Genomic DNA, 144,179 nt, shown 5'->3' on the forward strand with positions numbered 1-144,179 from the left:
AATTTGTATGCAATCAGGCAGGCCCTTGCACTACATAGTTGAAGGTAATCTAAAGGAAATCTACCAACAAAAGTTGTATAGTGTGTATCCAGCTTAATACAGCCACCCCATCTAAGGACTGGTATTTTGCAACACATAAAAACACATTATGTTTTTGGGTTTAGATACTTAATTTAAATATTTTTTTCCTACTGCTGCTAAATTCAGATTAATACTTGTAAACACACACACACACACACACAAAAAAGTTTTATTTTTTTATTTTGTCAGACAATTAAACTACAATTATTGAACAGAATAAGGTGTGCAATCTATAAACCTTTTCCCTACACTGATGAGTAATAAGTGGTTGTGTTTTAGTTTGCTGAATTATGGGGTCCTGAAGAGTTAGCCAGCTTTATGTATAACTACTGTACTGAAACGTTTTTTTTTTTCTTCATTTTTGGTGGTTATTTACATTTTTTAAATTCAGTTAAAGGGTTAGTTCGCCTTTACCAAAAACTGCCTATGCAGGTTAAGGATGCCAGATAAAAAAAAACTGTGCAGCTTTGACCAAATTTAAATAATGCCCTTGCTATAGGTGTAAGTCATTTACATACCTCCAGAAGACTGTCTGAAAATCTCCCAGAGATGGCATAATCCTGTCCTGCCTTATTTCTAGGGTGTTGCAAAGACATTTCCAGCCAATATAAACCCCCTCACATGTGCTCTTTCTCCCCTGACGCAGTAGCTCTGAAGGTATCTAGGAGATAGTGGACCACACATGTGGGGATTTGAGACCTCACTCCTGTATTAGTGGAGGTGAGCAGTAACTGCTGGGAGTGTCCTGGCATAGTCCTAGCATAAGGGCAGAATGGGAGTTTTTCATCCAGGCTTCAGGAATTATGTAAATGGCATACACCTATAGCAATGGTATTATCCAACTTTAGTCAAAGCTGCACAGGCAGTTAAAAAGTGAACTAACCCTTTAATTAATGTTTTGTGATCCCGCAAACCTTTTTCACCCAGTTATAAAGTCAACTTCATTAAATCAATCATAGAAACATTTTACATGAAGTTAGTTACATCTTGTTAATGATGCTTCAGCAACAAGCCAAGACGATCAACAATCAATGCTAAAATATATAGGGGTTTCACTAAGTTTTACTGAGTTATACCAATATTTAACCAATATTTACCAATATTTACCAATATTTACCAATATTTACCAGCACAGTGGCTAAGTGGTTAGCACTTCCACCTAGCAGCACTAGGGTTGTTGGTTCAAATCCTATCCATGGCACTACCTGCACAGAGTTTACATGTTCTGCCTGTATGGGTTTCCTCCATATACTCCGGTTTACTGCCACACTCCAAACACATGCTGGTAGGTTAATTGGCTCCTGTCTAAACTGGCCCTATGTATGTATGAATATGAGTTAGGGACCATAGATTGTAAGCTCCTTGAGGGCAACGACTGATGTAATTGTACAATAAATGTGTAAAGTGCTGTGTAAATTGACTGTGCTATATAAGTACCTGAAATAATTCGATATATCAGATAGAAACAATAATGGCTGATATACTAAATAGGTTGTGAACTTTCACACAATAAATTGTGTTACTTCAATAAACTAATCATGTGCAGATGTTCATGTACAAATAGGTCATCAGAAATTTGATTTTCACAACCTGGATAACTGAAGTGAATATTCCCAAAATTCATTGTGTGTAGATTCTAAACAACTTTAGTAAATCAGTCTCAGTGAATATATATAAACATGCATTCAGTTGGTTTTCACTCTAAGACTGTTAAACTTTTCATTACCAGTGAGTGCTAGCTGCACCCAAGCCCCATTGTGGTACTATAAGACTATAAGGACCCTTTCACATGGGCTTTCTGATCAGGTCCACCTGTCAGATTTTCAGGAGGACATGATCGGAAGCTCCATGCAATTCTTCAGACAGGCGGATGTAAGTAGACATGTGTCTGTTTACCCCCACCTATCTCTGAGTCTGTCCAGGTCCAGAAAAAAAACAGAAATGGACTGCATCCTTTTTTCCGTTTACATTTGGCCACTCATAGATTTATCATGGGTCCACCTGTGTCTGCCGGTAACAAATTGAACAAACATGGATGTAAAACAACTGACATCTATCCCATTCGGCTCCCATTCAGCAGACCTCGGTCCTTGCTCTGTGAGTTCTAAGGCCAAGGAAAGCCACCACTTTCTATTCACAGAAAGAAATTCCATAATATTAAAGTTTGTTGTTTAGATGTGATGCTTATATAATGACTGATGGTAAAAATGCATGAAATTGACATTGAACTGAAAAAAATGCATTTGCTTTAGATATATTTACATTTTTTTTACATTTCTTCATTTGAACCTCTTTTTGTATTTACTAACTCTAATTAAAAGGGTATTTGGTGTATTTTCATGTGGAAAATACAAAATGGTAACCCACTTTAAATGAATTATTATTGATCATATCACATTATCACACAAGCCACTGTTTTTATCAACCAAATATGATATTTTATTTATACAATGAATACTGCAAAGCAAAATTGTATATATATTACAAATATAGTACATTATATAAAAGGCAGTTATACACAGATTTGCCACTTATCTATGAAATTGGCAAGCAACATTAAGAGAAAAATATGATGTCAAAATCAATGATGTCAAAAATTGGCCCAAAATGGTAAAATTACATCAGAAGATGCCCGTTCCATTTAGAGTATCTGTTAGTGTTGTTATACATAAAGTATATCGCAGGTCAGTGGAAAAGAGATAAATAAATAAAATTGTGTCCCTATGATGAAATCCTCATTTATAAGATGACCTAGCCCAACCATTGTCCACCTAACAGAGCAAAATGGTGTCTTCTATTTAGAAAGGCTTAACGTAGAAGTATGCAAGAAGGGTGCTGACCAGCAAAGCCCAGGAGACTCCTAGAAAGGGGAAGAAGAGGAGATCTAAGTTTTAGTATTTATTATGTTAATATACATACTTATTATGTTTTAAAAGATCCATATAACATGACATAAATTATAATCCACTAGGTCAGAAGTTAACAATCACTGATATAGATAATGTACCTATCTGAATAATGAAATATAATTTTTATTGTATTATTTTTATTACAAAAAGTAAAAGAGGGCAACATACAGCCACATTGCTGTAACTAGGGGGGTGCTGGAGTAGGCTGTGCCCCCCCCAGATTTCAGTTGCTCCCAACAAAAGCCCTGGGGGCTCTGGGAAGAGTGGGAGCAAACCAAATTTTGGGAGGGGGGAGTCGCGCGGCCCACCTCAGTAACCCCCTATATACAGCCATGTGGAATTTACTTGACTTTTACTATTGGTAGTCCCTATATTCATTACTGTCTGTGCAATTACAAAAACGGAAGCCCCAGGATCCCTCAAGCCGTGCCTATGCTTGGATTCTCAGTGACGGCAACTGTAGCTTCTATGCTTTCATGGCATCCCTGGCATTCCTCCATATGTGCCTGTGTGTAGCTTGTCCCTGCTGGCCAATGTGGCTTCTATGCTTTGCACAGTGTCTCTCCAGACATGCCTAGGTTGCATGCTGAACTCTCTTGGGACACATGCGGCCTGTGGGCCATAGGTTGGACACCCCTGCACTAGGTCCTCATGACATTTAGCATTGCATTAATGAGTGTTAAGGCACACAGCAATAAGGCAACCCATTTATACTGAATAGTCTTGCATTGCACCTTAACACTGAAAAAAAATATATGTGACTCCTTTTTAAGACAATGAATGTAGTGTGGGTGTATTACCTGCTACTGTGACATGGGGTGCCATTCAAAAGGTCATGTATTACCATGTGTTGTGGTGGTGTGCAGTAAAATGCACATTTTACCTCAACATATAAAAGTGTATTTAGTACTAGGGTTAGTGTACTTTAGTACTAGGGTTTTATTAAAAAGTGTTATAAATCAATGCTTTGCAGCACAAGGCATAGAGTGGTAATAGTTGAGTGACTGCACCTTTTACAGATATCAGTAAATTGTTGACTAATGACTAGCATTTCATAAAACTGATGCCTAATAAAATGGATGTAATATGGCACTATCAGCTTAAAGAAAGGGGTACCTTGGGTACAGGGACCAGGTTCTTGAGGGGCTGGAAGAACTGCCAGCTATATAACGCTAATCCTATTTTTACAACTACTGTTGTTTCCCCTTCTCTTCTCTTCCTTTCCCTTTCCAATCTTATTCAATGATTGTCTATTGTGCACTCATATGAAGCTCAAATTCTGGGATGCAGTCCCCCATGGGTTACATTTCCAGATCTATATATATTGTAGTGGTTTATTTCTGGGTTGTCCTATTACGACATTGACAGGAATCTGGATTGTGCCCCATTTTGCTATACCACATAAATGCAATGATAGGGGGCTCTAGAAATCTGCCCTGTGTATTGGTCTATATTCCATAACATTGCGTGTTGTTCTATGAGCGAAAATATTTTCCATGCCCTATCCAGACCTCTGTTCTATTTTTATGATTGCAATTCTATGTGCTTTCTTAAAACAAAACAAAAAAATATTGAAAAAAAAAAAAGTATTGACACATTGGGGTTGATTTACTAAAACTGAAGAGTGCAAAATCTAGTGCATCTGTGCATGGTAGCCAACAGCTTTCAAATTCAGCTTGTTCCCCACTGACAAAAAAAAAAAAAACCTGGAAGCTGATTGGTTTCTATGCAGAGCTGCACCATATTTTGCACCCTCCAGTTTTGGTAAATCAACCTGTTGATATTATTACAATGTTCAGTGTAAGCTGCCTAATTCAGAGATCATTAGTAGCACATTGTATTACATGAAGAGGATATACAATTGCAGAATCGGCATGGGAAAAAAAATCACTGTGAGATGAAGTACACTATTTAGCATGGATGCCAATCATTCCTTTTACTAATGGAGTGAAGAGTTCACCCTCCACTATGCCACATGCACTTGACTCAGACAGAGTACTATAACGGTTTTCGAGGTATTGTGATCTGGACATGGGCAGATATCACAGTCTCCACTCTCCATGAGACATCTAGTCATCTAAGGTCAGCCTGAGAGTCCCCCAACAAAACCTATTTTTAGTTTATGAAATAAAAGTGACTTTTACAAAAAGTCCCTGTTATGTACAATGATTAATGTTGCTCTTCCCCAGACATAGTTAGTGCCACTTGAGTGGCTTTTAGGCCAGGAAAAGATGGCACACTTTCCATCACAAGCATGAAAGCAACTGAAGAAATCTATTCATAAATAGTAATCCTACCTTTAACATGTCCAGAGTTGCTGTACTGAATGCTATTGGGATCTGTAAATAAAACCATATTATCAATATGAAGTAATTTCTTAAGACAAATATATAGTAACTAAAACACTGATGAAGAAAGAGATTATGGAAATAGTCACATCTCTCTTGCAATACTGATATTGAGGGGTCTTGGGCTACCACCCAATTTTGACTATTCCTCTTTATTGTTACATTTTATTCTAATTCTTCTCTTGTTTATTATTTCCATCTTCTGTCTGAATTTACTTATTTTTACCTGCTCCTTGTCATCTATTATGAATCCACTGTTTCTTATGTTCACTATCATAGCTGTTCATAGCTGTTGTGTGATTATTTATTTGTCCTCATTTTCCATGTATTGCAGAAAAGTTTTAACAAGGACTGGAGGAATGTTGACAACTTAACAATGTAAAAAAGTATTCATTGTTTTTACAACTGAAAATTAAGATTTTACTAGCAGGTATAAAGGGTGTTTTTCTAAAAATAAAAAACATAACTCCTATAAATAGTGTCACTAAACCCACATCATAAAAAATATCAATAACTGGTGTATTACATGCTGTTCATATTCACTCAGTCAATTTGACATTCATTTTCTTTATTCTGCAAAAAAACCTGGTTGATCCCACTGTTCTCTATCTCCACCTTCTGTTCATGTACCCAATTCAGCTAGGGATTTTGCAGCTGTGGTGGCAACTCTGCACATGCTCACATTTCAGTGAGTTTCTATACTGAGCATTTCCTCCCTATCACAGCTGAGCAGCTTATGTGAATATAGAGTCGCACATGTGGGCGTATACACAGTTGTAAATGATAGCCCACTCACTCCCTCCTCTTCCATGCCCACTAACCAGCTAAACACAATGGGGGCGGGATAGTACATGTAGATTGATAGAAGCTTTACCTCCCCGTTATTCTAAGACACAGGCTGGACTCACACCATGTTATTGCCAAAAAATAAAAAATATTTGATTTCAAATATATATTTATGTGCCAATTTAAAAATGTTTTTTTTATTATAACTCTGTATTCCAAAGGCTTTTTTTTTTAACATGTGACCAGCAGCAGAGGACTCAAAGTTCCTCCTGCTTATGTTTCCCTGCAGACAGCCTGGGAAGGAGCTGAGTCACGTGACAGCTGTAAATTGCTTAGGAAGAAAGTACTTTATGATTACAGTGCCACCATCTGCATACAGAAATAGAAGGGATACTGTACAGTGTACAGTGTGTGTCTAGTATAACTTTAACCCCAGATACATTCTCAAGGCATATGGTAAATTCATGATATGTAAACAAATATTACTGATATTAAAACCATTTCTACACATGCTGATGCATAGTTCTCAATGGTGTAGAGTTGCTATACAAAATATTACTATTAATTATAAGTACTAATACATTAAAGTAGAACTATAGGCAAAACTGCTTTTTTTTATTTTGGATAGAGCTAGCAAGAGTTATAACCCCTGTCAGATTTTTCACCATCTGTGTGCCATTGCAGAGGTTTCCCTTCACTTCCTATCTCAGAGCCAAACAGGAAGTGAGAGGAAATCTCTCCAAATTAAGGGAAATCCTTGAAGACCCCCAAGTCACCAGACCTAGTGTCCTCATTGGAATATTTCCCCTCTATTACCTTTCTGGGAACAACCCATAATTTGAGTTTTTCTTTTACTTTTACAATAATAATGGTAAACAGGACACACAGAGAGGGTGAATCTTCTTAACAGGGGCTCAGAAAGCAATAAAAAAACTGACAAGTGTTCTAATCCCTCTCCACTCTACCCAAAACAAAAAATAAAAGTTTTGCCTTTAGTTATACTTTAAACATTATTTTGCACAATTCTACCCTTTTGAGTAGCACATATGCATTTGGCTGTAATGCATTTTTCTTTGATTGCAGCAAGTGCTAGCTGGTACTTGTGGGCTTAAGTATTTCAGATTAGAAGTAGGTATATTTGACAAGCTTTTTTCATCCTTGTATTATAGCCTTACCGTCTAAGTTCAGCTGTATTGATAGAACTGGGCTGGTTGTATCTGATGAACGGGCTTGGTTACACTGTAGGAAAAAACACAGAACGTGTGTAAGATACCAATAAAATACCTAATTTAAGCACCATATACCAATATAAATTAGATTGATCAAGACTTTTTTTTTATTTATTTATTTTTTATAAAACCTTAATAAAATGGCAAAACATTGCATAAGGAGAACAAAAACGAATTGTTATCAATATTTGGTATAGGGAGGTACACTTAAAATGATTACCAACTGCATTCCCATGATTTTAGATGAGTAACTATTTATAAAAGTATAAAGATATGAATCTGGCAAAGAAAACATGTCTGTGAAATCTGATCTGATACGAACTAAGGGTGATGCAAAAGGCATTTTTTTTTTATAAGACCTAAATAAAATGGCAAAACACTGCAAAAGGTGAGCAAAAACAAATTGTTATCACCATTTGGTATAGGGAGGAATACTTGAAATGATTACCAACTGCATTCCCCTGATTTTAGATGAGTAATTACTTTTTTAAAAGTATAAAGATATGAATCTAGCAAAGAAAACATGTCCCTCAAGTCTGATTTGATACAAACCAATGGTGATGTAAAAGGCATTTTTTTTGTATAAAACCTCAATAAAATGGCAAAACACTGCAAAAGGTGAGCAAAGACGAATTGTTATCACCATTCGGTATAGGTAGGTACACTTAAAATGATTACCAACTGCATTCCCCTGATTTTAAATGAGTAAGCATTTATAAAAGTATAAAGATATGAGTCTAGCAAAGAAAACATGTTCCTCAGATCTGCATTGATACAAACCAAGGGTGATCCAAAGGGCATTTTTTTTATTAATATGAATGATGCTCTTCATGTGGAAAAGGCAATTTCTGGGAAGGTTTAAATATTTGTAGGGAAGTAAATTTATTATTCACTATCCCCACACTGTAAAGCGCTGGGCAAAATGTTGGCGCTATATAAATTCTGTATAATAATATCCCACACAGAGACATGCACCTGTGTTAAATAGTCATTAATGAAAATGAAGCAGATATTCTTAGCTTTGAATTGCCAAGCTGATTTACCAAATTCCTATAATGTAACTAACCCCTGCTGCTTCTAAAATCATTTGGAATTTTGCTGGACTTTATGCAGGGCCGGTGCTTCCACTAGGCAAACTAGGCAGCCGCCTAGGGCGCATTGCCACCTAGGGGCGCAGCCAGGAGTCGACACTCTCTCTTCATCATGAATGATTATTGTGAGCTGAGAGGAGAGGTGAAGAAGAAGCGACGAGGCACCGGAATGGTCTCAGGAGGTTGGTGATGAAGGACATGCGGAGCTCTCTGACTGCTGCTTTTCCCTCCACCAGGAGCCGGTTGGAGCTGTGGTGAGCACTGTGGTTCAGGAGAGAAGCATCCTGGGAGAAGGAATCAGCAGGATCGCTGTGAAGGAGGGCAGAGTGGGGGTCACTCTCTTCATACCGCCCAGTTAGCGTCCCCAGAACAGGGGATCGGGGTCCCGGGGTGTTACATGGAGCATCCCTGGTATGAAAGGGAATCAGGGTCACCAGGTGTGCCATGGGGAATCAGAGTCACCAGGTGTGACATGGAGGATAGGGGTCACCGGGTGTAACAGGAGTTTGGGGTCACCAGGTGTGCCATGGGGGATTGGGGTCCCCAAGTGTGACACAGAGGAACATCAGGGTTCCCAGGTGTGACATGGAGGAACATCAGGGTCCCCAACTGTGACATGGAAAAACATCAGGGTCTGACATAGAGGAACATTGGGGTCACTGAGTATGACAGCATGACATGGAGGAACATGGGGGTCCCTGGGTGTGACATGGAGGAACATCAGGGTCAGTGGGTATGACAGCATGACATCGAGGAATATTGGGGTCCAAGGGTGTGACATGTAAAAACATCAAAGTCCCTGAGTGTGACACGGAAGGACATTAAGGTCCCCGGGTGTGACATGGAGGAATATGGGGGTTACTGGGTATGAAAGCATAACATGGAGGAACCATCAGATCGGGGTCACTGGGTATGACATAGAGGAGCTTTTAACCCCTTCCCTTTTTTTTTTGGGGGGGGCGCAAGTAGCTGGTCTTGCCTAGGGCGTAAAATAGTCTAGCACCGGCCCTGACTTTATGATGGAGTGACCATGCCATATTTCTGGAGGGCCTGAGAACTGAGTTCTTCCACCATTAGAAAAGTCAAATAAAATGGGTCGGTTCTAAAAGCTAGCAGTGGTGAGGTGCAAGGTGGAACACATGTGTGTATATATATATATATATATATATATATATATATATATATATATATTTACATTTTAGATGAAAATGTTAAGAAAATAGATTATTACCTTTGTGCAATCTTCACTTTTGTTGCATATTGTCACACTGCAGAATATAAAAACGTCACTATATCCTTGAAACAGGAAAGAGCTGATCTTGATTCTTGCCTCTGAAGACTTTCCATTTTCTAAAATTGTTGTTAGAACACTCCCAGCAGCTGCACAACTAGTATAAAAAAAGATAAGTATTATGTTTTCATATTATCAATTCGAACAATAGCTCTTACAATATCTCCTACTGTCATGATAACAACATTGTACAGCTCCTGTTGCTATTACTATTTCCACCACAATGGATAGTTTAATCTTTTGTATCCAGCAATAATTAAGTTGAACTTTTCTGGTGGACTATTTTTCGTATCTTATTAGGTCTAGATTGGTACAAAATATTTCCATGATACCTCAATATTTATTTACTAATTTAAAATATTATAGCTTAGAGCAGAGCTGTTAGAAATCACAGGGCCCCATACAGCCTACCTGACAGCCCTCCCCCATCCGCAGAAAGTGACTAAGGACATAGATTTATCGGTCCCTTTCTCTGCAGCCTCAGCAGCACAGATGAATGAATAGAAAGGGGCAAGTAAATTGCATATATATATATATATATATATATATATATATACCGGCCCCTTCTCCTGGCATTTTCCTGAAACATTCCCCTGTGTGCCTGCAGCAGCTGCTGGGGGGGGGGGGGAGTAGAAGGAAAGTCAGGGGGGAAGGGGCATAGAAGGGGCACAGACAGCAGATGGAAGGGGCGCATGTGCTAGGACTAATCCCCCTTCAGTGCAGCAGAGGGAGAAAGGAGGAGAAACTGGTAGTGCTGCCGGGGGAGACCGAAGAGGATAAGACAGCTACAGCTGGCCCTCCTGCTCAGCAGGTGACTGGGCCCCCCTTTTAAATGGATGGTGCCTGGGCCCAGTACAGGAGGGCTGGCTGTACTGCCTTATCAGCAGCCCTGGCTTAGAGTATGAGAGTTTGTCAGTTTACATTTCTAATATTTTGACAAATAAGACAAATCATCAATTAGCCATATACATCTCTTGGGGACCCTGCTGAAGATATCTCCTTGTATAAGTTCCCAGCTCTACCCATCTTCCCTGGCTATTACACGAGGATCCCACTCTCACTGCTAAATTCTTCATTATGGACAGAGTGAGACTCCCTTTTTTGAATCTTTTGTTTGGCAAAGCTCCTCCTGACGCTGAAACTGCCTCAACCTGAGAATATTACAGTAAGTGTGAAAAATGGAGATAGAGACAGGCATGGCAGTACATAAACTAAACAACAAGAAACCCTACGCTCAATAAATGGTGGCAATAAAACAAAAAATGAGAATAAGTAGCAGCTAGCACAGGTCAATAGATAAAACCTATATATAAATATATAAAATAAGTGCAGCACTAATAAATGATGTGAATTGAAAAGACATGATCATAAAGTGCAAAGTTCATGTGAAAAATTCATTAAGTGTCCATAAAAAACAATTGATAAACCCTGATCATAAAGTGCAAAATTAATGTATAAAATTCTGTGAAATGTCCATAAAAAATTGTGCAAAATGTATAGAATGTGATGATAAACCGGACAGACTCCGCAAAGAGAAGCACCACAAATCCCAGCATGCGTGAAAAAGGATGATCTTCCCCAATGCTTAATAATTGCAACCACTGACACTAGACAAAGGGAGAATGGGCGCTTACCAGAATCAGGTGGCCTCCAAATTAATGGAAAAGCCTACATCGCTTTATCATGTAAGTGTCCACAATATATGGAGACTTCGATAGTATTCATTCAGGCGGATGTCCAAACAGTATAGGATTTTCGGTGAACATAAATAAAACAAGGGATCATAGCGTAATCCAATAAAACCAATGATATATTTACTAATTAAAGGGTGCACTCACAAACATCGTATGCATAACAGCATATAACGATCCAGAAACGGACTGCAGCGTTCCCAATACAAAAAGGGCGGCCCAAGAACGTGGTGACCGAAAATCTTATACTGTTTGGACATCCACCTGAATGTATACTATCAATGTCTCCATATATCGTGGACACTTACCTGATAAAGCACTGTAGGCTTTTCCATTAATTTGGAGGCCACCTACCTGATTCTGCCAAGCGCTCATTCTCCCTTTGTCTAGTGTCGGTGGTTGCACTTATTAAGGATTGAGGAAGATCATCCTTTTTCACACATGCTGGGATTTGTGGTTCTTCTCTTCACAGAGTCTGTTCGGTTTATCATCACATTCTATACATTTTGCAAAATTTTTTTGCACTTTATCATCATGGTTTATCAATTGTTTTTTATGGACACTTTATGGATTTTTCACATGAACTTTGCACTTTATGATCATGGCAGTACATAAACCAAATAAAAAGCCCCATCGTTCACATGCTCTGGTCAGATATACCAGTGGTTCTCAATTCCGGTCCTCGGGACCCACTAACAGGCCAGATTTTAAGTATTACCTTGGGGGATGCAGACTAGAATACTGCAATCACTGAGCAGCAAATGAGATCACCTGTGATGTAATTTAGTTATCTTGCAAACCTGGCCTGTTGGTGGGTCCCGAGGACCGGAGTTGAGAACCACTGAGATATACCGTCCAGTTCAAACACTGCTGCTCGGTCACTGATTAGAGAACGTCAACCCTGTTCATATAGCAACAAATGTTTCCCAGGACCACACATCAATATAGTGAATCACAAAGCAAATGAACGCAAACTGGCTTCATCGGGCTTTCAACCCATCACAAAATGGATTAAGCCCTACACGGGTGAAATACATTATGGCCAGTCTACACGATGAGATAATTTGATGATTGTTCGATAATCTGATCCTTAGTACACAGCTTTCAAGAGCCGGTCACAAAAGTTCATGCAAAAATATCCAAAGGGACAAACACGACAATGTATTGCATCACTTTCAAAGTTGTATTCTGTCGTATGAGAATTTTTTTATAACTTTAGTAACATATTGGTTTTCGATATGAGAAAAAAATGCAAAAAAAAAGGAAGATTATTGGTCCAATATTCTTATTGCGTATACAAGGCTTTAAAGGGGCTTTCCTGATGGGTGGAAAGCCAGCTGAAGCCAGTTTGTGATCATTTGTTTTGTGATTCACTATATTGGTCTGAGAAACATTTATGCGTGAAAGTACGGTTATTCTGTCACACAGGCACTGTTTTGGATTGTAAACTACACATGTCAGTGTAAAACTGAACTTTAATGAGGGAGAATAGGACAAAATGTGGAGGCAGGCAGGAAGGCAGGTGTATTACTACAATAATTAAGAGATAGGTGTTACAACAGTGTAAAATTGGCCAGCAGCAGGAAAAGTTTTAATGTGGAAGACTGGACCCAAAGGTAATTGAGACAAGAATACAAGTAGGGGTTTACTACAAGAGCTGAAATAATGCAGATGAGCACTGTAAAATTGTCCAGCAGAAGAACAATTTTAATGAGCAAGACTAGGCCCAAATTTACTAAAGAGAAAAAGCTCAGGTGGGGGTTTTACAACAAGCAATAGGATATCAACAGAGGATACAGCAAAAAAATTGGTTGGCAGCAGGACAATTTTCATCACAGATAATATGTCTACTCAGATTATACCTAATTTTTATTATTTTTACTAGGAGGGTGAGGGGAATGTTATATGATTGGAGGTGGGTTAGGTGCACACACTTCTTTAGTTTTCTTACTTTCAAATTAAGCAGCAGCGTCCTGGGAACTACCATAATGTTTTTAAAAAAATTATCTTCAGACAAAATCGCCAGGACTGTGAATTTCATACCCATATGGTTTGACCTGAACCCACAGTAGTATCGAATCTAAACCTTAGTCCTGTTCAGAAGCTGCTAAATGAAGGTTGTACCATAAATCCGACAGGCAGAATAGTTGATTGGGTGATGAATTTGTGGTATCTGTGAGCATAAACCATTCAGTCTCAATTCACAATTTACACTGTACTTATTATAGATATTGTTGGATTGGCACCCGTGACATTCAAAAAATAAAAAACTGTACATTGCATCTTCCATATTTTAAATTATACTTACCCTCCATCTACTAGTACTACATTGAGGTTGGAGGTGAAGTTATTTGTAGGAGTGGCAAAGCATTTCTCTGCTCTTAAAGTAAATGCATTTCCAGTTAAATCTGGGGAAAATATGCCTAGGTATACAATGTCTCCAACTGTCACGGTATCTTTTTCCTGTAATGGCATAGTGTATGTTTCATCACTGTAAGCTGCCATTGTTACAGTATAACGGCCAATTCCATTTTCAGATGGAATAGTGATTGTGCTGAGGAAACAAAATAAAACAATGTAAAAATTAAAAAGTTCACAAACTTTCCATTATATTTCCGCAGGAACAGTGTCACATTTATATCAAGTGGGATAAAAGAATAGATTCTATAGAGTGTTACATTTTTTTTAAATTGAGCATCATTGCCCTGTTTACCCTTAAGCTACATTTTTTGCCTCTGCAAACCTTTACCATTTTCAATACAAACGTTTTTTTAGGTGCATAGGTTTTTGAAAACAGCACAGCACCCTGTCCTAGGACCTGCTTTCAACAGCCCTTAGCCCTGATACAAGCAGTGGGCTGTCTTATATAACTATCAAAATGTCTTCATGGGCAAGTGTCAGTCTAGAGCAGTGATGGCGAACCTTGGCACTCCAGATGTTTTGGGACTACATTTCCCATGATGCTCCTGTACTCTGCAGTATAGTTGAGCATCATGGGAAATGTAGTTCCAAAACATCTGGGGTGCCAAGGTTCACCATCACTGGTCTAGAGGAGTGGACATTCCTAGGCATGTGACATTTAGTCATGCAGAATGCCCTATTCAATGCCCACATGTGATGCTGAGTCTCCGTAATTGAAAGAACTGAAATCCAAAGAACAAAAGGGGCAGGTCAGGGCTAGACGATCCTGAATGTCCCCCAGCCATGACATGAGGTGGGCTCTCTATGACATGCTACAGCTTTTAATGTGCAATGTGAGTTCAAAGTTCAAAGAGTGCAGTAAAATCAGTGTAAGTATTTTCAGTAGAGGAAAGGAGCCTGTACAACTGTGCATGAATGAAGGTAGGGCTGGAGGGCAGCTTTAAAGTCTGAGACTTTCAGGTATTTACAAAGCTTGCTCTTCTATATTTCCATTATTGTACTTCAAATTAGGAATTGTAAATTAGCCACTAGAAGGAACTAAAACTGTCTATATAAACTTTGACATTGATGACTGGCTGATCATCTTACATTTAGTTACTGGCAAGGTTAGTTATACTTGTTACAATTTGGTAATGCTTGGGAAAGGTTGGATGAGAGACCACTCTGTTTGTTCACTTGCAGCTTATTAGTGGCAGAGAATAACACATATGCCTCGTTAAATGCATAGCACAATGCCTGAGTATTGTCTGCGCTATGGTTATCCAGCAATAAGCACTGAAACCTCCCAGACATTTAACAGGAACACCATGCAACTCGTGACTATTGTCACTCGGCTCCCCCTGCTATCTACGCCTTGTGAATGTCTAGAAAACGCTCCCTCTGTGCCCTGATGTTGTCAAACACAAGGATAGCATCTAAGTGGCATCATGAATTGCATCATGTCACTGGTAAATGGTTGGCAAGGTTTAATGCTGATTGCTTGACAACTGGAGCACAGACAGAATTCAAACATGGCGCTATGCCTTTCTCAAGATACCTGTTTTATATGACTGAATTATAGAATAAGAATTAATAGAGTAATTCTAGGCTTCATTTCCACTTTAAAGAGGAAGTAAACCCTCCTCAGGAAGTTGTACCTATAGGTAAGCCTATGATAAGGCTTACCTATAGGTACTGTAAATATCTCCTAAACATGCACCGTTTAGGAGATATTTACCTTTAATGCAGCCAGTGACGTCACTGGCGCATGCGCTCTGAAGGAACGGCTGATGGTGCCGTTCCTTCAGAGCCCCGTGCCGTGACCGTCGGCTCCCGCGTGCGTGCGCGGGAGTGACGTCTCCGCGGCTCCGGCCAATCAGATGGCTGGATGCCGCGATCCCGGAAGACGGGCGACTGAACATGTCGCCCGGCATACAGGTGAGTGAGCGGCACGGCGGGGGCTCGTTCTAAGGTAAGTATTTCATAATGAGCTAGTATGCGATGCATACTAGCTCATTATGTCTTTCTCTTGCAGGTTGTAAAAAAAAAAAAAATTTTTAAACGAGTTTACAACCTCTTTAAGATATGAATTTATACGCAGCCTTGGAGAGTCAAGCACTCAGTTTGATAAAGCTGTTTTGAGGCATAACCTTTACTGGTTGGTTCTTCATGTTTATAGGCAACACCAAACAATATCCCCCTAGCACAATAATTTATAAAAATGTAAGTAATATTATTTTTCACCTTGATATGGGGTTCAGAGTAAAACTGAGGCTGGTCTGCATAGTGAGGTTATAAGCACAAGAAAAGTTGTAACTGATTGGATTCTTAGTGATGAGAGGTCCTGAATATGCTTCAATGTGAAGATTATTGGTAAAATAAATGGTTAATGAGTCCATCTAAAAAAAGCACAAGAAAAAGGAAAGTGAAGCAATTGATGACACATAGAGACTATGATAAAAGTTATTATTTTTTTAATATAAAGGACAAAAACAGATCTGAATCAAAGTTCCAGGTTATTAGGAATGCTCTGTGTATTTTTCATGGCAGAGCACTTATAGGGTTGATTAATGAAAGAGACACTGTTTGCTTAGCTTAGTAAAAAGATAAAATGGTGTTTATTTTAAATACCCAATCATGTGCAAAGCAATGCTAGTTGGATGACACATCTTCATCTTATTCGGTAGGATAAGTAAAATTGCTTCCAATGTTCTATTCATTAGGTAACGCTATAGTGCTCTGCAAAACTAGACCTTGACCTTCAATAGCTGTTCTCTTGTCACACAGAACCTACTGATTTAGTGTCGCACTACTGATATACTGAAGTACTGTATAATAATATTATCATAATGTTAATATAATAATTTGTACAGTTTGGTGTACACTAAACTATCAATATTATAATAAAAACTGACAGCTCAGTGTACACCAACTTTTTTTTAATGCCAACCAAGCTGAAACTTGCTATGGGGAAGGTTGTGCACAGGTTAACCACATAACCACTGCCCACCGCAGATATACTGCGGCAGGCAGCCGCTGCTGGGCAAAGTGAGGTAGGGGTACCTCACTCGCTCAGCCGCCTGTGGGGGCGAGCGCGCGCCAGCGGCGGCGCCCTCCCGCCCCCGCTCGTTCCATGGGGAGCTAGCGTGAGTGACCGGCGGCTCTGATGGCCGCCAGTCACTCACGATCTCCCGCTGCAGAGGGAAAAAGACAGACGGCTAATGTAAACACAGCCGTCTGTCATTCTCCCTGATGTAAGAATAGAGGCTATGCGATCCTGCTATGCAGGATCGTATGTCTCTGTGATTACATCACAAGCTTCGCCCCCCCACAGTTAGAATCACACCCCTAGGGACACAGTTAACCCCTTGATCATCAGTAAAGTTAACCCCTTCCCTACCAGTGTCATTTTGAAAGTAACAGTGCATATTTATAGCACTGATTACTGTAGTAATGTCACTGGTACTCCCAAAAGTGTCAAAAATGTCATTCAGGGGTGCGATCTGTCCGCCGCAATGTCGCAGTCCCGCAAAAAAATGCACCGATTGCCGCCATTACTAGTTTAAAAAAAAACAATAAAAATGACATAAATCTTTCCCATAGTTAGTAAACGCAATAACCTTTGCACAAACCAATAAAATGCGTTTATTGTGATTTTTTTTTATCAAAAATATGTAGCAGAAAACAAATTGGACTAAAATGTTGAAAAATTTTGATTTTTACATTTTTTTTGAGAATTTCAGCAAAAAAATGCACCGATTGCCGCCATTACTAGTTTAAAAAAAAACAATAAAAATGACATAAATCTTTCCCATAGTTAGTAAACGCAATAACCTTTGCACAAACCAATAAAATGCGTTTATTGTGATTTTTTTTTATCAAAAATATGTAGCAGAAAACAAATTGGACTAAAATGTTGAAAAATTTTGATTTTTACATTTTTTTTGAGAATTTCATATAAAAAAATGCGAAAAATGTTGTTATTTTTTCTAAATTGTCGCTATTTTTTTTGTTTATAGCGAAAAAAATAAAAATCACACAGGTGATCAAATGCCACCAAAAGAAAGCTCTGTTTGTGGGAAAAAAAAGGACATCGATTTTGTTTGGGTATAGCATCGCACGACCGCGCAATTGTCCGTTAAACTCACGCAGTGCCGAATCGCAAAATACGGCCTGGTCTTTGAGCAGCCAAGTCTTCCGGGCTAATCTGGTTAAAAATGTAAATGCCTTTTTATGTTTACCTGACAGTTATATGCATGGAATGTTTTAATAGTGCATTTCTGTTCTATTATAGATGTATCACTTATTGAAGTTTTTCTTTAATTTAGAGTAATTTACAGTAAACAAATATTTGCAAAAGGTAAGTTTTACCCTAGCAGTGTTTCCACACCATCCTATGGCTGCTTGCACTTGGACGTTGATCATACGTATATCCTTTTGAATATTCTCATATGCGTAGACACAGATTTGAGAATCATTAAACAGGTGAACTGAACTGAAGTTGTAGCCCAATGCTTCTAACTCACATACGCTTAAAGATGTTGTCATTGTACCTCCAGAGCAGGTCACTGAGGGTTTGAAATCTTCAATAACTGTAAAATAATGTCAGTAAGCATGATAATAATTATCTTACACTGTTCATTTTCTTAAAAGTTATTTTTATTAGTGACAGCTGGAGCCTGGTGCGGTCAATTAACCCTTGGATTATTATATGTCTTGGATACTCTGACAGTGGAATCTCCCTGCTATAATTCATGACCCATCTTTCTACCATCTCTTGTTTCATCCCCAATAATTTGCATAAAACATCCAACAGGGAGAGGTGGACTTGTTCATAATGGCCACAGCAGATGGCACACCTTGAAAAACAAGTTTAGGCATTTCAAGGTGTCAAAGTGGTATGATCCCTCAGCACTTGCCAAAACCGATATACACTATCTCACAAATGTGAGTACACCCCTCACATTTTTATAAATGTCTTATTATATCTTTTCATGTAACAACAATGACGAAATGACACTTTGCTACAATGTAAAGTAGTGAGTGTACAGCTTGTATAACAGTGTAAATTTGCTGTCCCCTCAAAATAACTCAACACAGCTATTAATGTCTAAACCGCTGGCAACAAAAGTCAGTACACCCCTAAGTGACAATGTTAGCCATTTTCCCTCCCAGGTGTCATTTGACTCATTAGTGTTACAGGATCTCAGGTGTGAATGAGGAGCAGGTGTGTTAAATTTGGTGTTATCACTCTCACTTTCTCATACTGGTCACTGGAAGTTCAACATGGCATCTCATGCCAAAGAACTCTCTTAGGATCTGAAAAAAAGAATTGTTCTACATAAAGAATATATGAAGATTGCCCAGACCCTGAAACTGAGCTGTAGCACGGGGGCCAAGACCATACAACGGTTTAACAGGACAGGTTCCACTCAGAACAGTCCTTGTTATGGTCCACCAAAGGAGTTGAGTGCACGTGCTCAGCATCATATCCAGAGGTTGTCTTAGGGAAATAGATGTAGGAGTGCTGCCAGCATTACTGCAGAGGTTGAAGGGGTGGGGGGTCAGCCTGCCAGTGCTCAGACCATACGCCGCATACTGCACCAAATTGGTCTGCATGGCTGTTGTCCCAGAAGGAAGCCTCTTCTAAAGATGATGCACAAGAAGGCCTGCAAACAGACAAGCAGACTAAGGACATGGAATACTGGAACCATGTCCTGAGGTCTGATGAGACCAAGATAAACTTTTTTGGTTCAGATGGTGTCAAGCGTGTGTGGCTGCAATGGGGTGGGGAGTTCAAAGACAAATGTGTCTTGCCTACTAGGGATGATCGAACTTTTGAAAAGTTCGGTTCGACCAGAACACCCGAACTTCACGAAAGTTCGGTTCGGATTTCAGAACCCCATTGAAATCAATGGGACCCGAACTTCTGTAATCAAAAAACACCATTTTTAAGCCCTAAAACCCAAAAATGCCCCTAAAAAGTGCCTAGGGTTCTGGGTCATGCCCCAGGGACTATTAATCACACAAAAAAAAGTTCTTAAAAATTGTCGTTTTTGATAGATAGCCAATTATTGAAAAAATTAAAAAAAAAAAAAAAAAGAGATTTCTTTGGATTTAGTGTCTGGGGGTTCTAAAAGGTGTACCTGTGAAGTTTCAGCTCTGTAGCATGTCCAGAACCAGAATTACAGCATACCAAACCTTCAAAAATGACTTTTTTGCTTAACCGCACCTTTCTTTTGCTCCTAATCAACGGCTCAGCCAATGTGTATGATGGGGACATAATGCAGTGCACTGGGAACAAGATTAGAGGTTTTTTTGGAAAAAGGTGCTGTCTCTTTAAATGTGCATATAATTAACGGGTGTATTTCCACAATGGGGCTTTTATTACCAAATGTTTCAAGAAGTCCAAAGATGTATGTAATTGCACTTTATTTCATGTAAAATGGTGTTTGGTGCACTTTAACTTGAAATCTCACAAGAAACAGACATATATGCACGGATACATTGAGGGTTAGGGGTAGGGGCCACAATGTAGTGCATAGTGAACAAGATTAGAGATGTTTTGGATGAATACTGTTGTCTCTTGACTTTGAATAGAAGTAAAGGATGCTTAAAAATTGGGCATTTGGTGGTGCGGACGATGCCTTGACACCATATCCCTATGAAAGTGCTGGTAATGAAAGCAATAATTGCCTTTGTAAGGAAAAAAATTACAATGATATGCATCTGTGTGACAGGTGCGCAAAAATTGTTGTTTGGGTGTTGGCGGAGCCATACCACTGTAAGCCCAAAGAGCTGGTGTTGAAGAAGGCGTAAAAATTATGAAGGTGTGCACATGTGGAACAGGTGCGCAAACATGGTAGTTTTGGTGTTGGCGGAGCCTCCCCACCATAACCCCAAAGAGCTGGCTTTGAAGGAGGCCCAAAAATTGTAAAGGTGTGCACCTGTGGAACAGGTTCGCAAACATGGTAGTTTTTGTTTAGCATAGCCTCCCCACCTTAACCCCAAAGAGCTGGTGTTGAAGGAGGCCCAAAATTGTAAAGGTGTGCACCTGTGGAACAGGTGCGCAAACATTGTCGTTTTTGTTTTAGCATAGCCTCCCCACCTTAACCCCAAAGAGCTGGTGTTGAAGGAGGCCCAAAAATTGTAAAGGTGTGCACCTGTGGAACAGGTGCGCAAACATTGTCGTTTTTGTTTTAGCATAGCCTCCCCACCTTAACCCCAAAGAGCTGGTGTTGAAGGAGGCCCAAAAATTGTAAAGGTGTGCACCTGTGGAATAGGTGCGCAAACATTGTCGTTTTTGTTTTAGCATAGCCTCCCCACCTTAACCCCAAAGAGCTGGTGTTGAAGGAGGCCCAAAAATTGTAAAGGTGTGCACCTGTGGAACAGGTGCGCAAACATTGTAGTTTTTGTTTTAGCATAGCCTCCCCACCTTAACCCCAAAGAGCTGGTGTTGAAGGAGGCCCAAAAATTGTAAAGGTGTGCACCTGTGGAACAGGTGCGCAAACATTGTAGTTTTTGTTTTAGCATAGCCTCCCCACCTTAACCCCAAAGAGCTGGTGTTGAAGGAGGCCCAAAAATTGTAAAGGTGTGCACCTGTGGAACAGGTGCGCAAACATTGTAGTTTTTGTTTTAGCATAGCCTCCCCACCTTAACCCCAAAGAGCTGGTGTTGAAGGAGGCCCAAAAATTGTAAAGGTGTGCACCTGTGGAACAGGTGCGCAAACATTGTAGTTTTTGTTTTAGCATAGCCTCCCCACCTTAACCCCAAAGAGCTGGTGTTGAAGGAGGCCCAAAAATTGTAAAGGTGTGCACCTGTGGAACAGGTGCGCAAACATTGTAGTTTTTGTTTTAGCATAGCCTCCCCACCTTAACCCCAAAGAGCTGGTGTTGAAGGAGGCCCAAAAATTGTAAAGGTGTGCACCTGTGGAACAGGTGCGCAAACATTGTCGTTTTTGTTTTAGCATAGCCTCCCCACCTTAACCCCAAAGAGCTGGTGTTGAAGGAGGCCCAAAAATTGTAAAGGTGTGCACCTGTGGAACAGGTGCGCAAACATTGTCGTTTTTGTCATAACCAAAATGAGGTTCTGTGAACGTAAAGAGAATGAGAGGAGGGTTTGAGGTTGGCACCATGGTCCAGGCTTAAACTGAGGCTCAACTGCCACATCACAACGATAGCCTAGTCTACAAGGTCTGCATCAGGTGCATCAAAGCTTGATATCCACGACTGATTCATCTTAATGAATGTCAAACGGTCGACTGAGTCGGTGGAGAGTCTAGTTCGATGGTCTGTGACGAATCCTCCTGCTGCGCTGAATGCCCGTTCCGATAGGACACTGGAAGCAGGGCAGGCCAACAACTCCATGGCATACTGGGCCAGTTCTGGCCAGTGGTCTAATCTTAAGACCCAGTATGCCAGTGGATCGGATTCGTCACATGAAAAGCCCTCTGTGTCACTTTGTGCCCTCACGTAATCGTCCACCATGTGATGCAGACGGTGTCGATGCGATGTGGCAGCTGAGAGGCCTGGGCGGTGAGGACTAAAGAAAGACCGAAAGGCATCCGTCAACCGCACGCCTTCTCCAACGCTCCTCTCGTGACCACCAGTAGAATCCATGGTAGGTTGTCCCCGCCCCTGCACCCTACGGGAGTCGGGGAACATGTTCACCAGATTCCTCTTGAGACTGTCCTCAAGGGATTTGATCCTGTGGACTCTCTGGGTGGATGGGAAAAGCTCCGAGACTTTACACTTGTACCGGGGGTCAAGTAGGGTGGCCAACCAATAGTGGTTTGTCTCTTTAATGGCCTTGATTCTGGGGTCCTTTCGCAGGCTCTGGAGCATGATGTTTCCCATGCGTCGCAAATTAGCGAAGGCCTGAGAAGCTGACTCCTCGGGGTCACTCATAACGACATTATCTTCAACGGGCTCCTCCTCCTCCCAGCCACGTACTACTCCAAAGTGTCCCGAGGGAGTCAAACTAGGCCTTGCAGATTGCCGCATGTCTTCCTCCTCCTCCTCCTCAAACCCTGCAAAAGTTCCCGCAGAATCGTCCTCCTCCTCCTCTTCCACCCCTGGATCCTGCTCGGGCCTCTGGGAGCTAGGCATAATGGGGTCAGGATTCTCAGGATAAAGGGGGCCTTGAGAGGCAAGGAAGTCCTCCTCTTCCTCCTGCTGCTCTGCCTCCAGTGCCCTGTCCATAATGCCACGCAGAGTGTGCTCCAACAAAAACAGTACCGGTAGGGTGTCACTGATGCATGCGCTGTCCCGGCTGACCATCCTTGTGGCCTCTTCAAATGGCGAGAGGACAGCGCATGCATCCTTAATCAAAAGCCACTGCCGTGGTGAAAAGAAGCCCAGGCGCGCAGAGCCAGTGCTGGTGCCGTACTCGCATAGGTATTCATTGAGGGCCCTCTGCTGCGTGTACAGGCGCTGCAGCATAGCCAAGGTGGAGTTCCAGCGGGTGGGCATGTCACAGATGAGGCGGTGTACCGGCAGGTGAAACTCGCGCTGCACTTCGGCCAAACGTGCAGTGGCACTGTACGACCGCCTGAAGTGACTGCACACCCTTCTTGCCATCCTTAGCACATCCTGCATTCCCGGGTACGAGTTCAAAAACCGCTGTACCACGAGATTCAGGACATGCGCCAGGCATGGCACATGGGTTAACTTTCCCTGACGAAGGGCGGCCAGGAGGTTTGACCCATTATCAGTAACCACCATCCCTGGCTGCAGCTGGCGTGGTGTCAACCACCTCTGGGCCTGTGCCTGCAGAGCCCCAAGAATCTGAGGGGCAGTGTGCTGCCTGTCCCCTAGACACACAAGCTGCAGCACTGCGTGACACCTTTTGGCCTGAGACATAGAATAGCCCTTTGAACGTTTACGTGGTACCTCATCATATTCAAAGGACCATTCTGCAGAGGAGGGCATGGAGGAGGTAGAGGAGGAGGAGCAGGAGGGGGTAGAAGTGATCGATCTACCCGGATCAGCGACACCACCAGCTGTTTGCAGACGTGGGGGCAACACTGGCTGCAGCACCGAGCCCTGGCTACAATCCCTTCCACTGGCAAGCAGTGTCACCCAGTGAGCAGTGACAGAAATGTACCGTCCCTGCCCATGTTTGCTTGACCAAGTGTCAGCCGTCAAGTGTATCTTACGGCTGACTGACTTGGCCAGGGACGACACTACATTGCCTTCCACATGTTGGTATAGGGATGGCAGGGCCTTACGGGAAAAGTAATGCCGACTTGGCACCTGCCACTGTGGAACTGCACATTTTGCGAAGTCACGGAAGGGAGCAGACTCTACCAGGTTAAATGGTAATAGTTGCAGAGCCAGTAGTTTAGCCAAACTACTGTTTAGACGCTGGGCATGTGGGTGGCGGGGAGTATACATTTTTTTTCGTTCCAGCATGTGTGGAATCGAAATTTGGCGTCTAGATGTTACAGCTGGTGGTGTGCTGGAGGTAGATGCGACACTGCCTGCTATATCATCATCCCTGTCAGTGGAGGCTGCCAACAGGTGACGAGTGACTATAGCAGGGCCAGGAACAGACTGATGTGCAGGTGGAGCAGGTGGAGCAGATGGAGCATGAGGAGGAGCGCGAGGAGAACTAGGAGGCCGACTGACCGATCTTTGGCCCTTTTGTGGGTTCTTTAAATGCTCCTGCCAACGGGCCGAGTGGTGGGTTGTCAAATGCCTGTTTAGGCAGCTTGTACCCAGGTGGTTGACATTTTTGCCACGTTTTATACCCTTCTTACAAATCTTGCAGATCGCAACTGTTTTATCTGCATGGGATGTCTCAAAAAAGGCCCAGCAAGATGAGGTGTGTATAGTGGCCCGGGAGACAACAGGTGCGGCCTTAGATGGAGTAGGCCGTCTGCTCTCCCCTCTTGCTTGCTCTGCCTCCTCCTCAACCTCAGACCCAACATCTGACTCCATCAAAGACTGAGCATCAGGCCTGGCCTGGGAGACAACAGGTGCGGCCTTAGATGGAGCGGGCCGTCTGCTCTCCCCTCTTGTTTGCTCTGCCTCCTCCTCAACCTCAGACCCAACATCTGATTCTATCAAAGTCTGAGCATCAGGCCTGGCCTGGGAGACAACAGGTGCGGCCTTAGATGGAGCGGGCCGTCTGCTCTCCCCTCTTGTTTGCTCTGCCTCCTCCTCAAACTCAGACCCAACATCAGACTCCATAAAGGACTGAGCATCAGGCTGGAGTAGATGGCCGACACTGTGGTCAAACAGCTCAGCTGACTCCTCTGCCATGTCTGAAATTGGGTCTAAGGGAGGACATGAGGTGGACATGGACTCATCTGTATTTGTTCTGACAACTGCAGAAGACTGACCACTTTTCTCTGCCTGGGTCACTGTAGTTGCAGATGATGCCGATGATGAGGGTTTGTTCATATAGTTCACCACCTCCTGTACATACTGTGGACGTATAGCTTGGCCACTGCCGGAGAACAATCCAAATGGTGGCCTGGCTGAGGACTGACCACCATGTCCACCCCTGCCTCTAGACACCCTAGAAGCTGTGCCCCTTTCCGCAGCAGGGCCACGTATGCCTTTTCTTGGTCTACCAGGCATATTTCTCAATGATGCGTTGGCAACTGTGTGCGGTGAAAAACGCACACTGCTATGCGACCCACAGTTGTCGCTGGATACAGCACAGCAGTTGCGGTTCACGCACAGTAGCAAAGCCTTTTGCACAGTGGACCTAACGCTTTGAACAACAGGCGTTAGGTTGTCACTGATGCGTTGACAACTGTGTGCGGTGAAAAACGCACACTGCTATGCGACCCACAGTTGTCGCTGGATACAGCACAGCAGTTGCGTGTCACGCACAGTTGCAAAGGCTTTTGTACAGTGCACCTAACGCTTTGAACAACAGGCGTTAAGTTGTCACTGATGCGTTGGCAACTGTGTGCGGTGAAAAACGCACACTGCTATGCGACCCACAGTTGTCGCTGGATACAGCACAGCAGTTGGGGTTCACGCACAGTAGCAAAGCCTTTTGCACAGTGGACCTAACGCTTTGAACAACAGGCGTTAGGTTGTCACTGATGCGTTGGCAACTGTGTGCGGTGAAAAACGCACACTGCTATGCGACCCACAGTTGTCGCTGGATACAGCACAGCAGTTGCGTGTCAGGCACAGTTGCAAAGGCTTTTGTACAGTGCACCTAACGCTTTGAACAACAGGCGTTAAGTTGTCACTGATGCGTTGGCAACTGTGTGCGGTGAAAAACGCACACTGCTATGCGACCCACAGTTGTCGCTGGATACAGCACAGCAGTTGCGGTTCACGCACAGTAGCAAAGCCTTTTGCACAGTGGACCTAACGCTTTGAACAACAGGCGTTAGGTTGTCACTGATGCGTTGGCAACTGTGTGCGGTGAAAAACGCACACTGCTATGCGACCCACAGTTGTCGCTGGATACAGCACAGCAGTTGCGTGTCACGCACAGTTGCAAAGGCTTTTGTACAGTGCACCTAACGCTTTGAACAACAGGCGTTAAGTTGTCACTGATGCGTTGGCAACTGTGTGCGGTGAAAAACGCACACTGCTATGCGACCCACAGTTGTCGCTGGATACAGCACAGCAGTTGCGGTTCACGCACAGTAGCAAAGCCTTTTGCACAGTGGACCTAACGCTTTAAACAACAGGCGTTAGGTTGTCACTGATGCGTTGGCAACTGTGTGCGGTGAAAAACGCACACTGCTATGCGACCCACAGTTGTCGCTGGATACAGCACAGCAGTTGCGTGTCACGCACAGTTGCAAAGGCTTTTGTACAGTGCACCTAACGCTTTGAACAACAGGCGTTAAGTTGTCACTGTATTTTGCTGCCTAGCAAGCACGTATACCTGCTGTGATAGAGCAGCACTGTGCCACGTGCTCACTAAACAGAACCCTCACACTTTCCCTACAGAAACTAAATTTTCAAATCTAACTAATGTAGTACAAAGTTCCCTAACTACACTAGATATCCCTTTCCACTAAATAGAAAGCTCCATACAGCAGAAGACTGACACTGTCCCTTAAGTTTTTTTTTTTTTTTTTTTTTTTAACTCTAAGAACCAGCACAATCGCTGTATCTAACTACACTGGCTGTAAGCTAAATACAATTCTGCTATATGGAGCTTTAGAACCACTCGATATGTAGGAAATGTAGTGTAGCAAGCAGGAGTCAGACAGAACTGCTTCAACTCTCTTCAACAGGCTCTGGATAACTGTGCTAGGGGTTAGGCGGGGCCATCTTATATAGTGTGGGGCGTATTCACTCCTGATTGGCCTCTGGTCCCCGTAGTCACTCCAATCACGTTCCTAGGAGACTCCTGCCCCCTCATTGGCTTTTGCAGACGTTTCTGGGCCAATCACGGGCTTTTAAAGCCCAGTTCCTGTCCCAGTGCATTTTGGGCGGTTCTGGTGGCCGAATACCGAACTTTTGCCGCAAAAAGTTCGGTATTCGGCCGAATATCGAACATCCAATGTTTGGGTCGAACCGATGGTCGACCCGAACCGTTCGATCATCCCTATTGCCTACAGCCAAGTATGGTGGTGGGAGTGTCATGGTCTGAGGCTGCATGAGTGCTGCCGGCACTGGGGAACTACAGTTCATTGAGTGTACCATGAATGCCAACATGTACTGTGACATACTGAAGCAGAGCATGATCCCCTCATTTCGGAGACTGGGCCGCAGGGCAGTATTCCAACATGATAATGACCCCAAACACACCTCCAAGTAGACCACTGCCTTGCTAAAGAAGCTGAGGGTAAAGGTGATGGACTGGCCAAGCGTGTCCCCAGACCTAAACCCTACTAAGCATCTGTAGGGCATCCTTAAATGGAAGGTGGAGGAGCGCAAGGTCTCTAACATCCATCAGCTTTGTGATGTCATCATGGTGGAGTGGAATAGGACTCCAGTGGTGCACTCCATGCCCAAGAGGGTTAAGGCAGTGCTGAAAAATATTTGTGGCCACACAAAATATTGACACTTTGGGCTCAAATTGGACAATGTCACTTAGGTGTGTACCCACTTTTGTTGCCAGCGGTTTAGACACTAATGGCTGTGTGTTGAGTTATTTTGAGGAGACAGCAAATTTACACTATTATACAAGCTGTACACTCACCACTTTACATTGTAGCAAAGTGTCATTTCTTCAGTGCTGTCACTATATAATAAAATATTTACAAAAATGTGAGGGGTGTACTCACTTTTGTGAGATACTGTGTATATGTGTGTATATATATATATATATATATATATATATATATATATATATAGCCCCTTTTTTTTGCTATGACCATCTGAGAGAGATGATTTAGGTTTAGGACTATAAACTTATATAAGCATGTAACCATTAACATGAACCATTATGTGGAAAACCGATTTATCTGGCTGAAGAATAAACCTATCCATAACTGAGGTCTTTGGTGTGAGACAGCAATCTGAATCACCACCTAGGTTATATATTTCTCAGGGAGATCTCTGGAAGACCTCAGTTCCACTCTTTTGTTCCAGCATCACAAGGAGGTTACACTCTAACCAAAAGAATCACCCTTTATACTACATATGCAGAAAGTGGGATGAGTCTTCAAGCATGCAGAGCAGTCTCACTGTGTAAGTCCCTGAGAACAAAAATATCCCCTTTAATGGTGCAACCTAAAATCTCACTTCTGCCTTCTCTTGGCAGATGTGAACCTATATGGATTTTAATCTGGACCCAGGCAGTCAACAAATGAAAAGGGTGTTCCTGGGTTTTCTTATTAGAAAAGAAAATGTAAATGTCATGGATGCACCCTGCTAGGATTTTCAAACAGAATGTACTGTATGGCCTATGGACCATGGCCAGTGAATCTGAGAAACTGCTTAGGGAGAGATTAGGTTAATTTAAGAAACTGTGCCGTTTTTTTGGGGGGGAGATGTTACTATGGATTTTAATTTTGTTTGGGGGCATGTTGTATTCTTTTTGTTTTTTATTGTATGTTGAAAGGGACTTTTTTAAGTTAAAATAAAATGTAAATTTTCACATAAATCCTAAAACCACAAAACATTATATATTTTCTGAACTCAGAGATTAAAATGGTGGCAGTTGCATTTTTTTTTTTTTTTGTCACATGATAATTTCACTACTGTTTATCAAATCTATATTTTCAGTAAAAAAAATACACACAAATTACTTTTAGTGCACACAAACAATAAAATATCCAATTTTTATAAAATATAAAAAATTATGTTGTATAGAGTGAATAGATTCTAAATTTATCATGCCTCACAACTTCACTCTAAATTTCACTCAGGTGCACCTGGCAATACCAAATGTGTATGGTGCTATTATAGTTTCATATGTGTTTGCACCTCATGTGTGTGTATGTGGGGCAAATGTTAAAGAAAAAAAAATGTTTTTTAATTACTTTACTCTTTTTTTTATGTAAACTGTTTGTAACAGCATTATGCAAATATTTAGCAGCACAACAGGTGGGCCTTAATGTCCAGCTGCCGCATATATATGTCACTGTCTTGTTCTGAGGCATATGCTCCAACAGAACTGTGACCAAGTTGTCAATGACAGGTCATGGTCAACCGCTGACAATTGGGAGCCAGGAGGACAGGCTCCCTATAATGTTAGCAATGTGCAGCTAATCACAATGCGAGTCCCTCCAACCAGCTTCAGGCATCATAGCCCACTTGAAGGGCTGCTCCCGGTGTTGGCAAGAGGCAACTTTGTTGATAACACAAGGGGCTGACAAGCTCCCTATGTAATAGCACAATGCAGGTGATAGGTTCTCTCTAAGGAGATATCAGGGATCTGCTAGACCCACAATTTCCCTTCTGTACTGTGTTGAATCTGATCAAGCACCAACAGTGTTTGATCAGCATCTTCCTTGACCAGCAAGCTGGAGTTTGACAGCTGATTAGAACTGAGCACTTCCAGGGCCATACCTCCCAGGGGGGATCTGCAATTGGAATGGATCGCCTGCCGCTCTCCCTCCTGACATCCTCCATGAGGGTGCTGAACACCAAGGAAGAACAGGTGTGCCCAGGACACATGCAGGGGGAATAGGGGCAGCCCTGGGGAGGGGTGAGGGGCCAAATCACTTTTACAAGAAAGCCACCAGCCAGGATTAAAAAGGGAAACAGCTGGGAGCTTGTTTACATGCTGTTGTTGCTGCTGCCTAGTAGTTATGGTGGTGTAAAGGCACCATGGTGTAGACCAGTCACCCTTTATTTGATTAAGGCACCCTTTAAGATTAAGCACAATCTTGAGGCACCCCAAAAAAGCTAAATGAATAGTTTTACATAATTTAGCAACACTCAGATATAGGACACCCAACGTTGGAGATGATTTATTCTTCCAAAGCAAATACATTTTTGCACACTAGTGCTGACTAGTGTTCCAATGTTTCTCTTCTCCCTCAGTTCCCCTCCTTCATTCAGCTAATGTAACCCCAGTGCTGACTGAGAGGGACAGGGGGGGCAGAGCAGACGCCAAATGTTCTCCTTATCAACTGATTATATCATTGGTTGTTAGCACGCCGGGGGCTAGAAGGTTGTAATGATGCACAATTAAAACCTATGGCTTTATGTAACTAAAATGCAGGCTTGATCCACCCGCTGACTTGTATGCAATTTTTGAGGAATTGTAGGCATTTTGCCAAGGCATACCTGAAGAAACCTGAAGTCACCCCGGGGGTTAAAAAGGGTGATATAGACAGTGGGGTTGATTTACTAAAACTAAAGAGTGCAAAATTTGGTGCAGCTCTGAACAGAAACCAATCAGCTTCCAGGTTTTTTTTTTGTATCTCAATTTTCTGTATAATGATGATGGGGCTTTCTAATAGCACTATCACTCTTTTAATGTGGTTGACGTTTTCATAGTTTATCAATTTTTTCGCTGCCATTTTATATCATGCAGAAAAAAAAAATCATTGGAAAAAAAGAATAATGGAAAAACTGTTGTAGCTTCTAATATATTAATAGTTAAAATGTGTATTAACATATAATGTACCCTTTGTACTTTGAAATTCCTTATTAATAAAACAGATTGAAAGTAAAAATGTGTATTACCCTAAGCTAAGCGGCAAGTAAAAAATACTCTTAAGTAAAATGAAAGCCCACCTTTTTTCTGCCGCACATGTGGGTTACTGGTGCACAAAGGGGTTAATTGACTATCTATCACTAAACTTTTAAAGCGGTTGTAAACCCAAAGTTCAAAAAAAAAAAAAAAACCTGCAAGACAAAGGCATAATGAGCTAGTATGCATCGCATACTAGCTCATTATGTATTACTTACCTTAGAGCGAAGCCCCGACACGGACCCCCGGACATCGCTGCGGGCGCTGCCATGATCCCTCGCCGTCTCTTCGGGGTTCGGTGATTGGCTGGAAGAGACGGCTCCGGCGCGATGATTGGCCGGAGCCGCGATGACGTCACTCCCACGCATGCGCGCGGGAGTGATTTTCCGGCAAGCTCCCGGCAAATAGATTGAAGGTCCCCCCGGACCTTCAGAGCGCATGCGCCGCTCGCGCGAGCGGCTGCATGCACTGTAAATATCTCCTAAACCATGCCGGTTTAGGAGATATTATTTGTACCTACAGGTAAGCCTTATTATAGGCTTACCTGTAGGTAAAAGTGTAAAAAAGCGGGATACTACCACTTTAAATGCATTGAATAAGAACAGAAAAAGCCTGCTTCATCAAAGATGTCACAATGAGGTTTACATACATCCAAAGTATTGCTAGGTTGAATTATATAGCCATTTCTTGGTTAAAATGGATGTAAACCCTTACATATGTCCAGTGAAGTGACTTGCCTTAGGTGATACACAGAGAATAAACAAATCCTTCTACAGGTTGTACCTATTTATTAGTAACCATTTGTTCTCTACATTCATTTAAAGTCCAATATTTGCATAGCTTTTCACAGTTTCCAGAGGCAAGGGGTAGGGATCTGATGTCACGCTCAGAGAGGAGAGCTGAGTGTAATCTGAAACCTGAGTGGGAAAAAGGGACACATCCCCTTTAGGCTTCATGTACATTAGCAGGTCCTAACCTTGAGTTTAGGAGCTTTTGGCATTTTTTGCCAAAGCTCCTAAACTCAACTCCATAAAAGCCTATGTATCCATGCACACAGGCCTTTAGCAGAGTTTAGGAGCTGCTGAGTTTAGGTGAGGTTAAACCACCATCTCCAGAACACGGAAGAATCACATTCGGAATAGGAACGTTCTGATCGTGGACCTTGGGAAAACGAACAATGCGGTAAAGTCATGGCCAAAACGTGATTTGCGTTTTTGCCTCTGCCAGTTTAGGCTAGTGTGCATGTAGCCTTACACAATCTCAAAGGGAAACATGCAAAGTTGAGGCTATTAATATGAGGCTGTGTGCTGGAGGCCCCCTTCCCTGTCCTCTTCGATCTCTTGGAGTCGACACAGCCTGTGAGAAATTACCCACACAGATAGTAGAGGACCGAGGTAGCAGACAGAATTTACACTCAGTTTTTTGGATTTAGGCAAGTGGACACTCCAGCTCAGTGATAAAGGGATGGTTTCTGAAAAGTGCTTTAAAAACAACACTAGCTTTAGAATTGGCAATCTGATGTCCTGTGTGAAAACAGTGCTATTTACCTCGGTCTTTGTAGATTGTCACATTGCATTGACACTCTGCTATACCATTTGAGTCAACACAAATTTCATCACTGGCACAAGCTGGAGTGCATTGAAATTCCCCTGTAATAGATATAAGAGATCAGAAACATGTGAGCCTGCAATGCTTGAATATTTTTATATAGAAAGCTCTTCAATGTCTTATCTGTGTATTACCTGTGCAGCAAGACTGTGTTAAGTCATAATAATTCCCAGGAATCATGCTACAGCATTCATTGGAACCCAGTATGCAGTCTGTAGGAACGCATATTTGAAAGAGATCAGCACAGACACATCCATTAAATGAATCACAAGCTCCTCCACATGTTTCACATAGAGGGGGGTCAATTCCAGCTGTAAATAAATAAAAAAAAACATTTTTTTTTAACAAGGTCCGACATTATTTAACTTTAAATCAGCCAACAATTCTATACATATTTGGATAACTGTGCTGTATATGTGTGCAAACATATTGTAGTAGAAAGGTTTTATGAATCTCTGCTGAGATCAACCCAAATCCTCCATATACAAATGAGCCTGGCAGCCAGGTGTTAGTATATGGAGAAGAGATGATGGAAAGAACCCATCTATGGGTAAACAGTCCCAGCATTTCTAGATCATGATATTCTCTTATTAGTGATGCAGATCTTACTCTATGCATAGAACTGTCTATTGTTTTAATGGAAGATTATTATTTGTTAGGATGCAGAGTATCATCTATTTTGTTTAGGGGACAGTTTACATATAAGTATTGCTTCCGTGAATTTTTTTAAAACTGTTTTATGAAAAATGTAATATTAGAAGATTTGTACAGTTTCTGTGTCTTCACTTTGTTCCAGGCCATTCCTAATTCAGTGAAATTGTGATTCCTTGCAGCTCTCTTTTTATCTGTGACACGGTTCTTCTTTTGTATGATTTTCTGTTTAGTCCATGACTTATTGCCTGTCATTGTGCTTTGTGGGTATGTTACTTGCCATCTTTTTTATTCAGTGGGTATTTAATTAATTGGCAAAACATTAGTACTTCTTTCTTCTGCCTTTCCAGTAGCAAATTAGGTCTTAATATATTCTATTTTATATGGCAGATTAGTGTACAAAGCCTTCACCTTATGGGCATTAAAGTGGAACTTTACCCATAACAACTTGTTAAAAATAATGTTCTTTAGCAGGGAACATACATTACATATTTAAAATTATGCTACCAAAATTAGTGTGTGCTAAATTGCCTCCAGCATTGCCCCTGTTTCTTCTTGACGGAGGCTGCCATTTTGCTGATGCCCAGAGCCCCTGAACAGCACTACATCTTTAGGCTGTCACCGGTACGGCCTCTACAATTTTGGCACTATGTCAAGAATAGAGAGCAACTTGGTATGTGCAAAGCAGGATGAGACAGTGTATTACTGGATTTTAAACAATATAGATACTTCGTTTTAATTTTTTACATAGCTATACCTGCAAAAGGAGCAAGCCTGAAGTGATCTAGCGGGACTTAGGCCTCATGCACACTTTTTATTAAAGCTGTTTATCCTGACAGGAGAAAATCAGCGTTATAAATGCACCTAAGCTGCATTTTTTTAAAACAGTTTAGGTGAGTTTAGCAGAGTTTAACAGAGTATGGAGTTTGGGAGTTTGTTTATTTCATTGGCCAGAACTTTAATTTATTCTGGCCATTGGAATAAATAAACGCTAAAGTGCTAAATGTGCCTAAAGGTTATACGCGGTTATGAGCGTTTATGTACGTGTATGAGCGTTCAGCATTTTTTTTGGTCCGAATTCACACTCCTGAATGCAATTTTAGGGAGTTCAGAAAACAGCCTATAAACTCCTCTGCTGATAAACTGCTAAAAAAGTCCATGTGTGCATGGGCACTGATAGGGTAAATTGAATAGCCATTGTATGTATCAAACTTTTATTTCTGATTAAGCAGATAAATTAAATGTATATTTTGTTAGAAGTCATATTGTGTACTAGCTATATCTTGTTTTAAAATGCTATTTGCACCCCAGCTGTGAAGATGGCTATCTCTGCCTTTTCCCCTAAAGAGTCACTGGAAGTAACAAGCCTATGTAAACAACATTTTGCATGTCAATGAGTTACACCAGAGATGCAGATAGACTTCAAAGAAAGTCAGATAGCTAGGTCCCACCTATCTTAGGCCATATAAATTGTATTAGATCCCCATGCCAGTTAGAGCAATTCTTTTGAAAGCAACACTATGTATTGTACTGTTCTCACTGCATGTATGTAACTTACATGCTTGTATAATAAATACATCTATTTTTCAATTTGGCTTCAGCAGTCAAAATGTTACTGAAATCCATTACTTTTGGGGTATCCCCTACAGGCACATAGGATAACATAGAGGGGAGTTTAGGGGAGAAAAAAACGTGAGTTTAAGGCATGAGGCCTTAATTTTCTGACTAAAGTTCCACTTTAAATGTATGGCTAAAGCTTTTTTGACTATACTTCTCTTTGTGTCACAAGAGTACATTTACTTTTGTTCTTCTGTGACCTAGAGTCAGCTAATAGTGGGCAGTCGTCAGGCCGGAGAAGGATCCCAAAAATATTTTCTGGATTCACCCTGCTGCCTGATTGACAGGTGGCCTGCCTTCCATTCCACAGCCATCCGTACCCACCCCCTCCCCAGGCTGGCTCTCCAGTGAGTGCTAAAGGAGCAGAGCAGAGAGCGGTGACTGCCAGTCACAGTTCTCCGCTCAGTCTAAAGCCTCGTACACACGATCAGATTATCGGACGAATAATCATGTGTTTTTTGTTGCATGCTAGTCTCATATCAAAAGTGAAGAGGGTACTCAACCTAAGAAAATTTCTGTACGACAGAATACAACTTCGGAAGTGTTGTAATGTGTTGAATTGTTTTGTAAGGTATGCTTTCATTTCCGAGCATGCTTAGTCCTGCTCTTACAATTTTTTCAAGCAAAAACTGTACTAATTAAATGAATATCAGACGTTGTATTCATGTACGTTAAAAATGTTATAGCATGCACCTCCAGGTTTTGTCGTACGAAAAGTAAGAATCGCTGTCAAAAGCACTAAAGTACCGATAAGATAATCAGCTGATCGTTGGTTGTAATAAATTTTACTTCCGATTTTATTATCCTGTGTTCGGGCCTTTAGAATCAGCATTGAACAACTGTAATGTGGCACTGATGCTGCAGCATGGTGGTGTTTGTTATAATCCCATACTTCTCTTTTAAAGCACAAATAAAATAGGTCACCTGCTACTAGTTGACCACTTTTAAAGCATATTTAACCCCTCCTTTAAAAAAATGAATATTACAACATATTAGTGGGTCTGGATGTGATGGTTGCATTACTTTTCCTTTTAGAAGCTAAGAACATTTTCAATAAGTACAAACAATACCTGTTAATCTTGCCAGGAATGCAGTGTTGTTAGACAACAAATAGGCAACAGGTAAGTAAGAAGCCCTCCAGTCCTTCCTTTTTTTTTTTACTCCCCCCCCCCCCACTTTCAAAGGATGATTGTGGGTGCTTCGTAGACATTGTATCATTGGTGAAAACAGTGCTGGACCAGGTAACCATAATCTAATCTCTTTAAATACCTTTAGTAAAGGTCAGATCAGATCCACAAGTGGTCATTGACCTGGTAGTGGTCACTAACTCTGCTATCTTGTTCCTTCACCACTGAACAGAGTATGATGTAGGCTTTGCACCAGAGGCAGTACAATATCACATTTTGGGATGAAGTAAAACCCATTTATATATAAAAAATACAATAGTATAATTTAAAAGGATGGCTTACCGTAGCATTCAGAACCTGAAAGAAAAAGAGAGAAAGTTAAATGAAATATTATCCATAATTATCAAAAGGCTTACTTGAGCATTTATGTACAAACATTCATCAGTAGACTTCAAAACAAGTAACCAATATAAAGTAAAATTGTGACTTTGGAAACCTGTACACTTTTTTTCTGTAAAATTGTACAGCTGTATTGTATGAAGTCTTATACACATCAGAGATGATTCCATATGTAAAATAGTTGCCTATAAGGTAAGGCATCTGCTTTTTACTATAGAAAATGTTCATAACATCTGTGCTCCTATTCTGAAATCTGCAAAGCACAAAACATTCTTCCAATTCTTTGTGACAGATAACACATGTCCTAGATTTTTAAAGCTAGGTTGGTGTCTTTGATCCTGTGGTATGTCAACCCAGAATGTATTATTTGGGCACCAAAATATAGAATAGTTTGCCTATCCTTTATGCTTTGATGATCTCACCTGCACTATCCTACTCCTGTTCTAACAAAAGATCTCCTAAAGTGGACCTTTGGTCATTTTTCATCTTTCTATCTATTAAATCTTCTGCCCTTGTTGTTTTAACTTTGGATAGTAAAACATTTTTTTCTGCCAGGAAATACCTTATACAGCACACTTATGCCTCGTTTCCACTGAGTGGTACAGTACGGTTCGGTTCAGTACGGTACGGTTCGGAATGGAACACCTTGCGTTTCCACTGCCAATAGTACCCTTTCATGATAGGCTTGGTGTAGCAGGAAAGCTGTGATAGACGATTCTCTGTCAACCAATCAAAGTTCTGCAGAGTGTAGCTCCACCCTGTTGATACGGTACTATTGTGCTTGGTACCCCAACGAAAGGGTCCCAAAAAAGTGGTACAGTACGGTTCGGAATTAGGGTACCATTCACAATGGAAACGGCATAAATAGCGTACCGAACCGAACCGTACCAGAAAGCTCAGTGGAAACGGGCCATTACGCTTTCTGGTCTGGTAATTGGCCTAGGCCAGTGATGGCGAACCTTGGCACCCCAGATGTTTTGGAACTACATTTCCCATGATGCTCATGCACTCTGCAGTGTAGTTGAACATCATGGGAAATATAGTTCCAAAACATCTGGGGTGCCAAGGTTCACAATCACTGGCCTAGGCCAATGACATCATGCACAGCTCTCTTTCTAATTCTCGTTAGAGTTTGCCAGCAAGGGAGGGAGGGATGAGTCATAAGAGAGAGAGAGAGGCCTCTGTGTAAATCTAGGAATTGAACAGTCAGCAGCTTCAGCTGCCCACAGTTAAAATGGCTGCAGCCAGACTTAGTGGAAGGAGATTTCCTCAGCATATTTGGCAAGTAAAAAATCACCAGTATATATAAAATAATATGCAAAGTGGTTGGAAGGAAGCTTCAGAATGGCAAATAAGTTTTTTTTTTTTTTTTTACAAATTATGTGAGCAGACTTCAGTTCCTCTTTAAACATAAATTATCTACTTAGCCTGGGCCTATACTCAAATAAATAAAGTGGAACTAAATTTACTGATTCAACTGTTTTCTAAAACAGTTATATTTAAGGCATGCCATGATTGATACATGTCACATTTGCTTGTGTCATCAAATAAACTCAACCCATCAAATAGCTGGTGTCATAACTGGTCACATGTGTAGCACTTTGGAAACTGCAGATCATCAAGCAGCTAATATGGCTGCTTTCTAACTGTAAAGTATAGGAAGGTTTAGATCTGCTATAAGCTATAGAATAGAACAATCTTGTTCTGATGGATAAATAAAGAAATAAAGAATAATGTAAAAGCAGAAACAATTACATTTCCCAGAGCCAATACTGTTCCAGACTCTATGCTATCATATAATGGAGCCTCAACATTTGACCAGGGCCAGGCCAATGCAAAGGCAATGGAGTCGCTGTAGTGTAAACCTACAGAATACACTGAAAGTGCGATTAAAACTGCCAGCTGGGTCCCACCTTGTGTCACAGTATAGTTAAATGTAGGACTGACTGTCAAACTGATGGACAAGGTCCCACTACAGAAGCAGAGGTCAGGACCGGCATTGTGTATTTGGAGTGCTGACAGTGACTCCTGTATGGAAAAAGCCTGCAAACAACAATTGCATATTTGTTTTCAAAAAGTTAACTTTTACCTACGTGCCAAAGAACTGAGATAAAAATGAAATTTTAATTTACAAATGTGCAATGACCATGTCATTACTCTAAGCCTTTAGGGTCCTTTCACACAGGCTTTCCGCCCAGTGGACTCCATTTTGCTCAGCGGGGATCGATCCACCGATCCCCGCTGAACAGGCGGATGACAAGTCTGTGTCCGCTCTCTGTGCAGAGACAGACCTGTCAGAGTCCTGCTTTCCTCTATGGGAGATCAGATGAAAACGGACCGCCTGTCTGTTTTCATCCGATTCAATCCTCCAGATGGATGGAAAATAGGGTTTCCATCAGTCTGGATTTCACAGACAGGATCGGATTGGATAGCAGCGGGTGTCAGCGGACATGTCACCGCTGAGATCTGCTGTCCCATAGGGGTGCATGGAGCATCTGATCAGGTCCGCCTGAAAAACTGACAGGCGGACCTGATTGGAAAGCCCATGTGAAGGGGCCCTTAAAGTCATACTTGAGAGTAAAAACCACAAGTTGCCTTGTTGGCCACTGGGGTGCTCTAATTGGCCACATGAGTGGTGGATGGCAGGGCTTGATGGCATGATGTTATTGAAAGTCAAAATCTAATTCTAGTTAAATCAGAGCAAGGCACGCAAACTATTTCTGTTTTAAATTTAAAGGTTGGAATGGAGTAAAGATTTTGTTTAAAAAAGTGCAAGTTGAGGACTAAAAAGCAAATTGGCAAATATACAAGCAGGAGCACATTTAATTGTATGCAACCAGTGCTAGCAAAGTGCAGTTAGATTTATAATGTAATAAACATTTGGTATTGTAGGGATTCTGCTATTTTATTAGCACAGGCTTATGAGGTTGGGCAACCCCCAAGTACTTCCATTGGTGAGCAGTATCAGGAAATGCTCTGTATCTGGCCAGAATCGCTATTACCAGCCCAGGCAAAAAGGAACAAATTCTAGTAAATGTAAACTGCCTCAACAAATTCTAATTACACAGTGTTTTTATGTCTTAAAATCAATGTATTATTTCCAAATACAGTATGTTCATGACTTGACCATTGCTTTAAAGAATGTTAAAAAAAAAATACAGCACTACCTTGGTAAACTATTAACATTTGATTATATATTAACAACAATGCTGAAACCCCCTTACGTAGAATACAGCACTAAAAGGTGTCACCATTATTCTTAGTATATAATCACGTTTTAGATTATCAAGATAGCGCTGCATTCCATTTTTTTACATTTTTTCTTTAAGGTGTGGGATCACATGTCAATGGTGGCTGCTACCTTTTCACTTAATTAATTTTCACTGCATTCGGAGGGGCTGGGTGGTAGTTTTTGCACATTTTTTACTACTTTAAAGAATACCATACATGCTTGAAATTCGAATTACTTGCAAGGTTTAGTAAACAAAAGTTATGTTGTTTCTGGATGCTTATTAGTCCTCAAACCATTTTCCTAAGACAAAATAGTGAATGTCTACAACAGCATATCAAATGACCACCAGGGACCTAAAGGTAGGGGGCTTGGAGCTTGACTACTTCCCTTCACTTTATCTACTACTTTAGATAGAAAACAGATCAAACAAACAATGTAAATTGTTAGACAGGGACAATTTGGTTGTTTTGCAGGCTGGCTGGTAGGTGCTCTGGGAAATCTTTTGTTTGTTTGTGATGTGTCTTCCATGTGCACCTTACTGCAAAGGCTAGTTATAGGTTGGGTTGGTTGCCACTTTTTGTACAGAAAACAGAGAGGACCTAACTGTTTCAAGACTTTCCTTTTTGTTTAGGATAAAATGGAAAAGATTTTGAATTTTTGTCAGGTTTTTATTGCTCTTTGCATCCCTATAGAAGAGATTTCTTCTCACTTCCTGTCACAATGACAGGAGATCAGAGGCACATAGTTATGGGAAATCTCCCTAATGACACAAGCAACAAACACAAATTTTTATTGCACTGAAGAAAAGGGGAAAATTATATTAGGATTCTATTTCTCTCTGTGTCTACCTGTCCTGGTGACTCCTGTGCCCTCGTCTCCGTGTCACAGGGGTGTCACTGGGACTCACAATGAAGGGAAATCTGTTCACTGGATACAGTAATATAAACCTGATAGGAGTTCAAACTCCCCATGCTTTATTTAGAACACAACTTTGCAGTGTGTCCAATCAAGGGACAGGGGTTTTATCTTTATAAGGTCCAGGGTCTAGCTACAGAATCCTAATAGATTTCAAATTTTTTTTTTTTTTTAAAGGTTGTTCAAAGAACAACAATCATCTCGTACAAAATGCTTAAACTCCATTACTAGTTTAAAAGAAGTAATTTTAGAACTGATCTGACTACTGTGAACTAACACTAACATTTTAAAGAATATGTTACCCAACATTTCATATTCCTGATATGTGTCTGCTGTACCATGCACTTTTATAAAAAAAAAAAAAAAAAAAAAAAAAAAAAAAAGGATCTTGTTCTCGTTGAATTGCTTCCTTTTTGTGAAATACCTGGTAATCCTGCCAGTCCCTCTACTTTCCTAATAAAAAAACCTGACCATACTAGGCATTCAAGTACAGCTTGGTCAATTTTCTGGCTGTGCTTGGACTCAGCCTGCTCTCCACCAATGATCAGAATTGTGCTGACGCCCTTCCCTCCTGCACAGCCACTCACTGGGAAGATCAGTGTGCTGCTGTTTCTACTCCAGCTCTCTAAGCTCTTTATGCAGCTGAGAACAGAGGGTATGCAATCCCTTTTAAAAAATGTATTTATAATGTATTTATAATGTTTTTTTCTCTGTATACACAAATGTTGTGCCTTTCATTTATATTTTAAACTGTAAGGGTTGTTTTAGAAGGTTAGGGTTCACATATACTTCAATCGATTGCCACCAGCCCATAGTACATCTACTGCTGATGGGCGGCACAACCAGGCTAGGTGACGTACCCCTTTCTACCGGATTTGGGGCATGCAAACATAATGTGATTGAACAAAGCACCAGTTTGTCAGCAGATTTCAACTGAAATCTGCTAATCAGCTGTGGCCAATCACAGTATAGAGTTCTGTGTTTACAAACACACAGAACTCTGTGCACAGACAGCGATCTGGCTTTTTCTTCTCCCTGAAATCAAATCTGACTTCAGGAAAAAAAAAGCAGCCAGGAAAACAGCACACACTGCACACATTACACTTGTTAGGCAACACAGTTAACTTCTTGATTTCCCCTCGATTGATTCCCCTCCCCTTGATTCCCCTTCTCAGCCAGTGTCATTAGTACAGTGTACAGTATTATCACTGATCACTGTATTAGTTTCACTAGTGACGTCAGTTAGCCAGTTAGCTCCAGATTGCCTGCCATGTCATCAGTCACTGATCACCCCATTACAAGTATAGTGTCTATAGCTGCGTAAATTTGAGTATATATACTATAGTTTGTAGATGCTATAACTTCGCACAAACCAAATAATATACACTTATGGGGATTTCTTTTTTTTTTTTTTTTTTTTTTTTACCAATGACATGTAGCAGAATACATTTTGGCCAACATTTATGAAGAAAATTTATTTTATTGGATATGTTAGACACAAATTAGAAGAGAGACACATTAGGTTAGGGAGTGCAGGATAATACAAACCTGTTTTATAACAAAGAGTAAAAAAAAAAAAATATATATATATATATATATATATATATATATTTATTTATTTTTAATCATGATTTTTGGTCTTTTTTCTTTTATGTAATAAAAAAATAAAAATCCCAGTGGTGATTAAATACCACCAAAAGAAAGCCCTATTTGTGTGGAAAAAAATATTAATGTAATTTATGTAGAGTGTTGCATGACCACGCAATAGCCAGTTAAAGTAGCACTGGTCATGAAGGGGGTAAAACCATCCAGAGGTCAGGTGGTTAAAACTAAAGGAGGACCGTTATAACCTAGGAAAGGAATTAGCATATATTTAGAAGGAGAAGTTGAAAATGGCAGAGTTCATATTTATCTTAGGGAAAGGTGTATTTTATGGGAAAAAATTGAGATGTAAAAGTAAGTATAAAATGTAGAACAATACCAGTTGGGAAAAAGGCTCCACAAATTTATAGATAAGGAATCAATTAACAATATGATTGACAAAGTAAAATATACCTTGTGCATTTTAACATCCAACTGAAAAATCTTAATTTTAAAACAGATATACTGTACATTAATTAATAATCAAATTCTATTTTAAATTCTATTTACTACATTACCCATTACTATCATAATTTATGATTAACTCATTCTACATATACATGTGACATAAAACAAACTATGTTTTATGTGCACTAATATGAGTAGCTTTGGGTTTAACATTATAATGCTGTATTGTATTGTATCATATACTTACCTACTGCAGATACTTGTTTAGATATAATGCCAACAATTATGAAAAGGAAAACTTTCATTTTTACAAGTGTCCTCTGTGTTCTCTTCAGTAGGTAAGATGCTGATGCTATCCAAGCTCAGATGCAGGCAACACCTACTGCTTTTATAGTGAAATGCTTCCTAATAAAGAAGAAGGTGGTACCAAAACTACCTCATTGAACGTCGTATGGTCCACGTCCAGTTTTCTATAAAAAGGTTATGACACTGTGGCTGGAGGGTTGCTAGGGTATGAACTTACAAGGAGTGGCTAGGTTATGATGTATATTTATAAATGCTTTTAACTTTTCTTGCAGGTTGACTTTTCTCATTAAAACAGAAAAATATGTTATTGTCATTCAGGAATGTCATGATGCATTTGCATCGGGAGTTATTACTTTGAACATGAGAGGATGCCAAACCTTTCCCCCAAGGTCACACTATGGCTAAAACATGTCTGACATTTTCTCAGCTAGTCTGGTCTGGTATTCTGATTCTGCTTTTCTAGAACCTTCACCAGGGAACCTCTCATATGCATGTCTGACATGTTCTGTAACTGGTAGAGCTGGTCAAAATCGATAGTCAAAGGGGTTCTATGGTCACAATATGTCATGCATTGGACATCCGCTTTCACTAGGGACTGAGTGGCTAACGAGGACTTGGTTGTAGCATCTGGGCAGACAGTAGAGAAAGCCTCAGAGTAAGCACAGAAGGTTTGGCATGCTGCTCATTCAGTGATGGCCATAAGATGGACCATTGTGCAGAGTCTAAAGAATGTTACGCTGCAGGCCTTTTCCAGGTTGACGTCCTCTGACTTACCTGAGCAGGCAGCTACTAAATGTAGATGAAAGTCCCTTTCAGCTCTGAGGTGCTGGATTTGCAAGGTTGTAGGTAACAAAGTTTAAAACTACAGTCAATCCAAAAGGTATTCACAGCGCTTCACTTTTTCCACATTTTGTTATGTTACAGCTTTATTTAAAGATGGATTAAATTCATTATTTTCCTCAAAATTCTACAAACAACACTCCATAATGACAATGTAAAAGAAGTTTCTTTGAGATCTTTGCAAATTTATTAAAAATAAAAAAAATCACATGTACACAGGTATTCACAGCTATTTTTGGGCAGTTTCTTCTATTCTTCTTTGCAGGACCTCTCAAGCTCCATCAGGTTGGATGGGGAGTGTCGGTGCACAGCCATTTTCGGATCTCTCCAGAGATATTCAATCGGGTTCAAGTGTGGGCTCTGGCTGGGATACTAAAGGACATTCACAGAGTTGTCATTTAGCTACTCTTTTCAAGCTACTCCTTTGTAACCTTGGCTGTGTGCTTAGGGTCGTTGTCCTGTTAGAAGATGAACCTTTGCCCCAGTCTGAGGTCCATAGGGCTTTGGAGCAGGTTTTCGTCCAGGATGTCTCTGTACATTGCTGCATTCATTTTTCCCTTAATCCTGAATAGTCTCCCAGTTCCTGCCACTGAAAAACATCCCCACAGCATGATGCTGTCACCGCCATGCTTCACTGTAGGGATGGTATTGGCCAGGTGATGAGCGGTGCCTGGTTTCCTCCAAACATGATGCTTGCCATTCAGGCCAAAAAGTTCAAACCTTTGTTTCATCAGACCAGAGAATTTTGTTTCTCATGGTCTAAGAGTCCTTCATGTGCTTTTTGGCAAACTCCAGGTGGGCTGCCATGTGCCTTTTACTGAGTGGCTTTCGTCTGGCCACTCTATCATACAGGCCTGATTGGTGGAGCGCTGCAGAGATGGTTGTTCTTCTGGAAGGTTCTCCTCTCTCCATAGAGAAATGCTGGAGCTCTGTCAGAGCTAGCATTGGGTTCTTCTATCCCAAAAACTTAGTTTGGCAGGGCAGCCCACTCTAGCAACAGTCCTGGTGGTTCCAAACTTCTCCCATTTATGGGTGATGAAGGCCACTGTGCTCATTGGGACCTTTAATGCTGTAGAAATTTTTCTGTACAATTCCCCAGATCTGTGCCTCGATACAATCCTGTCTCGGAGGTCTACAGACAATTCCTTGGACTTCATGGTTTGGTTTCAGCTCTGAAAAGCCCTGGTAACTGTGAGACCTTATATAGACAGGTGTGTGCCTTTCCAAATCATGTTCAATTAACTGGGGGACTCCAATCAAGTTGTAGAAACATCTCAAAGATGATCAGTGGAATCAGAATTGCACCTGAGCTCAATTTTGAGTGTCATGGCAAATGCTGTGAATACTTATGTACATGTGATTTATTTCGTTTTTTATTTTTAATAAATTTGCAAAGATTTCAAACAAACTTCTTTCACGCTATCATTATGGGGTATTGTTTGTAGAATGTTGAGAAAAATAATGAATGTAATCTGTTTTGGAATAAGGCTGTAACATAACAAAATGTGGAAAAAGTGAAGCGCTGTGAATACGTTCAGGATTCACTGTATAGGAGTGCACAAGAACACAGAGAAGCACAGACAGGGAAATGCACTTGTGCAGAGAAGCAGGTAACTGACTGGAGATCAGAGGTAGACATGGAGGTGCAGGGAGACTGGATGCTGAAAGGAATGTACAGGATCACACTGGACCAGGATATAGGCTGGGGAACATAAGAATCACAGGACCAGTCACGGGTACGGATTACAAGGTGAGATACAGGCTGAGTAGGAATACTAGGCTGGGTAACTGACAACACTGGGGAATGCTGTGGTCACTGATTTAAAGCAAAAAAGGCACTAGGTAATTCAGATGGTCGAGTTGCTAGTGTGTAACCTGCACTTCAGACCTTTAGGACAGTGCTCTCTCTGTGACTGGCTGCAGCACCAGAGGAAGATGGAAGCTAGCGACTGCACACAGAGGAAAAGACATGGTGGCGGGGAGTGTGATACAGATGGAAAGACATGGAGCAAAAGGTGAGTTTGACACAGAATACACTTTCTTTTATAACATCAGCATTGTAAAAGCAATGCAAACAGTAGTTATATTTTAAAAAAGAATAGCGCGCAAATGCAAAAGAAATTACTACCAAATCTGAAGAGAGTCCATAAATAAAAATGGGGGTTTGGTCCCACCATATGGCCATATCGTGCTCAAGCCCACTACTGCGTCAAAGTACCCCATTATCAGTGGGTCCTACACTATCCATGAAAAAGAGACGAATCCAGCCCTTCTAACCCTTGGAGACAACACTCCTTGCTGGGAAAAATGTGCAAATGCACTACAGGGGACTCCTCCTATATCCATTTGATGGTGGACACTGATTGAGTACAGGTGTATGTGGGGGGTGGGGAGGGCTGCTCAACCTCGATAGTCCGGTCAGACCGAATACATAATAAACAGGCAAAAAATTTGGGGGAGCATACCCATGTATTTCCAAAGCTGCTGCAGCTATGAACCAAAAGACATGTATATTAAAAAAGAATAGCGCGCAAATGCAAAAGAAATTACTACCAAATCGCACGATATGGCCATATGGTGGGACCAAACCCCCATTTTTATTTATGGACTCTCTTCAGATTTGGTAGTAATTTCTTTTGCATTTGCGCGCTATTCTTTTTTAATATACATGTCTTTTGGTTCATAGCTGCAGCAGCTTTGGAAATACATGGGTATGCTCCCCCAAATTTTTTGCCTGAGTAGTTATATTTGACAATCCAATATAAGCTTACATAAAAAACTCCTTCAATGTTGTGAGTTCTGCCTGCCTGTTGGTCATCTCTTTCCTTCCTGGACTTCCCTGCATGCTTTGCAGCTTTTCCTCTGCTGCTTACTTTCAATTTCTAAGGACTAAATATCCCATGGTACCTTGTTGCCTGCAAGCAGTGATTTCTGTGCTGACTCCGCCTCCTGAAACGTCTCCCCTCAGCACCTCTGTAGATCAGAAGGCAGGCTCAGTGAAATGTGAGACACAGAAGTGTCTACTCATAGGGCATAGTGAATTTGTCTCGCAGAATTCAAGAAAGTAAATGCATGTTGATCTTCACAGTGCAAGTTTATAAACTTCAAGATCCTTCAGATTAATAGGAGTAGGCTAAACACAATTGAAATACAATATGGAAACGAATATAACATTTTGCATTCTGACCATATTATATTCTTCATTATTATATTGTTCAGATATGATTTAACCCACTATAGGACCACCAATTGTATGAAAAAGCTTGACATAAAAATACAATATTCATGCCCATTTTTTAAACATCATACTCATCCCTCTACCAATTCTTAATTAAATTACGTTTTTTTTTCATGACTTTTTTTTTTTTTTTATAAATTTATTTATTGTTTTCAAAAAAAGAAGAGAACATACAAATACATTTCATAGCAAAAAAATTAGGTGTGGCCAAATCAACTGTTTGGAACATTCTTAAAAAGAAAGAACACACCGATGAGCTCGGCAACACCAAAAGACCTGGAAGACCACGAAAAACAACTGTGGTGGATGACCGAAGAATTCTTTCCCTGGTGAAGAAAACACCCTTCACAACAGTTGGCCAGATCAAGAACACTCTCCAGGAGGTAGGTGTATGTGTGTCAAAGTCAACAATCAAGAGAAGACTTCACCAGAGTGAATACAGAGGGTTCACCACAAGACGTAAACCATTGGTGAGCCTCAAAAACAGGAAGGCCAGATTAGAGTTTGCCAAACAACATCTAAAAAAGCCTTCACAGTTCTGGAACAACATCCTATGGACAGATGAGACCAAGATAAACTTGTACCAGAGTGATGGGAAGAAAAGAGTATGGAGAAGGAAAGGAACTGCTCATGATCCTAAGTATACCACCTCATCAGTGAAGCACGGTGGTGTTAGTGTCATGGCTTGGGCATGTATGGCTGCCGATGGAACTGGTTCTCCTGTATTTATTGATGATGTGACTGCTGACAAAAGCAGCAGGATGAATTCTGAAGTGTTTCAGGCAATATTATCTGCTCATATTCAGCCAAATGCTTCAGAACTCATTAGACGGCGCTTCACAGTGCAGATGGACAATGACCCGAAGCATACTGCGAAAGCAACCAAAGAGTTTTTTAAGGGAAAGAAGTGGAATGTTATGCAAGGGCCAAGTCAATCACCTGACCTGAATCCGATTGAGCATGCATTTCACTTGCTAAAGACAAAACTGAAGGGAAAATGCCCCAAGAACAAGCAGGAACTGAAGACAGTTGCAGTAGAGGCCTGGCAGAGCATCACCAGGGATGAAACCCAGCGTCTGATGATGTCTATGCGCTCCAGACTTCAGGCTGTAATTGACTGCAAAGGATTTGCAACCAAGTATTAAAAAGTGAAAGTTTGATTTATGATTGTTAATCTGTGCCCATTACTTTTGGTCCCTTAAAAAGCGGGAGGCACATATACAAACTGTTGTAATTCCTACACCTTTCACCTGATTTGGATGTAAATACCCCCAAATTAAATTAGAAAGTCTGAAGTTATAGCACATCTTGTTTGTTTCATTTCAAATCCATTGTGGTGGTGTATAGAGCCAAAAAGATTAGAATTGTGTCAATGTCCCAATATTTATGGACCTGACTGTATATACAGATAGATAGATGATCTTCTAGATCAGTGCTTCTCAACCAGGGTTGCTCCTCAGGGTGCTAGGGGTATCTTAAGTAGTAAATAGTTGTGAATTCACCCTACACCTAGTGGTGTATTTTGGTTTTGTAAATTTGTCCAACCCCAGCCCTCTAGCTCTAAAAAAACAATACCAGGGTGATGCCTGCAGCTGCAGGCTTCATCCCGGTACAACCACTGAAAGTCCAGCAATGTACAGGTGGATGGGAACTTACTTAAAAAGCCATCCCTGCCCTTCTGGCTTGGGGCTGCACCGCCCCCTGAAAAATGCCGCTCAAGGCAAACGCCTTGTTTTCCTCATGGTAGATACGCCCCTGCTTCCACCTGCAATGACTACCAGGCGCCACTTCTGCACTGAACACTAATAATACATGGCACAACAATGTTTATGGTTTGTATTTCTTTTTTGTTGTTACTATTTCATAAAGTTATCTGAAAGTTATTTTGTAGGTGGGGGGAGGATTGTTCTCCCTCTCCTGTCTCAGCACAGCATGTGTGATCTCTATAACTGATCCAATTGTGGCAAGATAGCTTGTACTTATAGTCTCAGTAGAATTAGCAGACAGTGACGCAATCCCACATGTTTTAATCGAAAACTTGTGCAGATATTCACAGATGAATATTAGATCAAAAAAATCATAGTATGTTTAGCTCCAGCAATTACATGTGCTCAGAACAGAAACTAAAGACACACTGAAAAGAGTGAGGGACTAGCAATACAGATCATCTCATTTTAGTTACAGAGGAAAGAAAAGGACAAAATTATATAAAGGCAAACAAACACCAATGCGTGTGTAACATGATTCTCTCTTTCAAAATTTATGATTTCAAATATTACAATAATTTAGGGTCCAAAAATTACCGTAAGTAAAGACTCTATTCCAGGAAGACCTGAAATAAAAGAAAGGGAGGGCAAGAGAATAGTAATGAAAACAATAAAATACTGTAAAACTTGAAAGTCACTACTGGTGTCTGTAAGAAGGCTGTTTATAAGTGTATCTTCAGAGGGGAAGGCAGCAACATGCACCAGTCCTTCTTACCTCCCTTTGAAACATGTTGTTGGTTTAAAAGATGAATCCTCTTCCTTTGGCAAAGAAATACCAGTTCAAATATAAAATTAGTGTAAATTGTGATTGGGTCATCATTCAAGATGAGGGTGTCAGGTGGGGCTGACAATGAAATGTTCAGAAAAGCAGCAGCTGGTATGGCACAAGTGCTGTGATCAGCTAAGTTGAGGTCTGATTGTAGGTCTGTAGGTTGAGGTCTGGGTTGAAGTCTGTGCCTCCAGCATCCCTGCACTCTGTGCCACTGTGCTCAGAGACTTCTGCACTCCTCTACCTCTAAGCGGCCCCTGTACCCATGTGTGTCTAGTGAGCCCTGTGCACTCCAGAAAACCCTGCACTCATGTGGCTCCCACAACCTCTGCACTTCTGTGCTTCCAGAGCCTATTGAGCTCCTATACCTCCAGAGACTCTTGCACTCCTGTGCCTTCTGCATCTCTGCACTTCTTGCCTCCAGTGACCTCTGCCCTCCTCTGCATAAGTGATGGACGAACATCGGCCAGGGTGGTTCGCGAACGTCAGACGCAAATTTTCTCATAAGTCCGCGAACCACGAGTTCGCGGCGGGCCCCATTGACTTTAATGGGAGGTGAACTTTAAAAACCTTTAGGTCATATTTGCAGCCACAAAAGACTTACTAGCTAAGCACAAATAGTCCCAGCACATGGACAATGTCATAACAGAAGTACTGCAATTGGGATTAGGTATCGATTTGTCACGAACATTTTTTGCATTATGATCCTTGCCGGATCTTGCTGAATAGTGCTACTTTGTACTTTTTATGGGAATAAACCCCTTTTAAAACAATATTATACCATCTGGAGCCTTTATCTTTTTTTTCAAAAAAACAAACATTACAAGCTGCCTTATGGAACGGTGAGGAGGAAATCACCATCAGCACAGCCAGGAGGATCTAAAAGGGGACCTACCAATAAGCGTGATTGGTCTCATTATTGTAAGGTATATGAGACCCACTACATTTGGTAAGTCACCCATTTTATAAATAACTAAACACTAAAGGATTTTTATTATTGAGCACTTGCACAGTTCCTGAAATAAGGAATAATCATGAAATATTGGATTTTGTCATTTATTTGAGCTCATTCATTTGAGATGAACTTTAAGCAACCATTAATTAATTTATGATTTTGTATCTATATGAAATATTCATTGATTTGCACTAAATTTTGCACATTTGCACATTTTATGTTTTATATATTTATATTGCACATTTGCACAGTTTTATGTTTTAAGCAAGCGCTGTAGATAGCCCCCACCAGGACTATTTTCTTCACATACAATTCACACTACTGCTGCTGCTATATTTATAGTTTGTCACCATTTTAAGCAAAACCTTCATTATTTAAATTAATAACTCCTAGGTGCGGGGAGTACAGTTTTTTAATTGTTACTTTTTCTACATAATTGGAAAAGTTGCCCTAAAAATTATTTTTTTTTTTTTTACAGCAAAAACATTTTTTTTTTTTCATAAATCAGCCAAAACTGACAGCAGCCAGTAAATACATGTCAAATACATATAGGGTCCATTCACACATCTGTAAAATGGGACAGCATCCATTCCACAATTTGGCAGAACGTTTACAGACCCATTGATTTTCAATTCCAGCCTGAAAATGTAGGCATTCACAGGATAAAGAAGTAAGTGTCGGCCATGAAAGGCCCCAAAAATTAGCCCACATGGGTTTACCTGACAGCTAAGAATGTTGTATTCTGTGGCTGAAGGTATATTAGGCATTCACAGGATACAGAAGTAAGTGTCGGCCAGTATTGGCCCCAAAAATTAGCCCACATGGGTTTACCTAACAGCTAAGAACATTGTATTCTGTGACTGAAGGTACATTAGGCATTCACAGGATAAAGAAGTAAGTGTCGGCCATGAAAGGCCCCAAAAATTAGCCCACATGGGTTTACCTGACAGCTAAGAATGTTGTATTCTGTGGCTGAAGGTACATTAGGCATTCACAGTATAACATTAGGCATTCACAGGATACAGAAGTAAGTGTCAGCCAGTATTGGCCCCAAAAATTAGCCCACATGGGTTTACCTGACATCTAAGAATGTTGTATTCTGTGGCTGAAGGTACATTAGGCATTCACTGGATACAGAAGTAAGTGTTGGCTAGTATTGGCCCCAAAAATTAGCCCACATGGGTTTACCTGACAGCAAAGAACGTAGTATTTGGTGGCTGGAGGTACATTAGGCATTCACAGGATACAGAAGTAAGTGTTGGCCATAAAAGGCCCCAAAAATTAGCTCACATGCGTTTACCTGACAGCTAAGAACGTAGTATTTGATGGCTGGAGGTACATTAGGCATTCACAGGATACCGAAGTAAGTGTCGGCCAGTATAGACCCCAAAAATTAGCCCACATGGGTTTTCCTGACAGCTAAGAACGTTGTATTCTGTGGCTGAAGGTACATTAGGCATTCACGGGATAAAGAAGTAAGTGTCGGCCAGTATTGGCCCCAAAAATTAGCCCACATAGGTTTACCTGACAGCTAAGAATGTTGTATTCTGTGGCTGAAGGTATATTGGTCATTCACAGGATACAGAAGTAAGTGTCGGGAAGTATAGGCCCCAAAAATTAGACCACATGGGTTTACCTGACCGCAAAGAACGTAGTATTTGGTGGCTGGAGGTACATTAGGCATTCACAGGATACAGAAGTAAGTGTCGCCCATTCCAGGCCCCAAAAATTAGACCACATGGGTTTACCTGACAGCAAAGAGCGTAGTATTTGGTGGCTGGAGGTACATTAGGCATTCACAGGATACAGAAGTAAGTGTCGGTCATGAAAGGTCCCAGAAATTAGCCCACATGGGTTTACCTGACAGCTAAGAATGTTGTATTCTGTGGCTGAAGGTACATTAGGCATTCACAAGATACAGATGTAAGTGTCGGCCATGAAAGGCCCCAAAAATTAGCCCACATGGGTTTACCTGACAGCTAAGAGCATAGTATTTGGTGGCTGGAGGTACATTAGGCATTCACAGGATAAAGCAGTATGTGTTGGCCAGTATAGGCCCCAAAAATTAGACCACATGGGTTTATCTGACAGTAAAGAATGTAGCATTTGGTGGCTGGAGGTACATAAGGCATTCACAGGATACAGAAGTAAGTGTCGGCTAGTATAGGCCCCAAAAATTAGACCACATGGGTTTACCTGACAGCTAAGAACGTAGTATTTGGTGGCTGGAGGTACATTAGGCATTCACAGAAAAAATAATTGTCAGCCATGAAAGGCCCCAAAAATTTGTCATTCCATTGACATGAAATGCCTTTTATGCCGCTGTATTTAGCGAAGACAAGGACCAGGAATTGTTGTGGGTGGATGGCAGTCTGGCGGATATTTGTGGCCTGTCATGAGGAATTTCAATGAAACATGGTCTACTGGTCACATGTGTTGAATTCCTCAGAGATCCATGCCTCATTCATTTTTATAAATGTGAGGTAGTCTACACTGTCATGAGCTAGGCGAGTGCGCTTATCGGTCACGATCCCCCCTTTTGTGCTGAACGTCCTTTCAGACAGAACACTGGACGGGGGGCAAGCCAACAGTTCCATTGCAAATTGTGCAAGCTCTGGCCAGAGGTCAAGCCTGCCCAACCAGTAGTCCAGGGGTTCATCACTCCTCAGAGCGTCCACATCGGCCATTAACCCGATGTAGTCAGAAATCTGTCGGTCTAGGCGTTTCCTGATGCTGGATCCGGAGTACAGCTGTCGATGGTTCGGCTGAAAGAAGGATCTCATATCTGAAGTGACCAAGACATCTTCAAACTGCCCTCTTCTTGCAAGCGCTGTTGGATTGCTACCCGCAACTGTCTCTCTGTGACTGGAAATTCCTCTACCAGCGCACGCAAAAGCAGAATGCAGCATTTCCCGCAGCAAGGCCTGGAAGTGCTGCATTCTGACCGCCCTCTGTGATTGTGGTAACATTTCCGACATTTTTTGTTTGTACCGGGGGTCTAAGTACGTTGCCACCCAGTACTGGTCCTTGGCCTTTATACTTTTTATACGGGGGTCCCCCTTAAAACACTGGAGCATGAAGGCACCCATTCGCACTGAGCTGGAAGCGGTGTAGTGGTCTGTTTCCAGCTCATCATCCAGGATAATGTCATCCTCGTTCTCCTCCCCCTCCAAGGATAACACCAGGGATTCCAGAAAGGTTTAAAGCATGTTCTTATTGCTCCTCCTCATCCCCCCCGGCACCATCCTCCTCTGACTCCTCTTCAGACTCCTGTTGTTGACTTGTTTCAGATGGAGTAGCACCCACTGGGAATTCATCCAACATTCCGACTTCCTCATCTTCCTGCTCCTGCTCCTCGATGGCTTGATCAATGACATGACGCAATGGACGCTCCAGAAAGAAGGCGTAAGGTACGATGTCACTGATGGCACCCTGGCCATGACTGACCAGTTTGGTGATCTCATCGAATGGCCGCAGAAGTCTGAGTTCGTACAGGTAGTCGTTAACTGCACGTTTCTGCTGGAGCAGCCTATCAAGCACATGCAACGTTGAGTTCCATCGCCTCGGACAGTCACAAATAAGACGCCTGACGGGCAGGTTGTGTCACTGCTGAATGTCAGCAAGGCGAGCCATGACTGTGTAAGGTCTTCTGAAACGGCCCAAGATTTTCCTGGCCTGCCACAAGACGTCCTGGACCCCAGGGTATTTGGCAACGAATCGCTGCACCACCAAGTACAGGACGTGTGCCATGCATGGCACGTGTATTATTTTGCCCTGTTTCAGCGCGCTTAACAGATTGGCACCGTTGTCGCACATCACTTTACTAACTGTCAAATTGAGCAGTGTCAGCCACTGATCTGCCTGTGAACGCAAAGCTGAAAGGAGTGCAGGACCAGTGTGGCTCTTGGCTTCCAGGCACAACAGACGCAGCACAGCATGGCAACGTCTCACCTGGCATGTGGAATAGGTTCTGGGGATCTTGGGCGGCGTAGCGGAAGAGACGGTAGCAGTGGAAAGGAGGAGTCAGCCGAGGAGGAAAAGAAGAGGCAGGCCTGCATGCAATCTGTGGCGGTACAACCAAAGCTACACGGGTGCCACGGGGTACATGCTTGACGGCCGTCAGAAGGTTCACCCAGTGGGCAGTAAAAGTGATATACCCTTCACTGCCCGTGTTTGCTAGACCATGTGTCTGTGGTCAGATGTATCTTGGCACCAACACTGTGTGCCAGAGATATATTCACTTGCCACTGAACATGGCCATACAGCTCTGGAATGCACTTCTGCGAGAAATATTTTGTGTCTGGGACCTTTCATTGTGGTGTTTCAATGGCCACAAATTTACGAAAGGCCTCCGAGTCCACCAGTTGATATGGCAGTAGTTGGCAGGCTATCAGTTCCGACAAGTCAGCAGTCAAATGTTGGGCAAGAGCTTTATCCGGCGTCATAATTTTTTTACGCTCCAACATTTGGGCCACAGAAGCCTGCCTTTTTCCAGAACAACGTGACGACGGCATCATGGAAGGTGGAATGGAGGACAATTGTGAGGAGAGAGGAGAAGGAGAAGAGGCTGGATGGTGAGAGCCTGGAGTGTGGCTTTGTGGGTTCTGACGGTGTTGCTCCCAGTGGGCTCGGTGATGGGAGTTCAGGTGTCTTCTTAAGGCGGCTGTCCCTAGGTGAGTGTTGGGCTTACCGCGACTTATGCGTTGACTGCAAAGGCTGGAGATGGCAACACTGTTGTCAGCAACGGACACTTTGAAAAAAGCCCACACTGCGGAGCCATGTGCCAGCATCCTGGGAGCGCCAGATGTGACTGTACATGGTTGATGGCTCGCTCTTGATACATTTGCAGTCTGCTTTGTACCTCTTTTGCAATGCAAGTTCTGCCTGCTTCTCCTCCCTATCTGCCGGTCCATCTCTCCCTCTGAACTCCCCTCCTCTTCCTCTCTTGTGGCCACCCACGTGACGTCCATAGGCATGTCATCATCCACATCACCTTCCCCACCACTAACATTCGAGATCTCGGAGTAGGCAGCAACAGCGGGGACCAACCTCCTTGGGCTGATCTGGGTACTGTCGTCAGACTGCTGAGTGGCGGCTGTTGCTACCTCCTCTTCCTCATCCGATGCCATGAATGGCTGCACATCGCAAATGTCTTGTGATGGATCGGAAAATAATTCCAGTGACTCAAGCGGAGGGTATGTGGTGGTGTTTGTGGTGGTGTCTTTGGGGGTGCACACAGCAGAGAGTGAAGAGGGTGCAGATAGAGAGGATGAGGAGGGTGCAGAAGAGGAAGGCTGAGTGAGCCACTCAACCAAGTCTGGTGCGTCCTTTGACGTAATCGAACGCACCTTCTGAAACTTCACACTTTGGCCCTGGCCTACTGCTCCTGCCCTACCCCTACCACCCCTGCGTAAGTGTCTGGCTCTTCCTCTGCCTGTCATGTTTTTAAATTACCCTGTGACAAAAGTCTCTAGAGAATCACAGTATATCTGGAAAAAGGTATATAACACCCCGCCTCAATTTGTAGTATTGGGGGGCCACAGGTTTATCACACCAGTTCTACAAATAATTGGCCAGTAACTGTTGTCACTGTGTGTAGCACAGTTAACACAGCAAAAGAGGCCAAATTTTTTCTGGACTAAAATACAATCTTAGAATAGTATACTGTTGAATAACACCCCACTTCAATATGTGGTATTGGGGGGCCACTGGTTTATCACCCCAGTTCTACAAATAATTGGCCAGTAACTGTTGTCACTGTGTGTAGCACAGTTAACATAGCAAAAGAAGCCACATTTTTGCAGGACTAAAATACACTCTTAGAAAAGTATAATGTTAAATAACACCCCACTTCAATATGTGGTATTGGGGGGCCACTGGTTTATCACCCCAGTTGTTCAAAAAATTGGCCAGTGAGTTTGGCACTGTGTGTATCAGACTTAACGCAGCAAAAGAGGCAATATTGTTGCAGGACACAAATACACTTGTAAAAGTATACTCAGATAACACCCCACTTCAATATGTGGTATTGGGGGGCCACTGGTCTATCACACCAGTAGTTCAAAAAATTGGCCAGGGAGTTTGACACTGTTTGTATCAGAGTTAATGCAGCAAAAGAGGCAATATTGTTGCAGGACACAAATACACTTATAAAAGTATACTCAGATAACACCCCACTTCAATATGTGGTATTGGGGGGCCACTGGTCTATCACACCAGTTGTTCAAAAAATTGGCCAGGGAGTTTGGCACTGTGTGTATCAGATTTAACGCAGCAAAAGAGGCAATATTGTTGCAGGACACAAATACACTTAGGAAAGTATGCTCAGATAACACCCCGCTTCAATCTGTGGAATTGGGGGGCCAGAGGTTTATTACACCAGTTCTACAAATAATTGGCCAGTAACTGTTGTCACTGTGTGTAGCAGAGTTAACACAGCAAAAGAGACCACATTTTTGCAGGACTAAAATACACTCTTAGAAAAGTATACTGTTAAATAACACCCCACTTCAATATGTGGTATTGGGGGGCCACTGGCCTATCATACCAGTTGTTCAAAAAAATGGCCAGTGAGTTTGGCACTGTGTGTAGCAGAGTTAACACAGTAAAAGAGGCAATATTGTTGCAGGACACAAATACACTTGTAAAAGTATACTCAGATAACACCCCACTTCAATATGTGGTATTGGGGGGCCACTGGTCTATCACACCAGTTATAATACATTGAAAGTGCTTTTGTCACTGTTTGTAGTATTGCCGCAACAACGCTCAGTCACCACACCAGTCACAATGCTGCCCAGTGCACAATACAAATCCACTATAATATGCTTTCTATATTACAAAGTATATTATACAGTGGATTACACCCCTATATAGTGAACTGCACACCTATACCAAATAAATAGCAGCCCTTGAAATGACTTTTGTGGACATTAACAGAGCGATTTGTGTCACTGCTGATCTCTGTCCCTGGAGCACACTGGATACCTGTCCCTAAACTGAAAAACTGCACACCTATACCAAATATATAGCAGCCCTTAACATGACTTTTGTGGACATTAACAGAGCGATCTGTGTCACTGCCGATCTCGATCTGTCCCTGATGAACACAGCATTCCTGTCCCTAAACTAAAAAGAAAGTGTAGTAGACCTATACCAAATACCAGTCTTCAAAAGGACTTTTGTGGATCTTAACAGAGCTATTTGTGTCTGGCAATCTGTCCCTGATGTTCACAGCCAACCTCTCCCTATGCTAACAAAAAGCAGAATGTGAAATGGCCGCCAGCTCTGGTCTATTTATAAGGTAGGGGGCATGTCCATGTGCTGAGATGTTTCAATTGGCTGTCCCGTTCCACCTGACGACTGTGTCATGGGTCAAAGTTCTCCCCAATGTAAACTAATATGGTTGCCATGAACAACGCCAGGTGTTCGCAAAATTGGCGGGTAGCGAACAAGCAAAATTCGCCGCGCACCGACCGCCGGGCGAACCGCAAGGCCATCCCTACTCTGCATTTATGTGACCCCTGTACCCCAGTGTCTCCAGTGATCTCCTTTATGCCCAATGCATCCTTTGTCACCCAGTGACCCCAGAGCATCCATGTCACCCAGTAGCCCCAGTACTTCCTGTGTCACCTGGTGACCCCTCCGTATTCCCATGTTCTCAAGTTCATGATTGCCTGTCTCTCCGGTAAAATAATTCAGCTTATATCTGACTCTTCATGTTCACTGGCCACCCTGCCTTCATTCCAGGGCTGGTCTGTCCTCTTTGTACTTTGACCCAGGGTGTAGATGAGAGAGAGTTTGGGGGTCCAGACTCCTTCCACAGTGTCCATCTATTGCACAGGGGCAGCAGCCCGAGAGGCACAGTTTAAGCATCCCTTTCTGTATGTGCTTTGTGTGCTGCAGTTACTTCTCCTTCTCTAGCCAAAGGATTGACAGGCCATTCCATTGGGAGAGAGGAGAATGTATTGGCTTTATCAGCATATGATAAACTCTTTCATGAGTACAATAAAACGTGATTCCTCCTGATCTGTTTTGTTCTTACATTATGGTTGCACAATTATTAGTCACATAGGGCCACACATCTCATATAAAGTCCCAAACTATAATTTTTTCTTTATCGTGCGATAATAGGGATGGAGGCACATGTCTTTGTGTTGCCTCATATAAAGTCCCAAACCCTCTTTTTTGCTTTGCTTATCAGCATATGGGTATGTCCTGTTCACTGGAACTGAAGCCCCAACCCACAGAATCCAGAGACTGGGGGGACAGATGAAGGAGATGTCTGTGTGCTGTGAGGGTGAGAGAGGACAGTCAGACCCATTAGGGAGGCTCTATAATGCATCTTCACATTCTCCTCCGGATGCCCAAAACTGACCTCCAACCAAGACAAAAATTATCAATGGCTCTATTTTACCGTGGTTCTTGTTGGTCATATGCCACCTGGTGTGTTTGAGGGCCACAACCTGGAAGCTGTTTTCCAGGAAGTCCATCCTCCATTGCAGGATGTGCTGGTGAATTTCAGGTGGCTACTTAGACTCTGCACCTCAATTGGAGGAATTGTTCATAAAGCATAAATTTTACTGAATCTGAGGTAGGTTTATAATCATTGACACTGCCACCAATGAAGCTTAGGAAATGGCTGTTATAATTACACTGTGCAGTTACCCACTGTGATCTGTGTACTAAAGCTAAATCTGTAAGTCTCAGCACTGGACATATGGTGCTTACTTTACTGTATGGGCAGCAATTGTGCTCAGGGGCAGCTCAGCTTGTCTGGATGTTTCACACTGGTCCAATTGGGAGGCATTTTTGATAGTGGGAGGAGACAGGTGAGGGCACAGGCAGTGTTACAGTCCTAGCGATTGGCAGAGGAAAGTGCCTTATTGCATGCTGGATGACTGTATAAATGCCAGGGGCATATGTGCTTGGGGTCTTTGGCTGGAGAGCGGGGTCCCGGAGGGAGGAGGCAGCTGCCCCTCCTCTGTAGAAGTTGCCATGTGGCCTTGGGTGTGCGACCTGAGGGGCCTAAAGTCAGAGAGAGAGAAGCTGAACCCAGAGGTCCTGCAGTGCTGACTAGAAGGGAGACACCAGGAAGGATCTGATTCTGTCTACTGTGAGTACAAATCTTTGTCATGGGCCTGTCCTGTGAGGGCCATCCCTTCAAGTAGAAGAGTCAGACAGTGGACAGGTGCCAGTCAAGGGGATGCTAGAGAGTGTCCTAAAGATAAAGTAGTTGCATCAAGTCTGCTGCTAGAGAAAGCATGAATACTTAATTCTTCCATACAAGTGGCAGTATGATAAAAGCAGGCTATCTGCTTCTACAAGTAGTCTGGTGAGGCCAAGTGAGAGTTGTCCTTATATACTGTGAATAGTTCAGTTGGAGTACCCCCTATTCCCTTCTTCCATCAAAGTTCCACAATAAATACAAAACCAAATACCCTGGACTGTTTATTGAGTACCGAGCAAATGGGAGTGAGGAGGGATATGTGAAAAACTCCAAGCAACTGTCTGCAGGTAATCAGAGGGAGGCCTAAGAAGTCAACACACAGCAAGCCCTATGGGGAGAGTGCTACATAGACGTAAATGGACATACGTCTGTATACATCCACCTGCCCATAGACTTTCATGGAGCTACCAATCAGGTCGACCTTAAAAACTGACAGGTGGACCTGATCAGAAAATCTGTGTGAAAGGACTTAATGTGACAGTTAGGTTTTGGGGGGGGGGGGGGTAGGTTTAAATGTTAGGAGTTCCTTTTTAAAGGGTAATTCAGAGGTAATGTTTAGTGTGAGAATAAGGGCACATTTTTAGGATTATGTTTCAAGGTTAAGCGTTAAGTTATAGATTCGTTTTATGAGTTAGATTCAGTTTTAGGGTTCAGGGAAGATAGGAGAGAGGAATTGTTAAAGGAAAATTTCACTTCCATGGGAAAAAAAGCAAGTAAAAAAAAAAATATATAGCATATACGATTGCTACACAATCCATATTGTTATTGAATGTTATTTAAAATTCAATCTGCAGTGCTGTACTTTTCTGTAAAATGTAATACATTATGGCAACTTGGAGGAGTTCTGTACACAGATGGTTTACAGAAATGTTCTGCTTGTGTGATTGGCTTACTGATTTTCCCAGAAGTCTGCACTAGGGTTGAGCGAACCCAGATTGTATTGTTCGGGATCGTACCGGACTTTTGGGTGTTCGGTACCCGGACACGGACCTGAACATTTCACTGTATATTAGGGATACAGTCCGTTGTTCGGTAATTTTTTTAATGTTTTGGCGCGGTTTGAATGTTTTGGTGTGGTTTTAATGGCGCGGTTTCAACAGCTGCAGGGCAGCCAATCAACAAGCGTTTAACTAGTGTGCCCTTAGAAGCCATCACAGCCATGCCTACTAATGGCATGGCTGTGATTGGCCAGTGCAGCATGTGACCCAGCCTCTATATAAACTGGAGTCACATAGAGCCGCACGTCACTCTGCTCTAACTACTGTAGGGAGAGGTTCCTTATGCTGCTGAGGGAGAGATAGGAGATTATTGTAGGGGCAGGCTGGAAATTGCTTTCAGGGAAAGAATAGGAGAATCTTCTTTAATCAGACAGCGATCTACATCGATTTTATTGTGTGGGGGTGCAGTGCACAATCTTTTTGCCCTGACCTGAGCCCAGTGAGGAGGGAGAAAAAAAAAAAACTTTTATCAGTCTGTTAGGTGGGCGACATGCGACGTGCGGCGTGTGGCGTGTAGCAGCCATGTAATGCAAGCTCAGTGCATATGTGTCTGCTTAATACGGATTTAAAGAAAAAAAAACTTTTTTCCTTCATATTTTACAGTGACATACAGTGTTTAGACACTACTGTTCAAATCTGCTATTTAAAAATCAACAATTTAAGGGGAAAATTTTTTTTTTTCAGGTTTTCATTCAATGGTTTTTTTTAACTCAAAAGCGGAATAGAACAACAACAGTATCCAACCTGTTAGGCGTGCGGCGTGTAGCAGCCATGTAATGCAAGCTCAGTGCATATGTGTCTGCTTAACCACTTACCGCATACTAACGTATATTTACATCGGTAAACTTTGCGGTAGTATACCGGGAGTATACCGGGATGATGCCTCTAGCTAGAGACACCATCCCGGTACCGTGGTTTAGTGTCAACGGTCGGCTCGATCGTTACCCGGGTGAGCGGGAGGGGACGTCCCCCCCCTCCCGCCGCCTTCCGTGACTTTGCTCGGGGCTCCCGGTGGGACGGGAGCACCCAGCCGGCACGTCTGCCGGCTGGATGGAGTCCCGATGAATCCAGGAAACGGCTTTGATCGGGTCTCCGATGACATAACACGGAGGCGGCGTCCATGACGTCACTTCCGGGTTACTGTGCTGCAAAAGGCGGCAAATTTAAAAAACGGCTGTATACAAAAATGCAGTTTTCGGCGTTTTGCATACATGGAAGTGTAGTGGAGGGGTCTAGGGTCTTTTAGACCCTCGATCCCTCCATAAAGAGTACCTGTCACTACATATTGGTGTCACAAGGGATGTTTACATTGCTTGTGACAGCAATAAAAGTGATCAGATTTTTTTTTTTTTTTAAAAAAACCTGTAATAAAGTAAAAAAAAATAAAATAAATAGGAAAAAAAAAAAAAAAATTTAGCCGCCCCCGTCATCGTTAGCTCGCGCACGAAAATAAACGTATGCGGAAGTTGAGCCGCGAATGAAATCGCTGTTCGGTTTGAACAGCATGTGAGGTATCGCCGCGATCACCAGAGCGTGGGCAATAATTTAAAAAAAAGAGCTACACTCTAACTCTAAATTGGTAACCGTTAAATAAATTTAAAGCGTCGCCTATTGAGATCTCTATTGACCGTAGTTTGTCGCCATCCCACGGGGGGGGGGTTGCAATTTTAAACCGTAAAATGTTGGCTAACTTTAAAAAATGGGCTAACTTTACTGTTTAGTATTTTTTAAATGCAGTGAAATGTGATTTTTCAAAATTTTTCCAAAAAAATGGCGTTTTAAAGACCGCTGCGCAAATACCGCGTGACAAAAAATATTGCAATGACCAACATTTTATTCTCCAGAGTCTTTGCTAAAAAAATATATATAATGTTTGGGGGTTCTAAGTAGTTTTCTAGGAAAAAATACTGATTTTAACTTGTGAACAAAAAGTGTCCGAAATAGGGCTGGGGCTTAAGTGGTTAATATGGATTTTAAAAAAAAAACGTTTTTCCTTCATATTTTACAGTGACATACAGTGTTTAGACAATGCTGTTCTAATCTGCTATTTAAAAATCAACAATTTAAGGGGAAAAAAAATATTTTTCAGGTTTTTATTCAAATGGGTTTTTTACTCAATAGCGGAATAGAACAACAACAGTATCCAATCTGTTAGGCGTGCGGCGTGTAGCAGCCATGTAATGCAAGCTCAGTGCATATGTGTCTGCTTAATATAGATTTAAAAAAAAATCTTTTTTCCTTCGTATTTTACAGTGACATACAGTGTTTAGACACTGCTGTTCTAATCTGCTATTCAAAAATCAACAATTTAAGGGGAAAAAAAATATTTTTCAGTTTTTCATTCAAATGTTTTTTTTTTTTACACAATAGCGGAATAGAACAACAGTATCCGACCTGTTAGGCGTGCAGCGTGTAGCAGCCATGTAATCAGGGCCGGTGCAAGAATTTTCGACACGCTAGGCGAAACCTTATTTTGCCGCCCCATTGGCCACACCCCTGACTCCACCCCCTTTACCCTGTCCATGAATATGGTAGAGGTGGCAGGGATGGAGATTTTTGCAGCGCCATTCCACCTATTTCTTCAGCTTTGGGCGGCAGAGGGGGGGCAGAGGAGGAGGGGGGAGAAGAGGAGGGAAGAGGAGGAGGAGGGGGGAGAGGAGGAAGGGTGAAGAGGAGGAAGAGGAGGAGGGGGGAGTGGAGGAGGAGGGGGGAAGAGGAGGAAGAGGGGGAAGAGGAGGAATGGGAAGAGGGGGGAGAGGAGGAGGGGGGAGAGGGGGAAGAGGAGGAGGGGGAAGAGGAGGAGGAGGAGGGGGAAGAGGAGGAGGGGAGAGGAGGGGAGAGGAGGAAGAGGAGGGGGGGACGAAGTGGAGGGGGGGAGAGGAGGAAGGGGAAAGGGGGGAGAGGAGGAAGAGGAGGGGGGAGAGGAGGGGGGAAGAGGAGGAAGAGGGGGGGGAGGAGGAAGAGGGGGCGGGAAGAGGAGGAGGGATTTTTGCAGCGCCATTCCACCTATTGCTTCAGCCTTGGGCTGCAGAGGGGGGAGAGGAGGAGGAAGGGGGGAGAGGAGGAGGAAGGGGGGGAGGAGAGGAGGGGGGAGAGGAGGAGGGGGAGAAGAGGAGGAGGGGAGAAGAGGAGGGGGAGAAGAGGAGGAGGGGAGAAGAGGAGGGAAAAGGAGGAGGAGAGGGGGAAGGAAAAGGAGGAGGAGAGGAGGAAGAGGATGAGGGGGGCAGAGGAGGGGGGAAGAGGAAGAGGGGGGAGAGAAAGAGGGGGGAGAGAGGAGGAGGGGGAGAGGAGGGAGAGGAGGGGGAGAGGAGGAAGAGGAGGGAGAGTGTCACGGAACCATGAACCAGACGTACAACAACAGATAAGTGAAAATAAGAAAGCTTTATTGAAAAACAAGCTATAAAGCAAAAGTCCAAACGGATGGCGAAACCGATGCACAGTCTTGCGAAGCCAGGGGTCAGGAACCAGCAGGGTAGTCAGACGAAGCCAGGATCAGGAACCAGCAGGGTAGTCAGACGAAGCCAGGAACAGGAACCAGAAGCAGCAGCAGTCTTGGAAGCATGTGAACACAGGAGGACCAAGCAGGGAACTGAAGCCACAGACCTCCTATATATATGAGCTAGGCATCCAGCTCCTCCCAGTGGGAAGGAGGAGCCGCAGGGTGGGAGGCTACAAGAAACCCAGAAACCAAGATGGCCGCCAGCACATGTCAAACGAAGGAGAACAGCAGGAAGGTAAGACCATGACAGTACCTCCCCCTCAAGGGCCCCTCCTCCGCGGAGTAAAGAACGGTTTCTGAGGGAAGCGTGCGTGGAAGGCTCGGAGCAAGGCAGGAGCATGGACATCTGCGGAGGGAACCCAGGAACGCTCCTCTGGACCATAACCACGCCAATGAACCAAAAACTGCACCCGACCGCGGACCAGGCGTGAGTCCAGGATATTGCTCACCTCATACTCCTCACGATTGCCCACTCGGACCGGACGAGGCCGAGGAACCGAGGAAGTGAAACGATTACACACCAGTGGCTTCAACAGGGAGACATGAAACACGTTGGAGATCCGCATGCCAGGAGGAAGCGCAAGGCCATAGGCTACCGGGTTTACCCTGCGAAGCACTCGGAAGGGACCAACAAAGCGAGGCGCCAGCTTGGGAGTGGGCACTCGAAGGTTGAGGTTGCGGGTGGACAACCATACACGGTCTCCGGCCTGGTAGGAAGGAGCAGGCGCTCGTCTGCGATCAGCCTGGAATCTCTGGCGCTGCGCAGAGACCTCAAGGGACTTCTGGATCTGTACCCAAGAAGCACGTAGGACGGAAAGGTGATCCTCCACAGCCGGAATATCCTGGGGAGAGAATACCTCCGGTAACACGGCAGGTTGGAACCCATAGTTGGCCATGAAGGGAGACATCCAAGAGGAAGAGTTCACCGCCGTGTTCCTGGCAAACTCAGCCCAAGGCAGGAGGTCAACCCAATTGTCTTGGTGATCGGAGACATAGCAACGAAGGAATTGCTCCAAGGCCTGATTGGATCGTTCTGCGGCCCCATTGGACTGAGGGTGGTAGGCCAAGGAGAAGGAGAGATGAATCCCCAACTGGGAGCAAAAGGCGCGCCAGAACCTGGACACAAACTGACTCCCCCGATCCGACACAATCTCCTTGGGCAAACCGTGTAACCGGAAGACCTCCCTGGCAAAAATCGTGGCCAACTCCTGTGCAGAGGGTAACTTCTTGAGAGGAACACAGTGGCACATTTTGGAAAACCGATCCACAATCATGAGAATGACCGTATGGCCTCGGGATGCAGGGAGGTCCACAATGAAATCCATCCCCAGGTGTGACCATGGGCGCTCCCCGGTGGCTAAGGGTTGCAGAAGGCCCAACGGAAGGTGCCGAGGGGACTTACTCTGGGCACAAACGGAGCATGCCGCTACATATGCGGCGATGTCGGAACGTAGGGAAGGCCACCAGAACAGACGTGAAACAGCCCAGGACAGCTGATTCTTTCCAGGATGCCCCGCGGTCTTGGAGTTATGGTAGGTTCGCAACAACCGAGTGCGCAACTCCTCAGGCACAAAACATCTGCCGTTGGGTCTCTCAGAGGGAGCACCAGATTGAGCCGCCAAAATCTGCTCACCCAGGGGAGAGGTCAGGCTGGTGCGAATGGCGGCCAGGATCTGATTCGGAGGTATGACCGAAGTCGGAATCGACTCCTCCCTGGACAGGTCGGAGTACTGCTGTGATAGGGCATCCGCCCTGATGTTCTTGGAACCGGGTAGGTAGGAGACCACGTAAGAACAGAGCCCATCTGGCCTGACGTGGTGTCAATCTCTTGGCCTCAGAGAGGTAGGTCAGATTCTTGTGGTCCGTCAGGATGAGGACCGGAACCACCGAACCCTCGAGCAAGTGCCTCCATTCTTTGAGAGCCTGCACGATGGCCAATAACTCCCTGTCACCAATCTGGTAGTTGCACTCCGCGGAAGACAGTTTCCGGGAGTAAAACCCACAAGGAAGCAGAGGACCCTCTGGTGTTCTACGCTGAGACAGAAGGGCGCCTACTCCCGTCTCAGACGCGTCCACCTCGAGGACAAAGGGCAACCCAGGGTTGGGATGCGACAGAATCGGAGCCGACACAAAGGCGGACTTTAGAGCCTCAAAAGCTCGGATGGCCTCGGGCGGCCAGACCTGGGAATTACTGCCCTTCCTGGTCAGATCCGTGAGAGGCTTGGCTAGCATGGAAAAGTCCCTGATGAACTTCCGATAATAATTGGCGAAGCCCAAAAAGCGCTGCAGGGAGCGAAGACCACTGGGCTGGGGCCACTGTAAGACAGCCGAAACCTTCTCAGGATCCATGGAGAACCCCTCAGCGGAAATGATGTAACCTAAGAAGGTTACCTGGGATCGGTGAAATTCGCATTTCTCAAGCTTACCGAACAGCTTGTTCTCTCGTAACCGTTGCAACACTCGTTTGACATCCAGAATGTGGGTCTCCATGGACTCAGAATATACCAAGATGTCATCCAAATAGACCAACACACACTGCTGCAACAGGTCACGGAAAACATCGTTGATGAATTCCTGAAAGACTGCGGGCGCATTGCACAGCCCAAAGGGCATAACCAAGGATTCATAATGACCGGTCCTGGTGTTAAACGCGGTCTTCCACTCATCGCCCGCCTTGATCCTTACGAGGTTATATGCCGCCCTCAGGTCGAGTTTGGTAAAGACCGTGGCCCCTTTAAGGCGATCGAACAGCTCGGAAATCAAGGGTATCGGGTAAGCGTTCTTGATCGTGATGCGATTGAGACCCCTGTAATCGATGCAAGGCCTCAACTCACCGCCCTTCTTTTTCACAAAGAAAAATCCAGCCCCTGCCGGGGACGAGGATTTGCGAATGTGTCCGCGTGAAAGCGCCTCCCTCACGTACTCCTCCATGGCCTCATTCTCCGCTACCGACAGTGGATAGACTTTGCCACGAGGAGGAACGGCACCAGATTGTAACTCGATGGCACAATCGTATGGGCGGTGCAGAGGTAGGGCAACCGCGCGCACCTTATCGAATACATCCCGGTACTCCTCGTATTCAGGGGGCAACAGAGAGTCCGAGGAAGTACACAGCAACTTGACAGGCCCATGGATGCAACTAGCCCCACACTGCGGTGACCACGAGAGGATCTCGGCCGATCTCCAATCGAAAATCGGATTATGCTTCTGGAACCAGGGGTACCCCAAGACCACCGAGTAGTGTGGAGACGAAATAACCTGGAAGCAGACCGACTCTCTGTGGACGGCACCAATGGCTAACCCCACTGGAAGGGTCACATGAGTCACGTGTGGCGGCAGAAGGGGTCTGCCGTCTATCGCCTCAAGAGCCAGAGGAGAACCTCGAGCCTGCAGAGGAATGGAATTGGCGGCAGCGAACACACTATCAATGAACAAACCACCAGCACCAGAGTCCACCAACGCCTGGGTCGTCACCGAGCCCCCGACCCAGGAGAGGACAACAGTGATCAGTGGTTTGTCAACACGGGAAACCGGGGACGAGGAGACTCCACCCAAGATCTGCCCCCGACAGGATCTCAGGTGCGAGCGTTTCCCGGACGGTTCGGACATGCCAACCGAAAATGCCCACCGAGACCACAGTACATGCATCGGCCCTTGCGTCTCCGGAGTACCCTCTCCCCCTCGGACAGGCGAGCAAACCCTAGCTGCATGGGTTCACCCCCAGACAAGTCATACCCCAGGAGGCGTGGGAGGAGAGGGAGGCACGGGTGGGACAACAAAGGTAGGCGCCAATCTGTTAGGAGGCCTCCGCAGACTCTCCTTAAAGGAAGGTCTCTCCCTGAGTCTGGTGTCAATCAAAATCAGGAAAGAAATAAGAGACTCGAGCTCCACTGGTAGGTCCTTAGCTGCAACCTCATCCTTCAAGGCATCCGAGAGACCATGAGAGAAAGCAGCGACCAGAGCCTCATTATTCCAGCCCACCTCTGCTGCCAGGGTACGAAACTCAATGGCGTATTCAGCTACGGATCGTGAACCCTGTCTGATGGACATAAGGAGCTTCGCAGCAGAGGCAGCACGAGCCGGCACATCGAATACCTTCCGAAGAGAAGCAACAAAACCGGAAAACTCGGCAACCACCGGATTGTTGTTCTCCCATAAAGGGCTGGCCCAGGCCAAGGCCTTGTCCGAGAGCAGCGAGATTAAGAAGCCCACCTTTGATCTCTCAGTAGGAAAGGCATGTGGCAGCAACTCGAAATAAATGCCCACCTGGTTAAGGAAACCTCGGCACTGAGTTGGCTCTCCCCCAAAGCGCTGTGGAAGGGGGGCAGAACCGGACATACCCCGAAACACCGCAGGCGCAACAACAGGTGTCGGGGTAGACTCTGGCGCAACAACCGGAGCGGCAGTAGGAGCGGGCCCAGGAGCGACAACCGACCCATCGGCAACGGGAGCGAAATGAGCCGTGCGTTCAAGCAGGGTTTGCAACGCCACGGCGAACTGACCCAACAGGTGATCCTGCTGATCAAGTCTGGCAACCAACGTGGGTAGTGAGGATGGCCCTGTACCGTCAGAATTCATGGCCTGTGGTACCGTGCGTTCAAGCAGGGTTTGCAACGCCACGGCGAACCGACCCAACAGGTGATCCTGCTGATCAAGTCTGGCAACCAGCGTGGGTAGCGAGGATGGCCCTGTACCGTCAGAATTCATGGCTTGGTCCTAATGTCACGGAACCATGAACCAGACGTACAACAACAGATAAGTGAAAATAAGAAAGCTTTATTGAAAAACAAGCTATAAAGCAAAAGTCCAAACGGATGGCGAAACCGATGCAGAGTCTTGCAAAGCCAGGGGTCAGGAACCAGCAGGGTAGTCAGACGAAGCCAGGAACAGGAACCAGAAGCAGCAGCAGTCTTGGAAGCATGTGAACACAGGAGGACCAAGCAGGGAACTGAAGCCACAGACCTCCTATATATATGAGCTAGGCATCCAGCTCCTCCCAGTGGGAAGGAGGAGCCGCAGGGTGGGAGGCTACAAGAAACCCAGAAACCAAGATGGGCGCCAGCACATGTCAAACGAAGGAGAACAGCAGGAAGGTAAGACCATGACAGGGAGAGAAGGAAGAGGAGGGGGGGAGGAGGAAGAGGAGGGGGAGGAGGAAGAAGAGGAGGGGGGAAAGGAGGAGGGGAAGAGGAGGAGGGATTTTTGCAGCACCATTCCACCTATTGCTTCAGCCTTGGGCTGCAGAGGGGGGAGAGGAGGAGGAGGAAGGGGGGGAGAGGAAGAGGAGGAGGAGGGGAAGAGGAGGAGGGATTTTTGCAGCGCCATTCCACCTATTGCTTCAGCCTTGGGCTGCAGAGGGGGGGAGGGGGGGGAGAGGGGGAGGAGGGGGATAGGAGGAGGAGGAGGAGAAGGGGGAGAGGAGAAGGAGGAGGGGGGAGAGGAGGAGGGGATAGAAGGAGGGGGGAGAGAAGGAGGAGGGGGGAGAGGAGGGGGAGAGAAGGAGGAGGGGGATAGGAGGAGAAGGAGGGGGAGAGGAGAAGGAGGGGGGGAGAGGAGGAGGGTGGGAGAGGAGGAGGAGGGGGGAGAGTAGGGGGGAGAGGAGGGGGGAGAAGAGGGCTGAGAGAGAGAGAAAAGGGAGTGAGGTGGGTGATGAGAGAGATCCCTAGCCCTGTCCCTATCTGCAGTCCCTCCTGTGTTACATTGCCCCAGTCTCTGTCTGAAGATGTGCAGGCCAGGTCTGTATGATGATGGACAGTACCTTCACCTTCCGTGCCATGATGCCAGTCTGGCTGTTTGATCCTCTTTGATCCGTCCAGTTCCACTGGCTCCCGCAGCAGCCTGCGCCTCCCGCCTGTCCCCTGTTACAGCTCTGTGCCCCCAATCAGCCTGTCCTCTGGGTCTGGAAGAAGAGGAATTTGGAGCCGTCCATGCTCTGGAAGCACGGGGTACGCTGCGCCCACTGCTTCTCGCCTCTTTAGGGGGCGGGGTCAGGGGGGCGAGGTCAGGGAGGAGGCGCCGCTGTGGAGCTCTTCTACCAAGTCCCGGGCTCAGACCTATCTGCCCTTGGCTGGCCCCTCGATGATCACCGCTGTGTATTGATGAATGCCTAGCTACCTACACCCCAAGAGTGCTGCTGATTGCTGCCGCGCCGCCACAGACAGCAAAGTAGAGGAAAAGACACACTGAGCAGCTCCAGGCGCCCTCTCCTCCCAGTGGAGAGTAGGTAAGCCAGCGGCCATGGTTGCGCCCTAGGCAGCAGTGCGCCCTAGGCGGCTGCCTAGTCTACCTAGCGGTAGCGCCGGCCCTGCATGTAATGCAAGCTCAGTGCATATGTGTCTGCTTAATATGGATTTAAAAAAAATATATTTTTTCCTTCATATTTTACAGTGACATACAGCGTTTAGACACTGCTGTTCTAATCTGCTATTCAAAAATCAACAATTTAAGGGAAAAATAAACATTTTTCATTCATACGTTACAGTGAGAAACACTCTTTGGATACTATTGTTCTATTCCGCTATTCAATAAACACCAATTTAGGGAAAAAAAAATTAAATTGCGGCCTAGTCTGCATATTTTACTGTGAGATACACCCGTGGATATTGTTCTATTCCACTTTTCAATAAAAACCCATTTAGGGAAAAAAAAAACAAATTGCGGCCTAGTCTGCATATTTTACTGTGAGATACACCTTTGGATACTGTTGTTCTATTCCGCTTTTCAATAAAAACCCATTTTGGGGGGGGGGGGTAAATTGCGGCCTAGTCTGCATATTTTACTGTGAGATACACCCATTGGATACTGTTGTTCTATTCCGCTTTTCAATAAAAACCCATTTAGGGAAAAAATATTAAATTGCGGCCTAGTCTCTATCTGTACTTGTGAGATACACCCTTTGGATACTGTTGTTCTATTCTGCTATTCAATAAACATACACCCATTTAGGGGAAAGAAAGATATTAAATTGCGGCCTAGTCTGTATCTGTACGTGTGAGATACACCCTTTGGATACTGTTGTTCTATTCTGCTATTCAATAAACACCCATTTAGGGGAAAGAAAGATATTAAATTGTGGCCTAGTCTGTATCTGTACGTGTGAGATACACCCTTTTAGATACTGTTGTTCTCTTCTGCTATTCAATAAACACCCATTTAGGAGAAAGAAAGATATTAAATTGCGGCCTAGTCTGTATCTGTACGTGTGAGATACACCCTTTGGATACTGTTGTTCTATTCTGCTATTCAATAAACACCCATTTAAGGGAAAGAAAGATATTAAATTGCAGCCTAGTCTGTATCTGTACGTGTGAGATACACCCTTTGGATACTGTTGTTCTATTCTGCAATTCAATAAACACCCATTTAGGGGAAAGAAAGATATTAAATTGCGGCCTAGTCTGTATCTGTACGTGTGAGATACACCCTTTTAGATACTGATGTTCTATTCTGCTATTCAATAAACACCCATTTAGGAGAAAGAAAGATATTAAATTTCGGCCTAGTCTGTATCTGTACGTGTGAGATACACCCTTTGGAGACTGTTGTTCTATTCTGCTACTCAATAAACACCCATTTAGGGGAAAGAAAGATATTAAATTGCGGCCTAGTCTGTATCTGTACGTGTTAGATACACTTTTTTAGATACTGTTGTTCTATTCTGCTATTCAATAAACACCCATTTAGGGGAAAATTAATAATTTTGCAGTGTTTGCTGATTATGTTACTGTGAGATACACCCTTTAAATTTGTTTGGCACATCTCCTTCCACCACCGAGGATTGCAGGGTGCTTCAGTTTGACTCCTGTTGCTAACTCCTCCTACTCCGCTTCCTCATCCTCATCCACTACCGCCTCCGCATCCGGAGCAGTGATCATTTCCAAGGCTTTCAGGTCAGTCATTCACAAGTGGCTTCGAGGGTGGGTTCCTGCCCCTACAAACGCCAGGTACACAATTGTCCAGCAAGGGCACAGTTCTGGAGGATGACGAGGTGGAGGATGAAGAGATGGAGGAGGAGGAACCATGTTTCACAGCAGGATTGCACCCAGATAACTGATAACAACAGATACTACACTTGATCTTAGCCAAAAGGTCGAGAAGCGATGCTGGGGGCATTCCCACCTGACAGCGGGGGCACAGTGGAAGCACAAGGCGAAGGCAGAGGAGGGGGAGGAGGAGCTCGCCAACGCAGCCAGGGCACCGCCAGCACCTCAGAAGGCAGGGTTAGCATGTATGAAATGTGGAAAAGCTTTGTCGGCACGCCACAACAACCAGGACCACCAGCTGTTTTTTTTTTTTTTTAAGCCCGTGGTGTGTGAACACACTCAGACTATCACCCGGTGGGTGCATAAAAAAGTGCACACTAAAAAAGTGAAACACAAAAAGTGCACAGGGTGCACACATGGTCCCTGACCCTGATCCCCCGGGGCGCAAGGCTCCTGACAGGGACTGGGGTACTTACACTGGCTTGAAAAGTCAAAAAATCAATAAGTAGAAGCAGCACTAGAAAAATATGTAAATGAAGTGAAAGTGGATAGTAATGCGCTTCAATAGTAAACTAACAATATTAATGTGTAAAACAATCAAATCTTGTAGGTGCAAAAATAGTGCACAAAATTGGAGGACTTCAGAATCATGTGTAAACAAAATACAGTTTATCAATTAAAGTCCATAATCAGACATGTGCAAATAATATGTTCAGTGGTGAGTCCACATTTAGATTGTGACTGAGTTCAAATTCCAACGTAGTGAATGGCCTCTTACCATGTGTTAGACAAAACAGAGCCTCCAAATAAACTTGACAATGTGATAATAAAATAACGCCCAGTGATAAAGATGGACTCTTACCAGAGATGATGGAGGTAAAAACTTCAAGCAAAATAGGTAGATGATCCCCTGTTAGCAGGACTGAAGAGGTGGAGCACTCTCCTTGAGGATACTCCAGATCACATCCACCCACAGCATCCAGAAAAAAACTTGGTGTGGCTCAAGCTGAAATGGCTCAAAGATGCATTCCCAAAAGAAAGAAAGGGACTAATAGTGCATTATCCTTTAAAACCAAATTTAATAAAGGCAAATACACTTACAGCAATCCAAGTTAAAAAGATGCAACAAGCTGAAGAACGTCACGGCCTTCTGCAGAACAGTATCGTGACAAAATGACAGTGCGACCAGCTCCTTCCGACACGTTTTCCACACAAGCGGTCGTCTACTGGGACTGGACCATAAAGGCGCGCTGTCAACCTCCATTTTTAAATAGCCGCATGTAATGTGCAAATCTGGTCCAGCTGTGGCATTCCGGAAGTCTGATGACATCACTTCCGGTTTCATGAAGCAGATGTACTCATTCCACTTCCGGTTTAGCGATCCAGGATATCAACACTGACTTTAACCCAGGAAGGGAAACGTCAGCAAATTGTTGGAGAACACCCCTAGTGTCTGCAAGATGTTAAATATGCAAACCTCTAGGGTGCAAAAATGTTCAGCCACACTTGCCACATCAAAAATATCCCGGTGTAAAAAAAGGGGGGCAAACTTCAATTATGAATATGCTTATTATCAAAAGAATTGCCAAATATATAAATTTAAGGGGCTTGAAGCGCATTACTATCCACTTTCACTACTTGCACTGGCTAACCTGGCCGAAACCAGGCAGCCCCTTTCTTTAGGAGGTCTGCTGAAACAGACCACCCCAAGTACTAGGTGGGGCTCTCCCAAAGAGAGACCCCATGAGAGAGGGCTAACCAAGCCAGAAGGCCATATCCACCACCTCCCAAGACTTTCAGGGACAGGCCCAAGGACCAACACCCTACTAATCATGCTGTGCAAAATAAAGTCTACCGCCACAATAAAAACGTTAGACACACAACACATAACAGTGGGGAAAGGGATAGTGAAGAAGTGCAAGGTTAGTGCCACGTTGCAATACTATGGCAGGCCCTTCGGGCCAGGAGGCAGGTGTGAAAAACGTGTGTAGGAAGTGCAGTGTCCTTGGTGCCATACTCATAGTGTTGCCATCCACCGTGAATTATGGCACCCCTGGACTGCCACTCCAGGGGCACATACACCACAGGATTTTTAGAATCCCGGTCCATGGCAAGACCAGTGCAGCCCCGTCCCTACCAAAAGGCCTCAGAACTTACACAGATTTGGGAGAGCCCGGCCCCCAACCAGGGACACATACCTTTTCCAAGGCCAGACTCAACCCAGAAGGGGAAAAAAAGCCCCCCCGCCACCATCACCGTTCCTTACCATATACAGTTCCTTACCGTTCATTACGTACTATACACTGTGAGAGATTAGCTCGGTAGCGGATGTGGATGACCCCTTTGGGGGGTTCGTTACACAGGGAGATAGCCGAGGAGTGGTTGAAAACAACAGTTTATGGTTTATTCTTCCAATTTCTTCAAACAAGTGCATGCAGCAAAAACATCAAAAAATCGAAATAAAACACAAAATAAATCCTGGCCGCTGTGGGCGTCTACCTTCTCACACACAGGAACCTACCTAAGGAGTCTTCCCAACCTACTGTTGGGCAGACACTGCTGATCCTACAGCAGACACTCAAATGTCCATTTGTGTTTTCTTTACACAGAAAAAGTTCTACACCTCACCTTTAGAAGTCTCTCATCTGACTGCTCTCCCCAGCTCACACAGCGTCAGGAGGCAGCAATACATAGACTTCCTTTGGACAAATTATAGAGGCCTTAACTTCCTCATTCCGAACAGCTGAATGGTTTTCAACTTCTTTACACCTTCCTGCTGCCTTTGCAGCCGACACCTGATAGTAATTGGTGAATTGTCTAAACCAAGCAGAAATGTATCTCCCGTCTGTGACAACACCCATAGATTTACCTGACTTCCTGTCACAACACGTACTGAATGACGGGTCTGCCCCCTTCAACTTCTGGGTCTCCAAATTGGGCACATGGCCTGAGCTTGCCCTTTACGCCTTGGAGGTTCTGGCCTGCCCTGCAGCCAGTGTATTACCTGAACGGGTATTTAGCACGGCTGGGGGTGTTATCACAGACAAGCGCAGCCGCCTGTCCAGAGCCAACGTGGACAAGCTCATGTTCATTAAAATGAACCCGGCATGGATCCCACAGGACTTTTCCGTACCTTGTGCAGAATAGACATGTATACCGAGCCCAGCCATTGTTTTATTTTTGATCTTTCTCACTCTTTTGGGGTGTACCCTAATTTAAAAAGAAATTAAAAATTAAAAACAAAAACCAGTGTTGACTACCTCATCCTCCTCCACCGCCGCTTCCACCTACACCGCCACATCCACCGCCACCTCAACCTCCTACTCCAATAGGTGCCTCGTCGTCCTACATCAAGATATTATTTTTTTTCTGTTTTTTATGTTATTTTAAGTTATTTCCCTATCCACATTTGTTTGCAGAGCACTTGTCATGCCCTTAAGATTTTGCTGCCATTTGCAGCCCTCTAGCCCTTTCCATGTTTTTTTTAGAACCATTTTAGTACTCAAAAGTTCGGGTCACCATTGACTTCAATGGGGTTTTTGATCGGGGTAAAGTTCGGGTTAAGTTCGGGTCATGAACCCGGACTTTTTTTTCAAGTTCGGCTGAACCCGGACATCCAGGTGTTCGCTCAACTCTAGTCTACACTAAAATACAAGTCTGATTTTGGACATCCCCAGCAACAAAAATTGTGAGATACTCCCAAAGGGAAATCATGTCTAAGGGGATGTAGACCCTGCCACTTTCCTCATTAGAACCCTGCAAGTGCAGCAGCTGATTGATAACCAAATGTTTTTTTTTCTCAACAAAAGTGGAGTTACTCTTTAGGTCAGGTCAAGTAAGTCTTTTTTCACATAATATTGCCCTTAGATGTTTGCAAAAACTATATCTAAGGGCTTTTGTGTTCGATTATGCTTTATAACTGGCCAGGGAGAGGGTTGATGTGTGTAGCAAGCACTATAGATTGTGACTAATTAACGCATGCCATTGTTTTTATGCTAATAATAAAGTTCAAAGACCGAGGTTGCCAGTGGTGATTCTTGTTATTTTATTCATACTCAAATAATTTTTATAGTAGCCTAACACGCAAACATCATGCATATGTTATTGTCTAATTTTAGTTTGTTTCTTCAAAATCATAGTGTATTGAAAAAATGTCTCAGAAATATGAGAACCATAAATATAGCCAGTGAAAGGCAGCATGGACGTCACAAGATTTTATTCCAATTTGTAACTAAAACTATTTGCGTAAAACAGTATGTTATATACTGTATGTCTTGAAGGCAGCACATGCCATTAAAGCACAATGGAATATGCCACTTACCTATAGGAATTATACATATGTGAAATACCAACACCTCAGCTGTCATATTTACTAATTTCATGTCATTGCTAGCAATCTCGTGTCACCTTTTCAGACAGTGGTATCTGTAGTAAGTATTAAGTATCTGTAGTAAGTCTTGGGTGTCTGCTGGGAAGCGAAACCACATGCTGACTCTAGAGGACTCTGTCCGAAAAATCTCCCCAAACTCTACCCCATTGTCCCAACCATTACAATGTTAAGTGAGGATGTCACATTCTTCCTGATAGAATGTCTATAACACAGGCCAAATGGGTGAATAAAGAATCCAGTTGCAAGAGGGTGACAACTTTACAGTGTTCTTGTGAGTGAGTGTATGGTGGAGTTGGCCTTGAATTAGCTTGCTTCTTTTCAAAATATAGGCTTAATAAAAGGGAACTAAAGCAAGGGTGATATGCAGCAGAAAATGCACATGTAAAATGATTTATGCTATGTGTTTTGGTACTTTAGTACAACCCTCTTAGTTATTGGCTCAAAAAAAAAAATGCAGTTTCACAAAATATGTATATGTTCTAAACTAGTCCCTACTCTAAAAACATAAATGTTTAATCCTGTCCCTAACAGGGAACCCCTAAACTCTCCATTTATACCTAAACTTAAAGTGGTTGTAAAGTCAGAAGGTTTTTTTTTTATGTTAAAGTCAGTTAGCCAATGAGGAGAGAGAGGGGGCGGGGCTGGGCCAGGATGCCGCTCCATGTCTGAATCGAAAAAACAGGGAGCTATGGCTTGGCTCAGGTGCCCCCCATAGCAAGCTGCTTGCTGTGGGGGCACCCAACAGGAGCACCGAAGTGGGACCAGAGAAGAGGAGGATCTGGGCTGCTCTGTGCAAAACTACTGTGCAAAGCAGGTAAGTATTACATGTTTGTTATTTTTAACTAAAAAAAATGAGACTTTACTATGACTTTAAAATCATTTTAAATTTGGAAATAGTCTGGTCTAGTCAAATGATCTCCCCTGTGCCACCCAGTGCCGTGGGGTATGGAGAGAGTGCATAACAATGACTAGTTTTGCCATCTGTTGTTGGCACTCCCTCCTCTCACCTGAAGCCGCCGTTAGCTGACACAGGGGAGTCAGATCATGAGACTGCACCACAGGGGCCTGAAAATAGGTATGTAGGCAGGTGAATACCAAAGTATACTACCTCACTGTGCCATGTTCTTTATATTCTGATTATGTACTATGCTGTTCATTGTAATTGTCTGCTGTGGTTGGTGCACTCTTGTTAGAAGAAGGTTAAGTACTTGTGGCAGCTGACTGCTTGTTGTTCATAATATCACCCCCTTGTGCTGGAATATAAATACTCTTGAGAGATAGGTCCATCTATGGGAATGCTCAGAAGACTTCTGTGAAGATATAAAGAGGACTTTGAGTTTCAGCAGCCCCTTGGTGGAGCCTATTTGGGGTTCCAGAATTTGGACAATTGTGCTTATGTTGGACTTTACTAACCAGATATGGACCGAATAATGGGGCAGAAATTAGATAAGAAATAAGATATACCCGTGCTCAAATCCCAATAGCTTCTACATGTATATATTCCATCAGGTGTTAAAGGGCTGCCTGCGACCACATGTTAACACTAGAAATTCTGGATGAAACTGCTGCACACTTCTATATACCCTTTCTAGCAAACTTTGCCTTGAAAAAAACAGGAATTTTTAGTTCACACATATTGCAATCCATGTTTAACCCCTTGCCAACATTGCACTTTCACCCCCTTCCTGCCCAGGCCAATTTTCAGCTTTTAGCGCTGTTACACTTTGAATGACAATTGCGTGGTCATGCTACACTGTACACATATGAAATTTTTATCATTTTTTTCACACAAATAGAGCTTTCTTTTGGTTGTATTTAATCACCTTTGGGTTTTTATTTCTTACAAAAAAAAAAGAAAAAAGACAGAAAATTTTGAAAATAAATAATTTTTCTCCTTCAATGATGTGTGCTGATGAGGCAGCACTAATGGGCACTGATAGGCTGCTCTGATGGGCACTGATGAGGTGGCACTTATGGGTACTGATGAGGAGGTACTAATATGCCGCACTGATGACCACTGATAGGTGGCACTGGTGAGCACTGATAGGCGGCACTGATGGGGACTGAGAGGTGGCACTGATGGGCACTTAGAGGCGGTACTGATGGGCAGCACTGATAGGCACTGACAGGCGGCACTGATGGACACTCACGTGTGGCACTGATGGGCACTGACGGGCCCATCAGTGCCTAGATGATCAGGCACTGATGAGCACTGACTGGCAGCACTATGGGCCCTGATTGTGGGCACTGTGGGCACTGATGGTGGGCAGTAATTGGCACTTTATTTACATTTTGTGTAATCAGGGCACTGATGATCAGTACCCTGATTACTTGTACTTGTCTCCCCTATGAGGAGGAGCCGCTGATCGGCTCTCCTCGCCTCACATTCTGACAGTGTGAGGCGAGGAGAGCCAAATAACGGCACTTCCTCATTTACATGTGACCGGCTGTGATTGGACACAGCTGATCACATGGGTAAAGAGTCATGCCATTGACTCTTTACCGAGATCGGGGTCGCGCCGTGTCCTAGCAACACGGCACGGTCACGATCGCTGCTCGGTGCGCCGTCATATGACGGCGTCCCAGAACAATAGCTACACCACTCCGGCGGGCTGGTAGCAAGTGGTTTAACTGGCCAAATGCTTCAAATGAAACCTTCTATGGCCAGTCCCTAACCTGCTCTGCAAAATGCAAATGCTACAGTGGATATAATGCAAATATGGGGCAAATAGACACAAGCTGGAGGAGAGCTACAGGTTAGGTTTAAATTATTATACAAACAAAAAAAAAAAATCGATCATGAAAGATATATTACACATATTAAAAACATACAAAAAAAAGGAGAAAAAAAAATCCTCATGGAGTTTCGGAGTGTACATTGATGAGGAGTCTTTGCCTGGTCTGAATTTTTTGAAGGTCATTCAGTGGTGTATTCAAGGTGTATAATACATCAAATAATGGTAGAACCTGTAACTTTCTGGGATAAAGTAAAAAAAAAAAAAAAAAAAAAGGACCTGGTGTCGCGGCTGATGGTATACAAAGATACAAGTGTCCATAAGATAGCATCCAGCCTGCCGGGAAATGGGTGAGATGGCAGTGGTGATGGAGGTCACCGGTATTGAAGGGATCAGTGTGCTGAATTCCTTCCTTAGCAGCCAATACACCCAACTTAGAGAACTGAGAGAAGCTGGTGAGAAGGTAAAGCCCCGTACACACACACAGATCGTCGTCATACAAACGTCGGCGGACGAAAGATCTGCCGATTGTACGCGTGTTAGTATGGTGCCTCCGACAGCTGTCTGCACACAATCCGCGGACAAGAGTCTTTCTTGCAAACATGAAAATTTTTGTCTGCAGACACCAGAACGGATGATTGTTCGCCTGTCAGTACAGAAATCAGCCGACAGACCGCAGATTTGCAAGACTGGGCATGCTCAGAAAATAAAAAACACAGGGAAAGTTAACCATTACATGACATCACTTCTGCAGTCAGCTGAAGTCTGCGGACAAAATTCTTGTGCTGTCCTTGTGCTGTCTTTGCACTTTTCAACAGACACCGACATCCCGGGGAGAAAAGACGAACATTTGTATGACGACGATCTGTGCGTGTGTACGGGGCTTAAGGGAGAGTGCTTCCTTAACGCTACTTCAAATGTTTATATGTAGTTCCTCTATCGCCCCCTAGGGGGGGAGGGGACCACCACAGTACTTCCCCCATAGACCTGCTAACAGTTAGGTATACAGCTTATGCAGGTTAGTTAGTATAGGTGCTATTTTTAAGATTAGTTAGATATTTTCCATATATTCCAAGTTGACAAATCCAGTAAGTGAGCCGGCAACTCCAAATCCGTAAAGAAAATGTATTAGTTACATGAAAAGAGCATACAGGAAGGCTAACATGTTTCGGTGAACCACCTTGATCACAGCCAAGTTGAACTCTAGGCAAACAGCTAAATATACAAATGAAATGTGGCAGCACAGTGGTGTAGTGGTTAGCACTTTCACCTAGCAGCAAGAGGGTCACTGGGTCGAATCCCAACCATGACACTACCTGCCTGGAGTTTGCATGTTCTCCCTGTGCCTGCATGGGTTTCCTCCGGGTACTCCGGTTTCCACCCACTCTCCAAAGACATGCTGGTAGGTTAATTGGATCCTGTATAAAAAAAAAAAATTGGCCCTACTATGTATGTATGAATGTGAGTTAGGGACCTTAGATTGTACACTCCTTGAGGGCAGGGACTGATGTGAATGTGCAATGTATATGTAAAGCGCTGCGTAAATTGACAGCGCTATATAAGAACCTGAAATAAATAAATAAATGTATGTATAAGGAAGCCATTTTACCTGCCAAAGCTTTTGTATTTCATCCTTCCCTAAGATTTCACAGCTATATCAGATGAAGGCAGGCAGATGAAAACACTTTCTGTGTTATAGGGCTTAATTTACTAAAGAGTATTGCATGGGTTATGTTGGTCATGTGACCACCTAACACATGCGATAATGAAAAAGTCAATTAATTATCGCTCGCAAGCGGTATTTAGCGGAAACACCAAAAATTATTGGTAAATATTGCATAAAAAAGACATTGAAGTCATTTCACGAAAGGAACCAAATAAAAAAATAAATGCATGCGGTAATTAAGTACTGGTCAAAGCTTGCAATAACTATGCGGTAACTATGTGGTAACTATGGCAATGTCAGACTCCCCAGTGATTGGTTTAAAAAAATAGGCGGAAAAGTGTAAGCTGGAGGTGTGTGGAGTGTCAGAGGAATGTGGAGTGTGAGGAGTTTTTCTTGAGGGTGTCAGATGAGATATCTAATTGAAATGGAGCCCTTGGGATCCAGCGTCCTGGAATTGAATACAATACAGCAGCTGAGACGCTGCAGAAGTTTAGGTTATCAAAGCAACTGATAATGAAGCTCTATTTCCAACTGATCAGATACCTTGAGCCCTCTACACAGAGAAGTCATGTCATACCAGCCATGACTAAGTTGCTGGCTGCCATACATTTTTTTTTAAAAGGCGTCATACCAGATGGTTGCAGGTGAGATTGTAGGATTTTTCCAGTCCTCTTTTTCCCGTCTCCTCACCCACGTTCTAATTGGATTCCATGCAATAGCATCAAAATAAATTTTTCCCTGATTCTCGCCGGGAGTTGGATGAAATAAAAAATTATTTTTACAGTATTGCTGGAAAACCCAATGTGCTAAGTGCCGTTGACTGTACCCATGCTGCACCATCATTTAGTCTCCTCCCACCCAGCAAATGAATATAAACGGCTGGGTGGGAGCTTCCTCCTTCTGAATGGACGTCCTTTAAAAGGAGGGAGATTGCGCTATTTGGGAAGGGTTACCACCTATATGTAGACAATTTCTACTTTTATGCCATCTCTATCCAAAGAAGACTGTGGCCTGTGGGACAGCACGATCCAACCACAAGGCTTCCCACTGAGATTGGTCACCAATAAATTAAATAGTGGGGAAAAAGCCAGTATGCGGAATGAAGAGGTACTAGCCCTAAAGTGGAGAGATAAAAGAGACATCTACATCATTTCCACAATCCATGATGACACCTTGGTGGAACTTCAGACAAAAACGAGGTCCCGTCCAGAAGCCAAAATGTATTCATGAATATAACCTATTCAAGGGGGGTGGATATAAACGGCGAGCTGATGCAGCCATAATTGGCCACCAGGAGATCACTTTTTTGGTATAAGAAAGTCGCCATTTATTTAATTCAACTAACCCTGTTCAATTCATGTTATTTTTTTCCAAGTGCCCCCAAAGATCCCTAACCTATCTAAAATTTCAAGAGGACATTATCACAGCCCTACTCTATCCCCATGGCCATGCCCCTGAACAAATTTGCTACAATACATTAGCCAGACTTTATGAAAGGAACTTCCCCGATATATACTCCCTCCTACATCCCAAAAAATGCTGTGTATGTTCAAGTAGAGTAATTCGCCGTGACACCCGATATTACTGTCCCCAATGTCCCTCCCAGCCAGGCCACTGTATTGGAGAGTGCTATCAGATTTATCACACTTCACTACACTATTAGTGAAGCAAAGACATTTTTCCAGTTTTCACTATCTGCTATTTTTGTGTATGACCCGGACTGTTTATCGACTATGATGGAGACTCAGAGGCTTCAAAGAGATTTAGGTGGGAGAAGCCTCTACCCCTGTCCTCAAGTCTTACCTGACCAAGGCCCTAAGCCTTCTAGTGCTGCCTGCTGCCACCTGAACTGGCCATGCCTCTGCCTGCAACTTAAACTAGCCATGCCTCTGCCTGCCACCTGAACTGGCCATGCCTCTGCCTGCCACCTGAACTGGCGATGCCCATGCCTGCTACCTAAACTACTGCCAGGACCAATACTTTGTAATATCTTTGCCTGCTGGCTGAACAATTCCTTGACATTTCCGTTGACTGTCTGGACCAATTATTTTCCTGTGCTGGGACAGTATTCCTGCCTGCTAAAACCACAGGTAATCTTTTAATTTTTTTACCCTTTGCTCAGCAGAGTGTATTTTGGGGTGTAATTCTTGATATGTACATGCTATGTGTTAGAAGCCTGTAGGTGCTTCTTGCATGCTGGGCCTAAGTCTGTGAAAAAGTCTCACACATGTGGTATCACTATACTCAGTAGGAGTAGTAGAATGTATTTTAGGGTGTCACCCTTGGTATGTACATTCTATGTGTTAGAAATATTTAAAAAATGACAACTTTGTGTTAAAAAATATGTTTTCATTTTTTTTCCCACATTTTCCAAAAACTTGTGGAAAAAAATATCGCTGTTCTATAAGTGACCTAAGAGAAACGATCTTTTCTCTATAGCGGTCACCCTGAAATGGAAGGGTTTGGTCACCCTGCCATAGCAGTCAGAGTCAGTTCACCCTACACTACACTACGGTCACCCTGGCACTTAACACTTTCCCTACAGAAACTAGATTTTTGAATCTAACTAAAGTGGAAAATAGCACCCTAACTACACTAGATATCCCTTTCCTCACACTAATAATTGCTAAATGACACTTTTGAAGCAGAAGTAACAGAACTGCTTCCACTCTCTTCCACGTCCCTGTATTACAATGCTAGGAATTTGGCGGGGCTATGTTATATACTGGGGGGGCGTATTCGCTAATGATTGGCCTCTGGACCCCCTAGTCACTCCAATCACACTCCTAGCATTCTCCTGCCCCCCAATTGGCTTTTACTGATGGTTCTGGTCCAATCACAGGCTTTTAAAGCCCATTTCCTGTCCCATTGCATTTTGGTCGGTTCTGGTTGCCGAATTCCAAACTTTTTCAGCAAAAAGTTCGGAGTTCGGCCGAATTTCGAACACCCAATGTTCGGGTCGAACCGATGGTCGACCCGAACCGTACAATCATCCCTAGTGATCGGTACTAAGAAAAAAAATGTGCAATTTATATCATTAGAACACCTGAAGGTGTATTTTGTGGTGTAGTTTTTGCTATGCAAATGTTATGTGTTAGAAATATCTTAAAAATTGACAACTTTGTGTAAAAAAAAAAAAATACGTTTTCATTTTCTGCCCACATTTTCCAAAAACTTGTGGAAAAAAATTACATGTTCAAAAGACTCATTATGCCTCGTAGAATATACATTGGGGTGTTTTATTTAAAAAATTGGGTCATTTTGTGGGTAATTACATTGTCCTTGTTCTCCAGGGCCTTCAAAAATATGATAGGTACTCAGGAAATAAAATGTGTAATTTTCAGTATCTCAGAAAAGTGAGTACACCCCTCACATTTTTGTAAATATTTTATTATATATTTTCATGTGTCAACACTGAAGAAATTACACTTTGCTACAATATAAAGTAGTGAGTGTACAGCTTGTATAAGGGCCCTTTCACACGGGCGCTCCGTATGTCCGCAAATCATCCTATTTTTTTGCGGATGATTTACGGACATAATGAATGGCTATGGGATTGCGGATGTCAGCGGATTATCCGATTTTCATCCTTTAAGTTCTGTTCCGTTTTTTGGAAAGGAACAGAACCCTATTTTTCCTCCGTTCAAAAAACGGAAAGGAAGCAAAATCGGATGTCATCGGTGTCATCCGCTGACATCCGCAATCCCCATATACATACATTATGTCCGTATATCATCCGCAAACGGATGGGATCATATGCGGACATACGGAGCGGATGACACAAGTGTCATCCACTCCGTGAAAAAAAAAAAAAAAGGACCGGAGCAGAGCCATAAAACTGATCGCCCGTGTGAAAGAGCCCTAACAGTGTAAATTTGCTGTCCCCTCAAAATACTTTAACACACAGCCAACCGCTGGCAACAAAAGTGAGTACACCCCTAAGTGGAAATTTGGTGGAAAAATCACTATGCTTCTTACTAAATACCTTGGACTGTCATATTTACAAAAAGGGGTCATTTGTGGGGTATTTGTACTGTCCTGACATTTTAGGGCCTCAAGAAATGAGATAGGTAGTCAGTACATCACGATTGATCAATTTTCAATGATACATAGCCTAGCTTGTAGACTCTATAACTTTCACACAAACCTATTATTACATACTTATCAGGATTTTATTTTACCAAAGACATGTAGCAAAATACATTTTGGCCTAAATTTATGACAAAAGTTGATTTTATTGGATTTCTTATTAAACAAAATAGAAAATATTGTTTTTTTTTAAATCGCAAAAATAAAAACAAAGCCCAGTGGTGAATAAATATCACCAAAAGAAAGCTCTATTTGTGTGAACAAAATGATAAAAATGTAATTTGGGTACAGTGTAGCCTGACTGAGCAATTGTCATTCCAAGTGCGAGAGCACTGAAAGCTGAAAATTGGTCTTGGAAGGAAGTGGGTGAAAGTGCCCAGTATTAAGGTGGTTAAGGATCACATATACAGGAATAGGAAAGGTTACCACTCCTTAAACATCCAGGTGGTATGTGATGCCAATCTGATCATCAAGAATGTTGTCACAGGATTTCCGGGATCTGTGCACGATGCACACATATTATGCCAATCCCAAATCTATGAGAATTTCTAAATATATCCAGAGGTCGGCTGCTAGGTAAGACACCAAAATGTTTCATCCTTTTTTATGCTTGTGTTCATTCCATTTAAAGAAACTAATCTAACGTTTGTTTATTTAGGCAATTCAGGGTACCAGTGTTTACCATGGCTTCTCACACCAGTTTTGAGACCATCTTCAGCAGCTGAAAGTCAGTATAATACTGCTTTCACCAAAACAAGAATTGTTATAGAGCAGACATTTGGCATTGTGAAAAGCAGATTCCGGTGCATATCCATGTCTGGGGCATTTCTATGCTAAAGTCCAGAAAAAAAAGGGGACATGTTTGTGGCCTAATAAGGGATTGAATCTATGCGCTACCAAAAGAGAAAACAGGTGTCGGGGATAAAAACGGTAGATAGATGGAGCACCAGAGGCCCTGCAGCTAGTTCTGTAGTGTCACCACATACGATCAAATAAAAGTATAAAAGAACAACCAGCGCTGAAACCTCTTTAAAAACGGTGAACCATACGTCACTGTATACAGTATTACAAATACATCAATACAATAGGAGAATAATCCTTAGAAGCACACTAAAGCACTAAATACGTAAATAAATATGGATGAGAGGTATAAAGTGTCCGGTGCAAGAACCAAATTTAAGTGCCAAGGTGCTAAATAGATAAAAGCAGTGCCTAGTAGACTCAATATTAAGGTGATCCGTGCTCTAAGAGGAATAGTGAAGAAATGCAAAACAAGTTATGTGCAGATGATGAGCAATTGTACAGGTTCTATAGACCCAGAACTGGTCAAAAGCTCGGACTGAACCAATTAATATAAATAAACAATAAATTAATTAGGGTGCCATATGAAACGTGAGCTGCTGGCAGCTATGAAGGATGTGTAAAAGGCCAAAAACAGCCTTGTGACATAAAAGGAGCAAGTTGCGCAGATTCTATGAGCAGAGGAACTGGTCACAAGCTCCGACCAAAATAGAAAAAGCGATAAAGGAAATATGCCCTATAAAGAGCGACCTAATGAGGTTCAGTGAGAAAGGTGATATAAATTAACAATAATGTAAATAGCAGTGATTCAAATCAACAAGTGAAATGAGAGGATATTCCTGGAATAAAAAAGTGCACAATGCCCTATGATAGGCGAACCACTGTGAAAAGCAATTTTTTTTAAAAATATGAGAAAAAGATCACAATACATCAAACGTGGTATAAGAGTGAAGCAAATAAGATTCAAAAAACGTGGTCCATATTTTTAAGTGGAAAGAGTCCAATATAAATCTCCAAATATTATAAAGAAAAGTTCACAATTAGTGCAACTACAGCCAGCGATAATTAGTGATCCCAGTGCCAAAGTGAGTGAGCAAAGAATCCTCAAAATAGGTGCAATGGCCGCTCACCTCACTTGTCTTTCATATAGGCGTATCAGGTGTCTCGTGTCAACCTGCAGACCTTTAAGGAAGGAAAAAAACACTTTCCCAGGAAGAAACGGAATCTCCACAGGCGATATAGGAATCAGTTACTTTCTCAAGGGATCCATATTTATTTACGTATTTAGTGCTTTAGTGTGCTTCTAAGGATTATTCTCCTATTATGTTTGTGGCCTGCTGTGTGCTGCATAATATGGCTTGTTGGGTAGGTCTTCTGTCTAATTCTGACCTTTAGCAAACAGATGAGGACCATATCCCACCACTTCCATAAATCAATTCTGAGAACCGTGGTAATGCCATTTGCCAGAGGTTCATCAAAACCTATTTTGAAAGGTATGCCCCTAAATAGCAAATACATGATCACCGGCATTTCTAGAATTGTTATCTCCTTGACCCCTCCTAGGACTATCCAGCACTCAATGTTGCACTTAATAGTTTTGATTTTTTTCACTGCTGCACAGAGGCAGATTTACCAGCATTTTTAGGAACCACAGCATAATTAGCAAGATAACTGCATTGCTTTCACTGGCTGTGTGAGATCATCATAATGTGTAGTGGTCTATCCAGCTGTTTTCCAAATCTGTGCATCAGTGAGCATACACCGTAACCTCTTAATCATTTTTTAAGCATGTATTATTATGTTAAAAAAATGTAAGGTTTAACGCAGCGAAAAGCACAAAGGTTACATTTTAAACTTTTTTTTTTCAATAGAAAAATGCAAAATATGCAAGGATATTCATGGACAAACATGAACACAAATGAAGACAAGTTTATCTGATAAAAAACTGTAAAGCATTTACAAAGACAGGTCCATAGATTTTTTCTCAAACCTCATCTTTTATTTGTTAAACTTTTTTAAGAAGCAGCTGTGAAACTGCAGCAGTGCCTCTAAGCATTGTACAACCCACAGCTTAGAGCCATTGCAGCAGTATTGTCAAAGTGAAGATGGTGAAACACTCAAAATGAAAAAAAAAAAACGAGGTGTGGTGTCTCACTCTGTCAACTATACTGTCAACAGCAGCCCAGCATAGAGCGATACTACAGTGTAGCAATATACATGTATTGCGCAATAATTGCTGTAAATTATAATTTTTTTTATATTGCCTATATACCCAATGTGCTTGATGCAATTTACTGTACCCATTTTGCATTTTTTGCTTCATGATTTAAAGAGCATATATACAGGAACAGGAAAGGATACCACTCCCTAAATATCAAGGTGGTATATTATGCCAATCTGATCATCAGGAATAGCTATCATAGGATTTCCGGGATCTGTGCACGATGCACACATGTATTACCCAATCCTAAATATGTGAGACTTTCAAAGCATATCCAGTGCAGAACTAGATCAGCATATGGCAATAACTCTGTGTATCACGTAATCTATTTTCCGACATTATGCTTGAAAGAAAAAAAAATATATTCTTTCTTTTTAATAGTAATGTCAGCAGTTAAACAGCATGCCAGGGTAGGGCAAGTATTGTGTAATTAAGCTTAAAAAATAAAAAATGTTTACAGCAATGCCAAGTGCGGACATAGATTAGCATAGGTCAATAATACTACTGTGCAGCAAGTAATCTTTTTTCCGACATCATGCTTTAAAAAAAAAAAAGATGCAATGACCGATTAGGAAAAAAAAGGCAGAAAAGTGCAAGCTGGTGGTATGTGGAGTGTCAGAGGAGTGTGGAGTGTAAAGAGTTTTTTCTAAAGTCTGTCAGACGAGATATCTAATTAAAATGGAACCCTTTGGATCCAGTCTCCTGGAACCTTAAGCCCCGTACACACGCTACGAATTTCCGCTGAACGGTCGTCCATCTTTTGTCCATTGGTTGGAATGTGCTCTAGACTGCACACAAATTTTCCCGTACGACAGAATTCTACTTCAGAAGTGATGTCATGTGTTGGATTGCTTTGTAGGTGTTCTTTCTCTCTGAGCATGCCTAGTCTTGCTCTTAAGATTTTTTTCCGTCGAAATCTGTACTAATGAGACGAAAATCGGACGTTCTATTACGGACGAAAAAAATTATATAGCCTGCACATCAGCCGAAAAGTCGGAGTCGCTGTCGAAAGCACCATACTAACAATCCGAAAATCGGCAGATCGGTTGTCGGACGAATTTTCCCTTCCGAATTTCTTATCGTGTGTACAGGCCTTAAGGCAATACAGAAGAGGAGGAGAAGAAGATGTCAAGTGATCCTTTTGAAGAAAAGCACCTTCAAGGAGCACACACTGCTGGATTAATTCCCAGAAGCTGAGACCCTGCAGAAGTTCAGGTTATCAAAGCAACTAATAATGGAGCTCTATATCCAACTGATCGGGTACCTTGAGCCCTCTAAACAAAGAAGTCATGCCATGACCTGCTGGCTGCCTTACATTTATTTTAGAAATGCGTCATGCCAGATGGTCGCTTGTGAGATTCTAGGAATTCCTATTCCTCTTAAAAACTTTTAAAAATTTTACGGCAATGTCACAGACATAGATCAACATAGGGCAATACCATTGTGCAGCAAGTAATCTTTTTTCCAACATCATGCTTTAAAAAGAAAAAAATATATATATTTTTTCTTTTTAATAGTGATGTCAGCAGTTACATCGCACCCAGGGTAGGGCAAGTAATGTGTATTTACGCTTAAAAAAAATAAAAAATAAACATTTTACAGCAATGTCAAGTGTAGACATAAATCGGCATAAGGCAATACCATTGAGCGGCAAGTACAGTAATCTTTTTTTCTGACATCATGCTTTAAAAATAAAAGAAAAATCTTTCTTTTTCATAGTGATGTCAGCAGTAAAACAGCACCCCAGGGTAGGGCAAGTAATGTGTAATTATTAAGCTTAAAAAAATAAAAAATGTTTACAGCAATGTCAAGTGCAGACATAAATCAGCATAGGGCAATACCATTGTGTAGCAGGTTACTAAACATTTGACTGCAAAGGTATGAAGGAATAACAAAGCTATGAAAACCTTTAAAAAACAAAATTAAACTATAAAATCATAGGTGTGCGCACAGGGTGTGACCCTGTTCGAACCCCTGATATTTCAGCAAAGCCCCTTAATGGCTCCTACAATGTTTATAAAAAATACTAAAAATAATAAAATTGTAAAATATAATAAAAAATAAAAACTACTGACACCATCCACTTCTCTCACACCACTCTCTGCCCTACTGACAGTGTCCATTGCTCTACTGACACCATCACTATATATACACATGTATGAGTTTGAGCTTTGAGGTACACACCCTAATGCAGGCATGTCCAAAGTCCGCTTTAATATGGCCCCACAGATAATTTGGAAAAATCTATTGTTGTGGCCCCTGTGAATCCCAGAGCGCTGCTCAGGACCACTGGGATCTCTGGATCTTTCAACACCCATGTTACTTGTGAATACACTAAATGTTAACATCCACCGTCCCACCAGCTTTATATCCCTTACTCAATATGGCCTCAGACTTAAGGCCCGTACACACGATACGAAAATCGGAAGTAAAATTTAATCTGCCGAACGATCTGCCGATTTTCAGATTATTAGTATAGTGCTTTCAACAGCCGATAAAGAATTTTCGGACGACAAAATCTGGATGTGCAGGCTATAAAATTTTTTTCATACATCAACACAACGTCCGATTTTCCTTTAATTAGTACAGTTATCGTCCGAAAAAAAATCATAATAGAAAGACTAGGCATGCTCAGAAACGAAAGAACACATACAAAACAATTCAACACATGACATCACTTCTGAAGTTGAATTCGGTCGTATGGGAATTTTCGTATGAAAGTAACCTCTTCACTTTCAATATGAGACAAACATGCAACAAAAATCGGACGCAAGATCGTTCGATAATCTGATCGTGTGTACGAGGATTTAGCCTGATAAAGGAGCACTAAAAAACACAAATAAATTTGGCGCTAGTATGACAGGACCAGCGCTCTCTCTATGATAACTGGCATAACACCTGTTTAGATTTGTCATCCATGTGACAAAATGAAAAGTATGCCTTTGCAATAAACTTTGCATAAAATAGTTAATTTGCATTTAATTTTAATGGTCCAAAGAATGTCAGGCAAAATGGTCGACCCTCACGCATGTTCACTTCATCAAATCTGGTCCTCTTTGAAAAAAGTTTGGACACCACTGTAATGCAATAGGCTGTGCACACCAATGCATAAAATATAGCTTTTGTTTAAGAATTGTACATCAATTCAAATATTGTGAACTTTCAGAATGAATAATATAATTTAGGGGAAAACCAAAATATTGGTAACTTTTTTTAATGTAATAAAAACAGCTGATCAATGGAGGAAGAACCAGGCATTGCGCTAACATTTAATGGCCTATTAACCAACTTCCTAAGCAATTACATTCTATGATGGTGATATTCAGCTGTTTGGGACATAAAATCTTGCATAAATTCTTTAATGCTTTTAAACTCGTACTCTATCGATGTCAATTGACCCTCTAGCATTTGTCTGTGCTGTATTTGCGCTTCATGAAATCGCTCAGTTTGTTCCTGATCAAAAGCAAGTTGTTCTCTTTCGAAATTTTGTGTTCTACTTTTAGTAGGGCTACTAGAGTTGAGCGGACACCTGGATGTCCGTGTTCGGCGGGTTCGGCCGAACTTTAAAAAAAAGTCCGGGTCCGTGTCCCGGACTTTTGCCAAACTTTTCCCGGACACCGAACCCCATTGAAGTCAATGTGGACCCGAACTTTAAGGCACTAAAATGGCTCTAAAACACCAATGGAAAGGACTAGAGTGCTGCAAATGGCAGCAAAACGTAGTTAAGAGCATGGCAAGTGCTCTGCAAACAAATGTGGATAGGGAAATAACTTAAAACAACAACAAAAAAACAGAAAAATAAAACAATGTTCTTCATCTCTGAAGGACGAGGCCCATATGGAGTAGGAGGGAGGTTGAGGTGGTGGTGGATGTGGCGGTGTCATAGGCGTGCGCACAGAGTGTGCCGGGTGTACCTGGGCACACCCTAATCACCTAGGGCACATAGCATTATCGCTCTGTTTGCCAGTGAGGAGATGGGAAAGATCTCCCTCGGACCTGCTCTGCTCTATTTCACTTTGGCAGCAGGGAGAGTAATGTATCGGGGCCATGTACATGTAGGCAAACACATGCATGTGTATTTAAACTTTGAGGTGCACACCCTAATGCAATAGGCTGCGCACACCTATGGGCGGTGTAGGTGGAAGCGGCGGTGGAGAAGGACCAGGGCCGGATTAAGAGCATCATGGGCTTGGTGCTGAGGATTTTGAAGGGCCTTAAGGGCCGCGCCTTGGCATGCACCCAGAGGAGGAAGGGTGCAGCCATGCATGCCTAATTCCACATGGGATGCTGTCTCTGAAGCCCATAAACACATCCATGCATCGGCAACTGTCCCTCCTTGTCCGGCCTTCGTGCTGTGTGGGGAGGTTCTGAGGGAGCTGCCTGGGGAAGCGAGCATAGAAGCCAGACTTCTGTGTTTACAAGTGACAGAAGAGCGGTAACAGTGAATATGGCCAACCTGGGGCCTATATAAAGGTAGGGGCCTGGAGCTGCAGCTCCAATAGCCTCTACGTTAATCTGGCCCTGAGGAGGACGAGGTAGCCAACACTGCTTCTTTTCACAAATTTTAAATGAGGGTACACCCCAAAAGAGTGAAAAAGAGCAAAAATGGAACAATGGGTGGGTAAGGTCGGTATCCATCGCTATTCTGCACAAGGTACGGAAAAGTCCCGTGGGATCCATGCCTGGTTCATTTTAATGAACGTGAGCTTGTCCACATTGTCTCTGGACAGGCGGCTGCGCTTGTCTGTGATAACGCCCCCAGCCGTGCTAAATACCCGTTCAGATAATACACTGGCTGCAGGGCACGCCAGCACCTCCAAGGCGTAAAGGGCAAGCTCAGGCCATGTGCCCAACTTGGAGACCCAGAAGTTGAAGGGGGCAGACCCCTCATTCAGTATGTCTAGGCGTGTGCACACATACTGCTCCACCATGTTGGTGAAATGCTGCCTCCTGCTAAGACGTTCCATATGAGCTGCTGGTGCTGCTGTTTGTTGTGGCATGCTGACAAAGCTTTTCCACATTTCGGCCATGCTAACCCTGCCTTCTGAGGTGCTGGCGGTGCCCTGGTTGCGTTGGCGACCTCTTCCTCCTCCTCCTCCTCCTCCTCCTCCTCTGCCTTGTGCTTCCACTGTGGCCCCTCTGTCAGGTGGGAATGCCAGCAGCATGGCGTCTACCAGCGTGCGCTTGTACTCGCGCATCTTGCGATCGCGCTCCAGTGAGTGAATTAAGGACGGTACGTTGTCCTTGTAACGGGGATCCAGCAGCGTGGCCACCCAGTAATCAGCACAAGTTAGAATGTGGGAAACTCGGCGGTCGTTGTGGAGACACTGCAGCATGTAATCACTCATGTGTGCCAGGCTGCCCAGAGGCAACAAAAGGCTGTCCTCTGTGGGAGGTGTATCATCCGTGTCCTCTGTATCCCCCCAGCCACGCACCAGTAATGGCCATGAGCTGGCCTGGGTGCCACCCTGCTGTGAACATGCTTCCATCTCCTCCTCCAGCTCCTCCTCCTCATCCTCCTCATCCTCCAGAACTGTGCCCCTGCTGGACAATTGTGTCCCTGGCGTTTGTGTGTGCAGGAACCCACCCTCGGAGCCCCTTGCGAATGACTGCCCTGAAAGCCTTGGAAATGTTACCTCTTCATCCTCCTCCTCCTCCTCCTCATCCTGTGCCACATCCTCTTCCATCATCGCCCGAATTGTTTTTTCAAGGAGGCATAGAAGTGGGATAGTTAAGCTGAGAACGGCGTCATCGGCACTGGCCATGTTGGTGGAGTACTCAAAACAGCGCAACAAGGCACACAGGTCTCGCATGGAGGCCCAGTTATTGGTGGTGAAGTGGTGCTGTTCCACAGAGCGACTCACGCGTGCGTGCTGCAGCTGAAACTCCACTATGGCCTGCTGCTGCTCGCACAGTCTTTGCAGCATGTGCAAGGTGGAGTTCCACCTTGTGGGCACGTCACATATGAGGCGGTGAGCGGGAAGGCCGAAGTTACGCTGCAGCGCTGACAGGCGAGCAGCAGCAGGGTGAGAACGCCGAAAGTGCGCACAGACGGCCCGCACTTTCTGCAGAAGCTCTGACATATCGGGGTAGTTTTTAAGGAACCTCTGCACCACCAAATTCAGCACATGCGCCAGGCAAGGGATGTGCGTCAAACCGGCTAGGCCCAGAGCTGCTATGAGATTTCGCCCGTTATCGCACACCACCAGGCCGAGCTTGAGGCTCGCTGGCAGCAACCACTCATTTGTCTGCTGTTCCATGCTCCTCCACAACTCCTGCGCGGTGTGTGGTTTGTCCCCCAAACAGGCAAGATTTAAAACTGCCTGCTGTCGTTTACCCCTGGCCGTGCTGAAGTTGGTGGTGAAGGTGTTACGCTGTCTGGATGAGGAGGCGTTAGAGGATGAGGAAGCGGAGTAGGAGGAGTTAGGAACAGGAGGCAAACTGAAGCGCCCTGCAATCCTCGGTGGTGGAAGAACATGCGCTAAATTGCTATCCGCCTCAGGCCCATCCGCCACTGCATTTACCCAGTGTGCCGTTAGGGAGATATAACGCCCCTGACCGTGCTTACTGGTCCACGTATTGGTAGTTAGGTGGACCTTGCCAGAGATTGCGTTGCGCAGTGCACACCTGATTTTTTTCCCCCACTTGATTGTGCAGGGAAGGGATGGCTTGCCTGGAAAAGTAGTGGCGGCTGGGCACAACGTACTGTGGGACAGCCACGGACATAAGGTTTTTAAAACTGTGCGTCTCCACCAGACGGAATGACAGCATTTCAAAGGCCAAGAATTTTGAAATGCTGGCATTCAGGGCCAGGGATCGCGGGTGGGTAGGGGGGTACGTTCTCTTCCTCCCAAGTGTTTGGGAGATGGAAAGCTGAACGCTTCCACGGGACATTGTGGAGATGGTTGGTGACCCAGGTGGTGGTGTTGCTGACAGATCCTCTGTTTGCGGGGTGGCAGGTGCCGGTATCACTACAGATGTGGCTGGAGCGGCCGAGACTGCAGCAGAAGAGGAAGCAGGATGAGCCAGAGACGTTTCTTGGTTTTGAAGGTGTCTACTCCACTGCAGCTCGTGCTTTGCACTTAGATGCCTGATCATGCAGGTTGTGCTCAGGTTGAGAAGGTTTATGCCTCGCTTCAGGCTCTGATTGCACAGGGTGCAAACCACTCGTGTCCTGTCATCAGCACCTTTTCTAAAGAACTTCCACGCTAGAGAACTCCTTTGAGCTGACTTTGGTGTGCTCGTTCCCTTGCTGCATTGGGCAGTAGCGGGCGTAGTGTCTAGGGCATGGCCGCTCCGCTTCTGCACCCTGCTCCCTCTTCTGCTGTGCTGGTGGCTCTGTGCGACCACCGCCTCTTCCTCCAAACTACTCAGGTCACCTGCATGACATTCATTCCATGTGGGGTCGAGGACCTCATCGTCCTCCACATCATCTTCCACCCAGTCTTCACCCCTGCCCTCCTTGTCGGTCTCCACAATGCTGAACACCACAGCAGTTGGCACCTGCGTTTCGTCATCATCGGAGACGTGCTGCGATGGTCCTTGCATGTACTCATCTTGAGAAATAAGTGGTTGGGCATCGCTGCACTCAATCTCTTCAACTTCTGGGGCAGGGCTTGGTGGATGGCCCTGGGAAACCCTGCTGACAGAGTCCTCAAAAAGAAGAAGAGACTGCTGTATGGATTGGGGCTCAGACTGCTTGCCTGATTTCCAAGGGGGTGAGGTGAAAGACGGTTGGACATTGGCTGCAGGTGCCAACTCTTACCTTTCTGCAGTAGACTGGGTGGGAGACAATGTGAAGGAACTGGAGGCACTGTCAGCAACCCAATCTACTATCGCCTGTACTTCTTCAGGCCTCATCACGTCTAGAGGCGCATTATGCCCTACCAAATACTGCTGCAGGTTCTGTCGCCTACTCACACTTGTGGAAGGTGTTTCACTTGTGCGTGTAGCTGGCACAGATCGACCACGTCCTCTCCTTGCAACAGGAGCTCTACCAGCAGCAACACGACCCAGGCCACGGCCCCTATTTGGCGGTCTCCTCATGTTTCTGTAATTTATGATCTTGCCCTAGAAAGGTGTTTATTGAATAGCGGAACAAAACAACAACAGTATCGCACGGGTGTATCTGACAGTCAAATATGCAAACTATGCCGCAATTTAATGTTTTTTACCCCAAAAGGGTGTATATTGAATAGCGGAATAGGAAAAGGATAAAAAAACGGTGTATCTCACACGTACAAACACAGACTAGGCCCCGATTAAAATTTTTTGTACCCTAAAGGGAGGATGAGGAAGAGGAGTAGGAGGAGTTGGGAACAGGAGGCAAACTGAAGCGCCCTGCAATCCTTGGCGGTGGAAGGAGATGCGCCAAACAAATTTAAAAGGTGTATCTCACACGTACCGATACAGACTATGCCGTAATTTAATTTCTTACACTCCAAAAGGGTGTATATTGAATAGCGGAATAGGAAAAATGTTATAATACGGTGTATCTCACACGTACAAACACAGACTAGGCCCAGATTACAATTTTTTGTACCCTAAAGGCAGGATGAGGAAGAGGAGTAGGAGGAGATGGGAACAGGAGGCAAACTGAAGCGCCCTGCAATCCTCGGCAGTAGAAGGAGATGCGCCAAACAAATTTAAAAAGGTGTATCTCACATGTACCGATACAGACTATCCCGCAATTTAATTTTTTACACTCAAACAGGGTGTATATTGAATAGCGGAATAGGACAAATTTTACAAAACGGTGTATCTCACACGTACAAACACCAACTAGGCCCCGATTACAATTTTTTGTACCCTAAAGGCAGGATGAGGAAGAGGAGTAGGAGGAGTTGGGAACAGGAGGCAAACTGAAGCGCCCTGCAATCCTCGGCGGTAGAAGGAGATGCGCCAAACAAATTTAAAAAGGTGTATCTCACATGTACCGATACAGACTATCCCGCAATTTAATTTTATACACTCAAACAGGGTGTATATTGAATAGCGGAATAGGACAAATTTTACAAAACGGTGTATCTCACACGTACAAACACAACCTAGGCCCCGATTACAATTTTTTGTACCCCTAGGCAGGATGAGGAGTAGGAGGAGTTCGGAATAGGCAGGAGGCAGACTGAAGCACCCTCAAATCCTCGGCAGTATGAGATGCGCCCCAAAAATTGGAAAGGTGTATCTCACACGTACCAACACAGACTATCCCGCAATATAAATGTTTATACCCAAAGGTTTTTATTAAATAGCGGAATAGGAAATATGATCAAAAAAAGTGTATGTATCTCACATGTACAGAAGCACACTAGGCCCCAATTACTATTGTTTTCCCCCCAAAAGGCTGAATGAGGAGTAGGAGGAGTATGGAACAGGCAGCACCCTCAAATCTTCAGAAGTATGAGATGAACCCCAAAAACTTGGAAAGGTGGATCTCACACCTACCAACACAGACTATCCCGCAATTTAATTGATCCCCAAAGGTTTTGATTGAATAGCGGAATAGGAAATATGATCAAAAAAGTGTATGTATCTCACACGTACAGAAGCACACTAGGCCCCAATTACTATTGTTTGTACCCCTAAAAGGCTGAATGAGGAGTAGAAGGAGTATGGAACAGGCAGCACCCTCAAATCTTCAGAAGTATGAGATGAACCCCAAAAACTTGGAAAGGTGGATCTCACACCTACCAACACAGACTATCCCGCAATTTAATTGATCCCCAAAGGTTTTGATTGAATAGCGGAATAGGAAAAATGATCAAAAAAGTGTATGTATCTCACACGTACAGAAGCACACTAGGCCCCAATTACTATTGTTTGTACCCCTAAAAGGCTGAATGAGGAGTAGGAGGAGTATGGAACAGGCAGCACCCTCAAATCTTCAGAAGTATGAGATGAACCCCAAAAACTTGGAAAGGTGGATCTCACACGTACCAACACAAACTATCCCGCAATTTAATTGATCCCCAAAGGTTTTTATTGAATAGCGGAATAGGAAATATGATCAAATAAGTGTATGTATCTCACACTTACAGAAGCACACTAGGCCCCAATAACTATTGTTTGTACCCCTAAAAGGCTGAATGAGGAGTAGGAGGAGTATGGAACAGGCAGCAACCTCAAATCTTAAGAAGTATGAGATGAACCCCAAAAACTTGGAAAGGTGGATCTCACACGTACCAACACAAACTATCCCGCAATTTAATTGATCCCCAAAGGTTTTTATTGAAAAGCGGAATAGGAAATATGATCAAAAAAAGTGTATGTATCTCACACGTACAGAAGCACACTAGGCCCCAATTACTATTGTTTGTACCCCTAAAAGGCTGAATGAGGAGTAGGAGGAGTATGGAACAGGCAGCACCCTCAAATCTTCAGAAGTATGAGATGAACCCCAAAAACTTGGAAAGGTGGATCTCAGACGTACCAACACAAACTATCCCGCAATTTAATTGATCCCCAAAGGTTTTTATTGAATAGCGGAATAGGAAATATGATCAAAAAAAGTGTATGTATCTCACACGTACAGAAGCACACTAGGCCCCAATTACTATTGTTTGTACCCCTAAAAGGCTGAATGAGGAGTAGGAGGAGTATGGAACAGGCAGCACCCTCAAATCTTCAGAAGTATGAGATGAACCCCAAAAACTTGGAAAGGTGGATCTCACACGTACCAACACAAACTATCCCGCAATTTAATTGATCCCCAAAGGTTTTTATTGAATAGCGGAATAGGAAATATGATCAAAAAAAGTGTATGTATCTCACACGTACAGAAGCACACTAGGCCCCAATTACTATTGTTTGTACCCCTAAAAGGCTGAATGAGGAGTAGGAGGAGTATGGAACAGGCAGCACCCTCAAATCTTCAGAAGTATGAGATGAACCCCAAAAACTTGGAAAGGTGGATCTCACACGTACCAACACAAACTATCCCGCAATTTAATTGATCCTCAAAGGTTTTTATTGAATAGTGGAATAGGAAATATGATCAAAAAAAGTGTATGTATCTCACACGTACAGAAGCATACTAGGCCCCAATTACTATTGTTTGTACCCTTAAAAGGCTGAATGAGGAGTAGGAGGAGTATGGAACAGGCAGCACCCTCAAATCTTCAGAAGTATGAGATGAACCCCAAAAACTTGGAAAGGTGGATCTCACACCTACCAACACAGACTATCCCGCAATTTAATTGATCCCCAAAGGTTTTGATTGAATAGCGGAATAGGAAATATGATCAAAAAAAGTGTATGTATCTCACACGTACAGAAGCACACTAGGCCCCAATTACTATTGTTTGTACCCCTAAAAGGCTGAATGAGGAGTAGGAGGAGTATGGAACAGTCAGCACCCTCAAATCTTCAGAAGTATGAGATGAACCACAAAAACTTGGAAAGGTGGATCTCACACGTACCAACACAAACTATCCCGCAATTTAATTGATCCCCAAAGGTTTTTATTGAATAGCGGAATAGGAAATATGATCAAAAAAAGTGTATGTATCTCACATGTACAGAAGCACACTAGGCCCCAATTACTATTGTTTGTACCCCTAACAGGCTGAATGAGGAGTAGGAGGAGTATGGAACAGGCAGCACCCTCAAATCTTCAGAAGTATGAGATGAACCCCAAAAACTTGGAAAGGTGGATCTCACACGTACCAACACAAACTATCCCGCAATTTAATTGATCCCCAAAGGTTTTTATTGAATAGCGGAATAGGAAATATGATCAAAAAAAGTGTATGTATCTCACACGTACAAAACCACACTAGGCCCCAATTACTATTGTTTGTACGGCTAAAAGGCTGAATGAGGAGTAGGAGGAGTATGGAACAGGCAGCACCCTCAAATCTTCAGAAGTATGAGATGAACCCCAAAAACCCCAAATATCATTCAGCTCTGCTGCAGGCCACAATTTAATTTTTTTTAACCCAAGGCTGTATATTGAATAGTGGAATAGAAAAAAAGTGTATGATTTCTGAAACCACTCAATATTAGCACATGTGAATTGAACACAGCAGTGTATGATCAGTCACTCAGCACAGCACAGCTGAAGGAAAAATGCTGCACACAGTGCCTGATACAAAAATACTTTTCTCCCTCCTCCTCAGTGGGCAAAAAAGATTGTGTTCACTGCACCCCAAAAAGATTGTGTTCACTGCACCCCAAAAAGATTGTGTTCACTGCACCCCAAAAAGATTGTGTTCACTGCAGCCCACACACAGCAAAATGGATGTGGACTACTGACACCTGCCTATCTCCTATCCCACACCACACAGCAATATCGATTGTAGTTTGTAGAACACACTGACCCTAAAAATCAGCAGACTCTCTCCCTAAAATGCCTACAACTCCCCCTGCCTAACACACTCCGACCTGTCCCTCAATTCTATCCGGACAAAATGTTTTTTTTTCCTGTCTGTCCCTAATCAGCAGCCAGCACCCCAAAAAGATTGTGTTCACTGCACCCCAAAAAGATTGTGTTCACAGCAGCCCAAAAAGATTGTGTTCACTGTACCCCAAAAAGATTGTGTTCACTGCACCCCAAAAAGATTGTGTTTACTGCAGCCCAAAAAGATTGTGTTCACTGTACCCCAAAAAGATTGTGTTCACTGCACCCCAAAAAGATTGTGTTTACTGCAGCCCAAAAAGATTGTGTTCACTGTACCCCAAAAAGATTGTGTTCACTGCACCCCAAAAAGATTGTGTTTACTGCAGCCCAAAAAGATTGTGTTCACTGCAGCCTACACACAGCAAAATGGATGTGGACCACTGACACCTGCCTATCTCCTATCCCACACCAAACAGCAATATCGATTGTAGTTTGTAGAACACACTGACCCTAAAAATCAGCAGACTCTCTCCCTAAAAGGATTGCTAAGATCATAGATCGGTCACTGCAAACCCCACCCCACACAGCAATATCGATTGTAGTTTGTAGAACACACTGACCCTAAAAATCAGCAGACTCTCTCCCTAAAAGGATTGCTAAGATCTTAGATCGGTCACTGCAAACCCCACCCCACACAGCAATAGCAATTGTAGTTTGTAGAACACACTGACCCTAAAAATCAGCAGACTCTATCTCCTTAAAATGCCTACAACTCGCCCTGCCTAACACACTCCGACCTGTCCCTTAATTCTATCCGGACACAAATGAGTTTTGCCTGCCTGTCTGTCCCTAATCAGCAGCCAGCACGTATGTGTGCTCTGTCCCTGAACTAGCACACAGCAGAATGACGCAGCAGCGGAGCTGCCTCGAACTTATAAAGACTTGGTCACATGCTTCAGACGGCCAATCACAGCTACTGATACATTTGTAGGCATGGCTGGGATGGCTTAGGCACACCAGTTAAACGCTTGTTGATTGGCTGTTGAAAGCCCGCCATGAAAAGCGCGCCAATGCATGCAAAACCCGGAAATAAAATGACCGAACACAGATTTTTACCCAAACATACAGTAAAGTTTTCGGGTCCGTGTTCGGGTAACAAAAATCCAATTATTCGGTACGAACACGAATAATACAGTCCGTGTTCGCTCAACCCTAATGGCTACGTCTACTGAATGATGGTGTGCTTGCAGCTATCACATTGACATTCACATCACCTGCGCTGCGCCTGATGGTATAGCTCCCTCAATTGATTGTGTAGTTGCTGTTGAAGACAACTGATTACTAGACTCATTGCTCAAAATGGTATTGCCCTCTACTGATTGTAATATGACGTCATCTGTTTCACTTTGAGTTGAATTCACATTTTGTGCATTGTCAGGTTCGGAGAAGAGTATCAGGGTACCTATTTTTTTTTATTTTTATCTGCAATATTAAAGAAAAAAAGTGTTTTAAGATAACTGCACAATGATGTTACTTACACGTCTCTAAAACCATTTCTATCTGTCATTGGTCAAGTGCAAACCTGTAAGAAAAATCACCTATACTTACCTTTCTCATTAACAAATCCTGCAGTGTTTATCTTCTTGCTTTTGCTTCCATGCATGATTGTTTTTTAATAATAATGAAAGTGAAAGGTGCGCAAAACAAAAATAAAAAATTGGAAATCAGCACTAGACGGGTTTAAATAATGAAAAATAGACAAATAAATAGTGCGCTAACAATGAAAATAGATTAAAAATCAATAGAATGATGAAAAGGATATATAATTATCTCTTGTATATAAGTGTCTGAACTACAGTTATTGGAAGCAATAAATATTCCTTAACTCAAGTCCGTGCATAAGTAAAAATAAATACAATATACCAACATGAAAAAATGATAGTATTCAAGATATGAAAATAAATAGAAAATAGTCTCTCAAATGTTGTGAGGATAATACGACATCAAAAGTGGGATGAGTGAATCCGTGCCAAAGTGACGTGCCACAATGTGCAGACAATGGTGTTTCACACAAACTGATGTTCTTAATGCCAGGGTGGCCTCTTACCGCAAACGACTTCTATTTTGGCATTCAAGTGGTGGATGTGACGGTGTGGTAAGGTGGTAACACCCGGTGGTAAAGGTGGATTCTTACCGGAAATCAGGGAGATATGAGCTTGGACTGCTGGAAAACAGGAGATCCGACCAGGAATCCTGGAAGTTGGTCCACTTCGCAATGATATGGTTCCGATGTATCAAGGCGCAATTTCCACCTAGAAGATACCCAATATAGAAAAAGGGGACTAATGGTGCATTACCCTCGATACGTTTCATTGAAAAAAGAAGGCAACAGTTGCGGCCCTGCATAGAGGGCGCCGGAGCGCCGCCCCCCCTATAAAAAAGAAAATAAAATTGAAAAAAAAAAAAAATGACAAAAAATAATAAAGTTTTGAAAAAAAAAAAAGAATTGGGTTCGCAGGCCTGTGCGCTCGGCCTGGTGGATATGGGGGGGGGGTGGGGTTTACGACCCAGAAGAGGCGCCGATTGGCTGCCTTCTGGGGGGCGTAACCTGGGCGCAGCAAATAGCACTGAGCCACCCCCACCTTCGTGATATCCTGGCTGTGATTGGTCCAGTCTCCAGCCTGGACCAATCATCATCCAGGACATCGCTGACTCGCAATGGGGCCGGTGCTGGTGCGTGCGTCAGTCACGCACCGTCACCGCCCATCTCCTTCCCGCCCCCCGGACCGGAACTGAAGACAGAAGACTGAAGACTGAAGAGTGAAGAGGAGGACGTCCACGGCGCTGCTCGTCTCGGTTCCCGGAATCCCTCCATCCCGCCGCCGCCAGAAGGTAAGTGATTGAAGCCGGCCTGTACCATCACCTGTGTCATCTCTATGCCATCACCTGTGCCATCCCTATGCCATCAACTGTGCCATCCCTATGCCATCACCTGTGCCATCCCTATGCCATGCCTATGCCAGCACCTGTGCCATCCCTATGCCATGCCTATGCCATCAACTGTGCCATCCCTATGCCATGCCTATGCCATCACCTGTGCCATCACCTGTGCCATCCCTATGCCATCACATGTGCCATGCCTATGCCATCACCTGTGCCATGCCTATGCTATCACCTGTGCCATCACCTGTGCCATGTCTATGCCATCACCTGTGCCATCACCTGTGCCATGCCTATGCTATCACCTGTGCCATCACCTGTGCCATGCCTATGCCATCACCTGTGCCATGTCTATGCCATCACCTGTGCCATCCCTATGCCATCACCTGTGCCATCACCTGTGTCATGCCTATGCCATCACCTGTGCCATGTCTATGCCATCACCTGTGCCATGCCTATGCCATCACCTGTGCCATCACCTGTGCCATGCCTATGCCATCACCTATGCCATCACCTGTGCCATACCTATGCCATCACCTGTGCCATGCCTATGCCATCACCTGTGCCATCACCTGTGCCATGGCTATGCCATCACCTGTGCCATGCCTAAGCCATCACCTGTGCCATCACCTGTGCCATGCCTATGCCATCACCTGTGCCATGCATATGCCATCACCTATGCCATCACCTGTGCCATGCCTATGCCATCACCTGTGCCATGCCTATGCCATCACCTGTGCCATCACCTGTGACATGCCTATGCCATCACCTGTGCCATGACTATGGCATCACCTGTGCCATGCCTATGCCATCACTTGTGCCATCACCTGTGCCATGCCTATGCCATACCTATGCCATCACCTGTGCCATGTCTATGCCATCACCTGTGCCATCACCTGTGCCATGCCTATACCATCACATGTGCCATGCCTATGCCATCACCTGTGCCATGCCTGTACCATGACCTTTTTACTGCCTTTTTTGCCGCAAAGCAATACCTATTATATTTTTCTTTTTGCGCCCCCCCAAAAATTTTGAGCACCAGCCGCCACTGGAAGGCAACTACTTACATCAAATAAACGGAATCATACACATGCGAACAACTCAAAATAAAACATGCACGGCCGCCTGCAGAACGGTCCATGACATATGGTGACGCAGCTAGCCCCCTCCGACGCGTTTCCACTTAGGAGTCGTCTACTGGGAATGGAGCTGGAACTTCCAGAGATGAGATTCTTCGAGTCTCCACATATAACTGCTGTGCAGCACATTTCTCTTCATTGGGTTTTACATGTGAATCCTGTGAAGAAGAAAAAAAATGATTAATTATAACATATTTAAAGTATGTTTCTTGCTGACCCCATGTGTTATAGATGTAAAGGGGACAGGGGTGATCTCATCCACCTTCTCTGGAGATGCCCTAAACTACACCATTATTGGACAGCTGTTTTGGGTACCCATAATAGGGTATTTCATTCCTTTGTCCCTCTAGACCCTAAATATTGTCTGCTAGGTATGTTAAGTGACCTTATACCGGAGGAGCGCACTCTCTTTCAAGCTCACAAAATACTTTTGTTACTCTGGAAATCACCTGACCCTTTTTTACATCAAATGTGGGTAACACACATGGGACATACCCTTATTTTTGAAAAGTATGTGTACCAACACAGGGGATGCTTGGGAAAGTTTGAAAAGTTATGGGTACCATGGCTAGACACACCTGGATTTAGTCCGCGGGAACTGGTTCAGATTTAGCTTGTGCAATGTCCAGACAGACCAGTCTAGTCTAGACTCCGTACAGCGAATAACACAGGCTGGGTGCATTCCACTTGGTTCAATGTGATGTATTTTGTGTGTCAACATCTGAGTTGTATTTATATTTGCTCAAAGTTTGTGGTTGCGCTAGCCACTCTCTTTGTCACTTACATGTAGAATATGGATAACTGTCATCGGCATGTATATCTATCTGTTCTTGTTAGTTTTCAATCCAATAAAGAACCTGTTTGATTTAAATTAACAAAATGTGTGGACTATCCATAGTTACTGCTTGATTTTTTATTTTATTTTTTGCAGATGATCCAGACATTGATGAGGTTGAGATGCTGGGTCCTGGAATTTCCACAACTGGTTCTTGTGTTCTGCCTTTTTTGCACTGTAACAAAAAAAAAAAAAAAGATGTGTTGCTTTTCTGTGCATGTGCTGTGTTCACATCCCCTCAAAAAAAAATCATGAATTAAATTTAGTTCTTACTATCAACTGGCCTTTGTTGTGCATCCCAATCTACCCAGTCATTAATTTGCTGAATGGGTTTGCAGTATGGCTCATTTCCACTGAGCGGAACGGTTCGGGTCGGTACAGTTTGGAAGGGTTAGAATGGTCCGGTCTAATCAGGTGAGCGTTTCCACTGCAAGTCGGGCCACCAGGGACCATGCGGGGTTTACACCAAATGAGGTGTTTGTTTTGCTCTTTCATTTGACGTGAGCATTGAAGTTTTCCTGTCCGCCAATCAGTGGAATCTATCGTGTGACGCCAATAGCTCAGCCCTAACCGTACCGTACCATTTCCTATGGCCCTACATCTGAAGCAGGACCAGGAATGGTGGGGTTTGGTTCGGTTGTATGGGCCACTTTCATAATGGAAACACTCAAATTAGCGTACCCTACCGAACCGACCCGAACCGATCCGCTCAGTGGAAACGAGGCATAAGAGCCCATTCAGACTAGCGCGACTTGTCAGCCTGACAAGTCGCGGTCGGTCGCGGTCCATTGAGTAGTACAGGACCCATTCTAATAGGAGCAACACAAGTCGCTCCGACTTAGAAAAAGGGTCCTGTACTACTTTGGGGCGACCTGGGGGCGACTTGCATAGACTTCCATTATGTGAAGTCCCTGCAAGTCGCGCCAAAGACTTCACAGGTCGCCCCCCGAAGTCGGATCGCCTCAGTGTGAACCGGCTCTAAAACTAAAGTATTAATATTTTTACATCTGAAAAAACAAACAACAACAAAAAAAAAATGAAATAAAGAGTTACAATTACCAGCTTTGCTGCATTAGAGACAATCTCTTCTGCTCCTTGCAAATTTCTGTTAGAAATGTTTTTTCCTACATGGAAAAAAAGGCTGTTAGAATATTTAAAAGCTTTGCATCTCATGTTGCATTCTAAAATTGTTGACCAACCATTGTACCTCCCAGTGCTTTAAGTGGCCCAAAAGAGGTGCCGGTACTCTATTATAGCCTATAAATTCCCCCCCCCCCCACCCCACATCAGGGTCCCCACAGAGCAGCCCCCCCGGCCTGGGCTGGGACTCTGGAGCAGGGGGACTCACTGGTGGTGAGTGGTCTGGCTCTCGAGTGGGAAATATTCTTGGGGGGGGCAATTGAGGGCGCAGATGTCCAAAATGAGCGTACTGGTACGCTAAGGCGCATGGAGAGGTGGCGGTATACTCAAGAGCCATATTTGGAGCCGGTATGCACTGAGTACCAGTGCATACCAGCCCACTTAAAGCACTGATACCTCCTAAACATGTACCCCCTTTTGAAATCTGGCAATTTTTTGTGATACAGCACATCACTGTACTAATTCTAGCATCAAACAGTTGCTGCACATTTGTTGGCTGTACATCCTTAATGCAAACTTCTCGTTCCACTACATCCTAAAGGTGCCTGTCATAGAGCCCCCCCCCCCCCCTCCTCCAGTTAGTAAGCAAAAATAGCCATGTATTTAACCCCTTTGATTACCCCTAGTATTAACCCCTTCCCTGCCAGTGTCATTTATACAGTAACAGTGCATATTATTTAGCACTGATTACTGTATTAATGTCACTGGTCCCCAAAATTGTCAGTTAGGGGTCCGATCTGTCCGCCGCAATGTCGCAGTCCCGCTAAAAATCGCTGATCGCCACCATTACTAATAAAAAAATAAAATAAAATAAAAAGTACAAAAATCCATCCCGTTGTTTGTAAAACACTATAACCTTTGCACAAACCAATTAATATACACTTTTTGGGATTTTTTTATCAAAAATTTGTATCAGAATACAAATTGGCCTAAACTGATAACAAAATTTGATTTTTAAAAAAAAATTTATTGGGAATGTTTTACAGCTGAAAGTAAAAAATATTGTCGCTCTTTTTTTGTTTATAGCGCAAAACCTAAAGACCACAGAGGTGATCAAATACCACCAAAAGAAAACTCTATTTGTGGGAAAAAAGGACATCAATTGTATTTGGGTACAGCGTCGCATGACCGCGCAATTTTTAGTTAAAGTAATGCAGTGCCAAAAAATTGCCTGGTCATTAAGGGGGTAAAACCTTCCGGAGCTGAAGTGGTTAATGTTCTTAGCTGACAGGAGTGGCACCCAATATGGTATTCTACTGCTGTAGCCCATCTGCTTCAAGGTTCAATGTGTTGTGCATTCAGAGATGGTATTTGACATACCTTGGTTGTAATGAGTGGTTATTTGAGTTATGCCCCGTACACACGTGCAGATTATCTGCAGACTTTTGTCTGCAGACTTACCTTTTCTATGTAGTGCAAGGGCCTGCCGGATTGCATACAAATTGAAAGTGTTTAGGTTTGACCTCATATTATATGGTTTTGGTAAGTCTGCAGACAAAAGTCTTCAGATAATCTGCACGTGTGTACGGGGCATTACTGTTTCCTTTCTATCATCTCAAACCAGTCTGCCCATTCTCCTCTGACCTCTGACATCAACAAGGCATTTTCCTCCAAACAACTGCCGCTCACTGGATATTTTCTCTTTTTCCTGGAGATGGTTGTGCATGAAAATCCCAGTAGATCAGAAGATTTTGAAATACTCAGATCAGCTCATCTGGCACCAACAATCATGCCCCATTCAAAGTCACTTAAATCTCGTTTCTTCCCTATTCTGATGCTCGGTTTGAACTTCAACAAGTCATCTTCACTACGTCTAGATGCCTAAATGTATTAAGTTGCTGCCATGTGATTGGCTGATTAGCAATTTGTGTTAGCAAGCAATTGAGCAGGTGTACCTAATAATGTGGTCGTGAGTGTATATACACTGCTCAAAAAAAATTAAAGGAACACTTTTTAATCAGAGTATAGCATCAAGTCATGTAAACTCCTGGGATATTGATCTGGATATTGATCTGATAAGTTAAGTAGCAGAGGGGGTTGTTAATCAGGATCAGTATCACTACTTGTAGCATGGGGCAATACCTGGACCCTATAGAGGTTGCAAAGGCAGTCCAACTCCTTCCACATGAATACATGCCATTGCCAAAAGGTTTGCTGTGTCTCCCACCACAGTCTCAAGAGAATGGAGGAGATTCCATGAGACAAGCAGTTACTCTAGGAGATCTGGACAGGGCTAAAGTAGTTCCTTAACCCATCAGCAGGACCAGTATCTGTTCCATTGTGCAAGGAGGAACAGGATAAGCACTGCCAGAGCCCTACAAAATGACCTCCAACAGACCTCTAGTGTGGTCCAAACAATCAGAAGCAGACTTCATGAGGGTGGCCTGAGGGCCCGACATCCTCCAGTGGGCCCTGTGCTCACTGCCCGGCACCGTGGAGCTCGATTGGCATTTGCCATTGAACACCAGAATTGGCAGGTCCGCCACTGGCACCCTGTGCTTTTCACAGATGAGAGCAGGTTCACCCTGAGCACATGTGACAGACGTGAAAGGGTCTGGAGAAGCTGCAGAGAAAGTTATGCTGCCTGTAACATTGTTCAGCATGACTGGCTTGGTGGTGGGTCAGTGATGGTCTGGGGAGGCATATCCATGGAGGGACGACCTCTACCGGCTAGACAATGGCACTCTGACTGCCATTAGGTATTGGGATAAAATCTTTGGACCCATTGTCAAACACTACGCTGGTGCAGTGGGTCCTGGGTTTCTCCTGGCGCACAACAATGCCCGGCGATGAGTATGTGGCCAGAGTATGCGGCCAGTTCCTGAAGGATGAAGGAATTGATACCAATTGAATGGCCCCCATGTTCGCATGACCTTAATCTAATAGAACACCTCTGGGACATTATGTTTTAGTCCATCTGACGCCTCCAGGTTGCACCTCAGTCTTCTCAAAAGGAGCATGCCCTAAAGTTGTCAGGGATACATACAAGCACGTGGGGGCCATACAAACAACCAAATACCATTTGGAGTTGCTGCAATGAATATTCAGCAAAATGGACTAGCCTGCTGCATAATTTTTTTCACTTTTATTTTGGGGGTGTCTTTGAATTCAGCCCTCTGTAGGTTGATCATTTTCATTTCTATTAAACAATGTGGCATCCTTTTGTTGCTAACACATTACCCAGTATACACATATACATATACTATATTATATACACCTAGGAAAGAATCCAGGCCTTTTTTTTTTTTTACTGAGCTGGCTAAAACCACCTCTGAAGGGAGTCTATTCCACATTTTCACAGCTCTTAATGTAAAGAAACCTTTCAGTATTTGGAGACAAAATCTCTTTTCCTCTAGACCAGTGGTTCTTAACCTTGTTGGAGGTACTAAACCCCACCAGTTTAATATATGCATTCACCGAACCCTTCTTAATTGGAAAAAATAAAATATGATTTTTTTCAAATTCAAAACATAGGTATAGAAATGCTCAACTTGGCATTGCAAATCATGCAGTTAGGACGCTGACTCCCATCACGTTCCGTTTATAAATGTGAATCCATATTGTACATATTCGTCCGACCACTTTCTTTTTTTGCTTGACATAGTTAGTATGAAGGGATTAATATTAAGAAAGAAATCACACGACGTACCATCACGACAGTTACAATTCGACTACTGGGCGCGCCAAATTCCCTGCAGCACAGATAGGCCAAGCGATGTTGCGTGATCACCTGCAGCTAATGAGCGGGGCGTGTCATCACGAATCATATGAGTCGGGTGTTTGTCTTGACCTCCGCCGAACCGACCAGACTGACTCACGAACCCCTGGGGTTCGATCGAACCCAGGTTAAGAACCACTGCTCTAGACGTGAAGAGTGCCCCTTTGTCCTCTGTAATGACCTTAAAGTGAATAACTTAACACCAAGTTCACTATATGGACCCCTTATGTATACATGTTGATCATATCCGCCACTTAATCTCCTCTTCTCAAGAGAGAATGAATTCAGTTTCTCTAATCTTTTCTCATACCCGAGCTCCTCCATGCATCTTATCAGTTTTGTTGACCTTCTCTGCACTTTCCCCAGTTCCCTGATATCCTTTTTGAGAACTGGTGCCCAAAACTGAACTGCATATTCCAGATGAGGTCTTACTAATGATTTGTTCAGGGGCAAAATTATATCTCTCTCTCTGGAGTCCATGCCGCGCCTAATACAACAAAGGACTTTGCTTGCTTTGGAAACCGCAGCTTGGCATTGCATGCTATTATTAAGCTTATGATCTACCAGAATACCCAGATCCATCTCCGCTATGGATTCCCCCAGTTGTACTCCCCCTAGTATGTATGATGCATGCATATTCTTAGCCCCCAAGTGCATAACTTTACATTTATTAACATTAAACCTCATTTGCCACATAGTTGCCCAATGAAACAGTGCATTGAGGTCAGCTTGTAAGTTGGAGATATCCTGTAAAGAAGTTATTCCACTGCAAAGCTTGGTGTCACCTGCCTGAAATGGTACTTTTAATCCCAGACTATATCATTTATAAAGATTTTAATACAACACAACTGATAACCTTAGACCATTCAGAGTAAGAATCATTTCCCACTACTCTCTGAATTCTGTTTTTTTTTAGCCAGATTTCCATCCATTTACAAACTGATCTTTCAAAGCCTGTAGACTTCACCTTACACATCAGCCATGTGTGGGGAACTGTGTCAAACAATTTTGCAAAATCCAATTATACTACATCCACAGCTACCCCTCTATCCAAGGTTTTACTTACCTCCTCATAAAAAGAAATCAGGTTTGTTTGACCACTTCTGTCCTTCATGAATCCATGCTGTCTGGTGCTTAAAGTATTTTTTTACAGCAAGAACTCATCCATGTGGTCTTTTATTAAACTCTCCAATATCTTCCCAATTACAGAAGTTAAACTAACAGGTCTATAGTTACTTGGCAAAGACTTTGATCCCTTTTTAAATATAGGCTGTGTGCTTAGGGTCATTGTCCTGTTGGAAGATTAACCTTCGCCCCAGTCTGAGCGCTCTGGAGCAGGTTTTCATGAAGGATGTCTCTGTACATTGCTGCATTCTTCTTTCGCTCAATCCTAACTAGTCTCCTAGTTCCTGCCACTGAAAAACATCCCCACAGCATGATGCTGCCACCACCATGCTTCACTGTAGGGATACTATTGGCCATGTGATGAGCAGTGCCTGGTTTCTTCAAGACATGATGCTTGCCATTCAGGCCATAGAAAACTGAGGTGTTTCAATGCAAATGGCTGTTGTTAATTCCTACAGGAGCTGCTGCCTCCACTAGGACAACTACCAAGGTAGAGTCTGGGATAGAGTTAAGAAGTAGTGGGTGTGGCACTGCTCTGCTAATTATGTTTTTTATATATATATATATATATATATATATATATATATATATATTTTATATATATATATATATATATATATATATATATATATATATATATATATATATATATACAGTATATAAATATATATATATATATATATATATATATATATATGTGTGTGTGTGTGTGTGTGGTTCCCTTTAAATAATAAATGCCTTCAAAGAAAGTGCCTAGAGCTCTGTGGTTTTGAATCATAATAAAATATCTACACAATACAAATAGAAAATATAAAACTACACATTTGTGTTACCAAACCTTAATCAGTGAAAAGTACACCTTTACACATTCAATTGATTATATTTGTAAAGTGACAGGTTCTCTTTCCGAGCCCCATAAGAAGTCCTTTGGCGACTAAACCGGTCAGGCTGAACTACAAATTCTGACTATCGCACTTTTAGATGTTTTTTATGGCCACCATAACTGCGATATCTGCTGTTTATGCTGCCTTTTATTTTGAATTATTTAAGTGCAAAGATTTTTATTAAATGCTACTCGTGAGAGGGTTTTACACTATCAGTGTTTTTGTATTAATTTACTGGGTGCATTACCACCAAGTGGACAGCCTGAGTACAAAAAGATTGGAACAGCTCCCCAGTCTCCTATCTGAGATCAATGCTGGAGGATTCATAATAGCCTGTAGGACCTTTTGTAATTGAGGGTCCTGGCTCTTTGGTAAGAGCACATCCCTATTTGGTGCTGGTGAACACACACGGTGGATGGAGTTTTGGATTGAGATATGGAATCTTTTTCACTGGATATTATGAAGCTGGAATGTCCAGCCTAATTTCAGACTGTCACATTTTGGTTTTATCTATGGACTTTTTTTTCCAATTGGTTATTATTAACCACTTCCCCCTGGGCGGACGTCATATGACGTCCAAAACTTTGCGGGGGTATACCGGGATGATGCCTCTAGCTAGAGGCATCATCCCGGTACCGTGGTTTAAAGCCGACGGTCGGCTTTCCGTCGGTACCGATCGATGCGGCTCGGGAGCCGCTCGATCGTTGCCCGGTGGGCGAGAGGGGACGTCCCCCCCTCCCGCCGCCTTCCGCGGCTTTTACTGGGGCTCCCGTCCCACCGGGAGCCCCGAGCACCCAGCCGGCGCGTCCGCCGGCTGGATGGAGTCCCGATGAATGCCGGAAACGGCATCGATCGGGTCTCCGATGACGTAACCCGGAGGCGGCGTCCATGACGTCACTTCCGGGTTAGTGTGCTGCAAAACGGCTGCAAATTTGAAAAACGGTTGTATGCAAAACGCAGAACGGCGTTTTGCATACAGGGAAGTGTAGTGGAGGGGTCTAGGGTCTTTTAGACCCTCGATCCCTCCATAAAGTGTACCTGTCACTATATATTGCTGTCACAAGGGATGTTTACATTGCTTGTGACAGCAATAAAAGTGATCAGATTTTTTTTTTTAAAAAAAACTGTAATAAAGTTAAAAAAAGAAATAAAATAAATGGGAAAAAAAAAAAAAATTTAGCCGCCCCGGTCACCGTTAGCTCGCGCACAAAAAAAACGTATACGGAAGTCGAGCCGCGAATGAAATCGCTGTTCAAACCACACATGTGAGATATCGCCGCGATCGCCAGAGCGTGAGCAATAATTTTAAAAAAAGAGCTACACTCTAACTCTAAACTGGTAACCGTTAAATAAATTTAAAGTGTCGCCTATTGAGATCTCTATTGACCGTAGTTTGTCGCCATCCTACAGGGGGGCGCAATTTTAAACCGTAACATGTTGGGTATCTATTTACTCGGCGTGACATCATCTTTCACAATATATAAAAAAATGGGCTAACTTTACTGTTTAGTATTTTTTAAATGCAGTGAAATTTAATTTTTCCCCAAAAAATGGCGTTTTAAAGACCGCTGCGCAAATACCGCATGACAAAAAATATTGCAATGACCGCCAATTTATTCTCCAGAGTCTTTGCTAAAAAAATATATATAATGTTTGGGGGTTCTAAGTAGTTTTCTAGGAAAAAATACTGATTTTAACTTGTAAACAAAAAGTGTCCGAAATAGGCCTAGTGGTGAAGTGGTTAAGTACAACACCTTTATTTGATTATCATTTATTGTGTCATTATCTCACGATTGTGGTGCAGCTTTGTTTAAATTGTTTGAGTTACACAAGCACAATATTTATTTGTTTTTAGGTTCTCTTTTAGATCAGAAAATAATAAAAAAATAGGTCAAATTTGAAAAGGACAATACAAATGACCAGTTTGTGATATGTGAAAAAAGTCCTTGAATTAGTAATCAGGCCATATATGGTTGAGACAAGTAACAGGTGCTCTTTAATTGTGTGTATCACAAATTCATGCTTGTGTTGGTGCTTCACTTCGTGCTCTCCTTATGTTACTTCACTTACCAGAGAGCTTTCTCCTCCTTCGGGGGGTATCTCACATTCACAGCTTACACTTCTGTATAGCAGGACCCAGATCCACACTTATATATGTCTTTTCCTCTCCTTCCTCCTTTAAAATGTCAGCCCCCTTCATCTCACCCACATGTAGAGAGAAATGAAAGTACACAGCATTAATGAGTACACCCCAACAGATTTGTCACAAAACCTTTACTTTACTTTCAGAATCAACATTTTCTATGGGACACTATACTACAATATACTCCCACAAATGCGAGCCATTGATTGCAGCCAAGATTTGTTAATTTGCACACACAAAAAAAGTATTTTTCCTATCAAATTCATGTAAGACCATGTTGCAAAAATTAATACACCCAGATGAAATTCTTAGAAGCAAAGCTAAATTTTAGATCCAAAATCCTAATTAACAAGAATTTAACCACAAGTGAATCTGATTATTCATTAAACAGGTGTCCAGCAGACAGTTGATTAAAAAAGGGCATTACGTAACAAAGAAAATCCCTTCCCATTTCATGCTGTCAGCAATGGCACCACTTGGAAGAGAAATGTCAAAAGGCCTGAGAAAGAAAATCCTTTCTTTACACAAGAAAGGTGAAGGCTACAAGAAGATCAGTAAAGCTTTACTTATCAGTCAGAATACTGTCGCAAAAGTGATACAAACGTTTAGCAAAGATGGAACTGCAACCATCTCACAGAGACGTCCTGGCCATCCATGGAAGTTAACACCTCAACAGGAGTATTTTCTGATGAGAAGGATTGAAGAAAATTGCTATGCAAGTTCACTGCAGTTAGCTAAAGAAGTAAACAGCCAGACTGGGGTGATTGTTTCTCATGACACAATATGGCGCACACTGCAGAGGAATGGCATGCATGGGTGTCATCCACGAAGGAAGCCTCTCATGAAGTCCAGGTACAAAAAAAGCCTGCCTAGAATTTGCCAGGGCCTATGCTGAAAAAGAAGCAGACTACTGGAACTCTGTACCCTGTACTGATAAAACCAAGATCAATGTTTTAAAGTAAGTGTCAGCCATTACAGGCCCCAAAAATTAGCCGACAGGCATTCACCTGACAGCAAAGAACTTTGTATTCTGTGGCTGGAGGTACATTAGGCATTCACAGAATACAGAGGTAAGTGTCGGCCATTCCAGGCCCCAAAAATTAGCCGACAGGCATTCACCTGACAGCAAAGAACTTTGCATTCTGTGGCTGGAGGTACATTAGGCATTCACAGGATAAATAAGTGTCGGCCATTACAGGCCCCAAAAAATAGGCATTCAACGGACATAAAAGGCCTTTTATGCCAATGTATTTACCTAAGATAGGGACCATGAATTGTTATGAGTGGTGGTGGACATTTGTGGCCTGTCATGAGGAATTTTAATCAAACATGGTCTACTGGTTTTTTATAACACTTGACCCCTAATTCTTAGGGGTTGGTTGATGGCTGCTTCCTACTTTGTTAGATAATAGTCTCTGTGAACAAATCCATAGCGCTTGTCCCCCCCTAATTTTATTTTTTTTACTGGTCACATGTGTTGAATTCCTCCGAGATCCATGCCTCATTCATTTTTAGAAATGTGAGGTAGTCAACACTGTCATGAGCTAGGCGAGTGCGCTTATCGGTCAGGATCCCCCCTGCTGCGCTGAATGTCCTTTCGGACAGGACACTGGACGAGGGGCAAGACAACAGTTCCATTGCAAATTGTGCAAGCTCTAGCCAGAGGTCAAGCCTGCCCACCCAGTAGTCCAGGGGTTCATCACTTCTCAGAGCGTCCACATGGGCCGTTAACCCGATGTAGTCAGACACCTGACTGTCTAGGCCTTCCCTGATGCTAGATCCAGAGGACAGCTGTCGATGGTTCACCTGAAAGAATGATCTCATATCAGAAATGACCAACACATCTTCAAACCGCCCTCTTCTTGCAGGCGCTGTTGGATTGGTACCCACAACTGTTTCTCTGTGAGTGGAAATTCCTCTGCCAGCGCACGCAAAAGCAGAATGCAGCATTTCTCAAAGCAAGGCCTGGAAGTTCTGCATTCTGACAGCCCTCTGTGATGGTGGTAACATTTCTGCCATTTTTTGTTTGTACCGGGGGTCTAAGTACATTGCCACCCAGTACTGGTCCTTGCCCTTTATGCTTTTTATATGGGGGTCCCTCTTAAAACACTGAAGCATGAAGGCCCCCATTTGAACTAAACTGGAAGCGTTGTAGTGGCCTGGCTCCTGCTCATCATCCAGGATAAGGTTGTCCTCGTTCTCCTCCCCCCATCCACAGACAACACCAGGGATCTCAGACAGGTTTAAAGCATGCTCTTCTTGCTCCTCCTCATCCGCCCTGGCACCATCCTCCTCTGACTCCTCTTCAGACTCCTGTTGTTGACTTGTCTCAGATGGAGTAGCCTCCCCCCCCCTCCCGGGAATTCATCCAGCATTGCGACTTCCTCATCTTCCTGCTCCTCGATGGCTTGATCAATGAAACTACGCAATGCACGCTCCAGAAAGAAGGCGTAAGGTACGATGTCACTGATGGCGCCCTGGCTGCGACTGACCAGTTTGGTGATCTCATCAAATGGCCGCAGAAGTCTGCATGCGTCGCGCATGAGCAGCCACTGGTGCGGGGAAAAAACCAAGCTCCCCAGAACCTGTCCTGCCGCAGAGTTCGTACAGGTAGTCGTTAACTGCACGTTTCTGCTGGAGCAGCCGCAAGATGTCCTGGACCCCAGGGTATTTGACAACGAATCGCTGCACGACCAAGTTCAGGACGTGTGCCATGCATGGCACGTGTGTAATTTTGCCCTGTTTCAGCAGATTGGCACCGTTGTCGCACACCACTTTACCAACTGTCAAATTGAGCGGTGTTAGCCACTGATCTGCCTGTGAACGCAAAGCTGAAAGGAGCGCAGGACCAGTGTGGCTCTTGGCTTCCAGGAAAAAGAGACGCAGCACAGCATGGCAACGTCACACCTGGCATGTCGAATAGGTTCTGTGGAGCTTGGGTGGCCCAGCGGAAGAGACGGTAGCAGCGGAAAAGGAGGAGTCAGCCGAGGAGAAGAGGGAGGATGGAGTAGGAGGAGGAGAAGAAGAGGCAGGCCTGCATGCAATCCATGGCGGTAAAACCAAATCTATACGGGTTACATGCTTGACGGTCGTCAGAAGGTTCACCCAGTGGGCAGTAAAAGTTATATACCTTCCCTGCCCATGTTTGCTAGACCACGTGTCTGTGGCCAGATGTATCTTGGCACCGACACTGTGTGCCAGAGATACATTCACTGGCCGCTGAACATGGCCATATAGCTCTGGGATGCCCTTCTGCGAGAAATATTTCCTTCCTGGGACCTTCCATAGTGGTGTTCCAATGGCCACAAATTTTCAAAAAGGCCTCCGAATCCATCAGATTATATGGCAGTAGTTGGCGGGCTATCAGTTCTGACAAGCCAGCTGTCAACCGTTGGGAAAGAGGGTTATCCGGCGTCATAATTTTTTTATGCTTGAACATTTGGGCCACGGAAGCATGCCTTTTTCCAGAAAAACATGAGGATGGCATGATGGAAGGTGGAGTGGAGGACAATTGTGAGGAGGGGGGAGAAGGAGAAGAGGCTGGACGGTGAGAGCCTGGAGTGTTGTGGCTTTGTGGGTTCTGACGGCGTTGCTCCCACTGGGCTCGGTAATGGGAGTCCAGGTGCCTTCTTAAGGTGGTCCTCCCTAGGTGAGTGTTGGGCTTACCGCGACTTATGTGTTTACTGCAAAGGCTGCAGATGGCAACACTATTGTCAGCAGCGGACACGTTAAAAAAAGCCCGCACTGCGGAGCCATGTGCCGGTGTCCTGGGAGCGCCAGATGTGACCGTACATGGCTGATGGCTCGCTCTTGATACATTAGCAGTCTGGTTTGTCCCTCCTGTGCAATGTAAGTTTGGCCTGCTTCTCCTCCCTATCTGCTGGTCCATCTTTCCCTCTGAACTCCCTTCCTCTTCCTCTCTTGTGGGCACCCACGTGACGTCCATAGACACGTCGTCATCGACGTCACCTTCCATACCACTAACATTAGAGGTCTCAGAGTAGGCAGCAACAGCGGGGACCAACCTCCTTGGGCTGATCTGGGTACTGTTGTCAGACTGCTGAGTGGCGGCTGTTGCTACCTCCTCTTCCTGATCCGATGCCAAGAATGCCTGCACATCGGAAATGTCTTGTGATGGATCGGAAAATAATTCCTGTGACTCAAGCAGAGGGTATATGGTGGTGGTGGTGTTGGTGGTGGTGTCTTTAGGGGTGCACACAGCAGAGAGTGAAGAGGGTGCAGATAGAGAGGATGAGGAGGGTGCAGAAGAGGAAGGCTGAGTGAGCCACTCAACCAAGTGTGGTGCGTCCTTTGACGCAATCAAACGCACCTTCTGCAACTTCCCACTTTGGATCCTGCCTGGTGCCCTTGCCCTACTCCTACCACCCCTGTGGATGGGCCTGCCTCTTCCTCTGCCTGTCATTTTTTATATGACCCTGTGACAAAAGTCTCTAGAGAAGTGCAGTATATGTGGAAGAAGGTACATAACACCCCGCTTCAATCTGTCGTTTTGGGGGGCCACTGGTCTATCACACCAGTTATTTTTTTTTTTTTAATAAGTCTTTATTGAATTTAAACAATAAACAACATACAAATACACAAGTATATAAGTATATAAAATATAAATGTACATATACATAGAAAAGAAAAAAACAACAAGAAAAAAAGGAAAAAAAAAGGGGGGGGGGGGATAATATCCAGTGTGTATCTTATACTTATTTGTACATTTCAAACATGTCCTAGGCAATTGATTATAATATGCATTGGCGATGGGGAGATAATATCATACGTATTTACAATATATATTTCTCATTAGTATCCAAAACAAGTTTCCCTTAGCTGGAGGGTAGTCCTTTTACTCTGAGTGTAGATTATTCTTATATTCTCTCCATTTAGCCCAAATTTTTTGACCCCTATCTACCTGTCCCCTTGAGATGTACGTAAGGTCCTCCATCAGTGCCACAGAGTCGACCTTGCGGCACCACTGGCGGAAAGAGGGTGATTCCGGGTTTCCCCATTTGGCTGGTAGCTTTCGCCGCATTAAGTAAATGTGGTAGGATAGATTGTTTATATGATTTTAGGGACTGTGTGGTACAATGAAATAGAACCATCCATGGGTCTCTCGATAGGTAGGAGCCCGTAACTTTCGTAATAGCATCCAAAATAGTTTCCCAATATACTTTAATAATTAGACACTGCCACCATATATGTGCATGTGTTGCCACCTGGCCACATTTTCTCCAACAGAGTGGTGATTGTAATGGAAACATAGCGTGCAATTTTGATGGCGTATAATGCCATCTTGTTAGCAATTTATAGTTTACTTCTGCTGTTTTAGTTGAAAGGGATGAAGACACAGCCAGCTGGAGAATCCTAGTCCTCTGATTATCTGACAAGGGTAAAACAAAATCATTTTCCCATTTTGCCAGATATCTCGGGTGATCTGGGTAGTTCATGCCCAGCAAGCCTTTATAGAAAACAGATATAGCATGCCGTAGTGGTTGCTGTGCATGTAATATCGTTTCAACACCAGTTATAAAAAAAAAAATTTCCAGTAACTTTTGTCACTGTGTGTAGCAGAGGTAACGCAGTGAAAGAGGCAACATTTCTGCAGTACCCAAATACACTATTATGAAAGTATATTGTTATATAACACCCCGCTTCAATCTGTCATTTTTGGGGAGCAACTGGTATATCACACCAGTTATAATACTTTTTTCTAATTGCGTTTGTCACTCTTTGTAGTTGTAGTATCGCTGCAGAACCGCTCACCAGTCACAATGCTGCACAATACAAATCCACTATAATATGCTTTCTATATTAGTAAGTATATTATAAGTGTATTACACCCCTATATACTGCACACCAAACAATAGTATACCTATACCAGTCCCTAAAAGGACTTTTGTGGACCTATTAGCTAGCGATTTGTGTCACTAACAGTCTGTCCCTGCTCCACACAGCAACCTCTCCGTACACTGAAAAAAGACAGAATGTAAAATGGCAGCCAGATCAGGTCTATTTATGAGGTAGGGGTATGTCCATGTGCTGAAATGTCTCAATTGGCTGTCCTGTACCACCTGATGGATGTGTCATGGGTCAAAGTTCTTCACAATGTAAAAGAATATGGCATCACAAATATCGCCATATGTTAGCATGTTCGGCGAACAGCAAACGAGCAAAGTTCGCCGTGAACTGACCGCTGGGCGAACCGCAAGGCCATCTCTATTCTGGAGCAGTGTCATGTCAATTTGACCAAGATTTCCTATAGATGCCAATGTTAAATATTAAAAACCGGGAGCAGTGACATGTCAAGCTGACCAAGATTTCCCATAGAGTTAATGTATTTACATACATTGAGAAGTGAAAAAAGATATTGCTTCACTTTAAGTACATTTTCGTTTTACATACATGTTCTGGTCCCACTGTGGGGGTATGCCTGTATGTCTCCTGATCTGAACCCAATGGAACACCTATGGGGAATTCACTCTTCATCTAGCATCCAGACTCAAAAAATAGAAAATGATAGATGTTGCAATATGTCGCCAACTTGCTCATTCCATGCTTAGAAGACTTAGTGCTGTCCTTACAAATCATGGAGGTCATACAAAATAATAAAAATGTAGCAGTTTTTGTTGTAGGGTGTATTTATTTTTGCATCAACTAATTTGAGTAAACCTGAAGATTTTGTAATCTAAGTTATATTCCTAACCTTACTTTCATGTAATGAGCTAAACAAATGTTCTATAAAACTCAGTTTTGTGAAAATGTTTAAAATTGTTTTTTGAGATATTGATTAAAATCTTACTTTTCAAAAGGGGTGTACTTATTTATGCTGCATACTGTAAATCCCATTAGCACAATACCGTTTTAACTATTTATTCTGTGTAATATATGTGGTGTAGCGCTCGTAATAGTAAAATGAACTGCACAGTCCAGATAAAGAATCATAAAATCAACTAATGGAAATCAAGTCCTTCAGAGAAAATGTGCTCCCAAAGTAAATGCCAAACTTTCCACGATCCAAAAGCCCAGTGCATAGAGACCACCACCAAGAGATAGAAATGGCCCCTTACCACATTGCAATGATCCCCGCCACAGAGATCATTTCCAGCCTGTACCACACATCAGAAGACCCATGCAGATGGTAAACCAGCTCGTAGCGATATCCACATCAGCTCCGCTCGGTAAATGTGCATGTGTAAAGAAATGGAACAACTCCCATAGTGAAGTACAGTAACTGTATTTATTGATGCATGAACTAAAAAGTGGCAACTCACATTTAGAAGAAGACAATACAGCGTGTATTTCTTAAGGCTATTCCTCGGGACCTGGTTCCCAACCTAGAAAATGGCCGACGCGTCCCCTCGTGTGCCCCAGCGTGGCGTGCCGCAGGTTCCTCCTACGCGTTTCGTCAGCAGATGACGTCGTCAAGGGGTGTGGCCTGCGGTAAACCAACCATATTTATACGCTGAGCGGGGCGGAAGAGACGGAACATCATATCATCGACCCGAACCCGGAAGTTGAACATATGCGTTCCAACGACCGGAACTAACAGGTCGGGATCTCAATAGTCCGGAACTGGATGCCAGTAATTTGCGTACCGGCACCCCGGACATATGAGTTCCAAGGACCGGAACTGGTAGATCGGGATCTCTGTAGTCCGGAACCAGATGCCAGTCATTTAAGTACCAGCACCTCGGACATAAACAGAATGCTAATAGTATGTCAATTAAGACCAATTGGTTACACTAATGGGAATGCCATGACCGCCACATAAGAGCATGACACGGCAATTTCCCAAATGCAAAACCTATTCCGGGACCAATGGAAATACGTATCTGTTACTTTCCCACAGGAAAATGCGTATCTTTTACTTTCCCACAGGAAACACATATTTAGCCCTATAGTGCAACCATACACCGAAGTGGCACCACCACAAAGGGCCCACTACAGGACGTAACGCCATCTCCCGGCTCAGAAACAGGTCCCAAAGGAAAAGTTTAATGTACGATGCAAGATATACAAAAAACATAAATACAAAAATTACATAATATCACATAAAACCAAGAAAGAAGGTTAAAAAGTTTTGGGCATCACTTATTGAAACAATAAGATACAATACACCCCAGACTCATTAAAAAGCCATAAACACTACAGTAAATGATAGTAAGGTAACCATAGTAGCAAATATCTAAAGATTGGGACATCAAATGACTACACCAATCACGCATTGTTGATGAAGGCGTTGATGTCCCAATCGATGTTTAACCCATGGGGGGCATACGTTTTCAACCGGTAAATCCAGCTGGTCTCCAACTGGGAAACTCCTCTGGTACGATTGCTACCCCTCCAACTCCCCGAAAATTTGTCTATACCAAGGAAGACAGTGCCTTTAGGGTCTCCCCCATGGCAAAGGTCATAATGTCGCGAGACACTGTGTTTTGGGAACTTTTTGATTATATTTGCCACATGCTCTTGCAGGCGCACATGTAGCATGCGAATTGTGCGGCCTACATATTCGCGGCCACAAGGGCAGCGTAATAAGTAGACGACATGACGCGTGGTACATGTGATAAAAGGCTTAATTTTGAAGTTTTGCTGAGTAGCATTAGAAAAAAATGACTCAACTCTTCTGGTCCTGCAAGCATTAATTTTGCAGATGGCACAGCATCTACAGGGGTAAAAACCTCCTCTCTGTTGGAAGAATGAGACAGTTCTAGGCGGATCTATAATATTGGGGGCTATTTGCAGCCTCAAAGGGGGCACACCCCTAATGATGATCTTAGGGGCTACTGGCAATACAGGTCCCAAAAGACTGTCACTTTTCAAAATGTGCCAATGCTTGCGGATAATTTTCTTGACCGAGAAGTGCTGGATGGAGTATGAAGAAAAGAAGGCATACTGAAAGTCTTCGTTTCCCTCCCGCACTCTTGGTTGCAAAAGATCCTCCCTGTTACGGTTATCGGCTTGCACGAGGGCCCTCTCAAATTCCTCCTCGTTATACCCTTTCTCCAAAAATTTGGATCTTAGGGTGCTAGCCTCCCGCAGGAAATCAGATCTATTGGAACAATTCCTTTTCAATCTAAGGAACTGACTGACAGGAACGGATTTAAGCCACGCCACATGATGGCAGCTGGATGTGTCAATAAATCCGTTCCTGTCAGTCTCCTTGAAAAATGTGGAAGTTTCCAGGACGTTACCCGCCACTTTGATCTTAAGATCCAGAAAGTGGATTTCAGAACTACTGCTTTCATGGGTAAGCCTGATGCCCCTATCATTGTTGTTAAGCCCAGAGATAAATGAGTCTAAAGACTCAAAGTCACCATCCCATAGGAGGAGGATGTCATCGATGTACCTCCGCCAGAGGACAACCTCTGGTCTCGGAACGTCACCGATGACATCCTCCTCCCATTTGGCCATGAATAAATTGGCCATGCTTGGCGCAAATTTGGCGCCCATGGCCACGCCCTTGTTTTGTCTGTAGAAAGTGCCCCCAAACCAAAAGAAGTTATGGGCCATGGCATAATCAAGCAGGGTTAAGATGAACTGGCTCTGAAAGTTCAACAAGGTGCTTTGTCCCAGGAAATGCTCCACAGCCTCCCTCCCATGCTGATGTGAGAATAAGCTCCTTTTTATAGGCCACAGTAGGATTACCTCTGAGGGAGATATAAGTCTCACAATCGGACAACAACCTGTCCATCTCCCTATTATAGGCCGAGGCACCCTTCAATCCTGCACTCTGTATGTATCACACTCCTCAACCCTGCACTTTGCACACCTGCACTCTTTATGTAGCACACACTTCAACCCTCTATTCTTTAGCTCACACCTCAACCCTTCACTCTGTATGTAGCACACACCTCAACCCTCCACTCTGTACACAGTGCGCTCCTCAACTCTGCACTCTGTTTGTAGCGCGCTTCTCAGCCCTGCACTTTGTATGTAGCACATTCCTCAACCCTGCACTTTGTATGTAGAGCACTCCTCAGCCCTGCACTCTGTACATAGTGCACCCCCCAACCCTACACTCTGTTTGTAGTGCACTCTTCAGCCCTGCACTCTGCATGTAGCTCACTCTTCAAACCTGTGCACTATACAAAGTGTTCTCTTTAATCCTGCACTCTGTATGTAGTGCACTCTTGAACCCTATGCTCCATAGGTAGCAAACTCACCAACCAGGCCCTCTGTTTGTAGCACACTCCTCAACCCTGCACTCTGTATGTAGCGCACCCTTAACTCTGCATTCTGTATGTAGTGTAGTCCTAAACCCTGCACTCTGTACATAGCGCACTTCTGAACTGCTGGTATGTAACTGTGCCCCACTTCTGCTTTTCTGTGTGATTAATATGCAATCCAGTCCAATAATTTGAATGAGCAGAAATTGCGCCAGACCGCACCCGATGTAGTGCATGCACCACTTTAAAAAACTCACAACAACTGGATCGCATGGTTTTCCTGTATCATGTGATGTGGTGCAGGCAAACATACTGCATTTGTGACCTACGTTTGTGACTCATTGCAGATCGCATCTGCAGTACATTTTGAAGGTGGTGCAGGAAACGAGCATGGAACGCAGGTTTCCCATAGCTCTTTCTGGCGTGAACGGCCCTTTGTCGAGATTTGCAGGATTTTGTTCATATCTCGGGAAGGTCCCACCAAAACTGGGACAGTTTGGAAGTATGGGTTTATTTTAGAAGGAGAGAGGATTTGTGTTTTTAGGGTCTGTACTGAGAGGGGGAATGTCATCAGCACACCAAGGGTTCTTCAGACGGTTCACTTGCCTGATAAAGGGTCTTGTGTGGCTCTGAAACATTACTGTATGTGTACCGTGTGACCATGTGAATAAAGCTTTGGACCCTTCTGAGGAACCCATGGTGTGCTGATTACATTTCTCTATTCAGATTGTCTGTGGTTTCCAGCCAGTGGTCATTACAGCACCCAGCATTATTATAGCCATTTCCATGAATGTGTGAGTGGGGAATATTGCATTTGTAATAGGAGGGGGGATTGGGGTAGAAAGATTTGTTAGAGAACTGGGGAGAGGACTTGTGCAGGTGTGGGGGATTTGGGGGAAAGAGGATTTGTGCTGGGGAGGATGGGGTGGGAGAGGATTTAACCCAAGAGGGGGGGATTGTGCTGGAGGGGGGGGACTTTGGAGAGAGGATCTGTGCTAGAAGTAAACATCCCTTGTAATAGAAATAAGCATGACAAGTATTTTTTTTATGATGAAAAAAATGGGCTCTTTAAATCCGTTGCTAAGAAGCGACATATGACGTTGTTCTGGTCCTCCAAGGCCATAGAGGCGAGTGTGGGCCAATTTGTCCTCAATTGACTTCCTGCCTAAGGGGACAGCAGACCAGAAGTGCGTTCCAAAGATGCGGAAATTACGCAATGACGATCTACGCGTTTTGTCGATGTGACGTCATCAGGAGCAGCCTCCGGGAGTGAAGGGAGCACGAGAGTTTTTGTCACTATCACCAGTCATGTTTGGAGAACATCAAGATTTCTTACAGGATTTATTCATATAAGTTCACTTATATGGACAGTTTTTTGGAGTTACACTGAGTCACTTTCCACATGAGACAGTTTTTTGGATTTGTCACTTTCCACGTATCACTTTGTTTATTTATTTTTCGCTGCTATATATATAGTCTTTTATTGAGTATTTAGAAGTCCATTAATTTATTGTGATAGCGTGGGGTGGCATTATATATCACCGATTTCTGCACATTGGTCACATTAACTATATATTACATATTAGAAATTAGGCACTGTTTACGATAAAATATATACGTTTTTTGGTTATTTATTTAATATAGCCACAAATTATATCATTTATATCACCATGACACTTTAATTTGAAATTATTTCACTTTATACACTCTGTCACTTTAAATGCGATCTTTCACTTGAACACAAAATTATGGAATCATTATATGCTGTATTACTAGACGTTTAGTTTTTTGGATTAGTAGGCAGCGCCACTTACCTCCCTCTTATTACCAAAAGACCTGATTTGAACTTAACCACCAAAGAAATACATAGAATATATATATATATATATATATATATATATATATATATATATATATATATATATATATAACATTACTCACTGAACTGTAACAAATTAATATTTACTTTAACCACTTCAATACAGGGCACTTTCACCCCCTTCCTGCACAGGCCAATTTTCAGCTTTTAGCGCTGTTGCATTTTGAATGACAATTGCGCGGTCATGCAAAACTGTACCTAAACCAAATTTATGTAATTTTTTCCCCACAAATATAGCTTTTTTATGTTTTAAAATTTTGTAAATTGAAACGTTTTTTCCTGCACTGATGAACACTGATGAGGCTGTACTGATAGGCAAAGATGAGGAGGCACTGATGGGGTTGCACTAATATGCAGCACTGATGGGCACTAATAGGCAGCACTGATGGGCAATAATGGGCACTGGTGGGCGGCACTGATAGATCGAAATGATGGGAACTGGTGGGCGGCACTGATAGATGGCAATCATGGGCAGCTCTGATTGGGAGGCACTGAAAAGGTCCCTGAGCCCTGATTGCCATCCCTGGTGGCCATGGGTGGGCATCCCTGGTGGTCATGGGTGGGCATCCCTGGTGGCCATGGGTGGGCAATCCCTGGTGGCTCTAGTGGCACCCCCCCAAGGGTCTTCACTGGTAAGAAATGCTCTGATTACCAACACAGACCCCCCCCCTGTCAGGAGAGCCGCATATTGGCTCTCCTCTACTTGTGCCTGTCAGGCACGAACTGAGGAAAGCCAATCAATGGCTCTTCCTATTTACTATGTGTCCAGCTGTGATTGGACACAGCTGTTCACATGGTAAAGAGCCTACGTCATTAGGCTCTTTACCGGGATCGGAGATGCGGTAAGTCAGACTGACACACCGCAGCACTGATCGCCGCTCTGCGTGCCCCCCAGGGGCGCGCAAAGCGCTTTATCCTGCTGGATGTCATATGACGGCCAGTCAGGATAGAGGAACCACTTTGCCGTCGTCAATCTGCTATAGGGCGGGCGGCAAGTGGTTAATTAGCCAAAAATGTATCACAAAAAAGTGGATATGTGCAAATTGTGTAATGCATTAAAAATGGTACCAAGGCTCACATCACACCTAAAAACATACATCCACCTCTCTAACTGAATATACCTGTTTAAGTAAGTCCCTATACATCAATATATGTAATTTGTCAATCAAAATATGTAATAAAACAATCAAAACAATCAAAGATAATGATGGTAATGGTGATCCCATGTATAGTTGATAGATGGAGCTATGGGAAGAAGGAGTTCAGTGTTTGAATGGCTATCAACTTGTCTTCCCTCCTTTTCGTTTCACCAATGATGATGTCCTTATGAAAGATAACGGTAAGATTTATAAATGCCAGTAGCCCAAAGTGCCAAGTGAAGGGACAAATGAAAAAGCATAGATCTCTGTTTGACTCATAATTAGGGTTGAGCGAACACGGACTGTATTATTCGTGTTCGTACCGAATAATTGGATTTTTTTTACCTGAACACAGACACGGACACTTTACTGTATATTCGGGTAAAAATCCGTGTTCGGTCGTTTTATTTCCGGGTTTTGCATGCTTTGGCGCGCTTTTCATGGCGGGCTTTCAACAGCCAATCAACAAGCGTTTAACTGGTGTGCCTTAAGCCATCCCAGCCATGCCTACAAATGTATCAGTGGCTGTGATTGGCCGTCTGAAGCATGTGACCAAGTCTTTATAAGTTCGAGGCAGCGCCGCTACAGCGCCATTCTGCTGCTTAGATCAGGGAGAGAGCACACATCAACGTGCTGGCTGATGATTAGGGACAGACAGGAAAAAAAAAACATTTGTGTCCGGATAGAATTGAGGGACAGGTCGGAGTGTATTAGGCAGGGCGAGTTGTAGACATTTTAGGGAGAGAGTCTGCTGATTTTTAGGGAAAGTGTGTTCTACAAACTACGATCAACATTGCTGTGTGGGGTGGGGTTTGCAGTCACCCGATCTACGATCTCTTATCAATCCTGTTAGGGATAGAGTCTGCTGATTTTTAGGGAAAGTGTGTTCTACAAACTACAATCGATATTGCTGTGTGGGGTGGGGTTTGCACTCAGTCCCGATCTACGATCTTATCAATCCTGTTAGGGATAGAGTCTGCTGATTTTTAGGGAAAGTGTGTTCTACAAACTACAATCGACATTGCTGTGTGGGGTGGGGTCTGCACTCAGTCCCGATCTACGATCTTATAAATCCTGTTAGGGATAGAGTCTGCTGATTTTTAGGGAAAGTGTGTTCTACAAACAACAATCGATATTGCTGTGTGGGGTGGGGTGCAGTCCCGATCTACGATCTTATAAATCCTGTTAGGGATAGAGTCTGCTGATTTTTAGGGAAAGTGTGTTCTACAAACTACAATCGATATTGCTGTGTGGTGTGGGATAGGAGATAGGCAGGTGTCAGTGATCCACATCCATTTTGCTGTGTGTGGGCTGCAGTGAACACAATCTTTTTGGGGTGCAGTGAACACAATCTTTTTGGGGTGCAGTGAACACAATCTTTTTGGGGTACAGTGAACACAATCTTTTTGGGGTGCAGTGAACACAATCTTTGTGGGGTGCAGTGAACACAATCTTGGTGCAGTGAACACAATCTTTTTGGGGTGCAGTGAACGAAATCCTTTTGGGGTGCAGTGAACACAATCTTTGTGGGGTGCAGTGAACACAAACTTTTTGGGGTGGAGTGAACACAATCTTTGTGGGGTACAGTGAACACAATCTTTGTGGGGTGCAGTGAACACAATCTTTTTGGGGTACAGTGAACACAATCTTTTTGGGGTGCAGTGAACACAATCCTTTTGGGGTGCAGTGAACACAATCTTTGTGGGGTGCAGTGAACACAATCTTTTTGGGGTGCAGTGAACACAATCTTTGTGGGGTACAGTGAACACAATCTCATACTTCTGAAGATTTGAGGGTGCTGCCTGTTCCATACTCCCCCTACTCCTCATCCATCCTTTTAGGGGTACAAACAATAGTAATTGGGGCCTAGCGTGGTTGTGTACGTGTGAGATACATACACTTTTTTGGATCATATTTTCTATTCCGCTATTTAATCAAAAACCTTTGGGGATCAGTTAAATTGGGGGATAGTCTGTGTTGGTACGTGTGAGACCCACCTTTCCAAGTTTTTGGGGTTCATCTCATACTTCTGAAGATTTGAGGGTGCGGCCTGTTCCATACTCCCCCTACTCCTCATCCATCCTTTTAGGGGTACAAACAATAGTAATTGGGGCCTAGTGTGGTTGTGTACGTGTGATATACATACATTTTTTTTTATCATATTTTCTATTCCGCTATTTAATCAAAATCCTTTGGGGATCAGTTAAATTGGGGGATAGTCTGTGTTGGTACGTGTGGGAGAGATCCACCTTTCCAAGTTTTTGGGGTTCATCTCATACTTCTAAAGATTTGAGGGTGCTGCCTGTTCCATACTCCCCCCTACTCCTCATCCAGCCTTTTAGGGGTACAAACAATAGTAATTGGGTCCTAGTGTGGTTGTGTACGTGTGATATACATACACTTTTTTTGATCATATTTTCTATTCCGCTATTTAATCAAAAACCTTTGGGGATCAGTTAAATTGGGGGATAGTCTGTGTTGGTACGTGTGGGAGAGATCCACCTTTCCAAGTTTTTAGGGTTCATCTCATACTTCTGAAGATTTGAGGGTGCTGCCTGTTCCATACTCCCCCTACTCCTCATCCATCCTTTTAGGGGTACAAACAATAGTAATTGGGGCCTAGTGTGGCTGTGTACGTGTGATATACATACACTTTTTTTGATCATATTTTCTATTCCGCTATTTAATCAAAATCCTTTGGGGATCAGTTAAATTGGGGGATAGTCTGTGTTGGTACGTGTGGGAGAGATCCACCTTTCCAAGTTTTTGGGGTTCATCTCATACTTCTGAAGATTTGAGGGTGCTGCCTGTTCCATACTCCCCCTACTCCTCATCCATCCTTTTAGGGTACAAACAATAGTAATTGGGGCCTAGTGTGGTTGTGTACGTGTGGGATACATACACTTTTTTTGATCATATTTTCTATTCTGCTATTTAATCAAAAACCTTTGGGGATCAGTTAAATTGGGGGATAGTCTGTGTTGGTACGTGTGGGAGAGATACACCTTTCCAAGTTTTTGGGGTTCATCTCATACTTCTGAAGATTTGAGGGTGCTGCCTGTTCCATACTCCCCCTACTTCTCATCCATCCTTTTAGGGGTAAAAACAATAGTAATTGGGGCCTAGTGTGGTTGTGTACGTTTGAGATACATAAACTTTTTTTAATCATATTTTCTATTCCGCTATTTAATCAAAAACCTTTGGGGATCAGTTAAATTGGGGGATAGTCTGTGTTGGTACGTGTGGGAGAGATCCACCTTTCCAAGTTTTTGGGGTTCATCTCATACTTCTGAAGATTTGAGGGTGCTGCCTGTTCCATACTCCCCCCTACTCCTCATCCAGCCTTTTAGGGGTACAAACAATAGTAATTGGGGCCTAGTGTGGTTGTGTACGTGTGATATACATACACTTTTTTTGATCATATTTTCTATTCCGCTATTTAATCAAAAACCTTTGGGGATCAGTTAAATTGGGGGATAGTCTGTGTTGGTACGTGTGAGATCCACCTTTCCATGTTTTTGGGGTTCATCTCATACTTCTGAAGATTTGAGGGTGCTGCCTGTTCCATACTCCCCCCTACTCCTCATCCATCCTTTTAGGGGTACAAACAATAGTAATTGGGGCCTAGTGTGGTTGTGTACGTGTGATATACATACACTTTTTTTGATCATATTTTCTATTCCGCTATTTAATCAAAAACCTTTGGGGATCAGTTAAATTGGGGGATAGTCTGTGTTGGTACGTGTGGGAGAGATCTACCTTTCCAAGTGTTTGGGGTTCATCTCATACTTCTGAAGATTTGAGGGTGCTGCCTGTTCCATACTCCCCCCTACTCCTCATCCAGCCTTTTAGGGGTACAAACAATAGTAATTGGGGCCTAGTGTGGTTGTGTACGTGTGATAAACATACACTTTTTTTTATCATATTTTCTATTCCGCTATTTAATCAAAAACCTTTGGGGATCAGTTAAATTGGGGGATAGTCTGTGTTGGTACGTGTGGGAGAGATCCACCTTTCCAAGTTTTTGGGGTTCATCTCATACTTCTGAAGATTTGAGGGTGCTGCCTGTTACATACTCCCCCCTACTCCTCATCCAGCCTTTTAGGGGTACAAACAATAGTAATTGGGGCCTAATGTGGTTGTGTACGTGTGATATACATACACTTTTTTTGATCATATTTTCTATTCCACTATTTAATCAAAATCCTTTGGGGATCAGTTAAATTGGGGGATAGTCTGTGTTGGTACGTGTGGGAGAGATCCACCTTTCCAAGTTTTTGGGGTTCATCTCATACTTCTGAAGATTTGAGGGTGCTGCCTGTTCCATACTCCCCCTACTCCTCATCCATCCTTTTAGGGGAACAAACAATAGTAATTGGGGCCTAGTGTGGTTGTGTACGTGTGATATACATACACTTTTTTTGATCATATTTTCTATTCCGCTATTTAATCAAAAACCTTTGGGGATCAGTTAAATTGGGGGATAGTCTGTGTTGGTACGTGTGGGAGAGATCCACCTTTCCAAGTTTTTGGGGTTCATCTCATACTTCTGAAGATTTGAGGGTGCTGCCTGTTCCATACTCCCCCTACTCCTCATCCATCCTTTTAGGGGTACAAACAATAGTAATTGGGGCCTAGTGTGGTTGTGTACGTGTGAGATACATACACTTTTTTGGATCATATTTTCTATTCCACTATTTAATCAAAAACATTTGGGGATCAGTTAAATTGGGGGATAGTCTGTGTTGGTACATGTGAGATCCACCTTTCCAAGTTTTTGGGGTTCATCTCATACTTCTGAAGATTTGAGGGTGCTGCCTGTTCCATACCCCCACTACTCCTCATTAGGGTTGAGCGGACACCTAGATGTCCGTGTTCGACGGGTTCGGCCGAACTTTAAAAAAAAGTCCGGGTCCGTGTCCCGGACTTTTACCGAACTTTTCCCGGACACCGAACCCCATTGAAGTCAATGGGGACCCGAACTTTAAGGCACTAAAATGGCTCTAAAACACCAAAGGAAAGGGCTAGAGTGCTGCAAATGGCAGCAAAACGTAATTAAGAGCATGGCAAGTGCTCTGCAAACAAATGTGGATAGGGAAATAACTTAAAACAACAAAAAAAACCAGAAAAATAAAACAATGTTCTTCTTCATCTCTGAAGGACGAGGCCCATATGGAGTAGGAGGGAGGTTGAGGTGGTGGTGGATGTGGCGGTGACATAGGCGTGCGCACAGGGTGTGCTGGGTGTGCCTGGGCACACCCTAATCACCTAGGGCACATAGCATTGCCAGTGAGGAGATGGGAAAGATCTCCCTGGGACCTGCTCTGCTCTATTTCTCCTTGCCTACAGGTACATGGCCCCGATACATTACTCTCCCTGCTGGCAAACACATGCATGTGTATTTCAACTTTGGGGTGCACACCTTAATGCAATAGGCTGCGCACACCTATGGGCGGTGTAGGTGGAAGCGGCGGTGGAGGAGGACCAGGGCCGGATTAACAGCATCATGGGCTTGGTGCTGAGGATTTTGAAGGGCCTTAAGGGCCGTGCCTTGCCATGCACCCAGAGGAGGAAGGGTGCAGCCATGCATGCCTAATTCAACATGGGATGCTGTCTCTGAAGCCCATAAACACATCCATGCATCGCCAACTGTCCCTCCTTGTCCGGCCTTCACGCTGTGTGGGGAGGTTCTGAGGGTGCTGCCTGGGGAAGCGAGCATAGAAGCCAGACTTCTGTGTTTACAAGTGACAGAAGAGCGGTAACAGTGAATATGGCCAACCCGGGGCCTATATAAAAGGTAGGGGCCTGGAGCTGCAGCTCCAATAGCCCCTACATTAATCTGGCCCTGAGGAGGAGGACGAGGTAGCCAACACTGCTTCTTTTCAAAAATTTTAAATGAGGGTACACCCCAAAAGAGTGAGAAAGAGCAAAAATGGAACAATGGGTGGGTAAGGTCGGTATCCATTGCTATTCTGCATAAGGTACGGAAAAGTCCCGTGGGATCCATGCCTGGTTCATTTTAATGAACGTGAGCTTGTCCACATTGTCTCTGGACAGGCGGCTGCGCTTGTCTGTTATAACGCCCCCAGCCGTGCTAAATACCCGTTCAGATAATACACTGGCTGCAGGGCACGCCAGCACCTCCAAGGCGTAAAGGGCAAGCTCAGGCCATGTGCCCAATTTGGAGACCCAGAAGTTGAAGGGGGCAGACCCGTCATTCACTACATGTAGGCGTGTGCACACATACTGCTCCACCATGTTGGTAAAATGCTGCCTCCTGCTAAGACGTTCCATCTGAGCTGCTGGTGCTGCTGTTTGTTGTGGCGTGCTGACAAAGCTTTTCCACATTTCGGCCATGCTAACCCTGCCTTCTGAGGTGCTGGCGGTGCCCTGGTTGCGTTGGCGACCTCCTCCTCCTCCTCTGCCTTGTGCTTCCACTGTGGCCCCGCTGTCAGATGGGAATGCCAGCAGCATGGCGTCTACCAGCGTGCGCTTGTACTCGCGCATCTTGCGATCGCGCTCCAGTGAGTGAATTAAGGACGGTACGTTGTCCTTGTAACGGGGATCCAGCAGCGTGGCCACCCAGTAATCAGCACAAGTTAGAATGTGGGCAACTCGGCGGTCGTTGTGGAGACACTGCAGCATGTAATCGCTCATGTGTGCCAGGCTGCCCAGAGGCGACGAAAGGCTGTCCTCTGTGGGAGGTGTATCGTCCGTGTCCTCTGTATCCCCCCAGCCACGCACCAGTGATGGCCATGAGCTGGCCTGGGTGCCACCCTGCTGTGAACATGGTTCCATCTCCTCCTCCAGCTCCTCCTCCTCCTCATCCTCCTCATCCTCCAGAACTGTGCCCCTGCTGGACAATTGCGTCCCTGGCGTTTGCGTGTGCAGGAACCCACCCTCGGAGCCCCTTGCGAATGACTGCCCTGAAAGCCTTGGAAATGTTACCTCTTCATCCTCCTCCTCCTCCTCATCCTGTGCCACATCCTCTTCCATCATCGCCCGAATTGTTTTTTCAAGGAGGCATAGAAGTGGGATAGTTAAGCTGAGAACGGCGTCATTGCCACTGGCCATGTTGGTGGAGTACTCAAAACAGCGCAACAAGGCACACAGGTCTCGCATGGAGGCCCAGTTAAATTAAATAGCGGAATAGAAAATATGATCCAAAAAAAGTGTATGTATATCACACGTACACAACCACACTGGGCCCCAATTACTATTGTTTGTACCCCTAAAAGGCTAGATGAGGAGTAGGGGGAGTATGGAACAGGCAGCACCCTCAAACCTTCAGAAGTATGAGATGAACCCCAACAACTTGGAAAGGTGGATCTCTCTCACACGTACCAACACAGACTATCCCCCAATTTAACTGATCCCCAAAGGTTTTTGATTAAATAGCGGAATAGAAAATATGATCCAAAAAAAGTGTATGTATATCACACGTACACAACCACACTAGGCCCCAATTACTATTGTTTGTACCCCTAAAAGGCTAGATGAGGAGTAGGGGGGGTATGGAACAGGCAGCACCCTCAAACCTTCAGAAGTATGAGATGAACCCCAACAACTTGGAAAGGTGGATCTCTCTCACACGTACCAACACAGACTATCCCCCAATTTAACTGATCCCCAAAGGTTTTTGATTAAATAGCGGAATAGAAAATATGATCCAAAAAAAGTGTATGTATATCACACGTACACAACCACACTAGGCCCCAATTACTATTGTTTGTACCCCTAAAAGGCTAGGAGTAGGGGGAGTATGGAACAGGCAGCACCCTCAAACCTTCAGAAGTATGAGATGAACCCCAACAACTTGGAAAGGTGGATCTCTCTCACACGTACCAACACAGACTATCCCCCAATTTAACTGATCCCCAAAGGTTTTTGATTAAATAGCGGAATAGAAAATATGATCCAAAAAAAGTGTATGTATATCACACGTACACAACCACACTGGGCCCCAATTACTATTGTTTGTACCCCTAAAAGGCTAGATGAGGAGTAGGGGGAGTATGGAACAGGCAGCACCCTCAAACCTTCAGAAGTATGAGATGAACCCCAACAACTTGGAAAGGTGGATCTCTCTCACACGTACCAACACAGACTATCCCCCAATTTAACTGATCCCCAAAGGTTTTTGATTAAATAGCGGAATAGAAAATATGATCCAAAAAAAGTGTATGTATATCACACGTACACAACCACACTAGGCCCCAATTACTATTGTTTGTACCCCTAAAAGGCTAGATGAGGAGTAGGGGGGTATGGAACAGGCAGCACCCTCAAACCTTCAGAAGTATGAGATGAACCCCAACAACTTGGAAAGGTGGATCTCTCTCACACGTACCAACACAGACTATCCCCCAATTTAACTGATCCCCAAAGGTTTTTGATTAAATAGCGGAATAGAAAATATGATCCAAAAAAAGTGTATGTATATCACACGTACACAACCACACTAGGCCCCAATTACTATTGTTTGTACCCCTAAAAGGCTAGGAGTAGGGGGAGTATGGAACAGGCAGCACCCTCAAACCTTCAGAAGTATGAGATGAACCCCAACAACTTGGAAAGGTGGATCTCTCTCACACGTACCAACACAGACTATCCCCCAATTTAACTGATCCCCAAAGGTTTTTGATTAAATAGCGGAATAGAAAATATGATCCAAAAAAAGTGTATGTATATCACACGTACACAACCACACTGGGCCCCAATTACTATTGTTTGTACCCCTAAAAGGCTAGATGAGGAGTAGGGGGAGTATGGAACAGGCAGCACCCTCAAACCTTCAGAAGTATGAGATGAACCCCAACAACTTGGAAAGGTGGATCTCTCTCACACGTACCAACACAGACTATCCCCCAATTTAACTGATCCCCAAAGGTTTTTGATTAAATAGCGGAATAGAAAATATGATCCAAAAAAAGTGTATGTATATCACACGTACACAACCACACTGGGCCCCAATTACTATTGTTTGTACCCCTAAAAGGCTAGATGAGGAGTAGGGGGAGTATGGAACAGGCAGCACCCTCAAACCTTCAGAAGTATGAGATGAACCCCAACAACTTGGAAAGGTGGATCTCTCTCACACGTACCAACACAGACTATCCCCCAATTTAACTGATCCCCAAAGGTTTTTGATTAAATAGCGGAATAGAAAATATGATCCAAAAAAAGTGTATGTATATCACACGTACACAACCACACTAGGCCCCAATTACTATTGTTTGTACCCCTAAAAGGCTAGATGAGGAGTAGGGGGGGTATGGAACAGGCAGCACCCTCAAACCTTCAGAAGTATGAGATGAACCCCAACAACTTGGAAAGGTGGATCTCTCTCACACGTACCAACACAGACTATCCCCCAATTTAACTGATCCCCAAAGGTTTTTGATTAAATAGCGGAATAGAAAATATGATCCAAAAAAAGTGTATGTATATCACACGTACACAACCACACTAGGCCCCAATTACTATTGTTTGTACCCCTAAAAGGCTAGATGAGGAGTAGGGGGGGTATGGAACAGGCAGCACCCTCAAACCTTCAGAAGTATGAGATGAACCCCAACAACTTGGAAAGGTGGATCTCTCTCACACGTACCAACACAGACTATCCCCCAATTTAACTGATCCCCAAAGGTTTTTGATTAAATAGCGGAATAGAAAATATGATCCAAAAAAAGTGTATGTATATCACACGTACACAACCACACTAGGCCCCAATTACTATTGTTTGTACCCCTAAAAGGCTAGATGAGGAGTAGGGGGGGTATGGAACAGGCAGCACCCTCAAACCTTCAGAAGTATGAGATGAACCCCAACAACTTGGAAAGGTGGATCTCTCTCACACGTACCAACACAGACTATCCCCCAATTTAACTGATCCCCAAAGGTTTTTGATTAAATAGCGGAATAGAAAATATGATCCAAAAAAAGTGTATGTATATCACACGTACACAACCACACTAGGCCCCAATTACTATTGTTTGTACCCCTAAAAGGCTAGATGAGGAGTAGGGGGGGTATGGAACAGGCAGCACCCTCAAACCTTCAGAAGTATGAGATGAACCCCAACAACTTGGAAAGGTGGATCTCTCTCACACGTACCAACACAGACTATCCCCCAATTTAACTGATCCCCAAAGGTTTTTGATTAAATAGCGGAATAGAAAATATGATCCAAAAAAAGTGTATGTATATCACACGTACACAACCACACTAGGCCCCAATTACTATTGTTTGTACCCCTAAAAGGCTAGGAGTAGGGGGAGTATGGAACAGGCAGCACCCTCAAACCTTCAGAAGTATGAGATGAACCCCAACAACTTGGAAAGGTGGATCTCTCTCACACGTACCAACACAGACTATCCCCCAATTTAACTGATCCCCAAAGGTTTTTGATTAAATAGCGGAATAGAAAATATGATCCAAAAAAAGTGTATGTATATCACACGTACACAACCACACTGGGCCCCAATTACTATTGTTTGTACCCCTAAAAGGCTAGGAGTAGGGGGAGTATGGAACAGGCAGCACCCTCAAACCTTCAGAAGTATGAGATGAACCCCAACAACTTGGAAAGGTGGATCTCTCTCACACGTACCAACACAGACTATCCCCCAATTTAACTGATCCCCAAAGGTTTTTGATTAAATAGCGGAATAGAAAATATGATCCAAAAAAAGTGTATGTATATCACACGTACACAACCACACTGGGCCCCAATTACTATTGTTTGTACCCCTAAAAGGCTAGATGAGGAGTAGGGGGAGTATGGAACAGGCAGCACCCTCAAACCTTCAGAAGTATGAGATGAACCCCAACAACTTGGAAAGGTGGATCTCTCTCACACGTACCAACACAGACTATCCCCCAATTTAACTGATCCCCAAAGGTTTTTGATTAAATAGCGGAATAGAAAATATGATCCAAAAAAAGTGTATGTATATCACACGTACACAACCACACTGGGCCCCAATTACTATTGTTTGTACCCCTAAAAGGCTAGATGAGGAGTAGGGGGAGTATGGAACAGGCAGCACCCTCAAACCTTCAGAAGTATGAGATGAACCCCAACAACTTGGAAAGGTGGATCTCTCTCACACGTACCAACACAGACTATCCCCCAATTTAACTGATCCCCAAAGGTTTTTGATTAAATAGCGGAATAGAAAATATGATCCAAAAAAAGTGTATGTATATCACACGTACACAACCACACTAGGCCCCAATTACTATTGTTTGTACCCCTAAAAGGCTAGATGAGGAGTAGGGGGGGTATGGAACAGGCAGCACCCTCAAACCTTCAGAAGTATGAGATGAACCCCAACAACTTGGAAAGGTGGATCTCTCTCACACGTACCAACACAGACTATCCCCCAATTTAACTGATCCCCAAAGGTTTTTGATTAAATAGCGGAATAGAAAATATGATCCAAAAAAAGTGTATGTATATCACACGTACACAACCACACTAGGCCCCAATTACTATTGTTTGTACCCCTAAAAGGCTAGGAGTAGGGGGAGTATGGAACAGGCAGCACCCTCAAACCTTCAGAAGTATGAGATGAACCCCAACAACTTGGAAAGGTGGATCTCTCTCACACGTACCAACACAGACTATCCCCCAATTTAACTGATCCCCAAAGGTTTTTGATTAAATAGCGGAATAGAAAATATGATCCAAAAAAAGTGTATGTATATCACACGTACACAACCACACTGGGCCCCAATTACTATTGTTTGTACCCCTAAAAGGCTAGATGAGGAGTAGGGGGAGTATGGAACAGGCAGCACCCTCAAACCTTCAGAAGTATGAGATGAACCCCAACAACTTGGAAAGGTGGATCTCTCTCACACGTACCAACACAGACTATCTCCCAATTTAACTGATCCCCAAAGGTTTTTGATTAAATAGCGGAATAGAAAATATGATCCAAAAAAAGTGTATGTATATCACACGTACACAACCACACTAGGCCCCAATTACTATTGTTTGTACCCCTAAAAGGCTAGATGAGGAGTAGGGGGGGTATGGAACAGGCAGCACCCTCAAACCTTCAGAAGTATGAGATGAACCCCAACAACTTGGAAAGGTGGATCTCTCTCACACGTACCAACACAGACTATCCCCCAATTTAACTGATCCCCAAAGGTTTTTGATTAAATAGCGGAATAGAAAATATGATCCAAAAAAAGTGTATGTATATCACACGTACACAACCACACTGGGCCCCAATTACTATTGTTTGTACCCCTAAAAGGCTAGATGAGGAGTAGGGGGAGTATGGAACAGGCAGCACCCTCAAACCTTCAGAAGTATGAGATGAACCCCAACAACTTGGAAAGGTGGATCTCTCTCACACGTACCAACACAGACTATCCCCCAATTTAACTGATCCCCAAAGGTTTTTGATTAAATAGCGGAATAGAAAATATGATCCAAAAAAAGTGTATGTATATCACACGTACACAACCACACTGGGCCCCAATTACTATTGTTTGTACCCCTAAAAGGCTAGATGAGGAGTAGGGGGAGTATGGAACAGGCAGCACCCTCAAACCTTCAGAAGTATGAGATGAACCCCAACAACTTGGAAAGGTGGATCTCTCTCACACGTACCAACACAGACTATCCCCCAATTTAACTGATCCCCAAAGGTTTTTGATTAAATAGCGGAATAGAAAATATGATCCAAAAAAAGTGTATGTATATCACACGTACACAACCACACTAGGCCCCAATTACTATTGTTTGTACCCCTAAAAGGCTAGATGAGGAGTAGGGGGGGTATGGAACAGGCAGCACCCTCAAACCTTCAGAAGTATGAGATGAACCCCAACAACTTGGAAAGGTGGATCTCTCTCACACGTACCAACACAGACTATCCCCCAATTTAACTGATCCCCAAAGGTTTTTGATTAAATAGCGGAATAGAAAATATGATCCAAAAAAAGTGTATGTATATCACACGTACACAACCACACTAGGCCCCAATTACTATTGTTTGTACCCCTAAAAGGCTAGGAGTAGGGGGAGTATGGAACAGGTAGCACCCTCAAACCTTCAGAAGTATGAGATGAACCCCAACAACTTGGAAAGGTGGATCTCTCTCACACGTACCAACACAGACTATCCCCCAATTTAACTGATCCCCAAAGGTTTTTGATTAAATAGCGGAATAGAAAATATGATCCAAAAAAAGTGTATGTATATCACACGTACACAACCTCACTGGGCCCCAATTACTATTGTTTGTACCCCTAAAAGGCTAGATGAGGAGTAGGGGGAGTATGGAACAGGCAGCACCCTCAAATCTTCAGAAGTATGAGATTGTGTTCACTGTACCCCACAAAGATTGAGTTCACTGCACCCCACAATGATTGTGTTCACTGCACCCCACAAAGATTGTGTTCACTGCACCTCACAAAGATTGTGTTCACTGTACCCCCCAAAGATTGTGTTCACTGCACCCCACAAAGATTCTGTTCACTGTACCCCACAAAGATTGTGTTCACTGCACCCTAAAAGGATGTTGTTCACTGCACCCCACAAAGATTGTGTTCACTGCACCCTAAAAGGATGTTGTTCACTGCACCCCAAAAAGATTGTGTTCACTGTACCCCCCCAAAGATTGTGTTCACTGCACCCCACAAAGATTGTGTTCACTGCACCCCAAAAAGATTGTGTTCACTGTACCCCCCAAAGATTGTGTTCACTGCACCCCAAAAAGATTGTGTTCACTGTACCCCCCAAAGATTGTGTTCACTGCACCCCACAAAGATTCTGTTCACTGTACCCCACAAAGATTGTGTTCACTGCACCCCAAAAAGATTGTGTTCACTGTACCCCCCCAAAGATTGTGTTCACTGCACCCCACAAAGATTCTGTTCACTGCACCCCACAAAGGATTTTGTTCACTGCACCCCAAAAAGATTGTGTTCACTGCACCCCAAAAAGGATTTTGATCACTGCACCCCAAAAAGGATGTTGTTCACTGCACCCCAAAAATGATTTTGTTCACTCCACCCCAAAAAGATTGTGTTCACTGCACCCCACAAAGATTGTGTTCACTGCACCCCAAAAAGATTGTGTTCACTGTACCCCCCAAAGATTGTGTTCACTGCACCCCACAAAGATTCTGTTCACTGTACCCCACAAAGATTGTGTTCACTGCACCCCAAAAAAGATTGTGTTCACTGCACCCCAAAAAGGATGTTGTTCACTGCACCCCAAAAAGGATGTTGTTCACTCCACCCCAAAAAGATTGTGTTCACTGCACCCCACAAAGATTGTGTTCACTGCACCCCAAAAAGATTGTGTTCACTGCACCCCAAAAATGATTTTGTTCACTGCACCCCAAAAAGGATTTTGTTCACTGCACCCCAAAAAGGATGTTGTTCACTGCACCCCAAAAAGGATTTTGTTCACTGCACCCCAAAAAGGATGTTGTTCACTCCACCCCAAAAAGATTGTGTTCACTGCACCCCAAAAAGATTGTGTTCACTGCACCCCACAAAGGATTTTGTTCACTGCACCCCAAAAAGATTGTGTTCACTGCACCCCAAAAAGGATGTTTTTCACTGCACCCCAAAAAGGATTTTGTTCACTGCACCCCAAAAAGATTGTGTTCACTGCACCCCACAAAGGATTTTGTTCACTGCACCCCACAAAGATTGTGTTCACTGCACACCAAAAAGGATTGTGTTCACTGCACCCCAAAAAGATTTTGTTCACTGCACCCCAAAAAGATTGTGTTCACTGCAGCCCAAAAAGATTGTGTTCACTGCAGCCCAAAAAGATTGTGTTCACTGCAGCTCACACACAGAAAAATGGATGTGGATCACTGACACCTGCCTATCTCCAATCCCACACCACACAGCAATATCGATTGTAGTTTGTAGAACACAGTTTCCCTAAAATTCAGCAGACTCTGTCCCTAACAGGATTGAGAAGAGATCGTAGATCAGGATTGAGTGCAGATTCACCCCACCCCCCACACAGCAATATCGATTGTAGTTTGTAGAAGACACTGACCCTATAATTCAGCAGACTCTATCCCTAAAATGCCTACAACTCGCCCTGCCTAAACACTCCGACCTGTCCCTCAATTCTATCCGGACACAAATGGTTTTTTCCTGCCTATCTGTCCCTAATCAGCAGCCAGCACATTGATGTGTGCTCTGTCCCTTAGCTAAGCAGCAGAATGACGCTGCTGCGGCGGCTGCCTCGAACTTATAAAGACTTGGTCACATGCTTCAGACGGCCAATCACAGCTACTAAGACATTTGCAGGCATGGCTGGGATGGCTTAAGGCACACCAGTTAAACGATTGTTGATTGGCTGTTGAAAGCCCGCCATGAAAAGAGCGCCAAAGCATGCAAAACCCGGAAATAAAACGACCGAACACGGATTTTTACCCGAACATACAGTAAAGTGTCCGTGTCCGTGTTCGGGTAAAAAAAATCCAATTATTCGGTACGAACACGAATAATACAGTCCGTGTTCGCTCAACACTACTCCTCATCCATCCTTTTAGGGGTACAAACAATAGTAATTGGGGCCTAGTGTGGTTGTGTACGTGTGAGATACATACACTTTTTTTGATCATATTTTCTATTCCGCTATTTAATCAAAAACCTTTGGGGATCAGTTAAATTGGGGGATAGTCTGTGTTGGTACGTGTGGGAGAGATCCACCTTTCCAAGTTTTTGGGGTTCATCTGATACTTCTGAAGATTTGAGGGTGCTGCCTGTTCCATACTCCCCCTACTTCTCATCCATCCTTTTAGGGGTACAAACAATAGTAATTGGGGCCTAGTGTGGTTGTGTACGTGTGAGATACATACACTTTTTTTGATCATATTTTCTATTCCGCTATTTAATCAAAAACCTTTGGGGATCAGTTAAATTGGGGGATAGTTTGTGTTGGTACGTGTGGGAGAGATCCACCTTTCCAAGTTTTTAGGGTTCATCTCATACTTCTGAAGATTTGAGGGTGCTGCCTGTTCCATACTCCCCTTACTCCTCATCCATACTTTTAGGGGTACAAACAATAGTAATTGGGGCCTAGTGTGGTTGTGTACGTGTGATATACATACACTTTTTTTGATCATATTTTCTATTCCGCTATTTAATCAAAAACCTTTGGGGATCAGTTAAATTGGGGGATAGTCTGTGTTGGTACGTGTGGGAGAGATCCACCTTTCCAAGTTTTTGGGGTTCATCTCATACTTCTGAAGATTTGAGGGTGCTGCCTGTTCCATACTCCCCCCTACTCCTCATCCAGCCTTTTAGGGGTACAAACAATAGTAATTGGGGCCTAGTGTGGTTGTGTACGTGTGATATACATACACTTTTTTTGATCATATTTTCTATTCCGCTATTTAATCAAAAACCTTTGGGGGTCAGTTAAATTGGGGGATAGTCTGTGTTGGTACGTGTGGGAGAGATCCACCTTTCCAAGTGTTTGGGGTTCATCTCATACTTCTGAAGATTTGAGGGTGCTGCCTGTTCCATACTCCCCCCTACTCCTCATCCAGCCTTTTAGGGGTACAAACAATAGTAATTGGGGCCTAGTGTGGTTGTGTACGTGTGATATACATACAATTTTTGATCATATTTTCTATTCCGCTATTTAATCAAAAACCTTTGGGGATCAGTTAAATTAGGGGATAGTCTGTGTTGGTACGTGTGGGAGAGATCCACCTTTCCAAGTTTTTGGGGT

General features: G+C 43.5%; 1 protein-coding gene across 1 annotated transcript; it reads right to left on the reverse strand.

The window, feature by feature from the left end:
• Window positions 1-2,827: 2,827 nt before the first annotated feature.
• On the reverse strand, window positions 2,828-42,805 carry LOC309548086 (uromodulin-like; the record flags this gene model as incomplete). Its single annotated transcript, XM_082248050.1, has 11 exons — window positions 2,828-2,941; window positions 5,288-5,329; window positions 7,300-7,363; window positions 9,676-9,832; window positions 13,735-13,980; window positions 16,071-16,225; window positions 18,198-18,418; window positions 32,450-32,551; window positions 32,645-32,821; window positions 36,248-36,262; window positions 42,748-42,805. The coding sequence occupies 11 exons, from the start codon at window positions 42,803-42,805 to the stop codon at window positions 2,880-2,882; spliced, it is 1,299 nt and encodes a 432-aa protein (XP_082104176.1). The 3' UTR covers window positions 2,828-2,879.
• Window positions 42,806-144,179: the final 101,374 nt, after the last annotated feature.

Source organism: Pelophylax lessonae (genome assembly GCF_965119305.1).
Source record: "Pelophylax lessonae genome assembly, chromosome: 2".
Lineage (NCBI taxonomy): Eukaryota > Metazoa > Chordata > Amphibia > Anura > Ranidae > Pelophylax > Pelophylax lessonae.